General features: G+C 36.9%; 2 protein-coding genes across 4 annotated transcripts; both read right to left on the bottom strand.

Annotated features, from left to right (window-relative positions):
- Window positions 1–29272: 29272 nt before the first annotated feature.
- On the bottom strand, window positions 29273–77150 carry SCFD1 (sec1 family domain containing 1). Its single transcript, XM_063398856.1, has 25 exons — window positions 77074–77150; window positions 73680–73750; window positions 72888–72976; window positions 71823–71913; window positions 70945–71067; window positions 69761–69848; window positions 66032–66121; window positions 64808–64863; window positions 63747–63832; window positions 61925–62024; window positions 58692–58831; window positions 57355–57445; window positions 56929–57002; window positions 56299–56380; window positions 49360–49456; window positions 45970–46040; window positions 45018–45097; window positions 44417–44479; window positions 43302–43377; window positions 41219–41272; window positions 36850–36902; window positions 34424–34457; window positions 33097–33162; window positions 30391–30459; window positions 29273–29491 (listed from the first exon to the last, which is right to left on the bottom strand). Exons 1-25 carry the CDS (start codon window positions 77102–77104, stop codon window positions 29468–29470), a joined length of 1899 nt encoding a protein of 632 aa, XP_063254926.1. The 5' UTR covers window positions 77105–77150; the 3' UTR covers window positions 29273–29467.
- A 518-nt stretch (window positions 77151–77668) lies between these two features.
- Window positions 77669–99871, bottom strand: G2E3 (G2/M-phase specific E3 ubiquitin protein ligase). Of its 3 annotated transcripts, none has more exons than XM_063398853.1 (17): window positions 99780–99871; window positions 98880–98967; window positions 97023–97078; window positions 95413–95510; window positions 93404–93505; window positions 91740–91864; window positions 90519–90684; window positions 89749–89855; window positions 88584–88700; window positions 87648–87772; window positions 87418–87550; window positions 86632–86760; window positions 85218–85522; window positions 84552–84733; window positions 84217–84389; window positions 82294–82493; window positions 77669–81733 (listed from the first exon to the last, which is right to left on the bottom strand). In XM_063398853.1, exons 3-17 carry the CDS (start codon window positions 97057–97059, stop codon window positions 81480–81482), a joined length of 2253 nt encoding a protein of 750 aa, XP_063254923.1. In that variant the 5' UTR covers window positions 97060–97078; window positions 98880–98967; window positions 99780–99871; the 3' UTR covers window positions 77669–81479. The 3 variants fall into 3 exon arrangements, with proteins under 3 accessions (XP_063254923.1, XP_063254924.1, XP_063254925.1); XM_063398854.1 differs by lacking the exon at window positions 99780–99871 and adding an exon at window positions 99204–99322; XM_063398855.1 differs by lacking the exon at window positions 98880–98967 and having other exon boundaries at window positions 99780–99845.
- Window positions 99872–143105: the final 43234 nt, after the last annotated feature.

The following is a 143105-nucleotide window of genomic DNA, read 5'->3' as shown; positions in this document are numbered from 1 at the left end:
TCTTTTTCCCCCCTTCAGTAGTTATTTGAATATATTATCTTAAAATGGGAATTATTTAGCAGAACACTAATTTACCTCTAACTCCAAGTTTTGTACTGCTAGAAACACACCTTTTTCAGTAACTTCATCCAAGGTACAGGAAGAGTGGGCAAGTTACAGAACTGAAACTGCTTGCATTTTTCTTTCTCTGAAGGCAATGGCAAATGTCAACCTTTTTTCTTCCTGCAAAAGTAAAGAGCTGTGGAGAGTTAGTGGCATCAGAGAATGGTGGCTAAGGATGCCTGGGTTTGTCTGGTGGCTGGTTTTGTGTAAGGGTGAAGGGGTTCTTGGTAAGTCTTGAATTAGGCAAAAAGAAGCCTTCCCCCTGTGCATTTCCTTTGCAACAAAAGTGATGGTTTAAAACTAGAATTATTCTGAAACCCATCCTTAGGCGGGTTCATCACTCATCTCTGCTTGGGCATATAACTGGAGGGCAGCCATGGATAAGAGAAAAAATGCCAGCTACACAGGATGTGCAGAGTGAGGGTTTCCCTGAAGGGCAGTGGTCTGGATGGCTGAGTATCAGAGCCACAGACTGACTCTGGGGGTGAAATACCCTTGGTGGTGAAACCCTGCCTTCCAGAGGATTGCCTGATACTAGGGGTAGATGGTTTTAAGGTCCTCTAAGGATGTACTGAAGGCTTTTTCTCTTTTAAGCTCCATGAGCATGTGTATTTGGCCTTTTGTGAGGCTGCTCTTTGAGCCATTTCAGTGTATGCACTGGTATGGGAAGAGACAAGCACAGTTCCTTTTGAAAGAATGCAAGTTTGAGAGGAGAAAGCAAACAGTAAATTGACCTTTAGCCCTGCCAGTTCCAGTCAATTCAGAGAGATGGTATATTGTACAAAGAGTATTCAGCACAGTGTTGGAATGAATAACTAATTTCTATAAAACTTCTTCAAGGGAATGGTAGTTCTGAGATACTAGAGATTTCTGGATAAATTCCTTTAGGTTTTAATGATTTTTGTTTCTGTCTTTTAACATTGTATTCTGTCTTGTTAAATGGGTCTTAAAAACCTATTCAGATCATGAAATCAAAGAGAGGAAATATTTTTCCCTCCAAAACAGCAGTGATTAAAAGATAGCAAAAAACAATGCTTCTTTTATTTTAAAAAGTCATGCTGAATGATGAATACAGATTTTCACTTTGGTGCACAACTTTTTTTTCACCCTGTCAGCTATTGCCAGTTTGAAAGAGATATAAAATAATTTGAAATAAAGAAGCAGTACAGAAATGAATGGCCACTCCTTTTCTTCCCATGGAGAGAATTTTTTAGAAATAGGTGTTGCTGTAACCTGTTGAAATAGAAATTCAAGACTCTGATTTACATATAGCTAGGGTAGTTTTGTAGTACCGGGGTCTCTCTGAGCCCCTAAGTTCAGAAGTGCTTGAAAAAATATTACCAGTAGCATGGGTTATGGTAGAATTTTTGGAACTGTTTAGGATGACAATGTTTACTTTGATGTCTCTGAGACTCACACTCTGTAAGGGATTTAAAGGCCATAAACTCGTACGCTTTGTTCTCAGATTTTTGTTTTAATTCCTTCTGGTTTTACTGATATTTATTTCCTTTCTTTTGACACTGCTGTCTGTATTGGCTCTTAAAATCTTACTCAGATCATGATATCAAAAGAGAGGAAGTGTGTTCTTATATCGTCCAGCTTGGCAGGAGGATTGGGTAATTCTGAAAATGAGAGTGTGGCAAAGGATTCCAAGTTCCTAATTTGTTACCTCAAGCATCATCACTATTCATTAGCTCCAAACTGCACATTTATTTGTATATAGCATGACTTATGCTACTGTGATGTAAGTACTTTCTTTTTGTAGTAATAACTTTGACACAATTTGATTATTGTTAGAAGATAAAAGAATAGATTTTAAAATTTATATCTGAACCAAAAAATGAAAGTATTTTATTTTGATTTGATCACAAACTAATTATTGGTGTTTCATTTTACCATTACCATTTAGGGTTTCAATTAAAAATAATGGAATTTTGATTGAAAATGTGAACAATTTTATTTTCAGGGCATTGAAAACCCCCTGCTTTTCTGAAATGAAACATCTAATTTTCATATTATTAGAATATTCTAATATTACTTTTAGTTAAAGATAAAACTATCAGATGTTTTTTACCAGATTTAGTCTTACTTTCTAGAATATCTGTCTGCAGTTCTGCTTTCTGAATAATTAAGTATTCATAAAAATATAGTTCTTCAGGGTTTTTTTTCAGTTTTGTTCATTTGCTTTGTGTGTGAAACAAGTACTGTAAGAAATACTTACATATCAAATATTACCTCACCTGATAATTAATGATCAGTACAAATAGGTGAATCCATAGTTAACCCCTGTGGGACTGAAGTGTCCACAAAGCCAAGTACTTTTTGGTATTTTCTTGCCAGCAGCAGATGTGACAGTCTCACTTTTTTTTTCCCCATGGGTATGTCTCTCCAAGATATCTGTTTTTACTAGCAGCATTTGATCTCTCTCTAATGAGGTGACCACATTACAGCTTTGTCAAATTCCTTCCCAAGAACGGTACTTTGTGTTCAGATTTTTTGTTTATGTCACACAGTGTCACAAAAAGGGCTGCTGCAACCCTCAGAAGTTGATTTACTGCAAGTACTCCTTGCTGAGAAAGATTGTTTTTATTTTTTGGTAGTATACATATTTTTAACTTTTACAGGGAAAAATTAAACTCTCATTTTTTTTGTTTGCTTATACTGGAGCCATTTAATTAACATTAATTGGTTACATTAAAATTAAGAATGTTTTCCACGAAACTATGCTAAAGGAATGCTTAAATACACTTTCTAAATGTTTCTGATCCACAAACGAACAATTTCTAAAAAGAACACTAGTAGGAGGTCCATTCTTCAGTTTTATAAACATTTCTGTGCCTCACTAAGGCCCACAAGACCTGGGATAAGGCCAATGTAGACCAAATACAAGTTGGCTGATACATGTGCAGGACTTAAGGCCAATATAAATGCATCTATGAAATGTGTGTGTATGAAAAATCTGGGGAAAACAGTTTGAAGAAGACCACCAACAAATAGATCACACATGAACATTCCTTTCATGTGCCTGAAAGACAATCATTACAAATATATTTGGACAGTTTTATTTGTATATTGTAACTTACCATAGGGTGGGAGAGAAAAGGGTGTTTTACAACTATGTCCAATACAAGAGATGTAAAAAGCAACCTATTACGCCAAGTTGTAGAGGAACATATTATTTTTTTTAAAGTAGTTTTTGTAAGTGAAGCAGTTGATAGAATGGAAGAAATGAATGTGTAAATGTATGATGTTCCTTTGTAATATGTGTCTGAAGAAATGTTTAATCATTTAGCAAACACTACACAGAAATGCTAAACTGAACTGATAAAAGATGTGCAAGTTACCACTGCAAATGCTGTACTTCATCAGAAGATTTAAAAAATTCATTAGGTGCTTGAAAGATAATCCAAATATAAGAAAAAACCAATTCCATGTGCTAGGTGAAAGTGTGGTTGGTAAAAGACCCAGGGGCTGCAACCCATAGCTGTGTTCAGGAGTCATTCTGAAATCTGTGACAGTGAGCACTGTTCTGCCTTAGCCAGGGTTGCAGATTTGCATTGTTTATTAGGATTAATTCTGTACTCTAACTTTCAAAGGGAAATGTCACCCTAATGCCAGCATTTATCAGTATCCAGCAAAATGTAGAGACAATGAACCCTTGCTCTTTCAAAATCAAACACTCCATGGAGCACTTCTTTCCCCAGAAAGGGATTTGAACTCATTGTCACATCTGGCATATGCAAAGCCACATCTAACTGTTTTGAGTTTTTTCTTTGCTTCCAGGAGAAAAAGATCAAATGCAAAAAAACCCCAAACAAACCACCTCACTTCATAACCCAAGCTACAAAAAATATATTGTGCTGCAGCTCTCCCTCCCTTCCTGAGTTCCTCATTCTGTCCTTTGTTTTTGGAGCTAATGCTTTCTTTTAATTGTGAACAATTATTAGATTCACGTTTTATGCATTTTTATATTGGAAATCTATTAATTTATTTGAAAATCTCTACAAGTTTAATGACATTTAGGTTTTTAATTTTGTCCTATCTCCACAACTGATAGGAAGTAAAGCACAGATTTGTTTTTGGGCTGTGTGTAAAACAGAGTTCCATGTATCAGCTCTGATAAAAGTTATGGAAAAGGCTGTTAAATGTGTGAGATGATTTTGCACCGAAAGTTGACATCAGGGTGGTGGTGTAGCAGCAGCCAGGTGAGAGTTTTCACATGTAGGGTTAGACTGGATGTCAGTGGGCAGAGGAGCAGTCAGAGATGAATCTACAGGAGTTACACAGTAACAGAGGACTGGAGGAAATAGTCTGTACATGTCAGTGTGTATAGATATATTGGCTCTTTTTGGGCATGTTTAAAAAAACTGGTATTTATACTTGTATAAATATATGTATCTACATATCATATATACATTTATTTATGAAGCATGGTAACTGGAAGGGTAAATATGATGGGTTAGCAGAAGGCTGTAGCATGTTGAGGATAACAGAGAAAATAGCATGCAGTAAATGTTAGCACTGAAAATTTTAAGGGCAAATTCACAAGTATGAGCATTGTAAATGAGTTGTATTGCTACAATCTTCTACTGGAACAGCAGCTGGTTGCAGAAGTGATTTTTTTATATCTGATAATGCTGTGGCAACAAGATGTCAGCTGGAGTTCAGAAAAAGAAGCAACAAACTCTTGAAAATGAGGGTCAGACCAAGTGAGAAAAGCCCAGAAAAAGGAAGAGGCAGGGAATGACATGTTGAAAAAGATGACAGGTGGGATACAGAATGAGAGAAAAGACAGGAAAAAGAAATCTGACTGGATAGCTCTATTTCTTGTTCTATTTCCCTGCTTACCACTTGAAGCACTGATTTTATTGTACTCTTCTCAAGTGCTTCAAGGCTTTTGTCCATCCAGGAGTTACAAGAAGAAGTAGGCAGATATGGTGAATATTTATTGAGTTAACTGGAGTACAGTATTGATAACAAAGCAGAAGCCTTTTAGCTACATGGTGAAGAAACAGTATTGAGTAAAACCCCAAATCCCCTTTGGCTGCAATATCAATCCCAGATCAGTCTCAGAGTTGTGAAAGTATCAAAAATAATGTAAAATTAAAGACCAAAATAGCTAATATTTATGTCCTGTTTAGGTACAGAAGCACCAGTTGAATCAACTGAAAAACAGTTTGTTTATGCAGCCAGTCCTTCAAATAGGCGCCTAAGAGCCAAATGACCATTAAAGAACACATGGAAGTGCTGAAAGGAAAGACAGTCCAGGCAGTGGGTTTTTCCTTTGCTGCTGTTTTCTGAGCTGGGAAATGCTCTACTTACTAAAAAAATTCCTTCTAGCAACTAGTTTCCAAAAACCTGGGGAAGAGGGTTGCTACTGAGAACGAAGGGTAGGACTCATCAAGCAACAAATAAAGGAGAGAGAATTCCTTAGAAAAGATTTCTCTTCCTCCTTCTAGTGTTCATTCAGTGTTTAAAAGTAATGTAAGAACATGAACACCTTCTTGGTCTCTGTGGACAGGAAAGCACTGACAAGTCTCCAGCACAGCTCTACTCTCATTTTTTTGGAGCAGTGCCCCTCTTCATTCCTGATTGAAAATGTCACATTTCTATCAGTGTGCACAGCTTTTTACTTTTATCAGAAAGGTACTGCTATTTCCTCTCTGTGACACCACCATTAGAAAAGTGGTCTAGAAGGTGCCATGTCACTACCACTGGAATTAAGTCCTGCTGTGAATCACGGCCATCCAGTTTGTTAGCAGAGATTTCTCTTGTGAATGTCTCTGACATCTCAGGACTCAGATTTGATAGAGTGCCTTAAAGGAGGCAATTAATTACACTGAGAGGATAAAAAAAGTGAGGAAATGGTTATTTCATACTGTAAGACATCTCTGTGTGTATATTTAGCCATGGGCACAGAAAAAGAAAGGAAAAATATTTTGATGATTTTTAAGCATTTTGGAAAGTCATTTTTCTCTCATGCCTATGACAGAAAGACCAGTATTTTTCCTGCTCTGTGTATTGTACATGCAATTGCTAACCCTGGATGCAGTTTCACCATTCCCCACCTTCAGGTGGAAATCCAGATTAAAAGGTCCTGTCTATCCTCCACCCCCAGCCATGCTCCCAGCGGCTCCTCATCCTGCCCTTCTACAACCACCCACGTGCACAACGCCTTTGTTGCCACCCTGATAAAATCTGAAGGGATGCAGGTCAAAAATAGCTCTTCTGAAGGGTTATTTTCAGCAATCCTGTGCTCCTGCGAGCCGCAGTTGTGGCAGAGCTGCAGAGGGGAAGCTGCTGCGGAAGAGCGGGACCACGCAGGCGGAGGTGGGAAGGAGAAGCAGATGCCAACCTCCTGTGCAGGATGAGCCCTGCTGCCATTAACGCCTTTGGAGCTCTGGGTGTGATCCTGCTCCTGCTGAAAACAACAGGGTTAACCGGGGGCATGAAGGAGGGGGTCTTCTCATCTAAACTCCCTAGAGCTGCAAAGGTTTTTAGTGGCTTTTTCTCTCTGAGAATCCTTTACTGTATTAATAGTTCTACAGCTAGTAAATTAATAGTTACTAACAGTTCTACAACTATCTTACATGAACCATTCCTTTCTGTGTTTGTGTATTGGATTATTTGTGTCAATTGCATATCTGCATGTAAAATTAGCAATCCACAGTCAAAAATTAGCAACCGAGTCTTCCAATACCAATATTTAATATTCCATAAACCAACGCATATTTCACTTCTGATTTGGATACATATCTAAAAGATACGTGGTTAAAATTTGGTAGATTGTTTTGAATGTCTCAAAGATATTTGAAACAGCTGAATGGGTTTTCTATGTCAACAATTTTTTTCTGTTTCTGAAGCATAAAATTGACTAGATAAAAAAAATTTATAAAATGACTTTTTAAAATAGTTTTTGATATACAATTTTTAATATTCAAATTTTAACAACAGATCTTTTGGGCATATCCACTTGGTCACTTATTAAATTAACTGGACCTGGTTTATTCTCTTAAAGTTTTTTCTCGTAAACTGTTGCTCATGGCTTGCATGTGTTGCTGAAGTGCCACAGGACAGTTTATTTTTATAATATTAAATTTGGGAATATTTATAAATAGCCCACTTGGCTGGGAATAGGAGGCTTGTGAAGATGTGCAAGAACAAGAAACGTGAATTCACCCAGTTTGAGTGGGTCCTTAGTGAGCAATGCCTGCTCTCCAACCTGACCAGCAGGGCACACTTAGGAGCTGCTGCACAAATCAAAGTATTCCAGCCCAAAGGAAAAACAGCAGAGGAGGATACACTTCATTTCACTACTAGCAGTAAAAAAATATGTAGTCTTTTAATTCTTCCCTTCTCAATTATTTAGAATCAGAATTAGTTATTAAGATAAAATTACTGCTTGAATTAATCTTGTTATAAATGAAGAACTGCCATAATTTCTAAGTCTTCCCAGTCCCATAGTCTTGTGGTTACAAGGTCTTGTGGTTACAAGAAAGGTTACACTTTCTCATCTGAACCTCAACTTTATTAATTCATGAGGTTCAATTAATAAAACTCTTCTAAATAATTTGGGTATCATCAAACCCCTTCCTCTACCCTCTGCCCTTTATCTGCTGTGGTGGAGACTGGTTGTTCACATGCACATCCAGAACTTATGATCCATATTTTCCTGTTTCACAATTTTTGCACAGCAGCCTCTTCTCCATGGAAAGACAAATTCCCTTGAATCCCTATCTTGGCATCAGGCTGATCATGTCTGCTCTTTCAGATCTGCAACAGCTGTATCCTGATGATATGTATAGAGCAGTCAGAAACTGAGCCTGGGGATTAAAAACAGAGGGTCTTGTGCTTAATGGGTGTCAGCCTACACAGGGATGAGTTTCCAGCCCTCTGACCACCTGTCCCTCCCACCAAGTGCATGGGAGTTAACAAACTTCATGGGATTTGGCCCAGGCATGAGAAGAGCAATTTGTAAAATGAGTGGTCAGATGTGAATTCCCCATGCACACAGAGACTGCTCTGTAAAGCCTTTTGGGTGTAGAGAAGTTGAGATGCTGATAGAGAACTGATCCTTATGCTTCAAAACTGACTGGGTATTGGTCTCGGTATTAAAATAATTTCTATGGTGCTTCCCTTGCACTTCAGCAATATTTAATGAGAAAATTAAAAATTAAAGCTATACTAATGGCAAATTCGAACAAAAAATTGCTGATAAATTTTTAAAGTTGTAGTTGATGTGCTTCTTAAACTAGAAAAATAATTATGGACATTCCTGTGAAAATGGGGTTCATTTTGCTGTTTTCTCATTGTTGGTTAGATACATTATTTGTCATTACAAGGATAGATACAGCTTCAGCAGTGAGACAGCTTGCTACTTGTCTTAGTGAAGATGTTACTTCATGGAGGGAGCAGAGGTACAGGAAGCTGCATTTCCATAGACTTTTAAGTATATATTAATAGAAGGATTGAATGTTTTTTAAGGGTGGATAGCTGGCCAATAGAGGAAAGCTAAGTGTCTTAAAAGTACTGTTGAAATAAGAGATCTGTGATGTTGCCCTCTTAATGAGGCCATTACAGTGCCAGTAATCCCTGCAAATATAATCTGTTGACAGACACTCACAAAAATGAACAGAAAGAAGCCAATAATCACTTACAAAATACTGCTTTAAAACCACATTTCTAACGTTGATTTGTTCATCCAAAACAGCAGAAGATGCTAAGCCTATCTGAGATTTTTTCTGATACTGAGAATTACTTGGAAGGAACCTTAACTTTTCAAACTAAGACAGCTTCACCAATGGAATGCCAGCAGTTGGGAATGTTGAGTTCTGAGAATTTCCTGCAGTGGTAGGAGATGATACTGAATATAAGTTTAAAATACATTGGGGTTTTTATAAAAAAATATGCTCCTGATGTCTGAGAGCATCTCACGGAAGGGCTGCAGTAAAATAGATGTGGTTCAACAGAGTTTTGGACTTTCTGTTCACATAAGGCAAACTGACTTTAATGCAGCACAGCAATATATTCACATCATGAATAATTATACTCCAAATTTTAATGTTACATTTCACTTTCCTTTGCTGAAACCTGTGGCCCATCTTTGTTAGTTGCGGATGCCTCTCTTGCTCCAGTTTCCTGCCTGGAAAGTGGTGACTAAGTGTAAAAATAGATGACTATAAGGGTATCTAGATGCTTGTAGCCAAATTCAAGCTACCCACTACTTGCAAGCTGACTTGCAGTCCGTAGCAAGCCAGCTGGATCAATAAGCAGTGAAAATCCCTCAGGGGCAAAGGAAGAAGGGGAACAGAATGGGTCTAGTTCAAACTGCACAGTGTACACACACATGGCTGTGTTCCTGTCCACAGAGACAATCTGAACAACTATGTGAACATAGGTCATTAAAAATATGGATATAGCCTATATACCTAGAAACCTAATTCAAACCATACAGAGACTTGAAACTTTAGAGAAAGAAGTTCAGTTTTCTCAACTTATATGAAGGTTTTCATCCTCTGTTTCCAAAAGTAAAATCCAATTACATTTCTCTTCTTAGTCTTCTTAAATAGAGACAGATTTATATGCAAATATCCTCTTGTACTAATCCTAACTGGAGCCTCATGTCTGCCAAACTGCCAGAATTTTGTCCAACAGTTACAAGTCCTGGCAGAAAAGACATATGTACACACATATACATATAGGTTTACAGAACATTCTGCCATCATGTTACTCTGTGGCCTCGAAAAAGTACTCAGAAGTTCATGAAATTTTACTAAGAAAGTCTTGATTTATAATGTAGACAGATTATACCACAGAAATTAGAACTCTTTCACAAAATTTTGGGGCATGATAGGTCAACAGTTTACTTCGCATGCATTCGTGAGAGGCATGAAGTAAGAGATGAAACAATTCATTTGCAAGAATACAGAAAATTGCTAGTTTCTGTGGGATTTATGATCCTTAGGACGAACTAGGATTTCTGAGAGGGCCAGATGGAGCTGGGGTCTGGATGGGCAGCATAGATCCTCATCAGCACTGCAGAAGCCTCCACTCTTGTTGGCCTTGATCTCTTGCAAAGCTTGCATTGGTTCTCTCTGCTGAACCACTCAGTCTGCGCTGAGGAGATCAAGGCTTCAGTAGTTTTGGGAAAAAGTCAGCTACTACCTCCCTAAACTCCATTTTCTCACATCTAAAATAGGGATAATAAGTCTTTGTTTGGTGAGGTTGGTAAGACAGCAGTACATGTACATGTTGCTGCTGTTATTATTTGTGAGTTTGGGACCAGCGTGATGGGAGTATTTAGCAAGACTTACAAACCAGGCAAAACCTCAAATCTTCAAACATTCACTTTTCCTCAGATAACAGGCATTTTTTTCTATTGTCTACTAAACTCCAGACATAATTGCAGGTCATAGTAAGTCTGGGTATGAGAAAAACCAGAAAGTCTATATGGACCTTTATGTTACATTTAGATCTTCTGATGAAAACACCATAGAAATGTAAAATGTTAGTGTGGCAGCATAAGAATATAACATTATGATTAGGAATATATGACACTTATTTTCAAAATCCATTAAAAAATTGGCATGCAGAGCTATGGCACCGCTGCCTTTTTGAGTACTAGCAGAAATACTTCATACTTTGTGTGGGGAGAAAGGGCTGCATTGGTACTGTAGAGGTACCAAATCCCTGCAGGTTTGATCTCTGCTGTGTTCTCTCTGTGTCACTGGCAAATTGTGAGGGTGTGCACTATCCCATCACACGTTCTGCTTTCCTGCAGAAGGAATCAGAAGCACATCAGCCTAGAGGAAAATTCTCCCTAAGTACTACCTCTGGATTGTCAGTGGAGCAGGGTGTGCAAACGCACTTGCCCTAATGCTGGGCTGTGCCCCCTGCCCCCCGGACAAAAAGTGCCCTAAGGCACAGCTGCTGGAGCCTGCAGATCCACCAGCACAAGCTGCATCGTGGTGATGACCTGATGTCCTGGGCTGATGTTGTATCCCCCCTCACCTCTCTGCTTCCACGGAGCTTGAAAGTTCCCTTTCTCCTTTCCTCAGTGCAAGCACACCAGCGTGCAGCCGCAGGCTGCTCCTCGCCCAGCGGCCGCAGGGCAGTGGGCTGCAGGGTGCAGGGTTTCAGGGCTCACAGCTCCTTCAGGCTGACATAAACAAAGCAATTTACCCCAGCTGAGGAGCCCATTTGTCTGCTAGTTTGTTCCATAACCCCTTCTGTAGTTTGGCTAATTAGTTACTTTTTCTTTTCAGATGAGTGAAAATCTCTGGGCTTAAACTAAAGCTTTGTGTCTCAAATCACTTATTTTTTTCCAATAAATCTCTGTTGAAACAATAGCTGTATTTAAGGACATTCTGAAGATTTGCATATAAATACCCACAGCAAGTAGATGTCTGTTTTACTTGTTTTGTATCATATTGCACTACATCTGTTGACATTTAGTCATTCCAAATACACTTTTTTATGCAAGCAGAAGATGTAAAACATGTAGTCAAGTAAGAGAACATGTTGTATTTCAGTGAAACGCTATACCTAGAATAAATAAATGTAAGTGATACTTGAGGTTTGTTTTTTTCCCTGTTGGGCCACAGAATGAAAAGCTGTAGTATTTCTTCATGCCATTTCTATTTTAATTACGTAACATTCCTAGGGACACGGGCAGCTAATTTTGGTAGATATTGTAGAAAAAAAACTATTATTTTTTCTTTACTTTTCTTTTTTTTTTTAAATAGTGGTTTTTCAGTATTCATAAGCTTGGGCAAAAACAAATATTACAACTTGGAAAACTGATATTCATGACTGACAGAACCACTTATCTGAGTGTTCAGGCCCTCTGGTACTTAAAAATTTCCATAGTTCATCTGGTTCATTCAAAAGGCTTCAGTCCACAGAAGTCAGAAATCATATGCTTAGAGAAAACACAGTAAAGCATTTTAGAAAAAGGGTTGAGAAGAAGTAATGTGGCAAGATAATAAGGAGGACTGGAAGAAAAGAGTAGTGGGAAATTGTGAGATCAAAGCTTAACTTTGTTTTAGTCACTTGTTTTGCTGGTTTCAGTTAGCAAATTGCTAGTGTAGCTTCCTGGGAAATACTCTCTTATATAAGGCATTGTTTCTAGTGACAATTTAGCATGTCAGCTAAATAGCAGCTGGAATTATTGACTGCAGTCTTCTATGTGAGGAAAACATCTGGGCTGTGATACCTGGGAAGACAGGAATAAATAAATAACACTGGAGATATGGGTGCTTGTAAATAAGGAGAGAATGCAACTGGGCTTTTTTTTTTTTTTTTTTTTTTTTTTTAGACAAGTTTGGGAAGGATCCGAGAAACATTTTGGACCGTTTTGAAGATTAAAGGATTAAAAGAATTTTATTAGAACTGTACTAGTTTTGGAACATTTACTTAGTGCATAATCTTCAACTATTTTTTATTATGTTTCTCAGGCTGGTAAAGTAGATGAAAAATTTCACCAGCACATTTACAAGTGTGAAAGAAGTGCTAGTGAAGAATAACAAGTAGTGAATGTGTCGGGTGGGCTGTCTTTAAATTAGCTACAGACAGGAGTGAGTGTTGGTAAAGGGAATTTACTGTAGAGGCCTTTTCTGTGTGGCAAAGGTGCGCCAACATGAATAAACTAAAATGACCCATCAATGCTGTATGTCCTAGTGTGAGAACACTTCCATTGCTCTTCAGATCCTTGCAAAAGCCTTGCATGAAAACCACATTCCTGACTTCTCAGGGTGACTGCTCCACTAACTGTAGTGCACCTCAGGTGATCTCTGCCTGCACGAGAGCTCTGCTGGGAGCTGGGCAGGAATTGGCAGAGATGGCACAGCAGAGTTTGCTTGGATGGATTGGAGATGAGGAGGAGAGGGAGAGGCACACAGGAGTCAGTCTTTACTGAGTAGAAAGATGACATCTGCATCACAAATACACAATCCATCTGTGATAAATCAGCTTTACCTCTGACCTACCAGAGCCTTTTCAACTAGTGTCACCCTCACCAGATTTCACGGTGTCAGCCAAAATACTATTGAGCCACAGTCTTCCAAAGAGCTTCCTATTTGAAAGTGATTATATTGAAATAAAAACAAAAATGTTACAAAGACCATATTTTATCAGGTTTCATTGTTTGTGCAAGTCAATCAAAGGCATGTTTGAGTTTTCATGAGATTAGTCTGAAATATACTATGGTATTGTTAGATATACGTTGCATTTTACTGCAATTAAATCCTTCATCAAATTATTTACATAATGTATTTAATAGAGTTAGTTGTTCTCTTTGGGTAAGAAAGATAAGGATGTAATATCAATCTAAGACCAGTGGGACTGAGGGAGAGAAAAAATTAAAATTACAGTTTTCAGAGTTCCAAGGGCTAAACTCAAGCCAAAATCCTTTCTGATCTTCAGCTCTGAGATTTTTTTTCTGGCGGGGTCTCCAGAGTACTCTGTCACCAGGTCTACTCTAGTTACTGTAGAGGTAGCCCTGAAGTCTGTTGGGTTTGGGTAAGTGCTCTGAAGAATGTGCCAGTTTTTGAGGAAAGTGATCTGGATTAGGTTGTACCATTCTTGGAAAGCCTTTCAGTGCTGATGGAAATGCTCCACGGTGTGCAAGCGGTCCCACAGCTCCTTATTTTAGCAACAAAGCCTTGTTTGACATTGCCTTTCCTGCCTCTTTTGTGCCTGTGACCACAGCAGTGAGGCAGAAGGGCCCAAGACTCAGTTTTCCAGACACTCCTTTGTGTTTGCTGCATTCTGATATTGTTGCAGCTGGTTGCTACGGCGTGAACCACGTCCCTCAGAGCTGCTGACACCCCAGAGAGCAAAGGGCTCCAAGTGATGGATGGTCTGGAGTGCAGGATCATCGGTCTCTCCTTAACCCCAGACACTGAATGCAGATTCTCTTGTTCTGCATAAATCAGCTCAGCTCTGCCTTTCTTTCCAGCAAGACTGATTTGCAGGGTCTAAGTCCTTGTTGCCATCAGCCATCTTCAGAGTGGCTGTCAGCTGTAGAAGAGAAATCAATGTAGAATGTAGCAAAGGACAAATCCCTTGCAGTGCCTTGATGTGCCTGTGACCAATGGTTTTGGTATTAAAACCATAAGAAATATGATAAGAGAAGAAAGTAAGATAAGAAAAGCTGCAAACTTGAAGAAAAAAGACAGCCCTTTGCAGGGTGTGTTGAGTAACATCAAAAAGAGGGTTTATCTGGAGACTGAAGTAGCGTGGAAATACTGGATTTTCCTGTCATTAATGTCTATACATACCAGTATTACCCCCCTGACAGCACTGGAAGATTTGTCATGTAAATCCCCTTTTCTTTTGGTATCTTCTCCAGTATGTGTATCAGCTTCATAACTAGCTCATAAAAGAAATTTAGGATCATCAAAAACAATAAATTTGAGTAAATAAAGGGGTTTTAAAAAAATATTCTGGCTTTAATATCTTTCACAATATCAAGTAGCTTTACCAACAGTGCCTGCAATGTTCACTGTGAGCGTTATTAAAAATTCACTGTCACTGTCATGCTAACTAAGCCTCAACAGAAAACTGAGCATTTTTAGGATACTGTTGGGATGAAAGTGTTAAAATAACTAGAGGAGGGAGTAGTTTCTCTCAAAGTGACCTTGAAGCTGGGAATGCTAAAAATGTCATTGTGGGGAAACTCTATTTCTTATGGGTAGTGTTGCTCATCCTCTGGCTGTTTGGAGAAGTAGAACTCCTGGGGAGAGATAACACACTCTCAGAGAGGCTGGAGGACAAACTGAGCCCAAGGAGCCGGGGTCTCTGCAGCCTGGCTTTGTTAGGGAGGTAATGAAACAAATCTCCTCATTTCATTTCACCTGTGGTGAAAGGGTTGCTCTTGCTTACTGGTATGTGTCGATTCACACAGATGTGGGTAAGTCCAAATTCATGAGCAGCCAGAAAAAAATGAACATTTTAAAACCATCATCTTTCAGGAAAATTTTAGCCCTCCATCCTTATTTCACTGAGCTGTTAATTTATTTGATTTCTGTCTTATTTCTCAGTGACTGGTTTTATTTTTAATTACATTGATCCAAGATTATTATTATTAGATTATTAATAATAATTAAGAATAATTTTCAAGCAAATTTGGAAGAATACGTCTCACCTGACAGTCTCAATAATAACTGATCCTCCAGCAAACACTGAGCAAGATTCCTTCCTTTACTGTGATAAATACTACTTGGTATTTTCAAATGAAATTTAGGAATGCTACCTGGTTTGCACAACATCTAGTAACTGGGTTTTTTTCTCCCGACTCAGTCCCCAAAAAACTTTTGCTTTATTTTAAGCATGATTTAAATTTAACATCTCTTTTTTAGGTGTTATGAAGAGGATTTTTCTGGATGCCCATTAGTTAAATAATTCATTTTTTTCTTTAGTGCCCAGATCATTTTTCTCCGTATGAATTTCTTCTCAGATTTGTTCTGCCCGCCTTTTACCTTTCCTTATTTGTCACCTCTGTGATTATTTGTTCTGTACTTTGAGCTTAATCTTCTTTGCCATGGGGTAGAGGTGGGGTGGGGGGGGGGGCGCAAAAAAATTCAGATGCCAAAGGCCTCTGGCATAGACCAATTTCTTCCCCTGAAACTTAAGGTCCTTCCATCTCTCCCCTTTTACCAGCCTGCATTTTCTGTAAACTCAAGGTCTTGGCTAATTAGAGGGAGACTACCTGATTCTTTTAATTCTACTTGGTTACCTGCTGAGAAATTATTCTTATTTTGTCTCTCCTGTGGTTTGGGGTAGTAGGTATGGAAAATTTCTGTGGATAGTGTTTTATTCTTATAAATAATTTTTCTTTGGTTTTTATTCCACATTCACTTTTCAGGGACTGACTTTGCTTCCATGTTTAAAAATATCTTTTCATTTGTCAAATTCGCTGACTTCACTGTTACAAAAATAATTAATCTGGTACATCTGTAAACTTTCAATAAGGGTCATTTTATTTTACGAATACTGAGATAAATTAGAAAAGGCATTTGGAAAATTTTCCTACTTCAGAAAAATAAGATGAACTCACTGCTTGAACACTTTCTGTTTTGGCTTACTGTATCTCCGAAATAGCTCACTATAGGACTTCCAGATGAGTACATTGGCCTAATCTGTTAGCTTTGGCAGCTGTTAGTAGTGTTGAGGAGACTCTCTTTTCACTGATAGTGATTAAGCAGTTGTGGTTAAAATGACTTTGTTGATAGAACAGTTTCCACATGCAAGCTCTGAAAGGCTCGTGAACAAAGCCATGGTACTACAGTAATCGGACTCTCCGTTCTGTGGCACTATTTAGAAATTCTGGAAATTCTGTAGAAATGTCAAATAATTTGTTTCCATGTGTTGTTTTTGACTAATTATTTTTGGTCTACACTGTGAACCTTTATCTTCTGATTTAGAATTTGTGAATATTATCCTAACTTTAAATTAAGGTCAGGATTGCTTGAGGGTCAGGAAGAAACAAAACAGTTTTTATGACTAGAATTTTACCTTCTTATATTTAAGGATTTAAAGTGTAACTTCAAAGTGAATAATTTGTTCGTTTCAATATTTACGTGGTTTTGGGAAGGAAAAAAATTCCAAGTGTTCCCTCGGCCTTTCCTTCTTCGTGGCCTCATTATGTTACTGATTTTCAGGCTTCAGAAATTAAAAAACCCCTTACCCTCCTGGCATGTAACCCTCTTCAAACACACTTAAGAATCTCCAACCGTTTGTACTTTAACTGAAAATTTAATTGAAGGAGATTAGGATGGTGTGGCATGGACTAGTCTCCTTGCCTGACAGTAGGTGGGTATCTCTATGGATGGCTGTGCAACGAAGAGGGGCAGAAAAATGTATCCTTACCCTTGCTTGCCCGAGAAAGGTGTTCAAAGGCTGAGGATGTATTTTAACATTGCCATATCTGATAGTTCTTATTTCATGTGATTGAAATAAGAAAATAGTAGAGATCTAAATAAAAATAAATATTCCCTCACAAGGATGCTGATATATTTTTATTATTCTAGTGAATGCCAAGTGGCATTCATTGTCACAAGTGAGTGAGAAAGAAAATAGGTGAAAAATGTCTGGTGAGTGAGCAGAGAAAAGAGAACTTTACCGGTAGAGTCATTTGTCTGGAGAAAATCAGCAACTCAACAATGAGTGATACCATTGGCATTAACAGGGAAATAATTTTGGTACTTAGGACATGGGCCTGCTGCAGTGAGTCCAGAGGGCCACAGGATGATAAAAGGGAGGGAGCACCTCTCCAGTAAGGAAATGCTAAAGGGTTGGGGCTGTTCAGCCTCAGAGGAGGCCTTGGGGTGACCTAATTACAGCCTTCCAGTACCTGAATTCTGGAGAAGGAGTTTTTACAAGAGAAGGTAGTGACAGGAGACAGGATAAGGACAAACCGAAAGAGAGGAGGCTTAGATTAGATGTTTAGAAAAAGTGCTTCAATATGAGGGTGGTGAGACACCAGAGAAGCTGTGAATGTCCCATTCCTGGAAGTACTCAAGGTTCTGAGAAATCTGGCCTGGTGAAAGATGTTCCTGTCCATGGCAGGGGGCTTGGAACTAGATAACTTTTAAGCTCCCCTCCAGTCAAAAACATTCTGTGATTTCGTTTCCTAGAAGCAACATAATGAGAGCTGAAATTATAAAAGTCACACTTAGGTTTAGTAAGCATATACAATTTACACTTTCAAGGAAATAAAGACACTGAAAATTTCCTTGCATTTAAATTGCATATTTTTTCTGACTGTTATGGTTGTGAGCAATACCTAAGTGACCCATTGGTAGAGGCAGCATCCTTTTAAATTTTGGGTTTGTTTCCCATAGCTGCCAATGCATTTGATTTTTTAGAAGACTCATATTATTTCTCTTCTTTTATTCAATTGTGAGGAAGTTACAGAGGTGATTGGGATATTGTAGTGTTTGTCTCCCACTACCTTGTCTCATGGGCAGAGATTTTTGTTGTGCTGCCCTCAGTGTTTGCAAATGCATAGCTGTGAACTTGCAGTTGGTGTTGTAGTTCTCCTTGGGAAAAATGACTTTTATGCAGGTATATTACAAGTTTTCAAGAAGGACTTCAGTTTGACTGTAGTTTGACTGCTACCATTGAACTTGTGATTAAAAAAAAATCAAGCAAGCTAGGACACAGCTTTCCTTTCTGCAAAATGTCAATGAGATCAAATTTTCAGAGTAGTCATAATGACAAGAGTTTTTGGCTACGGATATAGAATCACTAAGGCTGGAAAAGACCTCTAAGATCATTGAGTATGTCTTATGAAATACAGGTAGCTTGGATTAATTTGTTGCCACCAGTCAGCAGTGGATGTGAACCTGAATTAGAACAAAGTTCTGGGCTGCAGAAATATTTTATCTCTGAAACTGCTGGTACTGACCTGGCTGGAGGTGCTGGACTGGATGGATGCCTGATCTCTAAAATATGGCTGTTGCTGTTGCCTGTGGTTTTCTGATTTTTGAAAAATCTCATTTTATATAAAGATTGTGCATGTTTTAGTAAAATCAAAGTAATTTGCAAATGCCTCTCAACTCACAAGCCTTTAGAATATGTACGTGGGGACAACAAACACAAACCTGCAACAGACTTGGTGAAAACAGTTTTAAGTGCCCTCTGTTATTACTAAGCATTTAAGGTTGTTAAAATTTTCTTAGTGAACTCTTTGCATAGATACCAACAGTTGGTAGTGGTGGTGTCTGTAATTTCTTTGTTGTTGATGGAAATAATTAAGCTGACCATCAAAGGTTTAATAGGTGCAATATTTAAGCATTTGTGTAGTTTCCAGCTGACTTAGTGGCAGAATATGGTGGCTGTGTGTGTGTCAGTTTGTTGCAGTGCACACTGGTGCTCACCAGAGAGGCTGCTGGAAGTGGAGCCTCCTCAGGAGCATGAACACTGCATGGGCACATGAAGCTGAAAATGTCCTGTTTGTGTCAGGACTGCTTCACCCCTCAGACAGGAACTATAGAAAACTGTCTTTCTTCTGTGACTTTCATTGTCGTTGCAGTTTCTGGGATTTTAAATAGATCTAGCTCAGAAGATTTTTCTCAAATGTTTTCACTTCTTACTAGAAACATGATGCATTCAAAAGCTCACGGCATTAACTCAGGGCTTTGGATAGACTGAGTGTCTTCAGAGGTAGCTCTACAGCTCCTGCATAGGTGTCTTTTCATAAGGGCACTGCTTGAACATTAAACAGTTTTGTGTGTTTGACCTCGAAAACAAAGTGCTCTTTTCCAAGAGGTTGCTGTAGACAGAAGTAGTAATGTATTTGAATATTTTACTGCTGCTGGAGACAGATTTGGAGTTATGTTATTTTAATGTTTTTCTATAAAAGCATTGATGATGGAACAGCATTAAGACAAGGTTTTTCAGGAAAGGAATTTTCAGGCAGTGATGGGCAAGAACAACTCTGAAAATAGTTCAATCATATTGATGTGAAAGTTGCCAGTCAATAACAGAGGCTTTTCAGCAATACATTTATGGTGGGCTCTGAGGAGTGCCATAAATAAAGTGCTTTGCTGCCCACAAAGCTACAGAAGGTCTTGGTAGGACTTGGACACGGACAGTCTGAGCACTGTGCAGGTACCTGCAGATCAGCCCTGCAACCACTCCCAGGCCTCTGTCATGTAGGAAGAACTAATGAGATGGGGGAATTTCTCAAATTTCTTTCTACTTAAATAACAGTTCATTTATTCAAACTTCTGAAAGGTAACTTCATGCTGAGTGACCTTATTTAATTTTTTTCATTGTGAATAGTGCCATTTCTTCAGTGAAGGCCTGTTTCAAAATGAGAGCTGTTTAAAGGTCAAACATAGTTTATAGCATCGTTATTCACTTCATGTGCTCGTTCTTTGGGAAGTGCATTCAGACACCTGATTGTTGCAAAAATATTTTTGCAAGGCAAAAGCTCTTTTTCTATGTGCTAGAAGAGTTAGTTTTGAATTCAAGTAAAATATGCTATTTTACTAAGGCTTCAGATTGATGTGTTAAAAAACAGAACAAGATTAATGTTTTTTGTGCATAGAAATATCTGAGTTGATAAAGCCCATTTTCCTTTTGGAGATACCCTTCTTGGCCTCCTGACCCTGTTACTCAAAGAAAAGTCTTTAGCTACACATGGCTTACTAGCTTAAGTACACTTTCAAAATGGTAACTTAAGAGCCCTGTACAGCCAAAATAGCTCTGTTCCGGAACGACTCACAGCATGGTCTTTAAAACAGAACACCCAGCCTCTAAACTGTTCTGTGTCACCTCAAAACATCTGCTGGAAAACAAGGCTATAATAGATACATTGTTCTCAGATCCTTTTTTCTTTTTTTTTGTTAAGTTCTATTAAGTAGCCAGTATTTCATTTCAGTAAAATAGGGCCCTTTTCTCTTGAAGTAGGAAAAACTTTCCTTGTACAAGGGTAATTCTGTATGCGTGCGTGCCAGTTCTTTCTTTTACGTCTTTTCTTTTAGAGTTTCCAGTTAAGAGCTATTCTAACTCAAATAGTGGCTGTTTACTCCTCTTGGATGTTTCTTTCCTACCGTGCATACAGCTCTCTCCATTGTTCCTGTTCCCCTGTTGTCCCAATGCTGCTGCCTCACTGCCTAAAAGGGGCAGTGTTCACATGGGGGCTGTGGTGCACTTTCCCTTTGCTCTTTGCACCATCACACGAGATGTCTGCTGCTCCCTGGGTTCTGTTCTGCATTCACAGCTCTCAAAATAACATGCATTTTTCCTACAAACATAACCTCTTTGTGGTCCATGGGACAACACTGTCCTATGGAGACACGTCCAGATCAATTGGGTGTTTACACTACAGCACTGGCTTCCATCCATGATTCCCCTTCCCTCTTTCCTCAAAGGTAGAGTGTGAAACGAGATGAAGTACTCTTAATCTACAAGGAAGATTTGCAGTTGCTTTTAGGTCTACAGGTCTAGAAATTAGAAGGTAAAAATAGAAACTATAGGTAGCTTTGGGATTCAGAGAGCTCATAACCTGAGAAGACCCCTCGAGGGTAGTCAGCCGAGAAGGGATCTCCTGAGGCCTTTCTTTTTGTTCATCCTTTGATCAAAAGTGCTTGCCTCTGAAATGGCAAAGTTTAAAGACTGTCCACAAACGCATCTGCTATGAGCCAGCCCCTGAGAAGTGACTGTATCTGCAGGCAAACTGGAAACAACATTTCCGATGCCAGATGAACTTTCAGACAGTTACATTTTGATCGCAGTGGGGAAAGGAAAAAGGAACACTGAGTTATGAAAAACACTCTTATTAAAATAATAATAAGAAAGTCTATTTCAAGTTAATTGCATTCCATTTAAATGATAGCCCAAAAGACCGACTTACCAGTCAGGTTTAAAGTAAATAGCAAGCAAAATAACTTGATGTAATTTGATGACTAATAATTCATTTTAATTCACATCATCATGTCAATTCTTCCTGTTTCAAAACATTTGACTACAGACTTCTGTAGAATTTAGATGTGAGGATCTTTCAAATATGTAATGAAATAAAAACACTTCATAAGGAAGGCAACACATTAATCTAATTATAAGTGTGATATGAAAAATGTTAAGATTCTTAAAACCATGTTTTGTATTAATAACAAAATGTGTGTGTGGAAATATATATTGCAGGTCTACCATTGTAGTATATAAAGTACTGATGTTTCTTATGAGTCTTGATGACTTTGAGGATGAACAAAAGAACACACGAAACAGCATAAGATGCTGCAGTTAAATATTCCTTGCCTGTTGGTCTTTCATTATTTTACGAGAACTTGATCCTCACAGAGTTGTGTATCCTTGTAGGAGAACCAGTCTCTTCAAATGATGTGTGAAGCAGATTGTGTGCACTGCAAGGCAGTCCACTGGCATAAACTAATGCTTTTGTGTGCTTTCTTTCAAAATAGCTGTAGTGGTATTTGTACCAAAGATTAGTTCATATCCAACTTTTGTCTGATATATGGATGTGACTGAGATTTTGTTTCCTTTTCAATCTGGGCTTTCCAATAAAACAACTGTAGGATCAACCTAGTGTTTTCATCTCCACCTTTATTTTGTATACCCACAAAGTTTTACAGGGTGGAACTGGAGCTGTGGCACCAAACAATGAGCAAGATTTCAGAGGCACCTATAGTCACTTGAACTGCATTTTCTTTGTGCTTATAGCTTGACAACAAATACTCTTTGTATAGGTGGCATTTGTCTTTTCCTGCTATTTGGCACTGTGCCTAAATACGTGAGTTTATTCACTAGTTCCTCGGTAACTGATTCTTCTAGTGAAGAATGCCAGTGTGGACCCAGCCTCATACCTGGCTCAGCAGGGTATCATTTTAGATGCTGGAGTTTCCCTCCTGGCTCTATTTGGTGACTGATGTTTGCTCTTCCCCTGGCCCTCCTCCTGTGAAGGAGGGGAAGGCAGAGAGGTCTCTATCCTGGGATCCCCCTAGGATGGAGCTCACTGTTATTTCCTGGTCCCCTACTCATGGCTGTTGTGGGAAGGGCATGTTTTGTGTCTCTGTAGGTTTGCTGGCTGGTAGGATTACTTTGTCTCCTTTACTTTCATTTCAGAGGAGAATCTCTCCCTTGGGCTTATGCTGGAGTCATTTATGATACCTCTTCCTTCCCACACTGCTGCCTGTGTGATCTCTACACCTTGATGCCTTGGGAATGGCTTCGTTCTCCATTTCCCTTCTATAAAACAGGCTGAAACAGATTCAGTTACCAATCCTTATCACACTGGACAATGAAAATTGCCTTTCAGTGAATACACTTAAAGGTTCCTTAGATTTTCTATTGTCATTGTAGAAAAAGTAAATATATATATATGAACAGCTTTGAAATGGGGTATATTAACTAAATTATAGAGACATTTGTCCTTAATATCTTCCTGTGAAAATTTTCAAAGAATGCAGTCCAGATCTCATCCTTCCAGTAGCCAGAGTTGCACTTATTTTCTTAGCACTGTTTTTGTTCCAAAATGTGTGTTTATTAGAAATAGGTAACAGAAAGCAAGGTCATGTTGTGCCAAAGGATTCTTCTAAATGTGATGTGTTTTTGCTTCAGGAACTTTAGCTGTACAAATATTTCTGTGGGTTTGGGAAGGAACTATTTGTTTCCTCTGAGGTATCACTACAAGTATTTTGGGGCTAAATCCTTGTCTCTGCTGGGACACTGGAGCCTGGCTGGGATACAGGTGAGCTTGGCACTCAAAGCCCAGATCCTGAGCAGATGGAGACTGCACACAGGGAGGCCAGGCCAGGAGAATAGCAAAACAAATTACTAATGACACTTAAAGGAGGAAAAGCAATTTGGAAAACATCACTGTTTGATTTGCTGTTCATGATTTTACTCTACAATTACAAAACATCAGATTTCATGAAGTTTTTTGACTGACTGACTAAGCAGGATCCTAACCTACAGTATAGGGACTGTTCTTTTGATCACTGATATTGCAGTGAATTGAGAGGGAGAGATAAGAAAAAGACAGCAAATGAATTCTAACTGATAAGTGAGAGGTATTATCATTAGAAAACCTCTTAAACAGGCTCTGCAGAAGAATGACCTCTTTTATGTTCACCTGTTTTCACACTGGGCCTTGAGCAGGCCCAGATTCAGTTTTTCTGGTTAGGAGACAGTGTGGCACCATTCTCCTCCCTGAGAGCCCTGGGCTGGTAACAACAGTGCTGTTCCTGGTCCTGTGCAAGGCAGGATGCCTTCCCTAGGGAGATGTGTAATCTGCAGGAACATCAGAAAGCTGGTGATACAGTCAGTGAAGACTTGTACAATTTCCCTTTAAGAATTTCAGAACAGTCCCACAGCATAACGTGAGGGGTTTTCCTCCCCATTCTCCTTCAAACTATCACTTATCTCTCAAAATAAAGGTGATTTCCAGCCTGACAGGGGTATGAAACCCTCAGGAGGTACATTTATAGTTACCTTCCCTATGTTGTAGTGTTTATCTTCACACTGCTTGCTTTCAAAGAGCTCATCAAAGCATGATTACAGTGAGGGAAGGCTGGCCAGCCAAAGCTTTTCTCTCTGGGAAGACAAGAAATATCCTCAGCATTGCAGCTGGACAGACCATGACATTTAGGAGTAGGTATCTTTCCTTGTGAGTTACCATTCAAACTATATATGAATGGGGCCCATGGGCAATTAGCTATCTATGGGAATGGAGTCCTGTTCCAATTCAAGGGCGAATTTACATCCCAGCTCAGGAGTTTAGCTGTCAACAATCCCAGGAAAATGAAGCAAAAGACATGCTCTGAAGATGACTGGAACATACTGGTAAGTGAATCTAAAAAATAAATTGCACCAGCTGTGTTTCACTTCCTCAACACACAAAAAAGAGGGTTTATTTAAGTGCTAGAAAAACTGGCAATAAAATTAGCTTTGCTATTACACAAGCTCTACATGAAAAAAGTGTGCTGCCTGTGAAGCATTTTGTGTCATAATCCATCATCTCTCCCTCATTTTTTTCAGTTTTGTGACCTGATCTGAGAGTCTTTGTTATGGACACAGAGAACACGCTGCATAAAAGAATGAACAAACCAAGCAGGAATACACTGATCCCAAGGGATTTGTAGATGGAAGAAGATGTTGACCTTATTCAAGCTCTTTCATATGATGCATATTGTGGTATGGAAAAAGTGTACAGACATAGATATTTGCACTTGAAACAGATAAAATATATATGTGTTGATTTATGGTTTTAAAAGTCTTTTGAGAACATATATCAGATTGAATGTAAATAAGCATTTCAGAACACAGTTCCCACTGTCATTTGGCAACCTATATAAGGTGCTGTAATTATTCCCCTGGTTTAAAGAAGCAGGAAAAACCCAGGAAGCTTTGCCATTGTAGCTGAATGTACAAATGGTCCTAGGTAATTTCTGGGAGTAAATTAAACAGCTCAATTAAGTTTAACACACAAAAAATTATTTGACCCGTGCTGTGTAATTTTACTTTCCAAAATGAAATAGGAACAATCCTATTATTTGCTAAAACTGTATCTTCGGTATGATTTCAATGCCTTTGAAAGTCTATATGTATAGAAAAGACAAAAAATTATTTGAGGAAGGAGAAAAAGGTGAGAGAATGGTTTTAGCTGTAGAAAACACTATGGAGAACTGTATTCCTATCAGAAATTACTGAAAAAATCCACATCAATTATTGTTAAGGAAAGCTACATACCCCTTCTGGAACTTAATTTTCATCTATTAATTTTCATCCATTGATTTTCATGCTACATGCATAATACAAGTAAGAATTCAGAGCAGTAAATGAGTTAGTTATATTACCTGTCTATGCTGAGGTGCTCAAATCAATTTTCTGTAAAAGCAGTATGCCTTTGATCTACCCCTTTTGTATTGCCAGAAATAGGAATGCACACATAAGAAGGGGAGACTGAAACAGGACCTGGAATGGATATTCTGAGGCTTTTGGGCAAATGAGTCTGGTTTCACAGGATAAAGATCACTCCTCCATTACCAAATCAAGCAAGTCAACTTATGCAATTATGAGATGGAGTTGGAATAATATAACATTTTAGGAACATGAAATTTACTCCTGCTTGGTTTACATAAGGGGAAATACACAAGAAGATAAAGGGAAAGATACAAAGTTTATAATTAGAATTTAAAATCCCAGTGGTAATTAAACTACCTAATGGTTTATAACAGAAGAAAAAAGATGCATTGGTGGATTCAATATGCAGGTTTTTATATGCTGTTGAAGGATGGTATGTGTTGCAGTGACATGGTGACCATATTAAAGAGCAGACTATATCTGAATGTTGCTGAAAACAACCGCAACTGCTGCACAGAATAGGGTTACTAAGCCACTTCCAGTTAAAACAGAAGTGGGTCAATTAATCTACTGATTCACAGTAAGAAATATTAACATCTTCTCTGATCTCTGGAGCTACACAGAATTCACTGTGGCTAACTGTTCTGTACCACCAGAACACTGGCCAGGCTTGGCTTGCTCTGAGCCAGAGCCATCTGTCAGCAACGAGTCACAGCTAATGAATGATCCAAAGAAAGAGAGGGAGTGGCTGTCTCCACTGTCAGTAAATAAGGGATATGATGTTGTTCCAGCCCAACACCTTATATTTCAGATCTCAAGAATGCAGTTGTGGTAGTTTTGAAGTTCCCATGTACCCACTTATAAACCTTCTACCTCCTAAACCTCACAGGGTTGCTCTAGCCAACACACTGAATGAACCATTAAGCAATTCCATTTTGGAGCATATCATTAAAGTGGAAAGAGAACTGCTGCCCATTGCCCAGCTCTAGTCCTGGGGCCGTGCACGCACAGCTGTGTTGGCTCTGTGACTGACAGCAGGGTTCCTGTTCTCTGTAGAACCTATGGATTTTGGGCAAAACCTGCTATTTTGCATTCCATTCAGATTGATGTGAACACTATCAATCAATAGCAAAATTTACTTCTAGCCTAAGAAAGATTGCTATCTGATTTGCATCAGGAAGCCTCATACAAACAAGGCCATTTAAATGAAGTGCTGGTCTCCAGAAGCCTCTTTCCTTTATTCTGATTGTTTTTTTATTGTTACTTTTTTAGAGTGTCTAATTCTGAAAACACAGATTTTTTGCTAAATTCACCATTAAGTCATAAAATATCCAGCTAAATATTCTAAAACTTTCAAATTAAAACAGGAAAGCAAGCAAAGGGCTATAATTTCAAAATGTGCATGTATTCTGAAGTTTGTGCAACTGTTTATAAGATTTGTCCATATTTCCTGAAAGACTGTCAATTTTCCACATCTGAAGACACAGACTGCTAATTTGCTGATTTTCTTCCTGAGAACAGGGACAGCACTCGACACTCATCACTGTGCTGTCTTTACTTACCTAAATGGGAAGGTGGATACCAACGAGGAATTGCCTTGTCCTGAGATGTGGAAGCTGGAGCTGCTGTGCCAGAAGCTGGCACTGCCATTGATGCTGTCTCACCAGCTGCTCCTGTCAGAGCTTTATCAACAGAGAACCGGCTAAGAAAGTTCCAAACTTCACTGGTCCTCCATGCAGCCACCTAAAATATTTATCAGCAACATGAATGCTGAGATTTTACTTAAAAGATTCACTGAGCCAGGCATAACCTCTCCTTTAAGCACAGGCCTTTGAGGGACCTTCGAGGATATGAAGGACACCGTGACACCTATAAACTGAAGAAGCTTACCAAAGAGAGAGCTTATTTTTAACACTGTCTGCCTCTAGATTAACTAGAGACTTCTTGTACAACCTCCCACATTCCTAAATCCAGAGGTACTAGGGGAAAAGGGCCATGTAACACAAACCTGCATGCCCTAATTCAGGTCATGTTAGCAAGGAAGAAGCACGAGGTATGCACACTCTTACAGAGACAGACCAGTACATGCATAGCTTAAAGGTAATGGAGAGCTTCAGGACTACTATTACAACTAAACCTGAAAACTATTTTGGAGAAGAAGAATGTTTGAAATACAAAAATTGTATTTATTAATAGCTTTTAAAACCCAAAGCCCAAACTGATCAGTGCCTGCTCACAGAGCAGACCTGAGGATCCAGTTATAAAGTTGGGCACAAAATAAACCTGTCTCCATAGCTACTGTAAAGACTGAAAACAGAGTTTTGAATGCAACCACCAAAATAAATTCTTCTATCTTTACACAGTTTACTGCAACAGCACATTCTGTAAGCTGGGATTTAGGAGTGCTTCTCGTTCAAGTGTTGTCCAAGATCTGGACAACAACCAAGCAGCAGATTTTTCATAAGCTGGTTGTCAGCCACAAGGTTAAAACTCTTTGCACAGGAAGCACAGTTGAGGAGGGATTATTTCAAACACCTGAAACAAACTCCCACAAGAAGCAATAAACACTTCAAATGTAATTTTCTTTTCCTGACACACTTGGCCTTGTTTTTGCTAACAAATATAGCATACATATATGTATATATATATATATATATGGAATTAGAACAACCAACTGCATTTGACAGTGAGTCCTTGCTTATTGAAATCTGGGACAGTGCTCACATGCAACAACTACAATGAACAACATAGTAAATATATTTATTGACTTGGCAAAATTAGAAATTTATAGCAGTATTGTGGAGTAAATTACAACATGTAGGTAATTAAATAACATTATTACTTTTTGATAACATGGTCTGGATTACACAGATTATTCTTGTGATACTTTTAAGGAACAGATCAACTGCATTTCTTGTACAGATGTTCTGAAAAACAATGTAGTTGGGGAAGGGCATTGTGTTTAGTGCAAAACTAACATTCAACATTGAAAAACTGCAAAAAGCACTCCTGAAAGATTTACAGTGTCACTAATTCTCACAGTTTGCTAATAAACCCACGAGAAATGTTTTCACTGTTTGAGTGTGTTAGGCCTTGTTTTGAAGTCATATTATTGCTTCACCAGTAGCTATTTCCAGAGAAGAGGTTTCTAAAGGCAGAGACCTCCATCTATAAAAAAGAAATTATGTTCTCTGAGTTCCTGTATGCATTCTCCAGAATTATCATTATTGGATTCTTTAAACTACTAAACTGTCTCTACCTAAAGGAATTGTTAAAAACTGTATTTTAAATATGTGCTTATACAAGTTAAGAGTTTTGTTTTGTGAGTATGACTTGGGTTCTTCCCAAACATAACAGTCCAAGCAGTTACAATAAAAAGTGCAGATGAAAGTTATTGAAGGTTTCAGTTTTACAGTTTGAAACACTGTGTTGGCAAGCAATTTTCTCCTAACCTTAAGAGAAAAGCTAAATTACTGTACCAGAAACTTGTACTGAGGGTATCTTCCAGTACATCTTTTGACCATAATGCAAAGACTGCACAAATCAAATGACTTTGGTACAATAAAAGGGTAAGAAGTAGAAGTAGTTCTGTTACACTAAGGCTCTTTGTCTGGTCCTGAAAGGCAGTTCTGCTCTTTTGAATTTTGTTAAATAAAGATATTCTGGCTTTCAAGAAGAACATAACTCCTAAAGAGAGACTTGACCTTTTCTTACAGCTATTTGCCCTGCTTACCATATCAGAAAGTGACATACAAGAACTTGAATGCCGTACTTTTCAGCCAGTTCTCTCATATACCACAGCTAATAATGCAATTAAAATGCAATAACAATGAAACTGACCTCCACCAAAAACACAGCAGGTTTTATTTCTGAAACGCTCATATACACCATATTAATTAAAGATTCTTTTAAAAAGTTATCATAATGAAATGGGTTTGAGTTTTAATATAATGACAAAATTAAAGATATGAAGATATCTGAATTTTATAACAATTCTCTGTTGTCACGTTTCCATCCAGGTAAGGGTGCTTCAGTCTTATTTCTGGCCAAGTTGGGACAGCTAAACATGAAGAGAAAAAAGTCAGTAGATTGCTAATCTTATTCTTTCAGTCAAACTAATATCCAGTTCATACAGCAAATATTTCTGTCTAATATGCTTTGTTTGACTCTGAGAACCAAATGTCTTCTGGTGATAGAATATTTAATGCATAACCTTAGAGGAGAAGATCTGAGCTTCAGATTTTCAGACTTGAATGTATCTCATGAAGTAAAGGCACAGTGTGCACAGTCAAGACAAAAAAAACGTTAATTAAACTGAATGAGGAGTTAAAAGCTAGCAAGTACCATTTGTTTCCTTGAAGTGCAACAAGAATTAATTTAGTTCTTTAAAATATAGTTTTGAATAACAACTTACTCTCATCTTAGTAGGGCACAAAACCATGGGTGGTGACAGCTACTGTTTGTATTGCAATGAGGCATAGAGAAGTAATGAGGTATTTAAGAGCACTAAAATATAGAGTTTAGTATAGGTATGGACATCAAGCTTCCACTAAGCCAGTACTTTTATATCTGTGTATCTATAGATATTTAGAAACCAGGGGTTTAAACATCTTGTAACTTGAAAAAGTTGCAAGAAAATGCTGGAAAGAGATGCTGTTTGTGAAAGTTCCAAGAACTGACTCATTTTTTTTCAGCAGAATTAATGTAAACACAATTATTATGAACTTGTTTACCTGCATTGCCTGTGTGAACTCACACTGGTAACAAGCCTTCAACAACTAATTAAAAATAATTACTTCAAAACCCCACTTCAAGCAAATAAAAATAGGTAACATGCATTAATCTTTCACAGATTAATTTGAGTTTTTTAGGTAAAAATCCATGGAGACACAGAGTTATATAAATCAGCTTACAGCTAAAGAAGTAATAAATATTATAGACGTTATGAAAGTTATCTACCTGTTTTATAAACTGTGTAGCATTAAAAAGTTCACTGCAGCCATACAGGACATGTTTGCCTTGTTTACCCTAAAAAAGAAAAGTCCACAGGAAATCATTTGTTTAACAGAGTAGTAGAAGATTAACAAGCAGTACTTTTTAAAGCATCTACAAAGGGAAATTAAAGGATACACTAAATTCCTTTGCACACAACAGTGTGCTAGCCTCCTCTTGTAGGCTCCCTATGGCTTGCAATTTTGATGACACATTTTCAGCATATTGAACTGAACTTGGACAATACATTTATTTTAAGGCACAATCTACCTTAATAACAGTGTAAATATTTGCTTTTTGACATTGTGAGATAGTCCATTCTAGCACAGAACTACAAATAATTAGGTTTGAAGGCTTCTCTTAATTCTTCTACAAAAAAACCCCAAAATGTCAAAGCTGAATGAACATTGCTTCCTGTTTTAGAAAGTTTTAAAATACTTTCTCTGTGCTTTCAGAAGCAAATTGGCAAAACGGATAGTGCTTAGAAAAATAAAACTGTGAATAAAATCTCTGTGGTATCTACTTGCAAGAACAGAGCTGTTGATTTTTCTCTTTTTTATTTTGGAGGAAGACTGATTGAATTTGAGAATAATTAATAAGTTACATCTGTGGAAACAATAGATGCTGGAAGTCTACCACATGGAAAAGCAAATTTTGTTGGATAAGACTCTAAGTGCCACCTGGGAGAGGCACACAGGTCCAGGTGGTGGGAGGGAGAACAAAGGTTTTCGTTAACCCTCCTTGTTTTTTCAAGAGCAAAGGGCTAAGAGGAATAAAGTTGAGGGAGTCTTCCCCTTTGGGAGGTCATCTCCCACTGGTCAAGTGCACAGTCTGAGTGGAGAAACATACAGCACCCTTCAGCTGTGACAACTGTGATGAAAAACCTCTGTTCACAGGTTCCAGAAGAAGAAAGAGTGTGTTCAACTTCTGAGTCTCCATAAGATCTAACATTACTATTTCCATAGTTTTCAGTTCCTTCTCTTTTACGAATGACCTCCTGTTTGCCCTCTTATTCCTCTGAAACTTCAGCTTCCTGCCACTTTGTATGAAGTGCTGAGTGTTTAACTTGTCATCACACAAGTGCCCTGGATATACACATACACAGCAAACCTCAACTCTGTCAGCATGCAGCTACAATCAGGGAAGTGAACTGACCTCTAGGGAATTCAGAGAGATTTTTTAGTAAGAAGTAACAAATACTCATCCTCTTGGGCATCTTTTGGATTGGGGTACAGCAGCTAAAGTGGCTTTGGGCAGACTATGGAGCAAGCTAAATGTTTGACAACACACTCTTGCCACAGGCAGATGCCTCACTGAATGAGTTATTGAGGACAGTGACGAGTGCTGAGCCAAGTCTAAATGATTTCTTTAATTTACATTCCTCTTCCTATCCTTTCCTCTGTCTAGACCAGCTCTGTTCCAAAGTGGCTGCTGTTAGAGGAGAAACTCGGCACACATGTTCTGACTTTGCATTCTTCAAAATTACCTGGACATAAAACTCTCATGTGCTTTGTAGAATAACTGTTTTTCAACAACTAATGCTCCAGATTTTTTATTTTGTGTGCAAATCCTCAATCCAGTCTACCAGAGGACAGGACAACTGTACCATGAACAAGGTTAAGTTCAGGAAGAAAGAATGGTGTGCTGCTGCTGTTAAATAATTGATTATCTTCTTCAGAATTTTTCTCAGGTTACTTTGGCTTTTTTTAAAATTCCTTCAAAGTGTTCGAATACCACTCCTGCCTCGCAAGAACTGTAATGATTTAGTTATTTTTCTGCATCCACTGATTTTTGGTATACATGTGTTCTGCTAGTCCGGCCAGCTGGAACCAGAGAAATGAAATCTGCTACACCAGCATTACATAGTTGGTTACATATTTTCTTACTTGTGCATATGATACGTTGTATGACTTCTACACAGAATTAAATTATGCAGTTTAACAAAAATAAGCTTCTATTAACTCAGTAGTGAAAACTTCTAACTGTAAGTTATAAGATAAATAAGTAATAAATAATTAAGTAATAATTATGTACGTAATAAATGCTTAGATATTGGCGCCAATCTTAAGATTTGCTTTAACAGATAGCGTAGTATTTGCATTATGTTGGTTTCTGAAACAACTTTATGCTTAAGTAAGATTGTCATGCAATAAAATACTATAATCTGCAGGTCTGAGTTTGAACTGACTCCATATTGCGAAGTTGCAATAATAGAAAAAAGCACTGGGGTATTTCTTTTGCAAGATTCACGAAAACTAGAGAATTCTGAGCAGTTCCTTACTTTCATGGTTATGATATGCTACAGCTGCTTTATTTTAACACCAGCACTTGAAAACCACCAGCAGGACTCCAAAACAGGTTAATGCAGTTTGCTACAACTGCTGACAGTTGGTGTGTATGAACACAAAATAAAAGAGAATGTAGTTTATTTACTCAACTCCAAAGGGCAACATGAGCAAAATACCAGAAACAGAAAGTCTTTGTTGGTCTGAATTAGTAATCCACAATTTCTACTGATTTCTTACATTCCTTTTTTCCCAGACTCTCTATAGAATAAGGATGTTAGGGCTAATTTCATCGACTTTGTCTTCTAAATCTTAATATTACAGAAAACATGCTCTATCTGGTTTCTATCAGTAAGTTAAGGATTACAAGTGAGAGAAGTACACATACCTTTACATAGTCAATAAGATTTTGATATTCAATATAGTTGCCTCCTCCAACAACAAACACTATGGCCTAAAAGGCAACAGACATGTTATTAGAGTATGCATTCAAGTTCTTAAAATTTCAGTAGTGATACACCAGATAATTAAACCTACAGCAAAAATCATCACAATCACACTGCAGTCTTAAAAGAACTGGATACAGAATCACTGCTTCCTATCTGAAAGAAGATATTTGAAGTTTTGGTAGGATGCAGAACAGCAAGGTGAGAGCTTTTAACATGTCACTCTCTTCTATTAAGACATACTTGATACATATACAGTTTCAACATGCTCCTTTATTTGTCCAGAGATGTCTCTGGTGACCAGAGGAAGAGTTCAAATATCTCCATGGATGTTTAAGAATTCATTTGGACCATAAATAAAATATTTTTATCATAAAGAAATACACTTTTTCACAATTTTTTCCCTTCCCGCCTGCTACTAGTAATAATTTTTAATATTACAGGTGAAGGCCATCAGTATTTTCTGGGCTGTGTTTAAAAGAGAACAATTCGTGACTAGGAAAAGGAGAACTAACAGTTGTATTATTGTTGTGAACATTCATTAACCAAAATTGTTTGACCATACTATATGAAATTCATATAGACTTTATATTACTACTGACATTTTTGGTATGGCCATCTGTAGCCATATATGTATCTAGGATACCACGTGGTACTTCTTGTGCTCCTGAGGATAATTAGGAACATGAGAGAATTGCATGAGAAGTCTGAAACATTTGTATATTGCCAAGGCAAATACTTTGCTTATGAAACTTGGTAGTAAGACCAGATAAGAGGTTTTCTATTTGTAAGTATTTACATAGAAAAATACTGAAAGTTACAGGCATTTGTATGGATGATAACATTCATTATTTTACTTTTTTTCCTTTAACCACAAAGACTCCTTAATATACTCATTTACATGAATGCTGTTGTTTAAGGTTGGACAAAGGATTAAATCTAGAGAGCATTCTGAAAATCTGGTCTAAAAACTGGGGGTTTAAATTGCTCACACAATTATGATATTAGCAAATTCCTGTAATTACCTTCAGGAAAATTTTCTACATTTTTTTTTTCTCCAATATTAGTTAATACCTACATAGTCCTTTGAAGATGAAAAGCCTCAGAATAACAGCTAATTATAATTAATACTAGATATAATCAGTCTAAGTGCTTTTTTGCAAATAAGACCTCTCATTGTCTTAATCATGATCATCAAAAATGACTGTACTTCAGGATTTATTTATTTTTAACACATGAACATTGAAAAATAATTTCTACGTGACTTACCTCCTGGAATGGATTTTTATTTCTTGGAACTGAGCTATAAAAAATACAACACGAATTTCATTACATATTAATAGAAATACCCAAAATAAGCATCATGTACCCATTGTATTTATGGAGTACTATATAATATTAGACAAAAATACAAAACAGAACAATAACTGCCTTTCCATTTGTTTTGGAAAATCATTCCTTCTATACAGGACTGAGTACATGAGTAAATAGGAATTTTACTTCATCATTTCTAATGTTGCTGTTTGAATAATAAGCTTTATGACAACAAATCTTCCATCGTTTAAAAGCTCTAAATACAGTGCTGTTACCTAGGAGCAAATACAATGAATAAAAAATGCCATCAACATTAGAACAATTCATGACACTTAGAAATCCTGCCTCCTGCAATCTTAGCTAGCTAAGCCAGTCAGTTTGCAGTGCCTGCATACACACTTACTGATGCTTCCAAATCTCGAAAAGTACGAGGCAGCAGGTATGTAGGATTAGAATGATTAAGGGAGGAAGAGGGAAATTACAAATTTGGGTGGTACAGACTCTTTTTTTAATACACGGGCAGGTAGCAGGCAGAGGGGGAGAAATCTTTTCCTGCATCACCTTGCACCTTCAGGGGAAGGGGAAAGTGAAGAAAAAGCTGTGAAGGGTCACTCTGCTCTCCTGCCCTTTGCTCACAAACCACCACTGCCCTCCTGCTCTGCACTGGCCTGCAGCCCCAGGCAGCCAAATACATCTTGTGCTCTAACATAGCTTAAAAACACTGCATTTCCCCCTTCAAATTACCTTTTCCCCTATTTCAAGAGGTTTTTCTGAGTGACCAAGAACAACTGACTCAACAGATTCCAGTGTATCTGAAGAACAGGTTTTAAAATGGAATAGCTGTCTCTAATGTGCTTTGTCTGTCAAGAACACTACAGCCTTCCTGTAAGTGGAACTGTAATCCAAATTCTCTCATCTTTTGAGTATGAAACAAGCAATGCAGTCATTACTCTATTTAAAACACGGTAAGTAGAAATGCCAGTATTTCTTAAAATGGGAGTAGATTAGAAAAGAAAGTCAGTCACTTTTTAATTAAATCCATTAATTATACTATTTTATAATACTATTTTGTCAAGACAACTAAGTACTGTTTTTACTGTCCACAAAAATATTTGAAGAGAGAATTAGACAAACCACAGTTTTGCTATTGTGATTTAAGGGATATAACTTGAGTTTACATACAAATCCCAAACATGAAATTAAAAGCTATTCCCTAAGATGACTATTATAGCTACACAGAATGCCGTATTTATGAACTGCTGTAAATTAATAATTCTACAATGTTTAAAGAAATGTAAGAACTATATAGAATGGGCAAAAAACTGAGAAAATCCTTCAGCTTGAGTAAAATAAATCTTTGCACTTTTGCACAAAATCCACCAAAAATGCTATAAAAGCGTAACAAACCAGTAACAGTTGAAATCAAAATGAAACACAAAATACTACTACTTTTCCTCTTTTGACAATTTCAAAATTTGCTTATCTTTGAAATTATATAATCTGTTATACTTTTCAACAAAACATACATATCATCTGAAATTTACGTCCTCTTACTTTTCATGTTTCAAGAACAAAGTAGAGACAGAATTTTCATGCAAATAACTAAAACCAAGCCTGGATCTACTTTATCCACACTGATCCTGTAATAAAAGGGTGCAGCCAAATGAGATGATTGTTTTCCCACAGATTTGATGACAGTTATTTTTAGAAGGAATATCAAAATAAAGTATCTACTCTGTTGCTAGGATATTAGATTAGGTGAGACTATCAGACTATTATTAGTTAAAGCTACAAAGCAAAAATAAAGACTTATAAACTTTTGATGTAATTCCTCTTCCTCTCTTTTACTGGCAAAATAAACTATATCCAAGCCTCCCTTCACATGCACATGAAGTTAAAATGTGCACCTACCTAAACAAAAGTGATTACAGGCAAATTTTAATCATTTTTTCCAAACTTATTAACAAATTATTAAAGAAGGGTTGTATTCAAATCAAAATTGTAACTGCTTAAAAAGTGACAAAGAAATTTTGGTGCACTATCCAATGACTATTTATCTTAACAGTAAAAACTCATAAAGTTTCTAAGAAACCAAGTAGTACAACTGTGAAGAACTCATAACATTTATTATTGCTAAATACTAATGCACATTCCTGTGACTAAACTAATGTACATATTATCACTTACTATTTCAGATTTTTTTAGCAGTGTTATAAAAATTTATCTGATTGATCCAAGTTGCCATTTGTGAATTCCTTCAAGACCAATTGTCTTGACGTAGAATTAATGATTAAAATAATTACTTGGAGTCAGCAAGTAAAATAAAACAGATTCCTTAAGTTAGTCTTTTCATGGAGTAAAAGGAAGGAAGCAAAACTCACCTGTCACTGCCTCGTAGCATCTTGGGGTCAAAATACCGGTAGTCATCTGTCTCCTATTAAAAAGTATGTTTTTATCTCAAAAGATTGGAATTTTGGCTAATGAATTTTTCCTTGTATATATTATATTAAACATTGTTCAAACCAGTATCATTTCCCATCACATCATTCAACACTAATTGTGGTGTCCACTAGCATTTAAAAAGTTTGTGTATAACTGAACCAGTACAGAATAAACAACAGTGAGAAGCTATGAAGGGTGCTGTTGAGCTTTTTATTTCTGGTTCACCTAAAACTGATTATCACATACTTTCCAAAAAATACACTGGTGCATAGTAAAACCCAACAGGAAGACAGTAGGCAGAAAGAAAAATTGTTACCAGTTTTAGAGGAAAACTCATAAAACTTTCCAGGTTACGGAGATCTGTGATTGATTTAACAGTCTAAAACAAAACACTTCTGGTGGCAGTGAGTGCTAAGGACAAGATAGATCAAAATCTGCTACTGTTATGTAACTTATCCTTCTCATTTCATGATTTATGACTACTATTAAACCAAAATTAAGCTCTTGAAGAAGAAATGAGTTCCACAAAAATTTCAAAAGTTTGACTGTCTAAACTACAGAAAAAAATTTCTTCACACAGAAGACTGAGGCACTTCCAATATTTTTACTGGCATCAAGCAGGATTTTTGCCAATTATTATGGATGAAAAACAAAACTTCTTAGTAACTCCTTCTGACAACTTCTTGGCTTTCTCCTATTGCTACACTACATTTTCATCCTGGTACTCTGAAGTTTAGTTTGTCGATAAACTGCATGCAGAACTGCAGTTGATTTTATCTGCGTGCTTACATACAAAGACCTCTGAATTCTGATGATTCTGTAAAGCAGAAATAATACTTCTTGAATAGTAGACAAATTATCTGAGGAATTCACTACAGCTCACACAGCATAACTACCTCTAATATTAGAAAGTATTTAATATTGCGGTGGTTACACACACAGAATAAATCTATTTGATATTACAAACTTTTATATAATTACATAAAATAACTCTCTTATCCTGCAGTTTGGCTTTTAAAAAGAAAATAATTTAGATCCAATTTCCCACTGAATCTCTGTAAAATGCTTTTATATGCTCCACTGGGAATTTCAACTATGGGAGTCTGTCAGCATTCATGATTTTGCAGCTTCATACCTAAAGGTGGTATAGTGACTCTAGGGTAATGAGAGAGCTGGGAATGGACAGATATTGGTAGGCTAAAACTGAGAGGTATTTGAGAAAGCTTTACCTGGGATAAAGAGATACACTTTCTCTGCTTATTAGAGTGATTATAGATTAATGACAGAAATAAAATCAGAGTTAATAAACCTATTACAAACATTTAGTCCTGACTGTATTACTGCTGTGTTTTTTGACTGTGGGCTTGTACATAGAAAGTGGTAAAGCAATAGAAATGTGACAGCCTGGGGATTTTCTATCGTTGCTGTTTAAACACACTATTCCTGCTGAAATCAGTGCTGAGGGTGCAGGGAAAAGAAACTTAGGAGATTTTATTTTCTTTAATGTTACGAGGACATAACCCCTTTAAGAAATAGCAAGTCTGCTAATAAATCAACTGCATAGTGATTTTCTGAATTTGTGACTTCCCTAAGCAATTCCAGAAGAAAATAAACACTTCTGAATGTATAAACTTAGTCTTCAGTATTTCAAATTAAAATGGAAAAAGAGCCATGGAAATGTCACTGACTTTCACTCTGTATTTGTTTTTCTGCAGAATCTAACAGGACTAATTTGGATGATGGTCAATTTCATAGCTATGGATTAAAATGTTTGAATACTTGACAATTAGGGGTTTTTTTTCTTTAGTTTATGCAGATTTAAGGTTTTAATCAATCTCTATTTAATGACACCAAAACAAAGCAACTACGTTTTGGTTTTATGAACAGAATATTCCTTTATTAATATATAACCTTAAAAGCATTTTCCTAAAATTGTGCTTTTAACAATAAATATTATTATTTAAAATACCCACAAGTAACTGCTTACTTTTAAGGTCATCAGGGAATGTTTCTGAATATATTTTTCAAGACAAGGTGTAACTATAGTTAAAGAATCTAGCAAAATTCAAAAAGTTACAAGATAATATTATGGCCCATAAGATTTGTTCTAGCTGTTCCTGCTTCTGAAAAACTTGGAAATCATGGGTGGCATGGGTGAAGACTTATTTGTCCTTGTCAGGGAAACAAAAGAAACGGCAGAGATAAGCAACACACAAAGCGATTTACAGACAACCCCACAGAGTTTTGCACCAGGTATCATTCTAAACAGATTTAAGATTTCAACGAACAATAATATATGTGAATGTTTGTGGTACAAGTTGTATGTACATTTCATGTATTTCCTTTATTGTTGCAGTTAATATCTAGAAAATAAATTATTTAAATTCATTGTAATAATAGTTTGACTTCTCAATAATCTGCTCTAATTTTGCATTACATCTTTGTATGTACATTTCATACACTGATCAATTAACTGTGGTTAATACGATTTCTTGAATCATAAAGGAGACTTTTTTCTGTCTTATAAAAAAAAAATCTTGAACTTTTTTTCCTCTCCCTTTGTGCTTTGCCTGCAGTAGTTTTCTATTCTGGGGAACAGAAAAGAACCCCACACATCAGAAGATGAACAGAAGCCACAATGGGGTATTTCCATGCATTGACCTTTCCCAGATACAATTTCACTTCTGTTGATAGGACAGCAAGCCTAAACACATTCCACAGTGACTCTCTGGCTTGCTTCCTTTAGCTGAAACTTACTCCCAAACTTGCTGTCAGTTTTCCTGCAGCTTGGGAGAATCAGTCTTAAGGGCCTGCCTGGTCTCCTGTGACTTGCAAAGCGGGACTCCCTGTTTGTGAGCGTCAGTCTCTGCCACGGCAGTGGAACAGGAAGCTGCTGACTGACAGACTGGCCCAGTCGCTGCTTTTTACAGTGAGAAAATCAATGTTTTCTCCAAATTATCAAAGTGCTGGTACCTGTTTTCTACTAAGTAAAATGTGAAAAAATCAAGACAGAAAAAAATCTCATATGACTTGTAAACTTTTCTAAATCAACTCCTAAATTTGTAGCCTGAGGAAGCCAATGCTTATTTTTTTAAAAATTGTTTAATTTTTCTCGTAAGTTATCTTCTCGTAAGTAACTTCTCGTAAGTTATCCATAGTTTTAATTTCAACTTTCTATGCTAAGTGTTCTGGGTGACCTCTGCTGGTTGACTAAATAAAGTTAGCCCTGTACATCTTTTCCAAGTCTTTCAAACAGGAACAATCCACAAACACTGGAAACGGTGTCAATTCCTTTGTTTGTTAAGAGAAAGCAAATTATCTGCTAAGGATCATGAAATATATCATCTATGAAGGACATAGATTATTTAAGAAAATAAAGGATTACTTGCATGTTGATAATTTTCATATTTTACCATTATTTTTCTCTCTGTACATACAGTTAGTACATGAAGGTGAAAGTGGACTAAGAAGAATGTTTTAAAACTACTAACCAGTGTGACATATTAAAACTGTATCTCTCTAATGGCATTAAAATAGGAAGACTGATAGGATATGGCAAACATATTAAAGCTTTCTAAAGACTTGTAAGAAGTGCTTTTTCAGGACAAGTATGTGCACAAGTTGGTGGGATAAAAGGAAGAAAATCCATGGCAAGAAGAGTGACTTCATGCATAAAAAATCTGAGCATGCATAAACAGCCTACTTTGAGTTGTAAGTTCTAGCAAATGCCCTGAGTGTGTAGCTAACACATAAGCATTTCAAAAATTTTCAAAGAAACAAGGCAAGAAAATTAATTTTCTGACAAAAACCACCTCTGCTTGCAAACAGAATGACCGAATCAGTAGTAAAATATCTTGCTCTACATAGCAAAGTTTAAAGATGAGGGAAATGTAATTTTCCCTAATACAGCTCTCTGTAAATATTTCACTTCTGAAATTGTGCTCTTAAAAAAAACAAACCAAAAAAACCAAAAATCCCAGTTTAATGCAAAAAAAAATTCAGTCCACAGCTTAATGCAGAAATTCAGGAGCAATAGAAGCTTAGTACAGCAGAAGTGTAATAGATGTTCAGAATAGGAAGAAACAAAAAAATATTAGTTCCAATGAGACACAATAAATTGTCATTGTTTAGACTATTTTAATGAAAGAGGTCTTCTTAAATAGTTATTAAAATGGTGCTGTTCTTGAAACACAGCATGATTGGATTCAACTGCACTCCCATGAAAAAAATAGCCATAGCATATTACAGATCACAGCCTCAAGATTTCATTTGCTGCACCTCTCTCCATGTGAAGGCAATTGTACTCACAGGGTTTGACTTCATCTCCATAAGGTTGTCCAAAATACGTGTGACTGGCAGATTCTGGAAAACATAATGTGAAATTGATGGAATGCTGAAAAGCTTACTAAGACCTATTCACAGGCACATTACCTATGGAAGAGCTTACAGAAAATTTAAAAGACTATTTTAAACATTTTTCCTCTTACGCTTTGTAAAGGTTAAGCTTAATTTATTCTCACCGAAATTACTTTTCTGTAAAAAAAACAAGGGGATAGGGGATAAAGATAAGACAAAAAGTGCAAAAAACGTGTGAAGATAAGAATAGAGTTGTATTTAGGTATTAACAACATATGCAGACGTGATCAAATACGAATTCTTATTAAAAAATACATTGCAGTTAAGGAAAGAATTTTAAAGCTGATGCTGATAATTGAGTGTGTGATTCTAAAAAAGCCTAATGTTGTCAAAGAAATGGGTATAAAAAGCAATCCTGGCAACAAATGTTTGGATGACCTGCAAACGAACAAACTGAGGTGAAATTTAAGATTACTGTTCCTTATTTAACATGGGAAATCTCAGCTGGGACAAAAGATCTGGATATTAAAGAGTTAAAGTACTTCAGTTATAATAAACTGAGGGTGAATTTACACAGCAACAGGATTGGAAACAAGTCTTGTTGACAGAATTTATCCAAAGAGGACATTCCAAAGGTGATCTACATATTACACTGAAAAACCGATGTGAATCCCTGAACTACTGAAGGAAAAATAAAAAGTTAGCTTTAACAGAAATACCACACACCTACATTAGGCTTACAAGTATGAAGAAGAAAAGCTTGTCACCTGGCTACCCTAAAATACCTAAGAAGAAATTAAAAGCCAGAAAAGGCATACCCTGAAAGCATTGGCAAATTGGTTTTTTGGTTACTCAGAACACAAAACAATGCAAGCCATTTTGTACAGAATATATTAACTCTTTAAAGCCACATATCTAAAGAAATGACAAAATGTTTAATACAAGAAGAGGAAGAAGTTTCCTGGAGAATAGAATTATTTTTCATTATTACAAGTAACAGTTTATCTGAGGAGTTCTTTATAAAATATAACACACAGGCAAGCTGCATATTTAAAATTTCCTCAGTCATGTATCATTATATACCACTGAATTGTAACTCTGCAATGCAGCTTATTATTCTAGTCATAGTGAAATTCCTGCAGAAATAACTTCATTAACTACCCTACAAAACTGAGAGCCCAATTTTAAATTTTTATGTGATAGCTGATACCTTCCATGTATAAATTATGTGTGTAACAGGCCGAATAAACAAACAGCAGCAATGGTAAGATTAAGTAGGTCAAAAAGATAAACCATTTCATTTTATTTAGTTCTGATACGTTGTACTCCTAATTTAAATTCTGACTCTTCACCTAAATTATAATATGATGACTGATTTTTTTTTCAGAAATCTTGATGTGAAAATACTACAGAATTAAGATTTTACACTGTCAATAAATATTTATTTATTGCCATCTGATGAAAGTACATATTGGAAAATAATGTATCTTCTATAGAGAAGCAGGTTTCTGGGAACCACAGTTCAACATTCCAGCTACAAGTTTATACAATCAGGTTTTTTTTGTTGTTGTTGTTTGTTTTCTTTGGAGGGGTGTACATTTACATGCAAGTTATGCCCAGAAATATTTTATAAAGTTAAGTGAATATTTGAAGGTGGTCATGTCATTATAAACATATTTGTATTTTCATGCACATTACAAGATTATGGTTGCTGTATATGATATTTATGTGGGAAAACAAGAAATGTTTTAATTTTAAGTAAACAGAACTAACACTTCCAGCCTTTTAATCCATAGATGTTCTTTTTATACTGCTGAAATCAGTCTTAATTGCTACAAAGAGGTCTTCAAAGAAAATGTGAATTATTCATTATTTATCTGATATCTGGAAGTGATACAAAGTGATGCATCTATCCATAAGCAGAGATTTATGTTTACTGTACAATGAATTTTATTAATATGACAAAGGTACTGAAATTTGTTTTTCCAGATGTTCACAATACTCATTAGACATTTTAATTGTTTTTTGAACTTACTTGTTGCTTCAGTACCAAGTTCTTCACTCCTTCCATTACGAACTGCGATCCTGTATTCATAACACGTGAAAACAGACTGAAAAAACAAAATAAAGATGATGTGTAAGATATTTTTGTTTTTAATTTGTATTCTTAAGCTTTATACTGACACCCAATTTCCAGTAAAATCAATAGGACCTAAATACCATGTAATTCAGTTTGTCAAAAATATATTCTTCATATCATATGGCACACAAATGTATGGGAATATACTTGTAATCTAACAGATAGATCCTCACCTATCATTGGGAGTCTTGGATTCTAGTCTTTAATCCACTGAACAGTTTATTTTACAACTTCAGGAATGTAAGGATTTGAGTGCTCCTTTCACGTGGGTATCCTAATCACCAGGGTTAACAGAGATGCTGAGTGTCTCCAACAAACCAAAGAGCAATTTTTCCAAGTGAAACAGCACCGGAATTCTCTCTACCCATACCGTGCCACTGATTCCCTGTGACAGTGACAGGGCATTCCTGAAAGTTAAGTTGGTAATAAGAACTGAAATCCTCTGAAGAATGGAAAGACCCAAGTCCCATATGTTGTATGGGATATATGGAACCTTAGCATATTAACCTTAGTAATTTTCTTCTTGTGTCTTGAAATAAATAACTACACCTTTCAACAAGCAGACAGACATCCAGTCCAGGACATTCCAATGAAACAGCAGTGTGTTCTTGCACCCCTGACAGTCTCCAAACCCAGAAGAGAAATGATTTTCAATATACAGGGCTGATTTTAACTTCTGACATTGACTACATAAGGCTGAAAGTCATGGCTGTCATAGATCCAGCTCCTAGTGCTGAATTCTTCTCCTGTGAGAGTGCATTTAACGCGCAGGTGCAAAGAGCACTGTATTAAGATTGTGAATTTAGTCACAGAGCCTTTTATTTGCCTCTCTGTGTGTACTACACACTGCTAGAGGGGAGATGAGTGCTTGTAATGGTCTGTAACTTAAATGTTTTACAAATAGGGAGATGTTTTGTTCTGAGCCCTGTATAACACTAATCACAGTTTCAGCACTACTAAAATAAGATAAAAGAACCCAAAGGCTTACAAAAAATTAATCAAAAGCATACCCCAAAGGTTTAGGCGTAGTGTTTCCATAGCTGGTCGGAGCTGAAGCCATCTTAGTGAAAGCCCTGTGAAAGCAGAGATAGAAATAGAATATTTATCTCAGGAACATCTTCTGTATAATGTTCTACTCTAGTCATCTGAAAGTGAAAAACTTCTGCATTTTGACTTCTTTCAGGAAGTAACTATTTATTATATGCATTCCTCTTGCCTACAAATACAATAGGGATTAGATTTTATAGTTAAAGATTTCATTCAGATACCATGTAAAAACTACATTAACTGATATGCAACATGACACCTTGGTATGAACTAATAAAACTTTGGAGTCTGAACTAGCACAACTTTTCATTTAATTTAGTAAGTAGTTTCTGTCCCGGATCATTAAGGGCACTACTACATGTAACGTTCTATAGTTAGTTCTGGAGCTTCGTTTTAAAATAAGATTTGCATGTATTACCCCAACAATGACTGTAAAAAGTTATACCAAATGAATGTTTAAGGATAATTTACAATTTAAGAGAAGTAACACATGATTCCTGAATACAATGCTGGGTTCTGTATTACCCAGTTAGCCTCATATACACAAAAAAAGAAATTACTTACTTCCATTGCTTTATGTAGCTCAAAGGGGCGAGATTACAACCTGCATCCATCAATGCTTTTTTATACTGCTCCAAATCAGTCTGAAATCATAAAGAGAATTATAAAAGATTGAAGCTACTCTTAATTCCATGTACAAAGACAAGATATCCTTATCTAAATATTAAACAAGCAGTGCAAAGTTATAGCATTGACCCAAGTTAAAAAGTAATTATGAGTCTTAATCCCATTTCCTACCAAGTACAGAAATGCAACTTGAAATAAAATTTGCCATGAGCAGATCCCATTAAACTGAACAGTGTTTGTGAAATTAAATCCTGTGCCCTTTCAGATATGGTACAGTCAACAGAATGCTGGTTTCTGTAGAATGTCAAAACAGTAAATAATAAAAAAAAAAGAGGAGCTAATATACATTTATACAAATACTTTCTATTTTACCTAACCACACATTTTTTCCATCAGATAATGTTTCTACAGTGTAAGAACTTTCCTTTAATCATTTTAAGTTCAAAAGAAATATGAAGAAATTTTTTCCTGAATTATTCAGATATTGGCAGATGCATTTCTCCTTTATTCACCTGCTAGTCAACTGATTCAATCATTCTTGAATAGATGAAGATGGAGTGAAACAAGGCATGTTTTCATTTTGCTCTATTTACTTCTTTGAGCAGTGGAGTAGAATAATAGAAAGTATGCTAAGATGTGTCTTGCAGTAACTCTGATCTAAATATGTCACAATATAATATTCCTTCTTGCTAATCATTCATATCCTTTGAAATGGTTTGTGAGCAGATTTCCTAGCAATAAGACAAAATGTATATAAAGTTTTAGAATTTCCTGGGCATTTCATACTTCCCTTTGCAAAGAAACAGAAATATCTACTTAGTACTGAAATGACACAGAGAAATCCTTTGTGGTAGAATGTGGTGTTGGAAGCTGTAAAGAACATAGGTACCTCTGAAGGTGCCTGAGCTGAGCTTATGTAATAGATGAGAAATAATCGCATTTTGTCTTCAGGAGTTCCCGCTGCAGTAAGAAAAAAAAAAAAGAATTAAAAACTACAATTGTAACTATGCTGCTACATTAACTGCTCTTCAGCAGCCATACATATGTACGGGCAGATATTTAGTTATGACAATTATTGATAACCATGGCCTTCTTCAATGTGTAAAATGGTAGAAAGACATACAGCAATTTTATTGAGAGTTGGGTTAGATGTGTTAATTCTTTCTGAAAGTTTTACACTTTCCCCCTTTGTTTGTAGTAAATATTATTCTTCATATAAAATACTAAATAAATTATGTAGAGAAATTATGACTTATTTCATGTGTGCGCGAATATTATCTGGAAGTAGGTCCATGGAAAAGCAGACTAAAGAAAAATCATAGCAGTAAAAGCCACACCATATTAATTTTTAGCTCTACAACTTGCTTACACAGCTCTATGGGGTTCATTGTACTAAAATACTTGAGGACTGCAAAAGCACTTATATGAAACTCTGGTCAGGAAAAAGTCCCTGAACTTCCAGCTTGCCTTCAAAAAGGATTTCACCTCCTAAATCCTCTTTTGTTGGAGAAAAACACTTCCCATTCTTGGGAAGCATTATTTATACGCAATCAATTCATCTCTCTAGATCAAAAGGTTGATGTAGTCACTACTTAGACTATAAACTACTACATCAGATTTTGAACACCATCTTTTTTGTTTTTCTAGAAGAGAATCACTGTTAGTAAAGACAAGAGTTTCAAATGAAGTCTTCAGAAGAACAACTTCTCAAAACAAACATTTCAAATTAAAATTCAGTATAAAAGCCTGGTACTTTTAGTACACTATTTTGTAAGACTGCACTTTTTTGTACTTGCGGGTAAGAAAATGACTCTTTTTTTTTCCTGTTTTTCTGTTTTGTTTGTTTTGGGTTGTTTTCCTGTGCTATGGAATGTGGATCATGTCAGCAGGAGACCATCTGATCTAATCTGCAACTTTTATTTATAAGTGAGCATATATTTTGTCTGGCAGAAGTTAAGAGTAAGCGCTGTCATAATGAGCATTTATGACTTGGTATAATCTTCTCTGCAAAGCAGGTTTTGCTAACCTTTACCAAATATCAGTAAGTCACAAGATCAAGAACTGAAGAAACTTTGTATTATTTAAACCAAAAGCCACCTTTTAGGGTAGAGATCCCCTGGAATTCACTTGGGCAAAAAAAGCTGTGCTAAACTACTGTAAGACTCAGGTCAATTGCCTGTCAAATATTCACTACTTTTTTCTATCATCTCTGACAGCACAGAGAAGCAAATTGCTAAATATTCTGAAGAAAATGTAACTTGGCAAACCTAGAACAGACCAATTTTAAATTCAATTGAAAAACCAGCAGGCAGCCCTTAGCTCCCATTTTATCACTGCTCCAGGATACAGTAATACCCACTAAACTGAAAGGCAGCTAACAGTCCTGAGTGGTGGATTAGAACAACACAGTAACAAATGGGAGGCTGGAGCCTGAAGATGTTAAGTGGTCACATGTAAGTGCTTTCATGAAGAGCTCTGCAGATCCCATTGTCCATAAGACAAATATCCCCACACATAATGGCAATAAGTAGTTCACCAGTGGAGGCACAGGAAGACTTGATGTATTAGTCCTTAAAAATGTTTTCTGCTGGTATTTCTCAGTGAATCACACGATATGAGGCTGGACAGTTTTACAAGACAGCATGCCTGGAAATAATCACTGTGATTTAACTTGAAATCTTTTCTTACATAAACTCAAGCCTAGGCAATGCATACAAAATGCTAACATAATACTGTGAAAACCTGAATACTTAGCTTATGAAGAAAAACACTAGCTTGTAAATCTAATCTTTCTCTTGTGTACAACCCAGGAACCCTGCTAATAGGAATGCTGGTATGATACATCAGGCTTGGAAAACAATTTGCTTTACACTGCAGTCTACAAAGACATAGAAAATGTGGATTCAGGTAAAAAGTAATTGATCCAGTAGGACATACAAGCAAGCATGAAAAGTTGTTTTTGTATTTAAGTTTATGCAAATGTAAAAGCTGAAACCAAAACAGTACATGAAATATTAATTCTGAACATGGCAAAGGACTAGTTTGTATTGATGTTTAATAAAAGTACAGATTATACATATTCTTATTAGCTTTATATAAAAAATGATGTATGTACTGAATTACAGATTGATGCCTGACATTAGATTTTCTGAAAGTTTATTAGTTTCTAGACTTGATCCATTATGAGATCTTTAAAATTTTAGCTCAGATTTCTACCAGCTGTGCACTGGTTCTCCTACTGCCTTTTGATTATATAGCATGGACACTATTAAAAGATTTTTGTAAAATGTCAGCAGGATGCACATATACTCCTCCTATAAATATGAATTATTAAACAAACTCCAAGCAGGCATTAAGCCCAGTATGTAGTTGTAAGACTACACACATAATCATGCAGTAACGAAACATTTTCTTAAAGAGCACTGGAAAAAGAACAGGAACCCTGGGCCTCTAAATGCTTGAGGTTTGACAACATAATTGCCAGTACACGGACAAGTCACAGATCGCAATTGAAGTTTTACAATTTTGCTCTGCACATTATTTTTTTCCAGCCACTGGTATCAGATCATACTGGAATCTGTCAGAGGGTTACGACACACATCAGGCTGTGACAGATTGAAAGAATTGATGCTGGAATAGTACAAAAAGCTGAGAAGTCATTTGGGTCTCAGCCTTTCTGAGAAAGACCCCAGTGACTGCTGCTAACAGAGAACCTGAGCACCCCTGGCGTGCAGTGCTCTGATATGGATGACCCAAATCTGACAGAGAAGCTGGGATGCATTGCTCATGCTCTCACACAATGAAAACAGACATGCCACAGCTGAATCAACACATGCAAAGCTTCAAGTGAGTCCCAGCGAACTGGCCAATTTATACCCTGTGTCCCTTCTCTGCACTTGTCCCAGTCATCTCTTTCCTCAGCCAAGCAGGAGCTACCTTACATTACATTCCCCTGAGCTAATCAAATTCTGTGAAGTTTTCATTGTGTTCATGAGGTATGTATATGTACTAATAAATACTGGAAAAGCACACAAGAAAAACTAACCTTCAAAAATAAGGGGCTAGGAAAGGATTTTAATGGAGCTGCAGAAGTTACTAGTATTTTTGATATTACTCAACTAAATATTAAACTCTCTAGACTGCTACTGACGATCAATCAAAAGCTGTTCTTTACCAATCTTGCACAGGTTGCTCTTTGCCAACCCTGAAATCCAAGCAGGTATAGGTTTACTGTGTAGCTTAACAAATTTTATACCAAGTTCAGATTTAAAGTACTCACCATCTGGGTCAGAAATCATGTCCAGAAGAGATTTATCCAGAGTGGATTTGCTCATTATTTTTTCCTCATATTCAAAATACACATCCAGCTTTCGACTCTGTTTAGGAGTAAGTGCTAGGGTTAACATCTTAGAACTGTGAGAGAATATTTATTTCCCCTTTTAAAGGGGATGTAGTTTTAGTCATAAAGATGGTTTAAAAAAATTATTTTAAAATAAATTATCAGTAAAAGTAACTAATGCTTGCATTATAATATGATTTTATTAACTCTTAGAAAGTCAATGTGTATTTAATTATCATACTAAAAGTGAAAAAGCAAGTTAAGCAAGGGGTGTCTGACGTGAATACTGAACTGGAAGAGAAGCTTTATTTTCAACTATGGCTTTGCCACAGCTGAAAACTACATGCCATCATACACACTGCTATGTTGTAAAAGGAAAAAATAATGGTCAAGTGAATATTATGTCCAATTTTTTCGGAACCTGTAGGCTGTTAGACCACAAAAAAATATTCAATGCAGATAAGTTGGGAAATTCCTTTATACATTAAGGCGTCATTCTAAAGTAATGTTGGCAACTGTGAACTTGGGTTGGTACTGAAATACTACCTCAGCTCAAAGGCTTGCAACAATTCACTCACACCAAAGATGGAGAAGTTTATCATTAGATTATCTTGTTAACACTGGAAAAGAAGTCTCTCATTATACAATGACACGTCTAGATGTTGTGAAAATCCTTTTCAGGGAGAATGGCACCAGGACTATACAAAATTATTGAGGCAAAAGCTTTATGGAAGACATCACATAGCCATGCAAGTTACGACTGCACTGCAGCACATCTGCACAAACAGACAAGCTTTGCATTGATCATGATCTTCCAACCTAAAAATAGAAAAATGCAGTTCAGAAGTTACTTTAAAATGTTCCATTACAATGGAGATCATTATGTGTGTTTGAACATTAAAAAGGATCATCACAACAAACTTCACAGCTACTCAGCTTACAAAACCTTAGGATCTGGTAACTAACTAAATCCTGACATTTGAACACATTCAGCTATGCATTGGCTCAAACAGAGACTGGCAGAGTGGGCTCCATCTCGCTGCTTTGGATGTGTCAGCTCCACATCATCCCCACTGTGAGACTGAAATGACATTGCCAGAGTGAGCAAGAGTCACCTTGCTTTTCTTGGGTTAAATGAGCTGGGAAATTTTGCCTGATAATGCCAAAGCATTTAAAACTGCTGTGGCACTTTTTATCCAGTGCAGTAGCTGTTGTAATGACAGCACATAAAAACTTCAGAAGTCTCGTTTCCACATATTTTTGAATTCCACTAAAATGATTCCTGAGATCACAAATAAAAAAAATTAATTTAAAGAAGTTATTTTACCACCCCTGTCTCAAAAAAAGGGTATTTCTCAAGCATAAGGCTATCAGGATATTTCACATTCTGAAAACTGTAAGTTCCTCAAAAAAAGAGCTAGAGAGGAGAAAAAGTAAAAAAAGACATGCATTACAAGAATATTTTAATATTGAAAGCATATGGTGATCAGCTTATAATGCAGGTAGCTATACAATGCTTCCATTTCCCAGTCACCACTTACTGAACTTCTTGAGAAGAGCAGTTACTTGCAAAGCAACAACTTAATTTAAAGCTTTTGTGGATGCTTGCAATTACAGCTTATAAAGTAAATTACCACGAAGAGCACTCAGAAATGACCCCCTGCTACTTATAGGGGCAGAAGAATGTCTTCTGTTGATTGTTAAAATGACTATGACTACACAGAAAGTACATGAAATGAGGGGGAAAAAAATAGAACTAGAGCTTCTTTCAAGCTATATTTACCTTGAGCTTATGTTAAAAGAGTAGTATAAAGTCTGAATATAACTGAACTACCAGCCTTTTTCCAAGACCTTACATATGATGCAGTCTGGTATCTGGTAAACCATGTGAGACCTCAGTTCTACAGCATCTTGGGGATTTTCTGTGTTATAGTTTCCTTAAATCTCTCTAGACACACAAAGCAATTGCAAAGAAACTAGTACAGTTTTTTAAGCCTTTCCATCACATTCACTTGCTTTTTATATTTTATCTACATTTGCATCTTGTTATGTGAGGCTAAATTCAATGTTTTTAAGTTTAAAATACTTTTCCCAGACAAAAGGCATGCAATAAAAAAGGGATTGTCTTGAAATGTGGAAACTCAATCTTATAAAGTTAAATATATTACTGTTGAATTTGGCAAAACCCGTATTATCTTAGCTGGTGATCTGTTTAGGAGAAATTCATTCAGATGGCATGTAAAAATGTACAACATAAAAAGATTCACTGATTCTCTGTATTTGTTTACAGATCAACTTCTAAATAAAATTTTGTAATTCAAACATCAATTACTTTCAATTTTGAGAACAGATTGACAATTGTTAACTTACTTGGAGCATGGGCTAGGTAAAATTCTTCTCAGCCACATGCAACTTTATGACTGTTTGACTATGGCTGCCTAACAAAACAGATTACCAGCAGCAAAGAAAATTCACTGGTTGCAGAGATGTGCTATAATTGGAGCCTAACCTGAAACATTAATGATACATATACACTCATTCTCTTCAAAAGTTTTGCACAATTACTTTTGAAGTGTGAACTCGGCACTCTTTGGGTAAAAAAATCCCAAAGTAAGAATCCCAAAACTTCAGGTCCACATTTTTTTCTATCCACATTAGGGACGTCAGAGGTAAGCAGCAATGTAAAAGTTTTGAGACTCTTTCTGATGTGACAAACTAGAGACAGATCAATGTGGTAAGTCTATTCAGCTGCTTCTTCACTAGATAACTAACAAAAGTTACTAGCAAAGATGCTAATCATGGCAATATTTTTCTTATACTGGTTTGCTAGGAATTAGGTGGACGCCTAATCAAATTCATATGGGTTACTGAATAGCCTTAAACACTACTAGTTACCTTTTGACAGATATCCCAGATATGCCACATCAATGAGACAGTTACTTCTTGAAGAGCCAACTTGTCTAAGAGGTGCTGATAAGAAGCAGATGTCCCATTTAATTTAAATAAGTGCAATTTTGCTCACTCAATGGCAAACTCACAGACATGCCAAGAGGAAAAGCTGGGAAATAGGAGCTAAACAATCCTGTAGATTCAATAAAAAACAGCAAAGAATATGTTCTTATGGATGCCAAACTGGCAAGTAATGTGAAGAAAATAAATAATAATATAAAAAATAATAAAATAAAGATGCATTTACATTTACAGTTATTCCTTTCTCCTGCCTGCTCTTGACTTTCTATGTCATTTTGTTCCACACCAATCTCATTCAAGAGACCTTTCTGGCTGCCCTTCCAGGAACAAGAGTCTATATTGCAGTTAAAGTGTCATACTTCAGCTGGTTTTTTTAGAAAAAATGTATTTGTGAATGCTTTCCACTTATCATCTTTAGAAATCGCCTGTTCATAAGCCAAAACTTATTTTAGGGAAAATTACTGAAGTGCATGGGAAAGTCTACTTGAGCACTGTACTCCAAAATGAACACAAAATTCCTTCTTTTTAAAGCAAGTAAGTGGAAGCAGGATCCATTAAAATGTCTTAGAGAGTCATTTTTGTAAAGACTTGCTGGAAGCTCTTCTATCCTCTTTACACTACAGAAGTTCTTAATTTTAGGGAGAGAGAATATGCAGAAGAGAGAAGACATTTTCTAAGAAACTATCTAAGGTCTTTTTCAAAGATGCTGACAGAAAACAACCACAAATAACCGCCTCCAGAATGAGGGAGGCTGGTCAGGTAATTATAGTGTGCTGCTATCCAGAGGAAGAGAAACTCTGGAAGAAGGGTGGAAGTGGCAGTCACAGTCAATTCCTTTTCACTAAACTGCACAGAATAATGATAGGAAGGTCACTATAACCAAACTCAGAAAAAGCTATTTTTTACCAAAAGTTACTGAATGATCAGTTCTGAACTACAGAAAAACAGCATGGCCCACTGTGACATACATATTTCACAAACACATACCATTTCCCATGGCCTAAGACAAAAATATAACCTTATTTAAAACAGAGTACTTAAAATAGTGGAATTCCTTCAAAGATATGGATTTGAACATTTGAAAGGCTATTGTCAATCGCAATTAAAGGGAGCCCAATTAAGAGATCGTTCAAAGTATCAGACCTTGAGATCAAGCAAAAGTAGAGATACATAATAAAATCATATAGGAATTTAAAAAAAACACCTAAATCAAACAAATACAGGTAATTTAAGACAGACAACAATTCATATAAAAATGTGCCACTGGAATTCACATCTGTAGAACTGTAGCAAGAGTTTATCTAATCTACCCCTGCAACCATCATTTTAGAAAAGTATATGTGTGCATATTTCTGTATTCATGATTTAACATACATCAGTAATTCTATTCGTATTAGGATGATATGCAAAGATAAGCATTACTCAAAACTTTAAAGCAGCTATATAGGCAACTCGAGCTCTAAATCTGTAATCTGTTGGGTCCAGATCTTCAGTCCCCAGCTTAAGCAGAGGAAAAGCTAATAAATGCAAAACAAGGATGCATTTGTTCTAAGCACTGACAATAAATACTTGATGGCTCGCTTCACGAAAAAGTGATGCATACTTTCCATTATTTCACTAAAAATTTAAGCCAAAAAACTGCCAGGACCCATAAGTATGTGATTAATTTCTGGTTTCCTCTTACTGTGTCTTAGAAAATGATCCAAGAGAATGTGGAAAGCAGCTGTAAACTGAACATTAAAATACAGCCACAAGAAAAATTAAATTCACTTAGCATATCTAAAGCAGTGCATTCTTTGCACAGATCCTCATATATGTAATGAAGAACAATGTTCAAATAACTAATATAGTAAAATGCCATCATGGATAATGCAAATAATCTATTTTAAAATACGAATGCACTTCCTGATTATTTTAGAAAACATAGTAACCTGAAGAACAGCACGGTGCCTCACTAGCTCCTCATGACCTCAGCACTTACTTACAAAACGAATTTTGTCTTATCCTAATTGATTTCATTATTTAACTATATATAAAACCTACTAACCACAGAGTCACGGTCTCATCAGAATTTCTTTTAAAAGTACTGGATGAGACACTGCTCATTTTGAGAGTATTTTTAAGGAATCCATTAGCTAGCATAATGTCCTGCATACTAAAATTTCACAGCTCAAGATTGAAAGATACTTTTTCTAACATTGAAGGATGAAAAGAGAGGAGAAAATGGTCAGGAGAAAGCAGTTGGAATAAACTTTACATTGATTCAGTTAAAAGGCTTTACCATAAGCAAATTTCAGTAAAAAAACCACGTCCATCTGCATTGGTTTAAGACAGTTTCCTAAATATCTGGAGATGAACTGATGCTTTCTAAATCAAAAGATGACAGAGATGTACATATCAATATATTGAAGAAACTGCATGGCCATTTGTCTCACAATTTTCTTTGACATTTATACAATAAGAAGGTAAAGAGCCTGAGCACTTGGCAGTATCAGAATTAAGAACCATGGAGGAATGGACCATCCCTCCTAGGGCACTCGCTAACAGCAGGCTCCCTATCAGAGCAGCAAGCCAAGGGCTGGTTGAGTGCCCAGATAAGGCAATTCCTTCCACCTCTAGGTAATCAAGTGTGTTGGTATCATCTAATGCAGCTGAGTCCAGCTCATTGTCAATAGGATACTGGAAAGCCAAACTGATGTTATTGCCATTCTACATTTTGCTCTGAAACTTGTTTTCCAACTAAATCATCTACAGAACAGTACTGGTCTAGGCCTGCAATTATCATGTCAGTATCTTTCTTAGAAAAGTGAATTTACAGACAAGGCATCAAAATGTCAATAGTGTTGACTTCAATTTTTTTCAGTGGTATTAAAGTACTGCTTTTAAATTGTCAGACATGAAAACTGACATATCCAATAGTGCAAAAGCCCATATACTAGCCCCACAGTAATGAGCTAAGCCCAGAGACTTATTACCTCTTCTCCAGATTTATAAATATGTAAAATTAGTTTATTCATTTAATTGCAGAATTCATCCTTTGTTCATATTGGGTACTTCAAAAAGATTCACTGGCAATAATAACTGAGGACAGATCTGACATTCTTTACAAATCTTAAAGCTACCTTCAAAACACATGGCCTTCCATGAATTTTATGTAGCTTTGGGTAAAACTCTAATTATTGATTTTCAGTGAGATTGGTGCTTGAAGCCCTTTCTAAAACTAAAAAGAATTTCAGTAGTTTTGAAAGCCTCATCTACAATTTCTGTTTTCATACTGTGAAAACAAATCCATTTTCCAAGTTATCCTAGCAGTAACGAGGGCCTTCACTAGACACCAATGCCTCTGCAAGGTCTCTGACAAAAGCAGCAGACTTAAAACAGAAAAGACAAACCCCCTTGTGAAGTTCTTAAACTATGCATAAGACATCTAACACAGATCCTGCTGGAAAGATCATTTCAATAACTTGCATCATCTCTGGGTATGAGTTTTGTTGGTGAGCAGTCGACACCAGCAGTTGTCCTTTTGACAAACACATACAGAACAGAAGATTGCATAGACTGAAGTCATGAATTGCCATGACATATCTCTAAAATAAACAAAACACTTCCATCACAAACTTATTTTTTGAAAGACTTCAACCCACTGTGACAGTTGTGGTCACTATTAAAAAAAAAAAGAGAAAATACTAGTAAATTCTTATAAGAAAAAAATGGTGTTCTTTGCTTTCCATGCAGTGTCATTCAAAAGTCATTCTCTCTCACCCTTCAACACTCAGTAATGCTACACAGTGAATTCTGAAAAAGTAGCACCACTGAGAAGGCTCACTTTCTTATTTTCACTGCCTCAAATATATTCCTTCTATTAAAGAGTACTACTGACAGAAACCTCAAGTTAGAGAGCAACTGTACCTTTATGTGCTCCAAAACGGCTGTTGCAACATTTGTATGAAGATCAATGAGCCTCTTCTTTTCCAGAAGTTCTGGAAGAGAGCTGAAGAGATTAAATACAAACTAACCTGCTGATTTGCACTGTTAGTTGAATTGTGTACTGTACACAGTAACTACTAAAACATTTATAGAATTCTGGAACAGTCTGGGTTGGAAAGGACTTTTAAAGGCTATTAAAATCTAAAATTGCAGAATAGGGTTGGAACTAAAAAATTATAACATATAGATGCAATGATTCTCATAACCATACCTGAACAAGGGGATTTCACTACTTTTTTTTTTAATGAAAGAACACAGAGGTTGGGGATTTTGGTGGAACAGTGCAAGCAAATCTATGATGCACTTAGATTTCTTGTCTTTGCTGAGGAAACACTCCAAAGTCAAACACATTGTGGAAGTTACATATGCAAGCACTGCTTTAGTACACTGCATTTAACTTTATCAGAATTACAAAGCATTTAAACTACATTATAGAGCTGAACAGCCTATATTTACAGATATTGATTTCAAAGAATACTGGAAGTACAGTAACAGAAAAAATTAGAAATGGTTCACAGATAATTAAACAATAATGCATTATTGACTACTTACCTGACAGCTGAAGTGAGCTTAGCTGTATTATCTGAAAGCATACTTATTGCTCCTTCATCCTCCCCTTCAATGCCCTGGGTTTTGAGGAATGGTTTGAAAAGAGGAATAAAAATAGCCATAATAAATACAAGTATCACATGCAGATAAAGTCAGTACATTTAGAACCTATATTCTCATAATGGTAATAATGTCTGGATTGTGTTTTTCATTTAGTATGGAAGTTATATAATTGCAACACCAATGAACAAGGAATTGAAACTTCTCATGAAATACTTCTAGTACTTCTAGTCCTACTTTTAAAATCCTATCATGCCTACAATTCAGCATACACTGAAAATTTTTGTCTGTGGGATGACAGGGTGGGCTAGGCATCCCTGCAAGCCCTATTACACTTTACATAAAACACATAAAAGTGATAAAACTTACCATGATACTTTTAAGTCTTTTGACTTCATCTTCTTGGGCTCTGTAAGATTCCAGTTCTTGCTGAACAGACTCGGCCACCTCTGGAAAAGGACTAATGCAATAGTCTGCATTAAGCTCAGTTAAATCAACTAACTGAAATACCAGAATCAGACAATAAAAACCTTTTTGGAAATAACAATACACAAATCATACAGCAGAATCAAATTACTGAAAGTAATGACATCTACTATAGGTTTAAACTTTCTAACATGTATTCATTGCTTTCAATAATTTTATGTAATTTTGGTAAGAACAATTTTGAGCTCTGTAACAAAGAGCTAACAGACAAATATCATGGACAATGAATACTGGCAATGATCATTCCTTATGGTGGGTTGACCCTGGCTGGGTGGCAGGTGCTCACCAAGTGACTTTAGGATGGGATGGGATGGGATGGGATGGGATGGGATGGGATGGGATGGGATGGGATGGGAAGGGAAGGGAAGGGAAGGGAAGGGAAGGGAAGGGAAGGGAAGGGAAGGGAAGGGAAGGGAAGGGAAGGGAAGGGAAGGGAAGGGAAGGGAAGGGAAGGGAAGGGAAGGGAAGGGAAGGGAAGGGAAGGGAAGGGAAGGGAAGGGAAGGGAAGGGAAGGGAAGGGAAGGGAAGGGAAGGGAAGGGAAGGGAAGGGAAGGGAAGGGAAGGGAAGGGAAGGGAAGGGAAGGGAAGGGAAGGGAAGGGAAGGGAAGGGAAGGGAAGGGAAGGGAAGGGAAGGGAAGGGAAGGGAAGGGAAGGGAAGGGAAGGGAAGGGAAGGGAAGGGAAGGGAAGGGAAGGGAAGGGAAGGGAAGGGAAGGGAAGGGAAGGGAAGGGAAGGGAAGGGAAGGGAAGGGAAGGGAAGGGAAGGGAAGGGAAGGGAAGGGAAGGGAAGGGAAGGGAAGGGAAGGGAAGGGAAGGGAAGGGAAGGGAAGGGAAGGGAAGGGAAGGGAAGGGAAGGATCTCTTTGGTCAGTTTGGGTGAGCTGTCCTGGATATGTCCCCTCCCAAATCTTGCCCACCCTCAGCCTGCTGGTCAGGGGAATGTTGGGGAGACAGTGCTGATGCTGTGGGAGCACTGCTCAGCAGTAGCCAAAACACTGGTGTGTTACCCACACCTTTCTAGCTACTGATGCAAAGCACAGCACTGTGAGGGGCTGCAGTGGGGAAACGAAATTCATCTCAGCCAGACCCAATACACCTTAAAAAAAAGCTCTCAAGTTAGAAAATATTTTCAAATAAGCTTAAAACCAGAACTACCATATATTAAGAATACTTATAATTTATATTGACTAAATTAAAATAAACTGTATACCTTTACAGCTTACCTGCCCTTATGCTTTTGCCAGAATTTATCAGACGTAGTTAAATCATAGGACTTCTTATTTTTTTTCTTAGGTCTAGCACCTGCTGGAGTACTTTCTGTTCCTGCTGACTCTTCCAAGTTAACTCTATTCAAATGGAAATCCTAAAATAAAGAGGAATCTTACATAAATATTTGATAGTTTAATTGTTTATTCAGTTTTTATACTCAAAAATATATCTTCTAAAAAATATTAACACAGCTATTTATTAGAACTTCTTAAGGAGGCAGAAACAGTTTACTATTTAACTAGATAATAATAACAGCAATATAAGGACTCCAAAATTACTCACACTTACTGAACTGTGATCAGTTCAATACTAAACAATCCAGCAAATGTTAAGCAAATACATTTGATTATCTCGTATGCAAGCACTCTTCTGACACTGAACTTGGAACACTGTTTTCTGCATAGAAAATAAGTAACTTAGCAAAGACTGTGCTCTAACAACTCTCCAAAACTTTGAAGTAGAAAAGTTTCTATGTTGCAGACAAGTGTTTCTAAGTCTGTTCATTTACATAACTACAACATATGTATCAAAGCTGCCAAGAAGCTGATGACATCACAACAGGATATTCACTGTGAGGACTATTTAGCCACACTGTCCCAGCTCTTTCCCTAATTTTTTGAGCACTAGTAAAATAGCGAATGTATGATAAAGAAAAACTTTGCAACAAAACTGCTATTTTTTCATATACTTCTTCTTCTTCCACAGATGCATGAACATAGAAACTACATTGCTTTGCTACAGGACACAATTATGTTCACTGCTCCCTGTGGGCCTTCTAGGTCTTTCCCCCACTGCCAAAGACTGCCCTATATTTTCTGCAGCTTATATGTTCTCTCTGGTTTTCAACAAAGAGTATTAACAGGTATTTCACTTGCTGACTTTGTCCTAGCTCTTTTCAAGAACATTTAAAACTTCAGTGGTGCTCTTTGCTTGACAAATAATGATAGTGAAATCTTCAACGACACAGAAACTGTTATGAATGTTTTAGAATAGATATTTTTTCCAGAAATAAAACATCACTTTATACAGAAATGGATCACTGTGAGTGTAACTGTCAAATACAGTTTTAAAAAGTTTCTAGTTATCCCTTGGCAAGGACTTAAAATACTACAAATGATCCATGCCAGAACAGAAACATAACCAAGTAGTTACTCAAAGGAAACATATGCATTCAATGAGCTCAAACCTCGTATTACAAGAGGTGTTTAATGTTTCAGCCAAAAAATTGTATTTTTCAAGTACACATATTTGATAAAAACTTGAAGAGGAAATAATCAATTTGATTACAAAATTAGCTGTAATTTTTAATTGAGATCTATGTTTTGGATCATTTTAACTCACCGGTGACCTGCGTTTTCAAGTTAGTTTTGGCATTTACAAGTTTTCCTAAAATAACTCTTATTGATTAGTGTTCTTCCCTTCAACTCCCATTTTGTCCTTATAAGGCCTTCTAACCATGCCTCCCATTTTTCTGTATCCACTGATGTAAGGTTATTTATTCAGAAATAGGAATCTCTTCATGTAAACATGTTTATGTGCAGAAACAGCAAGGTTATAATCTCAGCAGATGCAGTGCTCAACTTTGTGCCTGGGTAGTTCAACACTTCACAGCATTCCTGGACTACTGTAACTGAGACCTTAAACAAAACCTAATTTGTTTGAAAGTACTGTTTACATAATCAACATTTTGGTAACACATTCATGGTTACAATTTATGGCCTCTTGAAAGATTACTGCAGTTATTGCATGAAATATTATGCTCAGTATGTGAGGAGTTTGGCAGGCTTGCCTTTAAGGTGAAAAGCTTGACTAGTTTTGAAATTAAACCTCTGCCCTTGTCATGGAACCACAGACCACTTGGTTACAATTTCACTAAAGCATTCCTAATCCTGTGCATTTTTAAGATGCAACATTTAACGAGTTGGTCCAGAGAAACTAGAGAAGCCTGATGCACTAGAGATCCAATGATCTTTGTGTAAGTCTTCCAGTGTTATTCCAGTATCCCACCATATTTGTAGCACTAGTTGTCCTCAGCTTCTAGTACATCTTTGATCACTCTGCATCTTGATGAACTGAAGTCCTATCCCAACTCATGCCTGAGGCCACTCAACACTACTTTGAAAAGAAATCTGTAGAAGTTCACTACTTTTAGCTACAGGTCTCTAGCCAGTTCAACACTTACTGGAGAAAACTCGGTGCAAACTCTTTTTTTCAGATATGCCTTTCCTAAAGAAACTATGCCAAAAATTGTTATTTGCAGAAAGCACTCTTAAGTTTAAGAAGAAAGGACTTGTTAAAATGAATTAATTACATAAAATTTACAAGTGCCCTAAAACATTCTATTAGTGCTGAAATATTTTCATTGTAGCAAGTTTCTGGACAATGCAAATATGACTATACAGTTCACCATCAACTTTGTATATCAACACATATGTGCAGGTGCATGTTTCATATATGCCTCTAACAGTTTCAATAATAAATTCAAAATAATTCTCAAAGTTAGATATTGAAATGATTTTCACAAGTAAGTCTCAGCACATAAAAAGCTTCCAGATACTAATTACTCTCAGGTTTTTTTTCTTTATTATTTACTCCACATCTATACACAAAATGCACAAATCTGAGGTAAACAGAATGAGTTATCATTCAAGTACATTTCTACTACTGGTTTTATAAAAAATTTGAGGAAATAAAGGCAGCTTAAGGCTATCTAAATTTCCAAAAAAAATTTTTAAAAATCTGGTTTAGATCCCTTACAGTAGGATCGTATACCACTCTGCACTGAACACCTACACCACCTTGTGGAGAAAAACAGGAAAAAATGTTTTTAGAAGTTCAAACTAAAAACTGGCTTAAAAACACATTAAAAGCATTTCTTTCTTAAAATTGAATTGCACTTAATGGAGTTGGGATATTACATAACATAGAGATAATGAGCTATTAAAGAAAAGACCAGGATTGCTGAATTAGTGATCTTTTGATGATCCAAATATTTGAACTTTTTAACTATTTTAGAAATTATTGCTAAATAAACCTAGAGAAAATCTTCCATGTTGTTCTTTACTAAAACAACTTCCAAATAAAACAGACAAAACAGATTTTAGATTAAGAGAGAATCTGGTAATAAGTTTAACAGCAAACTGAGGGAAAAAATAAGTTTCAGTAACAAAATCAGATTTATCCTTACCAGAACATCATGCACTAAAGCTTGGTATGTCCAAGTATGATGTAGAGGAGTTGCTAAATCTATGTTTCTGTCAACAAGGACTAATAAGGGCCTTTGGAAGCTGAAAAGATGATACTGTGTTAGTACTTCTTTACACATGGTTAAAGCACCCCAGTAACATCCTGAGTGATAGTAGCCACTGTCTATATCATATTTCAAGAGAAAAGCAAAACTGCCTACTGCTGAGCTCCTCCAGCCTTCCCCAAAGTAACTGGGGCTGATTACTATGATAAATTCCTTTAATCAAATCTTAGTAATGATATAAATATCATTTTGTTTTGTACTAAGTGAAATTACCAATATATAAATATTGAGCAGAAGTCGAAACACTGAACATCAGAAACGAACTTTTTAGATATTAACTAATACATCTTTGAGTGGATACACATTCGAGTTCCAAAAAACTGTTTCAGTGGGTAATATTTGACCTTAATCTCCATTACGATCCTCAAATATATAATCTCACCTCCAAGGGTTTCTAATTTCATTTTTCTCTTTGCTTTTATATAAAGTCCATACAAAAATAAATTATGAACTTCTGAGACGCACTGTGGTAATTTCATCAATACCAAATTTTGTGGTAAAAATTGCATTCATGCCTAAAGGTCTTGGGCTATGGCTACATGAAAAATTTACAGTGAAGATAGGAAGACTGTGAGCTGACAGAACATTACAACACCACTTTCTCTTCAGCACACTATACCAACGAACGTGCAGTTAAAGTGCATTTCAACAGAGTAAAAGCATTCAAATTCCATGCTCTGGAGTTCCTTGCAGTAAGTACATTCACTTAAATATGTAATCTCAAGAGCCTTAGTCACCTGATTCTGAAAAACCGAGCTAAAGATCTGAAGCCGCTCAACTGGTAGCTTCCTGTTTCCTTTACCTTGCATTTACATTTCGAGGGCAATGCTGCTACACTATCAGGAAAACAAGCCACGCCTCTGAACGAAAAGCAGTGGTTATAATTCAGTTCCCATGAAAATGAAGAAAATGGTATTTCACAACTATTCTCTCTCCTTTCAATCTCATTCCTTTGGCAAACATCAATGTGTTTATGCCTTTTATCTAAGCTCTGATTTTAATTTGAGATACAAGTATGATGACTGTTTTATACCCAGTTAGCAGATTATAAGTTTCCCTCAGCTACAGTCTTGCCAATACATCTCCTCCTTTTCATGTACAGCACAAACTCTCATAACACACCTTCCAAAGGCAGCCTGTGGAGTATTCAGTGTACAGGGATGCTACTGAGAATGCATTATCAGATGCTCATGAGCATCCACAAAGGATTCAAATGGTCATGACTTAACAGACCTTAATTATCCAGGTGGTAGTCCTCAAGAAATCCTCCTCTGGTCAAGGTAGGGATCAGCTGCGAAACACTTGCTTTTAATAGAACTAAACTGGCAAAAGTACTCACAAGCAAGAAAATGGGTCTTTCTTTCTTTTAAAGGACTAAGAGTTCAGAACTATGTTCAGACATTCAACTGCATTTCATCGCCCTGTAAACAGAGTGTATTCGCAGACATTCGGCTCTTGCTGTGTTTAGAGGCTGAACAAAATTAACTGGTTCATAATTTCTGACTTACTGTCCTAGGACCATGCACTTAATAGTTGTAAGTTTTTAAATGGGTTTTGCTGTGGAATTGGAAAACTCCCTTGACAGTATGTAAATCCTTTTAATATAGAATTTGAACCAAATTCTTGTAAACAGTTTTCACTACAGTGGTGACTTACTCAGGCAACTGTAACATGAAAAATAAAATTACTAACACAATACCTGAACTGGCCAGCTCCAAGTGTGTCACCTGTAAAAAGACTGTTTCTGGCATCTCTTAGATTCTCTCTGAGCTTCTTATCCAATTTCTGAGGAGGGGAAAAACAAAACCACTTTTAATAAACCAATGGTTTCCTTACTTGTTTATATAATCAACATTAAAAGATTTATTGTGCTATTTTTGTAGTTTATAAATGTCTTAAATGCAGGAAGACTCGGTCCAGTGCACAGGGGGAAGAAAGAAATCTTACATCTCTTTTGTCCCTCCAGCATTTATATCTATGTCCAGGACTACACTGAAGATGTTTCCTTTATGCCTGCGAATCTCCCAGACAATCAGCACCCTTTCCCTGAACGTGCAAGTAGAAAATACCAGTAGGAAGCATCAAGGGGGAACCACAGCAGAAGCAGCAAACTGAGCTGTCAGACACTGCCACACAATTGTTTCATAAAAAGTGAGATTATTCTCAATATGAGTGCATGCACACTACGTGCTTAGTTTTAATCATTGTTATCATTTCACTGACAAAGATGATCCCAAGAAGATGGAAGAAATGAACCACAGTGTCCTAATGAAGCCAGTTCTATGGAGACTGTTAATTGTGATTTAGTTCAGTCATTTCATCCCTATTTGATGATCAAGTTCAATGTCAGTTTAATTTGCTATACTTAAAAGATCTTGTAATTACAGGGTTTCCCAGTAAGAAAGATAAAAATTTCTTACTGATACACACAGAGGAACACAGGCCTGAAAGCCACTCTTTAGACTGTGTAGATACAGCTTAACTACAATGCCTATTAGAAAATCTTGATAAACTCTAGATTAAGAATATTTATTTATGTTCAAGTTTCTCATTATTTGATTCCCCAACATTACAGTTTCTACAGAAGTTCTGTCAAACTCAAATCAGAAAGGAAAATGGATGTATCTCTTTTCCAGTTTTATTTCCTTCATAAGGAAAAGGATACAATGACACTAGACCTCTGCCTAGTACTGAGAAAAGTGAAAGTGATGTTTGGAAAGTTGTAAAGCATTGATAGGTGTTTAGAAAAGGAGTTCTTACCACTGCCACCATTTCAGCTGCAGTTCCTCTTGAGCATCTGATTATAGGTATAGCGCCTAATAAAAGATACATTGATATCTACATGCATTGTAATTTTCAGATTCTATATTACATTACTTCTCATAAACAACTTTTACTAACATTCTGAGATTAAATACAAACTTAAATTAAACTTTTCTCTTGCAGTCTTTATCTATGAAACAAAAAATACTATATAGAAATATTAAATAAAGTTTTACAGAAGTAAGTGAATACCCCATACAACAGTTTATGAGAAACAGAGTGTATACTAGAAAGAAAGCTAATGTACTGTTGGAGGGGACAAACTACCTTGTACTAGATGCATTAGAAGTCATTTTCAAAAGTCAGAAGTCCCTTATACACAGTAATAAAGTATTACACCACCACAATATATCTGTTACAACTCACTGCTATGTCCAGGACTATGTATCTATGGTAATGTTGTTTTCAAAAGCACATTTTCCACTGGCTTTCAGGTTTCAAAATATTTAGCTAATGTTTCTCACTTATCTATACAAATACGAAAATTCCAAACCCACAGATTTTAAGTGACTGAGGAAAAGACATTAATTTGTATCACACTAACTTATTTGAAATAACTGAATAGGTCCAAGGGAATCTCTCTTGAACAGAGTGCCCCATAGCAATCCCCAGCTCCCCTTGTAGGAAAGCTATCCCAGATGGACCAATTTCAGTTACATGTTAAATGTCATGGTTATGAAAAATGTATCAGCTAAACACCAAGGAAACTCAGAATAAAATAAGTAAACTTAATATATCTTCCTATTCCTTAAGGAAGTTATTCAAGTTAAATCTTTGCAGGGTTTGTGTGAGGAGGTTTTTTCTTCTAATTCTGTGGTGTTTAGGGAGTTGAGTTTTTTTTTGAGACAAATTCAAACTCAAAGCACTATTATCTTAATTTCAAGCTAGGATTTTGATAAAACAGTGAATCCAAAGCTTTGCATTTCAGTATTCTTCTCCCAATGATACTGAAGGCTAAGACTGACCTCTCATGAAGGACAGCCTTTATTGTACTTTGCAGTGATATAAAGCAATAACTTGAACAAGATCATTATCCTACTCTGTGAATTCTTGAGATTTTGGTCACAAACCTAATTCTACTTTTAACTTTCTATATTGAAATCACTAGACTTCTAGTTATCTCACTGAATATAGAAAATATGCTAGAATTTGGAAACTTACCAAGTGTAACAAAAAAACAGAAGAGACTATCAACAATAGTGTCCATTATAGTTTCCATTTCTGTGTCTGTTATATCTGGTCGGTTAATGGCTAAAAGTGTGGAAAAAAGAATAAGGTTAAGTAAGTTTATGCCACTTTAATAGTGCGAGAGCAATCCTTATCTGATGGCTGTTAGTAGTCAACAGCTTTTGTTGCAGAAGAGATTACATCCTGAAATGGCCCTCCTAGCACATCCATTAGTTTCCACCCCCTTTGTCTTCTGAGAAAAAAATTGGCCAAACTTAATTATTGCTTACTGTATAAGGTCAATCACTACACAATCATTTCCAAATCTCTCACTGCGTATGTATCTTTTGGAGTATGTTACTATTGCATTAACAAAAACCTACTAAGACACATGTTATACAAGAGAAATGGCTATCCACTTGGCAAACAATTTTCAGGAAGAAAATCCTCAAAAATACCTAATTTAAATAATTAATTGTAGTATGCAGTTATCTATATTTAAAATTTATGAATCCCATCTCTTGTATGGAGATTCCATTTTTTTTGCATACATTTACCCTCAGTCTCTAAATTAGGCATATTTTCCAAGTTATAAAACATTTTACTTGACAGAAAAGAGAGATTTCCCTCCCACATTTAGGTCAGAAGACATGCAGCAACATTTCTCTTAAGTAACTAACCCTGATAAGAATATATTAGCCAACAGGAAATATCAAACCAAATCTTATCAGAGTTCAAGTCAAGCAGTATCTCAGGATTCATGGCATAAATCCTATCCTTGTTTTTTTTTACTTTACCTTTAAAAATTTCTCACATAATTACCTGTCTTACCCACTTTCTTCAAAAATAAATTTCAAAGCTCTAAACATTATTAAGCCTTCCATCCTAAATTTATGCATGGACAACCATAACCATTCTCTAACTTTAGAGGTGCTTTTTCCCCCAGCTTTTCTCCTGTAACAACTTTAGAGACATGGATTATATTTCAGCAACTATACTTAGTAAGCTGAAGTTTTGACTAGGCTGATGGCTTCAATAGAAGTTTCAAGTTTCTGAAATATCAGCACCAAGAAAGGCAGATCATTCCCAATATCTGGTTTTTTTTCTGTAATTACAAAGCTTTAAAATTCACTGGGGCTACCACTCTGCAGTTATCTCTAACTAATGGTCTCCCAGTTTACAGGGGGAAAGACCCCTTATTTTTACTCTCTTGTCTTTTCCAATTCTAAAATTTATTTCCCATCCTGTTGTTATGTTTAAAGTACTCATTTCTGATGTTCCAACGATCTGCATACTGTCAGTGCCTTCTAATTTTGTCTACTATGCATATTTTATGAGCACATTCCTTTTCTTGTACCATAGCAAACAACACAGATATTACTGGTCCTTAGATCAACCTTTGAGAAACTTCATTAAGAATATTTTGGTGAAATGTTCTACCGTGTTTTCTATAAGTTTCTCTCTCTCCATCCTAACAGGCTTATGGGGGATACACCTATTACAGAAAAGTAAGCATAGGCCGCCTACATATTCCTGCTGTACTACAAAATTGAACCAGATTGTACAGAAGGGTAAAGAAGCACTTGAATAGCATGAAACAGGATGTCTCAAATATCAACTTTATGCCAATATTACTCATTTACTCTTCTTTCTACACAATCTTAGAATCAGAGGGAGCCTGAGGAATTAACTAGTTTGTCCTCCTTTCCGAAGATGAGTTAAGCCCATGTAATTTCTGTATCTAAACCAATTCAAAGAGCTTCCCAGTCACAAAAATACCTTAACGTTTACAGGTAATCTAATATTTCACTATTCTTAAAGTTAGAAAGTGCTCCTAATATCTGATCAGAAACCTTGTTGTTGCGTTTAAACTCATCACTTCTTGTTCATTACTAAACAGAGAGAATGTATTGTATCCTTTCTGTCTAGGAAAGTCTTTCACATAATTGAAGGATTTGATATTGCTTATTTGGCCTGACATTACCTCTCTGTAAAAGCAGTCATACAGCCAAGGAATCAGGGAACTGAAAATTAACCTGTTTTGTTGTATTTGTTCTTAGTTCACCCATTCAGATACATCTGTGGTCACACACAGCAGTGCTGCTGCAAGAATAGCAGCCATGTAAGTACCCTCAGATTTACACTGACTTTCGTAGATTATGAAACTGGCAGTGTCCTGCTAGGGTTACTGTCCACAGGCAAAAGAGCCCACTTCTTCCTCACCTCTGCATTTCTGCTGCCTGTCTGTGTCAGATCTAGAATTCACACACTGAGACAGATCAGCTACTGAGCTCTAATGGAAAACTCATCACTCTGTTTGAGATTGGATTTCTGTTCAATGAGCTTTTGGAAAAAGCCCACTTCTAGATTGGTTTAAACATGCTGGCAAATTTCAGTGGCCCAAGACAGGAAAACAAGCCAGATAGAAACTGAATGGTACAAAACATTTTCAGTCATTTTAATCCAAATTCCTTGTTAGCATAAGGAATCTTATGACAGTCAATTAAGTGTCTTCATATACACAGGAACACATCACAAGAAAATTATTATTATGACTCTTCAACATCAGGTTTTAGTGAAAAAAATATAATCTGCTTTTCAAACAAAAATGCACTTCATTCTGCCAATGGTATCAATCCCCAGTGTGAGACACAACTCAGTTATTATGGATCCAGTTTTAAAGAAAGGTACTGACTTCAAATACTGGGCAAGAGAGGAGAAAAATCTCACAGCTAAATATTAGACATACAGAGACTTCTCACCTCTATCTGGTCACTAGGCAGTATTCTATGCACCAGGAATCAGCTGTGTGACATTGTAACTTCACTAAAATAATGAGGAGCTGGTGCAAAAATAGGACTTGACTTTTCTTGACTTCTGCTTCTTCCCTTGCACTGCATTTGTACATCACACAAATGAGTTGGTATTTTCTAAGGAATGAGTCAATTAAACACACCCTGCAGCTCTGAAATTACTGGTTCTGATGTAAAAGGAAAGGAAGAGTAAAAATACAGCAGAAGTAGCCAGACAACATACCCTGTAAAAGCCAGAGTAAGGGGCAGGAGTGGTGGAGTTCTCTGTACATTTAGCACATTGAATGGGTCAGAGGCGTACAGAAAATCAGCACAATGGAGGAAGGAAAATCGTGTGGACAATTATGACTAGTATGTACATTGACTTGAGCTGCCATAGCACCTAAGGCAGCCACTTGCTGCTCCTGCTAGGTTCCAAACCAAGTTGGACAGAAGTCTCAAGAAAAAAAACCAAAAGAGCTCCAGGAGGCTGAATTCACTTGTAACTCCACAACTTTATGAAGAAGCTGACATGCTTGGCTCACATACTTGCAGAAGCAATCAGTAGTGCTTATTGTCTAGAATGCCCTTTCTCACTCACAGTGACTATCTACATGTGAAAACAATATGTAATTTTTTCCAATATTATTCCTTGTATAAAAAGCGTTATTATCCATGAATGTCTATATCACAGTTTTGCTTTATTTAAAAATACATATTTATTTTTCAGTACCACAATCACCATGTAATAAAAGATGCTGAAATGAATATCTAAGAACTGCTTCTTTCATGGTTTTACATATCTAACAGATTATCCTGAATTCTGAGCAGATCAAAGCAAAATGAAGTAATTGCTGGTTTTAGCTACAACTTCAAAAGTAAATTTCAACTTCAGATATTCTGGTATAATTTTTATATAAATTCTACTTACCACGATATGAAACAAGTTCTTTGTTTTGGTTACACAATACAAACATATCATCTTCTAAAGTAATAAAATTAAGATATTGATCAAACACCTAGAAAGCAAGGAATAATGGTCAGAATAGTCCAGAATGAAGCACAAAAAAACCTCTGTGTGATTTACTGCTACATTTTACACAAGTACCTATTTAAAAAAATGCAAAATATAATTTATAAGAACAAAATGTAATTTATAAGAATTATAAGGATTGAGTGATTAACACAAAATATTAGAACACTGGCAAATGCCAGAACTGTCCAACTTCAACTGTTTCTGAGGCCAGTTTTAGCAGCCAAGTGTCACTGAAAAAACTGAAATATAGCAGACATTTCAATATTATAGGTTCATTTTTTATGAATATGAAGGACTACAACATAATCAGCACTGAGCTCTCAGACAGGAGAGAGGAAAAAGGGCAATATTTGAATAATAAGACATTACAGCTCATGAATTTTAACTTTTCTGTAACACACCTGTACATTCAGGAAAAAACCTAAACTTCTCTATAGCATACTATATATGTATATATACTATATATAGCAAACTATTAATGAGACACCACAACTGAAAAACAAGATTTAAGAAAGTTAGTTTACAGTGCTATACCAGTTTCCTGCTGCTGAGGACCTAAGGCTTGAACAATACTAGTAGTGTTCATTTTATTTCACAACAGGTTCTTTCTCTCATACCAGTAGTACTAACTGAAGAGAGAAAAAGTGAATGTCTTTAAGTATATTACTTAATAATTTGCAGGTTTTGTTACAGTCATTCAACAAAAACAGAAGTAAATCCCTAACACATGTTTTTAAATCACAAAAGTATAGGAGAGTACTGAGTAAAAGTGTGTACATATGCAATATTATTTCAAATGAGACTTGCACTCATACTGCTCTTTTTGTGTATTTTGGGGATAATACTGAAATACATATGCACTGAAAGCACTCATTCAGCTGATGAAACCACTGCATTTCCTCTCTTATCATTTAGCCCAAACGTCTTGCAGCACCTGGACTTTTGACAGCTGAAGTATGGTACTAAGCTGCATTACTGGGATGACTGTAGGTTCTGTTTTTTTCCCCAGTATGCCTGAAAGTAAGAATACAGTGACACCTTTAATGGTGCTAACATCAGGGACTGGGGGATTTTCTTACCTTAGCCACTTGAGTTACTGCATTAGCACCTATAGCAGCATTTGCAATATCTTCCAGTTTACTTCTTGAAATGGCAGAAATAAAGTTTAAATAATAAGACTCATAAAGCTGGTTTCGAAGATCCTAAAAGAAAGGAAAATTTTCCTGAATAAGTACTAATACATTCCTGACTAATTAAAAGAAGAAATCACACTTTTACCGTATGAGGTTGCAGTTATCCACAGTAAAACTAAAGCTTCAGAAGTGTTTAGCTGTCTGTTCACACAGCTCTGCACACGGTGTTTTGATTACATATCTGGATATAAAAAACCTAACACATAACTGCAAAAAACCAGGAAATGACATTTAAGCTAAAAGGGCAATTACTATTCCACACCTCACTGCTGAGTGAAAATACCCTTTGCTCTTCTCCTCACTTTGGCAAAGATGTCAACCTTCCATCCATCTCCTTCCCAGGAATGTGAAAAACTGAGTTTAGCCTAATCCAGTCTTTCCACTCAAAGCTGTATCAAATGGTGCAGGTGGCTCAGGATTGTGTCCAGCCAGGTTTTGAACCTCTCCAAGGATGGAGACTCCAAAAACTCTCCAGACAATCTGTTCCAGTGTTCAGCCACCCCCATTAAAACGGTTTTTCCTAATGTTAAATGGAACATTTGTACCCACTGCTTCTTGTCTGTTCACTCCCCAAACTCTCTCTGAAACACACAAGACACGTTTACCCTTCTACCTGCTGGGAAGTTGAAGTTTTGCATAACAATATTGTGGGTGATACTTTCCTAACAAATACGTGCTAGTTACAGTCACATTCTGGTGAGTGCAGGATTACTTCTCACACCTTGTTGTGTGTGCTCTTTTGAAACATTACACATGCAAGTTACCTGGCACATTCTGTCAATATTTTCTTCTGTTGGCATCACAAAGTAAACAGCTGGAACATCTGGAATAGCATCGCGATCTGAATGCAAAAGCCTGACAGGAAGAAAAAAGTCATCTCTAGTGAGTTTTATCTCTGATATGTATAAAACTGTAAAAGTTAAAGAAATTATTTATTTGTACAGACAAATGTAATTTCCTAAAATTTCCTTCTATATTTAGCTAGAGTTTTAGCAAGAAAAGCAATCACATTTGTGTATTTTTGGCTGCATATATTAATAGATGTGTTCAAAGTTTATTCAAAGCTTCAGAAAAGGCTTTACAAATGTTCAAAAACAGATCATCCGTTCAGAGGAAGCTAAAATACTGCATCCATGAAGTTCATATGTGAACTGTTGACATGGTAAAAAACCACTATATTTTATTCTATTAAACTTGCCTTTCCTGCTAGAAGACAAGGTGCTTATATGTTTTTCTCACATTTCTGCTGATGTGTCAGCAGATTAAACTGTGTTTCCATTTCTAGCCTTCACTCAGCAAAAGTTAATAAACTTGTAAAAAAATAATCATATGTTCAAAGTTCCTTCATGACTATTACCACAGCTAAGGAATGACAATGGACTAGATCAATGTAATCTGCAGAAAAAGAAATGAGTAATCTCTTAATGCCTAAAAATTTAATATGTTTGACAGAAGACAAGTAAAATCTACATGTAAAAAGAGAAGCAAAGAACATACACAGTCCCATGAAACAGTCTGTGCCAATGTAATTTTAACATATCTGATTGCAAAAGGATTTGTAGAGACAAAAATAATACCTCCTGGATAATTTTTATTTTTGAACAAGGGCTTCCTGTTTTGAGCAAGAAATCCTACTGAATAGCATTTGGAGCTATGTCTACAATCCCTGATTCTGCATAATTCCATCTGATTTAGGAACAAGTCAGTGTATAATCTTTATTTTAGCAGTTATTTATTCAGTGTTTTTTTAGATTTGTTCATTATTTTGGGGAGTATTAAATAATGTTCTTTTGAGAGAAGTATTCCCAATTTTTTTTAGAAGTACTTACAGATGCAAAGTGATCCCCATATCTCTCAGCTCTTTCACTGACAGCAAAGGCGAGATGATATCTTGGCCAAATCTGTCATAAATGAGAACCTGAAACAGATACACATCATCTTAGGAAGTGCTGTAAAAAGTGGATACTGTAGAATACAGTGGATACAGGAATTCAGGTTTAGGGAACTATTACCATAACTTCAAAAGTGCTTCTAAAACATCTAAACATCTACCAATTTATAATAAATCATTAATTTGTCATGGACTTCCATCTGTGCTTACAAATAAAATATAAAAGAAAAACCAGAGAAACTCAATGAGAAAGGGGGAAAAAGAATCATCACTTCCATCTCCTGAAAAGTGTCTTATCAAGCAAAAGTTTGCTGTTAGAAATTTGTTAATCTATGTACAGAGTTTTCCTGACTGCATTTGGGAGAAAACAACAGGAAAATCAGAAGAGAAAATAGGAATTCATGAAAAAAGATAACAGATGAAGAGACAGAATATATGCTTTGTAGTAGCAAAAACTCCTCATGACCTACAAGTTACACTTTAAAGGTCATAAAGCCAGCCTGAGCTCCGCTTCTTCAAGCTATCAATAGTTCTTCCATTTGTATGGGCTTCTTTCTGACTCCAGTATTTTTTCAGCAGTTCTGATACTCAATTCTGTGTATTTATAATACAGGAAAACATTTTGTACGAGTTAATAAAATAAAGAAGATGAACTTCATTTAGTTAAAATCTAAATTTAAATCTAAAAAACATTAAAAAATTCCTCTGCTCCAGTTCCAAAAGTTCTTACCTTCCATACTGGTTCTCCTGTGCTGTTTTTAACAGGAGGAACATTGAAGTTCAGCATACGTTTCAAAGCCACTGGAAAATAAAGCCAGAGAATGCTTTACCCTCTTTACACTTCAACAACGACTAAAGACTTTAGAGAGATTTTATTATACATTTCATTTGTAAGGAAAACCATCACAAAATAGAAAAGCAACAAGTCATATTTTCATTATGTTTATGCAGCTCTGACTAACAAGTAGTTCATATCTGCTTGCATTTATGGGCTCCAGAAGATACAGCAAAAGGTAGAGAATCTCCTTAGCTATACAGGCTATATTCTAACATGGTTTGCCTTAAAAATAATTCCAGTATCTTCTTGAAGATGCATTCTGTCCAGTGGGAACTAGTTTGCTTTATCCCCTGATCTGCTTTTCCTACCCCACAGGATCACTGTACACACCAAACAAAAAATACCTTTATGGCTGACTAAAATCAATACACAGTTCAAAAGATTTTGAGAACTCCTATGAAGAAATTGCCGGTTTAAGGGGTAAAAAAATACCTTAGCTTGCAACAAGAAAACTCTTTGAAAGAGGAATGAACTTTAATTTAACTTTCCGTACCACATACAAACCAAAGCAGATTGCTTCACCTACCTCTAATTTATAAATCTACTATGTAATGAATCCTTCCTCATTTATCTGATTAAACAACACAGTATGTGCTGCTCTTCCATCTTTGACTAGGAACGATTTGTGCTATAGTGCCTACTCTCTTGTTACTAGTAACAGAATCATCACAGAGTTTTGCAAAGAGGAAAAATCTGCAGAAATTAGTGATGGATACACTCACGCAGTATTCTAGTTGTTACCAGCCTCTAGGTAATTATGTCTGATTAATTACAAACCCTCTGAGCCTCACCATACTGCCATTTCATTTACATTAATGCTGAATGTTCTCTAGAGCAAGGATCAGGTTTTTACTGTGCTTGCACAATGATATGATTTTGTAATGAAACCAATCCTGGTTATGAACTAGGATAAAGGTCACAACAGATGGTGCACGTACATGGTAATACCATAATTAAATTATAAGAAACCTTTTTCTGAGTATATTTTAGTTTTTGAATCTAGCTCCTTGGAAAAGATCATCTTAACAGAAGACAACATGGGTTCAGTTCCACAGGCTGACTGAAATAATCAAGTACCAGTTGTTGGTGACATGGACAGTGGGACTGAGTGCACCTGCAGCAAGTTTGCCAATGACATCAAGCTGTGTATGTCACAAAATCACAGAATCATTTAGGTTGGAAAAGACCTCCAGGAGTCCAACCTCTGACTGATCACCACCTTGTCAACCAGACCATAGCACCAAGTGCCATGTCCAGCTGAACACCTCCAGGGATGGTGACTACCACCTCCATGGGCAGTTCATTGCAATATTTAACCCCTTCCATGAAGAAATTCTTCCTCCCTAAGCTGGAGAGAAGGGAAGCCATCTAGAGCCACCTTGACAGGTTTGAGAGTTGGGCCTGTGTAAACCTCAGGAAGTTCAGCATGGCCAGGTGCAAGTTCCTGCAGCTAGGTCAGGGCAATCCCAAGCACAAATACAGGCTGGGCAGAGAATGGATTTACAGCAACCTTGAGAAAGATTTGGAGGTGTTGGTGTATGAGAATCTTGACATGACCTGGCAGTGTGCACTTGTAGCCCAGAAAGCAAACTGAACTCTGGGCTGCACCCAAAGCAGCAGGGCCAGCAGGGTGAGGGAGAGGATTCTGCCCCTCTGTTTTCCTCTGGTGAGATCCTACCTGGGGTACTGTGACCACATCTGGGCCCAGCATAAGAAGAACTTGTTGGATTAAGTCCAGAGGAGAACCACCAAGATGATGAGAGGCCTGGAGTACCTCCCCTGTGAGGAAAGGCTGAGAGAGCTGGGTTTGTTCAGCCTGGAGAAGGCTCCAGAGAGACCTCATAGCACCTTCCAATACCCAAATGGAGTTACAAGAATCCTGGAGAGGGACTTTTCACAGGAGCATGTAGTGACAGAACAAGGGGAAATGGCCTTAAATGGAGAGAGTAGGTTTAGATTAGATATTAAGGTAGAAATTCTTCCCTATGAGGGTGGTGAGGTTCTGGAACTGGTTGTACAGAGAGGCTGTGGATATCCCATACCTGGAAGTGTTCGAGATCAGGCCAAATGGGATTTTAAGCAACCTGATCTAGTGAAAGGTGTTCCTGCCCACAGCAGGCAGGGAGTTAGAATGAGATGATCCTCAAGGTCCCCTTCAACCCAAACCACTCTACGAACACAGTCAAACAGAATAGAAAAGAATAAAGCTGTACAGGATATGAGCTCAAAGAAAACAGGTTTTATTAGAAAGATAACAAAAAGAAGATAAGCAAAGGACTTGAGAGGAACATCAAACAGCACTATCAATGGTAGATGGCAGAGGAATGAGATTACAAAAAAGTAGACTAGTACCAAAAAATGAAGCATAATAGTAAAATATTTAAGGTCCATAGAGACTGTGACTGAGATTTTTAGGCAGATGATTCAAAAATTTCATGCTAACTAAATGCATCCAGAATCCTCTATATCACCAAAGACACTGCCGGTGTCAAGGAGAAAGCGTCATGATTACATCTTAACTACTGACTACAACTTTGGCAAGCGAGGGAAGGAAGGGGCTACGGAGCTGACATTCCCTGTGCTTTAGGAGTATGTTCAAGGCTTTATGAAGCAGCATCAAGGCAGAGAAGAATCAATTAAGGACTCTCAGTAAGGTCTGAGAATGGACTGAATAACAAACCTTTTACTCACAAAAATCCTCACGCACAATTACTTTAGTTGTTATTATGGTATTCTCAATTTCTTTAGGGTCAGTACATGCTCGGATGTCCCTGTACTGTCTTAACACGAGCACGACAACACCAGCTTTATTTCTGCACCATTAAACGCTATTTCCCGCCGGTCCTTCCCACGGGCAGAAGGAAACCCAAACGGAGGGTGCGCTCCCCGCCGCGAGAGAAGGCACCGCTCACGGCCCGGGCCCGGCCAAGTCCCGCCCCGGGAGCGCCTTCCTCACCTCGGCGGCATCTACGGCCACGTCCCCGGCGCCCGGGGCCCAAGGGGGCCGGCTTTCCTCTGCGAGAACTGCGGCCCGAGGCCCCGGAGCCCCGCTCGGGCCCCGGGCCCGCCGTCGCAGAGGCGAGGAGGCGGCGGCAGAGGGGCCGCCACCCCGTTGCCGGGAGACCCAAGCCGGGTGAGAGGGCGCGAATCCCCGGCGGCGCCCGCAGCCCGCCCCGCGGGAACAGAGGCAGGCGCGGCGGCGGCAGCGTGCGGCCGGGCCCGCTCCCCCGCCCGAGCGCCGGGAGGGCCCGGTGCCGCCCCGGGACCGCGGGCGGCGGGCGCTCACCTGTCTGCTTCTCCCGGATCCCGGCCGCCATCTTCCCGCGCCGCCCCGCCCCGCCCCGCCTGCGCAGCCGCCGCGACACGTGGCGGGCCCCGGGCCGGGGGCGGGCCCGGCTCCGCGGCGGGGAGAGCAACGCCCGCCGGCCGCTGACAACACGGGCCTGCGCTGGGCCCCGGCTGCGAACGCTCCGCTCGGGAGGAGGCAGGTTACGCTCTCGGACTGACGTTTCAAGAAGAAATACCGGAAACAGCTTTGATACGACCACCTCACGACTAAATGAAAGGACTGATGTTTCGAAACCAGGGATCTAGCTACAAATAAGGTCACGTAGTTTTAGTGAGTTATCACAATGGACTATAGTTACAAGTTTGCTTTCTTTGCCTCAGGTGGCACCGCCCGCCGCCCTCGTGCCCTTACAGCAGTCCTAAAGGGGAATGAGCCCCCTGCCCCAGCCCAGCTTTGGATACACCGGTACCGCGATAAACCTGCCATATAAACCTTTATATAAACCTGTAGCTACACAAATGAAACTACAGAAAAGAGTGATAACACTTGTAGGGCTAAAATCCATAAATCAACAAAATAAAAACACAGAAGCTACATATTTAACCTTTTATTGCACTTTGGACATATATACACAGTATTCCCCACAATTACGGAGTATTTCAACAATGATGTTACACCTGGAACGCAAAACGTTGCTCGAAGATGCAACAGTTCAGGCACTGATCCTGCAGTTCAACGTTAGTTCAAAGTTAGAGCTAAAAATAATTACAAAATTACACTTTGTTGCATAACATTCAAAATATCACAACTTTAAAGAGAACATTGTTTATGTAATACAAAATGCAGAGGGTCACATTGTAGATTTTTACAAACATTAACATTTTCAAAATGACTTTTCAAAGTTTTTGCATTTGAATTTTTCTTTTGTCCAACAAGACATTTCTTTAGGTAAGAAACAGAAAAGTTTGAGCTTTTAACATATTTTACCATATAAAACCCATTCAAGATAAATTTGAAAAGCATATTTTGTAGGCTTCAAAGTTGCAATTCTTTATATTTAAAATCAGATTTTTGAAAATATTTTCAAAAAAGCATACGCAGAATGTGAGTGTGAATTATTGACCAATACTCTCAAAATCCTCATGTTTTCAAATTCTGGGACTTAATATCTTAGTGAAAATAATCAAAGCTGCAGCACACAATGGTTTAGACTTTTAGTATGAACAATTTTTTTCTCCTTTGGACTATATTTCATTCTTAAATCGGTTAAAAAAGCTAACAGCTTTTTCTGGTAAGCATCCTCTAAATGGGTAAAAAAACAAGTCACAAATTTCTTATTCCTTGGTTTTTCAAACATAGAGCTAAAATACCTGATGGTGCTTTTTTATTACATGTGCATTCTTAAGGAGACCATACTAAATCCACTAAGACTAATATATTACTGTTTAGTAGAAAATGATCACTCTAGAAAATAAATAGCTTATTTGATGTGCTAATTCCAGATGGAAACTAAGGGTTTGATGCAGAAACTGGGATGAAGTTCTTTGGTCAACCATAAAAAGGACCGCAATAGTTCTTTTGTAGCGCTGACAAATCTTATAAAAGATGCAGCTTCTATAAGAATGTATTTAATACACAACTGATGCATAAGTTATTCTCCCTGTGTTATTACAGAAATACTGAAAGTAAGCAGCCTCCTAATTTCCAGGTGTGCCTCAGGTTACGTTTATGTAAAATGAAAACTACCCCGTAATATTGCACTTCAGTGATCTGCTACAACAATCAAAAACCTGTGGTCCCTATCACTATATAAATTGCTCTTACAATTTCAAGACAAGGGAGGCCGTTCTGTTCTTGGAAGTTAGCTTATTCAATGGAATTCTAATGAACAGTTCAAATAGATTTATGACTGGTCTATATAAATAAATGCCAAAAATGAGGAAATTCCTTTCTATAGCAGTATTCAGGACTACAACTTGAATATATTAAGTATTATATTGGAGTGTCTAGATAGAGCTGATCAAACCAACAGAAAAGACGACTTGTCCTGAATGGGTACGGGTCAGTCTTAGAGAATGGGAACAAATTCTGTGCAAGAAAAACCCTTTCAAGCAATAATACATACTATGTGATTTTACAAATTCATTGTTTGGATATAGCACTGTATAGCAGATCGTTTTAAAGTTAACATTATTTACACCTGGCGTATAGATTACTTCTGACTTTATATAAAAGCCTTTCAACTGCTGAGTTCAAAAGTAATAAGCAATAAAAGGTGTGAACTCTATTTTTGTAATTTCAGGTATGTTTTGAAGCCTTACATGCACATTTATTTTACTATTTCTTTCTGCACTGCATATTTTAAAATGCAGTTTATTTAGTTCCAGGTTCTGAACAATTTCTCTTGCCACCGCAGGTATCAAAAGTTCTTGTCCTTTAAATTTACTCACCCTCTGCTTGCTACGTTTACAAAATCTGTACTTCTCATATGGAAGAAGAACATTACAGAACACATTTGTCTTTGACTAGGCAAGAAAAACAAATACTGCCCTCATTTTTAAAGTATAACATTATATCTACAGGAAACTCATTATATTTGAAAAATACAAACATACAATATGAATCCTTATTATGTCAACGAATTTGTGCCAACCCACTCTCCCTGTAATGGTGATAGACCATTGGGAAGGGTAAAAATACAAAGAATTTAATGGCAGAATGAGAGTCAAAAATTATGCAAAGATCAGAAACAGATTACTGGAGAAGACACTGAGAAAATGCTTAGTATATAAACAAGTCAAATTACATTCTTCAAGTAATCACATTTATTTTAAAGGAGACTTTGCTTTTGGCCAACAAGCAAAACCCACTGCTAATCATGTCATAATTTCTAATAATCTTAAATTTAAAAAGACAAGACTGATGAGATTAGATTGTTTTAGGCATTAGTAATGAGAAATGTCTGTTTTAAGACATGCAATGATTTTCTTAGACTTTTTATTATATTTTCAGAAGAACCTATCCATTTAGTTACTTTGAATGTACTTCCTTGCCAAGGAATTCAAATGTAAGCAATCCTGCTTATATTTTCAATTCAAACCAAGCTATATTAATAAAAAACTGTATAATTACTTTCCAGTACTTTGAAGAATGTGCATACATTTAGACACATACAGATACATATGCATCTATATTACATCTATAGCACAAATTATGTTCAGGACATATAGTACAGGTGGTCAGAACTAACAGAAGGAAGCGGTACCATTTCAAAACAGAGTAGCATACTTTTAAAAAGAATGTATTTAAATGTCCTTCTAATGTCATAGTTTTAGCATTAGTAACATTAAAGTGTTGCTGTATAGGAATTTCACTACTCACCTTTTACAGCTTATATATGGCCCAGCCATTTACACAAATTACTGCAGCACTAAAAAATATTTTATACAGTGTTCAGAATGCGCCTACAAGTGAAAACTGAACTGGAAGAGTCTAGAATAAAAGCTAGAAAAGTGTCAGGCCAAACAAGCTTGATGGTAGACGACTGTGTTTAGTTTAACGAAGAGCTTTAGTGCATAGCCGTATGAAAATACTTTAATGAAGTCAAGTTTACATGTTCTAATGAACAACAAACTTTTAGCCTTTCATACACAACAACATTAAGTCTAACTCATATTTCACTTTGAAAGATGAGTTATTGTTGCATATTCAAGATTTCCTTCTAGTTTTTACTATTGGGGCTCTATGAGTAATTAAGAAGTAATGCATGACAGTAGAATGCAGAAATGTGCAAATGTTAAAGACTTTGTTTAAAAACAGAGACGGGTTCAATTGGATTTTGTTCTTACACTGCATTATTGTATCTAGTTTTTCTCCAGACCTTGAATGCACTAGCCACAATGACCATAAAACTACAAGAATTTTAGCTTTCCTAGGTCTCCATGAACCATCAGAATTCAAATGAACCAATACAAAACAATTACTTAAAAAATATACATAGAACTGAAGAACTGCATCACAGTTTTACACAAGACAAATGCTCTACAGCAATTACCTTCAAAATGTACCTGATTTGTTTTTGATAAATAAGTTACCCAAGTATTTGATACAATTCACATACTTACCTGTCACAGACTGTGGTAACATTTCATACCTGTCGACAGCAAAAGCTGGCATTTAAACTAGTTTTGCAAGACATGGAGGACTCTTAAAGTCAACTTCAAAAGGAAAATTATTCAGGAGATAACTTTTTTTAAATTTGAAAATTATTTACCATCTCATAACATTACAACTTTTAGCATAATTTTTGGGGAATACTTGGAAAATACTAAAAGTATGTCATCCAAAAATACAGTAGTGAACTGAAAGCAGATGTTCCTGCAGAAAACTCAAGTTTCCAACATTCAGTTTAATAGCAAAAATACTTCCTCCTTTTCAGCTCTTAGTCTGCTTCTGATGGTGAGCTCCATTATATTTTTGAACTGCTGATACGTCTTTGTTATAGGAAGCTCTAAGCAATTAAGAAGTCTGTTTCCAATGGGATACCTTACATGCAAAAATTTAATAGTAGGTTCAGGATCAAAACCAACAGATGGTATATAACAGGAGCCTGTTGCGAAGAGCAGAATATCCTCCAATGTCACTACAGACTCACCACCTAAAAAAATAGAATTAAATTTTATCATTGATTGTCTATGACACATAAACCATTATCCTGCATGTTAAGTGCTAAGAGGGAAAAAACCCACATGAAATCAAGATGCTGAATAAATATGCAGTTATATGACTACCTAAGAAAAACTTTAGCAACAAAAATCCCCTTCAGTCAGTACTAAATATCTTAAGTGAATATAAAAATGTCTTCTGTAAGAAAAAGAGAGAAAACAGAAGTCTTTAGGACTTCAGACAATCAATCTAATACAGGGATTTTCTATCTCACTTAGGTTGTGTGTTGGATTTTTATTTTTCAATTCAGAGGAATCCTAGAGCCAATCTTTCAGATATTTACCCCTCTAAAATTCAGGGCAACAGTTTCAGAAATTCTAATTAGTAAGAAAGAAGGGGAAGAAAAAACAATTAGGAACTGATACTGACTACAAAACTATGATTAATTTACACCACAGAACTCTCAAAATCAAATTCTGTATGTATACCAGCAACTAAATAACCTGGATGGTGAAGGGGAGGATTTTTTAATAATAAAAAAAAATTACTTACTTTCCACATCTTGTAAATAGCCCATCCAAAAATCAGCACCGTCAACTTTATTTCCATCTGATGAGGCATGGATTGTAAAGAGATCACAAATAGTTTCTGCTGAAAGTCTTTCAGGTTTGTGGCACAATACGCTAGAGAACACATCTGGGTGCATTTGCATTTTCTCTAGAACACCAAGGGTTTTCAAACCCTGCCTAAAACTAGAACGAAGGAGGGGGGAAAAAAAGAGTGACCATGCATCAGAACTTTGCATTTTATCAAACTGCAAGATGGAATGTAATAAATTTTCCCCATCTCCAGTCTCTAATCTTGTCAAGAAGATTACATAGTACTCCAATTTTATCTTGGAAAATGTGTTTAACTCTCTTTTTAACAATCTAAATGTTTCTGTAGAGTTTTTTGGGGAGATGAAAGAAATACCAGTGATACACAGAAATTAACCTTATTTCCTTGTACGTGACTGTATGTACAAGGTATAGTTTAAACTTCAGTAGGAAAATAGAAATTCTATTTCTTACAAACAGCTCTTTGGAAAACAGCTTCAATTCCTTTTCCATGGACAAAATGAGTTGTCTTAAAAGACAGCCTTTGCTTGGCTTTTGCAAGTCTGTATGTGCTTACATGCTATTATTTCTGCCTGTGGCAAATGCAGACAGCAGCAGCCTGGGCTGCACTAGGAACTGTGTTGCCAGCAGCTCGAGGGAGGTGACTTTTTCCTCACTGTCCAGTGCCAGGCTCCCTGGTACAAGAGATATGGACACACTGGAGACAGCCTGGCAAAGGGTGACTAGGATTATTAAGAGCACAACCCTATGAGGAGAGGCTGAGAGCAGGGACTCTGTAGCCTAGAGAAGGTTTGGGTGGAATCTCAACATGTAGAAGTATCTGAAGGGAATGCGCAAGGAGGTCAGAGACAGGCTCTTTTCAGCAGTGCCAAACATTTAACAGCTAAAACAACCAACTCTCTGGTTACTCTCAGTCCTTTAGTGACAAGTAATCTCTGTTCTACTCACTTATGCCCATCTTAAGCCCACCTCCCAAAATGCACAAAACCCCACTATCTCAAACAAATGCACTATTATGTTGTATTTTTAACTCACTAATTTTAAAATATGATATAGATTGTTAAAACATGCCAGAGGGCCTTGACTGAAGGACTGATTCCTCTGACCTTTATTGAAAAAAATCCTCACATTAAGAATCAGTTTTCATAGCTGTTGGAGACTGAGTTGATCAAATTTGTCAAAGATAATGCTACATGTGAAGTTTGAATCAGGCTATGCTTGTTGGAAAAATTAGCCTCCAATAATTTTTTACTGAGCAGATGAAGAATGCGAATTGGAAGTCAGCCAGGGACCAATCAAAGAACAGTCAAGAGCTGCAACTTTTCCAGCTAATGAGGTTGTCACTACCTCACAGAAACATCAGTGCAATGCTTATGTTCTAAGCAGGCCAACTTACACTTGCTGACAGTACTGCACTCCTAATGGCACACACAAACTCCATAACCGTAACTCTAGAAATCTCATTTGATTTGTAAACATGTTAAACGTTTCTAAAATGTAAAGATTCTAAATTCGAGCAATTTTGAATTAGAATTGAACATAAACTAGAGAACTTTTATAGTGCAAAGGTCTTTGTGATGCTGTAGTTTAAAAACTGTCAATCTGCCTTCTTCATTAGGCTGAAAAAGGAACATCATCAAGGAGAAGTCAGAGCAGATATGTAGAGAAATAATTTCAGCCTTTTTTTTTTTACTACCTAGTTAACAGCTGCTACTTGATCAACTGAAAATTACAGTACACCTTAGTGGTTTAAATGGACAATAAGTAATAACACGTGAAAGTTAGTTTTAGCAACATATTATTTAGAGTTGCAGGGAGGAAGAGAACCAAGAAGTCTGAAAACTCAAGTAAAACAAACCTTTCTAAGGGTAAAGTAACTCTCTTGATTAAATGATAGATCAGTATGTCATTCACCAGCACGTTCTTATCACCCAAAGCTGTTACAGGTCTTAAACATCCAGCAGCAGCGAGGAATTCGCAGCAGTCCTGTAGTGTAGACTGTAGGCTGGACAGATCATTTGCATATTTGATCTGCATAAAAAGATAAGTTAGGCACTTGTTTACTACATGTTTGTATACATATATGTGAAAAATAAGCTTTTTAATTTCAACAAAATTTATATTAAGTAAGTCCTTCTTTATCTCCAAATATAGTCTTGAGCAAGAAATAAAAGGAAACTTATTGCATATTACCGTTTTTATTGTTTGTGCTACATCAACATCAGCAACATCTTCCAAAGCTGGCTTCACATTCTCTGGACCATAGACAAGGCAATTGAAGAGTGTTTTGGAAAAGAAACCAGGAGATGGACCACCATGAACCAGAGAAACTGCAATCATTCTACCAGCTTCAAAATAAAGATTTTCTTTTACAGCTGCAAATAGAAAAATGTTTATTTATATGCATAGAAATTGTTTCTGATACCCATTTCTTAATAGAAAATGTCATAGTGCTGTTTTTTTCTGATGACTTACTATCTTCTGATAGTTCAAACTGTAAGACCATATTTTTACTTAGGAGTACAACATTCTTTTACACCAACTCTTCAGCCACTGTCAAGGTTTGGGAGATGTCACTTCCTCTCTGACTTTACACCCAAAGCATATTTAATTCTGAAGCATAAAAGCTCAAAGAAGCTAACTTGAGGTCTTTGGGAAGAAGTTCCAACCAACCCAAATATTTTAAATTATAAATCCACATACCATACCCCTTTGGAATTGAAAAAATAAAAAAATCAACCCCAAATTTCTATCCTTCATATTTTATATTTGTGAACTGACACTCATACTGGCTGAAGCTTAAAAAATATTTTAAGCTATATGCTTCTCAATATGTTTTTGAACAAAGCAACTAATTACCTTGAAAATCAAGGGACAAGTTCTTTCCAGAAGAGCCCTCAAACAGTGATGAATTCTGAAGGTGAAGCATTAATAATTGGAAGAAATGGTGTTTTGATGCATCAGAAGTGTTTGATCTATTTTTGCAGTTGGAGAAATTTACTTCAATAGTGTTTGTAGGACTGAAGATGCGCTGTCTAAATCCTTTTAAAGCACTACTCCAAATATTTTCTGTATTGATGTTAAGTCTTGTTGTTTTTGTTTTAACTTGTGCCTTTAACTCCTTCAGTATATTACAAACTTCCCTTCTTTTCCGTCTTAAATGCCTACAAGAAAATTGCATGTATTTTCAGATGAAATCCATGAGTCATAATTAGCAGAAGTTACACAAAAATCACTTTAATAGTCTATTAAGAAGTACACTTCTTTAAACACTGAGGCACATTCAAATATTGCCAAATTATATCAGTAAAACATTTAGTATAGATTTAAAAAAATTTAACACTGTACTGGCAGGTTTAAAATACCTGAAGAATACTGAAGAATACTGAAGAAAGGAGGTAGAAAGAATTACCCTGGCATAAAATAAATGGTGACTTCCTTAATTCAGTGACTCCAACACAGTGCCAAACAAGTCTCACACAATGAGCTGACATTTAAACAACGTGAAACAACTGAGAAATTGAAGAGTTTATCATTTTACATTAAAGATGGTTTGCAACCAAATTAGAACAATCTTTATCAATATAATAACAAAATATATTTGAGTAGGAAGAAAGTTCTCATTTAAAAAAGCAAGATGTTTTGTTTTCTAGCTTCCAACTAAAACTATCTCAAATACCATATCTACTAGAAATAACTTATTCCCTCATCAAAATTTTTAGGACATCAGGTAGAATCCATGAATTAACTACTCACAAGAGAATAATGAATTTTATGTCCTTAAACTGAATAGTCTATATTAACATGTGTTGTTTCAGCACTGACTTTAGTACAATCATGAACTATTCATAGGGTACAAATACAAAACCAATAACAAATTAGGACCTGTCTAATTAGAAGAAAGCAATTACGATTCTTTTTACTCCCTATTTTCTAAAGAATATTTAGCTATTCATCAGTAAGGACAAATACGCATTTCTGGGTTTTGATCCCCTCACTACCTAACTTAAAATTTCTCACTAGATTTCATCTTTTTGTCCTCGCACTCCTTTAGCATTTAAAAATAGCAAAAGCTTTTCTCAAGCTAAGTCTTCAGGCTTTAAGTGGATGCTCATCTCATTTTTGCATTATACACTCACACAGACAAATATATATGGCTACTGTATATACACAAACACACACAGAGACACCCCCACCCCCATGTTCTGTAGGAAATAGGGTACAAAGCCATGTGCTAGATCACTCTTCAAAATAAGAAAAAGAGAAGAAATACTTGTGCCTCAGGGACAGGGACCAGTTCCGGTTTGACATCACTGGAGACAAGGACATTGTCACTCTGTTGGATGCTGGAAGTTCTAGGTGTGAGCAAGGTGACAAGTTCTGGCACATTAACTTTGGTGATCTATTAGTCAAAAAACAGTATTTTAAGGAGAGATACAACTGAGGAATGCATGTACACTTCCTATTTCAAGGTAGAAATATAGTTTCCCCATAAATCAGTACCGAATCTCAGTTGTATCCTCATTTCCATGAAGTCCACCACTGCCTGAACTACAATTTTAAAAATAACAATTCTGTATTTTATTACCTTGTGGTCTTGGGATATGTTTTTAGTTGCATCAGATGAAAAATTATTAAAAATACTAGTTCCTACAAACATGAAAAGTTTTTCTAACAGCAGAGGAAAACATTATTAAGAACATCCTTAAGTCAGACATCTAGAACACTATTAAAATGGAAAAAATACCAATAAGCAAACTTAGAGCTTTGCTGTTTGTATATTCTTAAGTTACCATTGAATTGTTAAAATTGCTTTTACAAGGATCTATCTTTACCAAACTAAAAAGTGGTTTTAGTTGCCACCAAATCCAAATAACTATAGCAAATTCCTAGAGTTCATGGCTTATTCAGACAACTCCAACCACTAAACTTTATTCCAATTTCATTTGATTTGCAATTTAATATAAGTTTCTCCTACAGAATAAGCCATCATTTCCTCATGTTTAAGTATTATTTTATTCAATAATCAGTTTCTGTGAGAAAATAGAAAATTACGCACTGGAGTAGAAAACTGTGTGGAGTTCCAGATGACTGCCGAGGGGACTTTGGAGGTGGCTCTTCCAGCAAGCAAGTTGTTCCATTTGTCTTTTCAGAGGCAGCCAAAGCACGCTGTTTCCGTTTGCTATACTTCCCTGTAGGATTACATTAATTTCAAGAATTTGCTAGGTGTAAAGTATGCTTACATAACTTACAGTTATCACTTAAGAAATCACTGCCACATAATTTTACCTGATTTTGCAAAGATACTTCTGCATTCCATGCACTCCCAGTTTTCCTCCCATGACTTCATAGACGAACAGGCCAAATGAGTGCCACGAGAACCACAGTACTGGCAACGCTTTATTTCCCACTTGCTAAAATGAAAAACTTAGGTATTTAGAAGCAGACAGAAGAATGAGGCTAGTTAAAACAAAAGACTGTTCAATTGTAAGCACAATCCAGACACTAAACCAACAAAGCATATTTTTATCAGTCTGGTAGAACTGATTCTAATCAAGGAGACTTTCTTCACACAAGACATACTCATTATCTGGCTGCAATAAGAAAAAAAAGCTACTTGTGTTCCAGTACCTTGCATTGAATGAAACTATTAGGACTCCTGTGCCCTAAAGTCAACAGACTGCAGGGCACTATTTTCTTCTCATCCTGCTAGTCAGCAAAATCCTCTGTGTTTTATGGGTATCCACCAGTCAGCTTTTCCAAACGGTAATTCTTCCAAAGGAAAGCTCTCAAGGGAAACATTCAAACTACTGACCTAATGCTACTACTGTAACAATAACTTCTTGTAAAGGTTGTAAGTATTTCAGCTTACTAAACTGCTGAATTAAACTCTGAATGATACACATTTAGACACATACTATGTTGATACACGAATTCTACTCCAGCCTATATAAAATGAGGACAAGGAAACTGATGATCCCTTAAATTGGGTTTTCATGGGTTTTATAACAAGATCAAGTTAGAGAAATTTAGTATTGAAATATTATTATATTGAGTAAAACAAACACACTATATGGACAGTGTGTTGGCTTGACATTAAAAACTATCCTGAAAAATAACAAAATATTTAAATAAATAAAAATAATATTAATAAATAACAACAAGGAAAACATGTCAAAAACCCTATTCCATCCTAAGTTATACTTTCCTGCTAAAATATCATACCTATCAGGTTCATTATAGTCTCTTCCTTTCTTGCAGAGACATCTTGTAACGTCACAGTGTTGGTAACAATGCAGTAAGTCTTGATATGCATTTTCTTCAAGTTCCCAAGACGCATCCCTGCAAACAAGGCAGAAGATTGGATACCAGAAATCTATTTCTGATTGTTTCAATGGGTTACTCTGTATTTCAGAAAAGATACATGCAATAAACACATGAATCCATTTCAATTGCGTCATGTTCTAAATAACAGACAAGGGGGTTCCTCTAGGTAACTGAGAGGAAGAGAAGTCTAGTAACTAAAATAATACTGTAAAATACACAGATGGATATTTTCTTGTGTAATGTTTCTTTGCTTTCAAGTATTTATTATCTTTCGCATGACCTCAGTGCACATTTGCTCTCTGTCCCTTTTTTTTCTCACAGAAAACAAAGATATTTGTTTAGGCAGCCTACTCAAGTTACCTCTGAAACTGGTTTAATGAATGTTGCCAGTATGGCAAAGTTCATCAATTATTTTGACTCTTCTTCCTCTCCAGAATCTTAAGCTTTTGTCTCAAGAGGGAATTAATGGTGCTCTCTGAAGAGTCAAATAGTTATTAAAGAGTAATACTCCAACAAGGACATCATTCTGATCTCTTTCTGTCATATTTTGAGCTGCATCAGGTGATAGAAACAGGAAAAACAGCTTGGAATTTTGGAAGCAGTGATTATACTAACATAACCTTTCCAATCCCTTGGCAGAAGATAGAAGCTGTATGGCTTCTTTTACAATTCAATTACAATTCTGTCTTGACAGAAATTCAGATAATTAAACTTGGGCACAGAGAACACACTTCTTAGCAATCTCTATGTTAAGGAAAAATGATTGTATTTAAGAAGTGTTTTATCTTCTAATTTGGTTTAGAGTTTAAGTTGAATCATGGCATTAAAAATGACTTTTCAGAACTTCCTGTTTCTTGTTTGAGATAACTAATTTCACCTTTGCCAATTTTTTTGCATATTTAAAAGGAAACAGGCTACTCCTTACCAAACTGAACAATTCTACAACTGAAGGTAGAATCAGCATTTCACATATTAAGAGTTGAAGTTCTGTAGAATAAAATGAGTGTATATAACAGCCTATCAAAGTTTTCATACCAGAGTAATCATTAACAAAACTACTTACCTTTCTGGAATGTGTATGCCCATTCTCAACATTTCTTCTTGAAATTTGTCCTTGTTATTACATACCGTGCACCTAAAGAAAAATATCCCAGCACTCAAAGCTTGATACTGTGCCAAGAAAAAAAAAACACAACAAAGAAACCAGACCAATTATTGAACCAACCTTAAGATGCCAATAAATTATGTCTTAATACTGAGATGCATTACACTCATGGATACTGTCTTGACATGGGTGTTAAAGCTGATATCAATCATGATGTGACTTGATATTAAACCAAATAGCAAGGATTTTCTCTTCCTTTAAAGAGAAGCGCTCATATGCTACAGGAAGGTTCATAAACAAAATCACCATCCTTTTCAGTCAACCTCTCCAAATCCAGCATAAGTTTACAAGAAGAATGTTGTAACTTTTTCTAGTCCTGGATTTAGCCAAAGAGAACTGATGATGATAAATCACATTTTTAGCACTCAAATTCTGCACACAATGACTTGCAGGAAAGCAATTACATAGGTTGAGCTTCAGTTCCTAAAAGTAGTAGAGGCATAAAATATATATCATATATGCAGAAACATGGAGGGGCCACGGGGGAGAAAAATTAATAGCACTAAAACCAAAATCCTTTTGTGTGCATAACACAATTTTAGCACTGGTCTTCAAACCTAGTATACTTCATACCTACTACCTACACTTAACAGTAAGCAATTGTTATTTTTAAACAGAAATGTGATCTCCGTGAATGCAAAATGAATGAAAGGGAGAACCTGTATTACCTGCAAGCACTCTCGATGAAACCAAGCATTTTTACAGCAAGGACTTTTCAATACAGTGTACACTGGAAGATGTTCAACCAAATCCAGGCATATTGTGCACTGTGAAGCTCCTCTAGATTCTTCATCTGTAAACTCTTGGACTGGTCTATGTTCCCAACAGTAAGATCTAAAAATGGTAATTTAAGGTTCCCTTAATAAAATAACATTTTAAGAACCCTCTGCATAAAACTTGAAGACAGTAAAATTAATTCATTAACCCATTTTTCATGAGTAAGTGCTATGCAACAAGATAAAAATGCAGACATACTGGCTTTGGTGAGACTAGAGTTAAATTTCTTAATAGTAATTTGTATGGTGATGTTTTGGATTTGTGAGGAAATCAGTGCTGATAACACAGTGATGTTTTAGCTGTTGCCAAGCAGATCTTGAACACAGTCCAGACCTTTTCTGTTTCTCACCCCTCCCCACCAGGGAGCAGACTAGGGATGCACAAGGAACTGGGGGTGAGACAGCTGGGATGGCCAACCCCAACTGACCTAAGGGATATTCCCTACCATGACATCCAAGAAATGCAGTTCTAAAAGAAACCTTTCTGAAAATACGTTATCTTTACACCCAGTTGAGGTAATGCAGGTTGTTTTTTATTAAGAGCCTGCCAGACTTCCATCCACTCTACAAACTCAGCTCACAGCAAGAAGGATAATTCACTCAAAAGTATTTTGACTACAGCCAAGATGCTAGACAGATGACAGTAAAAACATTTTTTAGACATTTGATATTAAGCCTATTTTCCCTGCAGTTCATCTCTAATAAACTTGGAAACACAACAAAATGGCAGACACTGTGTTTTGATTGCCGAGAGGTACAGGTAGCCAAAGCTCTGCCATTTCAACAAAGGCACAGGAGACAGGCAAACAAAAAACCTCAAATCGATCATTATGCAGTTTATTTCAGAGTTCAGAGTTTACTGATCAACTTAACTACTTATATAAGCATAAACTCATGTATTTAAAAGTGTTGAGAATTGAGTTTATAAATATTATATGCAATATAACTGTTTGACTTTCATGTTTTCCACAAATTGGGTATCTGTTTGCTAGATAATCTGATATCATTTGTAACTATCAGCCTATCCAATAACAAGTTATGAAAGAAACTCAAGTGACCTCCACCTTATATAATAAATCAAAAATGACAAGACAACAAAGCCCCAAAACTCACCTGAAGTCTTCCATAAACTGGAAAATGCATTCCCTCTGTAACCCACAAGGAAAATGGTAACTTCTTTTGCATTTAGGAGATACACATCCAATTGAAGCTCCCTTTTTCTTACAGATATTACATTTCTAGAAATAAATTGTTACAGAAACAGAATATTAACATTTTAAATACAAGTAAAATTACAGGAATTAAACCAATAGAAAAGTGACAAAAAGTGTAAGAAAGAATAGTAGCTAATAGATTAAAACTGTGACAAGACTAACATAGCTTAGGTCTGTTACAAAGAGTAAACATATGCAGTTATTTCACAGACTTTATATGTTGGTTTATATGCATATTGTCTTGAGACATGTAGAGAAAATACAAGTTATTTTACCAGTATCTCCAGTTTATATAGGTACAACAGGCATATACACATATATATATTTATATATAGGCATCTGTTAACTGTCAGCTTTGAGCTCAACACAGTATCACAAGGTATTATGAAAGTTTAATTCACTCTTATTTATCTGCAATTTACCCAACAAATAAAAATAGTTGCAAACTGTAGAGGCCCAGGGAAGCTGACTTCAGTTGTGGGACGGATTGTAAAGGAGCATCCAGGCCACACTGTGATCTCAGAAATGTTCACTACACTTCAGCCTGAATAAACTGCACTGGACTGAGCCTCTCATGAGGCTCATCAGAAACTAACAGGTATCAAATGAGCTCCTGTTTTATAACAGACAGCCTCAGAAACTTATTTTTCTTGCCTGAATAACAACCCAACCGGAATAGTATAATTGTTACTGAAACTTCAGAGAAAGTTACCAACTCAAATTTCAGTCAGGATGGAAAATTACTGTAACTAAAGCCCGCTCTCTTGTGACCCTATAACCAGAGGTCCAAAGGGAGACCCTTGGAGCTCTCAATTCCCAGAAGACAAGGGGCAAATGTTCATGTCTCAAACACTGATACCCACATGGCTCTGGAGCCAACCAGGGCCTGCTGGCAGTAACACCAGTAACTGCTGGTGATAACCAAGGGCTACTGGTATTCACACACCATGAGAAAGAAGATGATTTGACCGCAGCAGAGAGCCAAGATCACTTTGCTGTGAGAAAGAACCACAACACAGCACAGCGCAAGCACAGGAACACGTGGCAGGAAGTGGGCATGGACTGTAGGGCAGCATTTAGACCCTCCAAAGCCCTCCAATCCATTTCCAGAAAGGCCTGAAAGAACAGACTGCTCATGATAACTAATGCACGTACAAGGCAAGAAATCTACCTGTGAGGTGGAGAAACCTACCCCCAAAAGGTACCCCCTACAAAGCCCAGTTTCCATGCCAAGTGTTTAATTGACTAATAAAACTTTCTGATCTCTAGTGGACCCTCTGACCCCACTTTTGTCAGTGCTTTTTGCTTTTGCCAAATAAGCATTTATGAATCTTTGGTGCTTCCTTCCCTTTAAGGGTGTATCCTTACAATTTCTGCAGGGTCTTTTTTTTCCTTGTGCCTTCCACAAATCCAATATACTTGTTCTTTAAACATAAAATTCAGGTGCTTGAATGGGCTTAGCACATTGTCCATTTGAGGAAGAAAACAAACCCCATGGACAATACTAAGAGCACTTAAGAGTTACCTTTTTCCTCTTGTAAATACCAAAAACATCATTCTTACCAGTTTTGCAGCTCTGTTTACTTCTTTTTTAATATCTGTGATTAAAAATCCATCTACACCTTCATCTTCTTCACCTCTCTGCCAAATCCCACTTGACATCAACTACAAAAACAAATTAAGTACTGTAAAAGATTTAAAATTACATACACTGTGCTTGTCAAGTAAGAGAAAAGTTTAGTCTAAAACAGCTCATGTGGAAACAAACACATGATTAAAAACCTGATATAAAACCTTTTTGTCTGACATGACAATAACCAGTAAAATGAAGACAAATATTTCATACCATCAAAGTACTATATAATACTGTAGGGCCTGAGATAGTGTATTCTGGCTTCCTTTTTGAAGTATACAGACTATTCAGATAATTGTCAAACAATTACTTTCAGCATATGAATCTTCAGAGGAAGTAAAATTAAATTAGCTTAGTTAATATGAATGACAATTGTGCTGTGGAGATAATGAAGCACAGTAGGAAGTAACTGTACTGAAGTGACACCTAAGAGGAAAAGTAATTCGCTTTAGAGGGGATTTAAATAAACACAGAATCAAGTAACTAGGCAAATCAGAAGAGCCTGATGATAATTTAAAGTTAGGCAGCTACATTACAATCTTCAAATAACTGCAGAGTTTCACAACTTGATGCCATCTATATTCTTCACAATCTCATTTTGTAATTTCAACATAGTACCATTTAAACTACTTTTATCAATATTTTACTCAAATAAGTTTAAAATTATATACCCAAACCAATTAAATCTATTTTTCCAACTGTGAGACATTTGGCAAAGAATAATTAAACTGTCACTAAAGTGCCTCTTTGTAGAACTCTTTTCTTATAAAACATACATTATATTTAAGTAAAATCACAAGGCTTTGCTTATTTTTAAAAGAAGTAGAGACAAAAAAAAAAGTAAGATTCTGTGATGAGCTTCCTGTAGTTAAAACACCTTGTAAGTCCTAAGACTCAGTATTGCATGCATGCCTTTTCCAAGCTGTTCATCAGGGTGAGATTTTTTCTTATCATTTGTTATAGTCTTATATAGGAGACAAAATTGACACTAACATGGTATAATAGCTCCTATTTCCTTACAGCTGCTTAAATGTATTTAAAAACAAATATTTCTATCTTTATGTAAAGTCAGAAAGCCTTCACTTTCCTTAGTTTTTAAAGAATTCAGTAGCCAAACTATTAAACCATTAAAATCAACACTCCTTAAAGAACTTGTGGGAAAACATACCCCCTACACTACTTCTGATACTCAACTAATTTTAAAATTGGGGAAAACAATTCCAATTATATTTATCAACAAACGAAAGGTATTTTTTTGCAAGGTAGTAATATTATTCTAAAGACCTGCAAAAATTTAGAGTTTGAGAGACTTTAAGAATATGCATCTTGGAAAATGTCAAGGGTGATAACAAAAGCTGCAGGTTATATCCACAGCTTTGTTTAAATTATAAACTTTTACTAATTAGTGAAACTGTACTAATATGATCAACAGGGTACATATAACTTAACTGAAAATTAGGATTAAAGTGTTACAATGTTCTGTGTAATATCAGAGAATAGCTCACAGCCAGTAAGAACTATTGAGAAATGAGAAAAAAACCCTTTTCTGTACTTTTTCCACACCTGGTCGAATTTTCATATATCAAATTTTGAAACTACACTTTTCTTATGGGAGGGACTATGTAGGTGCAAACTGTTCCCTTTGTCTTAACGTGTACCTTCATTGGTATTTGATACGATGGGTTGGGAGAACTGATGAATTCCTTTAAACGGACCATGAACAGAATTCAGCTTTGAATTTAGCTTGTTGGGATTTACTTATTTCATCTCCTGTACCTGAAAAGTACAAGCCTTCAAGGCTATGAGTTAAAGCTCACATTGCAAGTTTCACAACAACAAAATTGTTACAACAATGGGACAGGTTATTAGTATTTAATACTTGCTGCACCTTTTTTTTCAGATAAATCAGAAAACTCCAAGATCAATACCATACACTTACCAAACAGTAATAATGAAAAGTGAGATTGTATTCCACATAGGTCCTTTTCTCTCCGTACTTTTTAGGGCAGTCATCTGTCCGTCCACAGAGCACACAGACTAAAATACAGAATCATGTTTATAACCACAGTGAGTGCACTGGAATTACTATGGATCAGCTACAGAGCAGTAGCTTTCATCTCTTTTAATCACATACATCTTCAAGTAGATTACTTATTACTAGATACTATATAATATTACTTATTACTTATTACTAGATAAAGGACAGTAGATATCCCTTTCCTTAATGTTGAGTTTTATAATAATATAGAAGAATGTACTCTTTGTTCCACCTCTAGTTACTAGAAAGAAAATACTTTACCAGCCTGTTGATTCAGGAGTGGTCTATCAGACAAGCTAAATTTACAAGCAGACTGTGCTCTCAATTGAAATATTCTTCCCCAAACACACAAAGAGAATCATCAAATGGCCGACAGTGTCCAGGTGCATATGAAATGTCATCTAGTTGTTTTTAGTACTATACATAAAGTCATCACTATATTAGAATTCAATCAACCATTTCTTTGTCTACCTATATGATAACCTTGGTGACAAGTATGTGAATGGGCCAAGCCATTTGCTACCACAGCTTTTAAAAACAGTTCAAGACAACACTGCATTCAACTCAAACCTTGAAGATTTCTCACTTAGTGAAGTTTCTAGCCTACTGTCATAGTTCCATGGACTTTTAACAGCTTCCCTTTAATTCCCAGTAGACATACAAAATATATGTATAATATTCTAAGATTAAGAAGAGTCATGGTAGTAACAAGAACAAGGCTACTGCTTCAGCCTAAGAAAGTCCTGAATGGTACATCTTAAACACAGCTCTGTGTGATTTGGCTGCTAAATTCACAAGGTTACTTTCTTAACATCTGCAGAAAATACTATTTTAAAATAGTCTAATTACAGTAAACAAACCCAAGAAAGTTTGTAAATTATTTATTTTTCATTTCCTCAGACAAGTGGTGGTACAAACATAATTTCACAGAATGGTTCGGGTTGGAAGTGACCTCTGGAGATCATCTGGTCCAGCCTCCTACAAGGCAGGGCCACCTAGAGCAGGTGACACAGGACCTTGTGCAGGTGGGTTCTGGATGTCTCCAGAGAGCATAAGTCCATTTCTCTGGGCAGCCTGTTTCAGTGCTCTGCCACCCTCAAAGTAAAGAGGGGTTGAGGGGGAAGCTATTGTGTAATAGTTCATGACCATTGCCCCTCACCCTGTCACTGGGCACCACTGAAGAGTCTGGCATCATCCTCTTGGCACCTGCCTCTGAGATATTTGTATGTGTTAATGAGATTCCCTCTCTCTTCTCCAGACTAACCAGGTCCAGCTCCCACAGTCTCTCCTCATGAGAGAGATGCTCTAGACCCCAAATCATCCCTATTGCCTCCACTGGACACTCTCCAGGAGCTCCTTGTCTTTCTTGTGCTGAAGAGCCTCAAGATGGACACAGTGATGTGATTACTGGAAACTCACCTGCTTTTTGAGCCCAAATAAAACAAGTTATAATCAGCATTATATATGCAGGATAATTATTTCCGAAATTATTTGATAAAAACTTTACTCACATGTGCTTTGAACATCAAAATTATTCATTTTACTCATCCTGAGTTCTTCTGGCTCTCTGTCATGCAAAAGAAACAAGGTATTAAATACCTCCAGTGCATTAATGAACATTATACACCTCTTTTACATTTTATTTAAAATTGCAAAAAAAGGTGCGCATAAACTCAATAAGTTAAAAGTGGGATTATGATAAAAGAATATAATAATTCAACTGTTATTGTGAGAGACAGGGGTTCAGAAAGCAGGATGCAATTGTCCAGAAAAAAATCGCTGACCAATCATAGATACAATAACTTTTACCTATTTCCTCAAACTAACAAGCCATATATTTTATTTTCAGAAGAGAAAATAAAGTCCAATGCAACAGCTAGTTATCTACAAACTTAATTGTGCAAAAGAGTTCTCACTTATTTTAAGCAACAGAAATAATAGTCCACAGATAACCTAGGAAACAGCTCTGACTTCTGCTCAAATAAAGACTGTACTAATACAAAGAACTCGGAAACAAGAAATAACTGTGTAGTGATGTGACTAGGAATAGTTTCCACTGTTTGGAAAAAATGCAGGATTATGGCCTAAACAGAGAAATCCCGATCCACAAAAAAGCCAAAGAAACAAAACCAATCCAAACCCTAAATAGGCGAGGAATCCAAAACTGGGACATGCATAGAAGGGAATTTACACCATGTAGGACAATGTATTTTACATTCTGAAGAGGAAAGTAATTTATTTAGAAACACTGATCTGACTTGCATTTCTTTCAAACATCAGGTGAGCTGCTCTTTACTGTGTGCCACACCATCCTATCCTAGCCCACCTTGGAAAAAAAACCCAAACAAAACCAAACCAAATAATTCCTACTTTCTTCACTACGGCACCAAGATGATGATTATTCTTTCTCAGAACCCTTCCAGGAACACATGTGTACATCTCTGATTTGCCTTCCCTTAGGAAGCTGAAGAAAGCATTACCCAGTTCTGCAAGCCAAGAATCACGAGTGACTGCTCGCATGTCCAGGCTAGATCTCAGGGAGGCAGACAAACTCCCTCTCGCACGCTGAAGCGAACAGGGCAGCAGCCGGTAACAAATCCCAGGTTCAAACCAGCAGCCTGGCAGACCGAGCTATCTGGGGTCTATTTACAGTTTTGATGACTACCAGACATCAGCTTCAGGAACAAACTTTAGGCTAATTCAAACTATTGCATATAAAGCACTCTAGCATTTTACTAGAGGTTTAGGGAAGGAGGCACATTGAGAAAGAAAAAGAAAGGGAGAGAGAAGTCTCAGTCACAGGGCAATTGCCCTACGCCACTGAGACCCGGAGTAGTTGCACAAAGGAACTTAGCCAGAAGATGGTCTAAAAGGAAAACAAACCAAAACCCACCAAGACTGAATTAGATGAAAAGGTTTCTAAAGACTCACGACGCCGACAATATCAGATTAAGATTAAATAAGTGACTACTGTTTTCCCAGAAACACACTTCCCTTTTTCTAAAATAAAAAAGAATAACTATACTTAATCAGGTAACCGGGGAGCAAAAGACAAGCACAGAGCTCACACACATTCTCTTTCTTCAGGATTTCCCCAGGATGGTCACTGTCAGTTTCACCGTTCTCAAGCTTCTGCGGTAATACAACAAAGAAACTACCTACACACGCTACACAACCCGAGATTTTTTTTTGTAAAAAGCCCTACAGGTGGACAAAGCTCATACGTGGCTGGAAACAAGAAAGACACCGTCCCACCTTTCCTTGGCTCCAGCTAAGTAGAAAAAAGAAATCGCTACACCACCCCCACCCCAATTCCCTCTCCTTTTCTCAAATTCTTTCAGGTAAGTGAACCCAAAGTTCGAACTTACAAGTTAAAAGATAAGCGGATCAACCACTGAGGCCCCCTGCATACATCCTCTAGGGCTTTTCACAGGAACAAAGCAATTCCGCATCAGTCTGTTTGCAAGACAAGAATGACCACATTATCACCCAGTGTCTAGAAAACCGGTGTTAATAAAATGTATCTACTCTGCCTAATGAGGCTTGAAAAGTTCTCAGAGTGGGTGTTTAGATTTTGCTGAATCCCGTAATTTTTTACTGCTCTATAACGTAAGGCGTTTCAAGAGTCTTTTAACTAGAGACTGAAAAAGAAAAACCAAAGCTAGCCCCAAGAAGCAAGGTATGAGGCTCACGTTTTCCCCGGCACAGGAACAAAGGGACTCTCCCGAAGCCATCCGTGCACCCTGTGTCCTGAATTCCCACGCGGTGAGACCCGCAGGTCACCCCGCGGCGCCGTGCCCCGAGCAAGGCGCGTCCCCCGGCATGCAGGCGCGGGCGGCGCGGCAGCGCTGCCGCCACGTCCCGACGAGCCGGGGATGCGGCTTCAGCGGCCGCGCTCCCCCCGCGCCGCGCAGGGCTCGGCCGCCGCCCCCGCCCGGCACACGGGCACGGCACCTCCTGAGTGCGACCCCCGCCCGCTCCCCTCCCGTGCCACGCTCCGCGTCCCCCCCGGGGCGCCGCCCGTCTCCCGCCAGCGTAGAGGCAGAAGCGGGCACGTTTGGTTAGTTACTCCCGGAGCTCCTGCCGCTCCGAGCGGCGGGAGCCAAGCAGCGGCGGCTCCCCAACGCACGGGCTGGGAGGCTGCCGCACGTCGCAGGAAGGGCTCCCGCCGCCGTGTCCGGCAGCTCACACAGCCCCGAAGCGCCCCGCCCGGCCCGTGCCGGGCAGTGCTCGCTGCCCCGCCGCGGAGCCCCGAGGGCGGCACTCACCGCTCGCACCGAGCCGGGCCGGGCCGGGCCGCGCCAACCGACGGCCGATTCAAACACCAACATCCGCCCCCCGCCGGAAGCGCGGCCCGCCCCGCGGCCCCGCGGCCCCGCGGGCAGCCGCCCCACAAGCCTCTCTGGGAGGATTTACCTGCGGAAACGAAAAGTTGCGGGTTTTGTCAGAAATCTAGGTTTTGGAAGGGTTTTAAAATTATATTTATTTTTTTTTATTTCTGCAGCTTGTTCTCAAGGGACTTAAGCTGCCACAGTGTAAGGCCGTGCTGACCCTTTCTCCCACATGGCTGCAATGAAATGGAGTTTCTCAATGAATCTCTGTATTTGATGTTTGTGCAGATGTTTTTCCATTGGAATGCCACTGGTGGTGCACTGTGTCACAGAGGCGCTCATTGCAGCGGCTTTGGGATTTGGCGAGTGCTCCTCCCCTGTGCAGCAGTGTCGGAGTCCAGGACATCCCTCTGGCCGCCCTGGAGGGTTTGGAGACCGGACAGGGGGGCCTGGGATCTGTCCAAGGGGGTCAGCCAGCCTCACACAGAGCCCAGGAGGACACTGCCTCTGATCCTGGCCATGGGAGTGAATGCCCGCATTGTATGAAGAATCACAAGCTGAGAGAATTCAAAATAAGTAGTAGTTAGTTTATCACAGAGTGTGAATGTAGAATCTAGGATTTTTAGTATATGGGTTTGAAGAGGCAAGATGGAGGAATTGGGGAGTGGTCCTGTCCTCCTTGCTCTTGTTCTCATCTCCCATTTTCTGCTGAGTTGTATCACAAGAGTTGGTTTAAAGTAGAAATGACATGTTAACATAGGTAGTAAGTATTGGTAAGATTTTGTAAATAAAAAGTACGTTGTGGATGGTGGTTGGACCAGGGAAATGCTACATAAGGTCCGGGACCCTCTGAGCCGGGCAGTCTGCCGAGTGTCCTGCTCTGCTGGGGACGCCTTGCAGAGCTGAGAAAGAACTGAGAGATAATGAAAGAATAAACAACCTTGGAAACACGGACTGGCAGACTCAGTTTGTCTTCTCTGGCTTTGGCACAGGACCTTTCGGGCAAGAAAAGCTCGAAAGCACTATATACCTCAGGGAACAGCAACCCTGAGACAGCAGAGCTGAACGCAGCAGGGCCAAGGTCCATGCAGCAGGAATGCTGAGCGGGCGTCAGCTCAACACGCACTGCGCGCTGTCGAGGGCGGCTCTCTCCACTCATACCCGTCCCAGCCACGCTGGTCTCTGCAATACCTGCTCCAGACATTTATTCCCCTGGTAACTTGGCTGTTGAGCCGGAGTCTGGGCAGATCTCCAAGCTAGAACCCAGATCACTTGCCCTGGCTGGAAGTTCTCTAGCGGCACACAGAAATGAATTAGAGAGTTTATGTGGAAACTGGAGTTGGTTAGGCAGGTTTGGTGACCTGCAGCTTGTTTTCACACAACTGGCCCCATTGTCCCACTGCCTCTCTATTTCCTTATGCTTGTTCATCTGTAATGTACCTTCATCACACCAGTTCCCCTAAATATCCCGTAACACATTTTGTGCAATCATATAAATACCCTGAAATACCCCCTAATGACTTTGCTCTTTCCTGACAAATGTGTGATCATCTTTCCCCCTCATCGGTTACAAAGTTCCAGTTTCACGTCCATGGGACGAATGTTTCCTTCAATGGCCTGTCAGAGTCCTGGTCTTTGTCACAGTCTCTGTTACCTCCTGGGTTTGTGTATTCAGGGCTTACCTCCTGTGTGTCACCCAAGTCTTGCATGTTAAACAGCTCTTAATCCTTCCAGTCTGTAATTCTGAAAAGAAAAGAAGGATGTCTATGGATATGAAACAGGGTGAAAGGTAGAGAAAGACAATTCTAGGTAATTATTTTCTTCCAATTAAAAAAAAAAAAAATTGCAACAAATTATGTTGATTTTCCTAGGTGTACCTCAGTATGGTGGGTGTCCCATTTTATCCAAAAACTGATGATCTATCTGCTGTCCAGAACAGCTTCCATTCTCCTACATGGATTCAAATGCACATTTTCGAAAGTGTAGAGTATCATTCTTGTCCATACTCTGTCTGGCTTGCTGGCTACTCTAATATATAAAAGGAATTGTCACACTGCCAATGGAAATGATAAGCCTTAATGTGGTCTTTTGAGAGTCTGATCCCAGTCTGCCACATTCTGGATCTATCTGTCTCAAGTCTACCAAATAATGGATGTTATTATTATACTACCTCCATCTTTTGTAATATATAGCACTATTTCTGGTATATATTACAGAATATATTTGCTGTATACAGTTGTGTATGCTGTATGATTCCAAATACAGAATATTTCATTTTGGTTCAGCTGTTAGTTCTGCTAGAGTTATGAAAATTATTATAGTTATTATAATTATTATAGTTATTATAATTATTGTTGTTGTTATTGTCTTTTTTTTTGTCAGAAAAGAAAACCTGAACATTTTTTGTTTTCATTCAGTCTTTATCAGTTATTCAGGTAGTCTTATCCATAAGAGAGAAAGAGCTCGAAAGGAAAAAGTAACATTTGAATGTATCTGTGTGTTCTCCAGGGTTTTATGAACTTTTTGGTTGTTTTTATTTAATTTAATGAGGCAGCCTCAGACACTTTTCTATATTTATGTAAAACTCTGACAAGCAGTGCATCCTTTAAATATCTGAAGTATGTCTAAAACTCCAAACCGCGTCTGGAGATGCTTAATAGTTATGTCATAACTTATGAAGTTTTTAGGATATAACCATGATGGCAGCATGTTATACTCAATTTACATGGTTATATAATAATAAAATTAACATAATAACTAATAAAGTCCTTATTCTTTAACTGTTTCTAAAAGAAAGATGTCCAGTTACTTTAAAATTTATATATATATTTTTAAATCATGGACTGTCTTATTCTTTTGTTCTCACATAACCCTTTAAAAAGCACCAGCTTACTATTTACCACAAAACACAAGTGGTTTTTTTTCCTAGGTTTCCCCTGTTATATTTTCTGTTTCTTGTTTGAATGTTTGATCTGAAATCACTTCTGGCTGTTCTTGGTGTCTTAAACTCAAACATACAACCTCTTGGCAGCAGGAATTTCCTCCCAGAGCAGCGGTGTCAGGTCTCCTGGTCCTGGCTTGCTCTGATACAGGCAGGTGTGTGAACATCAGTGCTTGGGGTGATGTTTCTCCTGCTGCGAGACAGTGGGGCTTCCCCCTGCGGAGATCGTCTGCTGCCTGCATTGCTGTGCTCATGCCAGCTCAGGAGCTTGATGGGCCTGTATAAATGCAACAATTGTTCCACTGCTCAGCTTTTCAGATAGAACACAGGCAAAATTGCTTACAGTTTTTCCTCCCCAAGTTGAAAGTATAAATAGATCTCTTTAGTGTATCTGGACACTTGTGAGAACCGGGATGGGGGGAAACAACTGCATTTATTGAGTGAAATGATTGCACATATCATATCAGTTACCCTTCCTAAAGCTGTCAAAGCACTTCAAAATTATCTTTCTACATGTGATGACCAGTTTATATAGTTTATATAACTATAGTTTATATATCTTGTTTTTTACTTGATAGTGTGTTGAGATTTTTAGGTTAGGTAAAAAAAAACTGTGAAAAGTTTTTCCTTTTTCATCCTGTGTCTGAAGAACTTCCATTTCTCCCAATCCAGATGATCAAACTCTAGACTGTAGATGTGAATGTGCTGTTTTACTTCAATTGTTCATGATGTGTTTTATGCTGGAAAGCTATATTTAAATATCAGCTAATACTTGCCTTGCAGAAAGCATTTTGTAGAGTAGATTATGGGTGATGCTGATGAAATACTTTTGATTCAGAGACTTATAAAATATTCCTAAAGAAAATTGTATCTGTTTTTGCACAGTAAGTGGCTTTAGGGAAAACAGTTAGTTGGGAAAATGTTTTGAAATTTCTACTGCCACTTAGTTCTCTGAATGTTAATACCTTCCAGTATTTCTTAAACCTTTAAAACAGGTTAATGTTTCTTGAGATTTTTGTTTGAGCATACAAATATTTAACAGAATTTGTGAGATAAGTAGCCTTGCTTATGAAATTCCTAATCCACCTTAGGCAAGAATCTTACTTATAAAGGTAAAGTAGAATATAAAGCATTTTCTTTGAGCAATTAAAAATATTTATTTTAAAGGGCTTTAAGGGCTGGTATTTTCTGGTTAATTTACTGTGGAACCCTTGTAAGTTTTATAAATAAACAGAAGTGAGCAAACTTTGCTGAAACATGCTGAACCAAAGTTTTGGTTTGATAGACTGTAGCCAGCTTATTCCTCCAGTAATAACTAAACAAGAGCAGAGTGAAACAGTTTACCTTAAACAATCCAAGAAGACTCTGATGAGGGAGTGATTGGTGGACACAGAAATCAGACAAAATTCAAACCTTGAAATCAATCAGAAGTACATGTTAGAGGACTGTTCTCCCCTTAGCATGTTACTTCTGCCAGAACCTTATGGGCAGCCTTAGTGAAGAGGTGGTTAGTACTAGCTTTTCTTTCTTTACAGTCTAGGGCTTATGCTGCTCTTCAATGAAAATGTCAGAAAGAGACTCAGATTTTGGAAAGCATGGAAGCATTTGGAAACATACCCCTGAGTTGTCATTGAGGACTCACCATCATAAAGAGTTGACTCTAAATTCCTTTCACCGATTGATTTTCCAGTCAAACATATTTTCTTTTCCTTTCATACTGATGCCCTGAATATAATTTACAAATTTTTACAGATACAAGGACAAATCTGAAAAGGAATCTGCCCTTACAAAAATGAGTTGTTGGATTTTTAAAAATATATCTCTTTAAAAAAGACCTTTGTGTTTTACTGTGACAATCAAGATGTTAATTTTGCCTTCTCAGACAATAGTGATTCATCCTTCAGTGCACCCTGCAAACATTTTGTTTTCCTCAGACCCAGACAAGACAGAAATGCAAGTCTACTCCCACATGAAACCACTGGTGTACCCTGAGGTTGTAGTTGTCCTGTGCAACACAAAGACCTTTGAATTACATATGAATGAAGATCCCAGCTCCAGGATGCAGAGTGTCTGGCTGCAACTTTGTTGATTTGTAACAATTATTCTCTTTTAAAAGGATTTTTATGCTAATATAGGAATTTCACCACAAAAGCTTAGTACTGGAGTGTGACAAAAGCAGAAGAAAAATCACTGATGGCTTCAGTGATGGCTCTGCTGATGTGTTTTACTTAAGTATATATGGAGTTTACTTAAGTATATATGGAATTCGCACAGCCAGGTTTTGGGGGGCTGGGGGTGGCTACAGCATTGGCCTCTGTGAGAAGCTGCCAGAAATTTCCCCATGTCAGGCAGATTCAATGCCACTAGGCTCTAGGATGGCCACAGCTGACTCCATCAGCAATGGCAGTAATCCCTCTGTAATAACATATTTAAGAAGAAAAAAAGTTATCGTGCAGATGTAACATACCTCTGATCCAGAGAAGAGCAGAGAAAATGAGAAAATGTGAGAGGAATGACTCTGCAGACACTGAGGTCAGTGGAGAAAGTGGGACAGGAGGTGCTCCAGCTGCCAGAGCTGATTCCCCTGTAGCCCATGGTGAAGGCTGTGGTGAGTCAGGCCCATGAGGGCCACAGGAATGCAGAGATCCTTCTGCAGCCATGGAGGAGACTCACACTGGAGAAGGTGGATGCCCAGGAGAAGACTGTGAATCCTTCAGAAGCCCTCCCTTCAGCAGGCTGGCAGGGACCTGCAGACCTGTGGAAGAAGTGTTGACAATTTTAGGAGCTCTCCAAACACAGACACAGAGTCTGGTTTAGAAAGGAGACATTGTTTATTCTGTGCAGGGTGCAAGGTGGAGATTTCCACAAATCAAGCACACCAACTATCAAAACTTTTTACTATTTATATATTTTACCAAACAAAGGCATTGATGTTTATTAGCTATAAATTACATAGTTCTCTTATTAATTAATATTCTATCATCTATTGGTTAATGATTCTCTTGTCTCTCATGCTAATTAGTCCGCACACTCAGTCTTTCTCTTGAGTCAGTGGGTTTCCTGGGTTGGTGGTCTGTGAATCAGTGGCTCCAGATTTCCCCCTGCCGGAATTACCTTTTACTCAGTTGGAGCTGATTCAGCACAGTTGCTGAGTTGCTTTTATTAGTTTCTTCCTTATCTTGAGCCAAATGTCCTTGTGGCCCATAACTTATGAATTCTTTGTGGTTTACCCTTTTCCCCAAGTTTTGCTTAACCTCCCTTTAAGTCTGAGATCATTAGAGCATGTCAAACCCTAAACCTTAACAAAAAAATTGGCTAGATAAAAGATTAAAAATAGCAGGTGATTATGTAATTCCTGGAATACATTATTTTATTGAATGACTACCAAGGGAAAACAGCCTTTATTCTTTTTAAAAGTACAAAGTTACAAATAAAGAATTTTATTATGAGATGGATTAATAAAATGTAATTAATAACATGTAGTTTAAAAACTACAGGCATGGGAAATGATTCCTATTAAAAAGGAAGTTCAGATTTTTTTTCTCTAAGGTATGAGTGTAATAGGAGAAGAAGGTTCTAATATGCAGCTATAAGACCACAGTATTAGAACTGTGCACTGGGGATCTTCTCTATGGTATAATTTAAAAGGGAAATAGCAAAGTGCCAGTACCTGTGACTGGTATTTTAATACATTAATGATGCTACTTACAGCTGTTTGCTGCATCACTTACAATGAAAAATACAGTTACTGTATTTGTTTCAAGTACTGGATTTATTTTGTTGATCTACATCTTATGTATGAATACCAAAATATTAATCAGATGCTGTAGATGATGTAGTATATCCTAACTGTCAGATCTCTTACTAGGCTGCAATTAGCTCTTATTAAGATCTGAAGTCACCCTGTATCTAAACTACTTGAAAATTTAAAAAGAAGAACTTTTCATCTATTTTTTTTTATTTTGGTAATCAAGCTGAGAGATAACTATTCTGTGAAATGCTAGCATTTTAAAACTGAATAGCTATGGAGTCACTCTCAATTGTCTAGGGAATTATTTAAAGATCCTCTGCTCATTCATGGGTGTTGATAAGGACAGCATGTAGAATAATTCTACTTTGTCCTGGGAGTAGTGTACTGAACACTGAATATAATGGCTTGGGATAAAAAGTGTTTGTAGCTAAGAATTTCTTCAATCTAGTGATTTTTCATAGGTCTGAGTGGTACGGGGTTTAGCTGTAGAAATTCTGTGAATCAACTGCAGTTGACTAAAACCAGAAAGAAGGGAAGTAAGCTTCTTTATTGACATGTAACGTTTATACTGCTTTTAGAAGAGCACTGTGTTTGCCAGGTTTACTTCCTCAGAATAATCTTTGTATACTTTCACCAGTGAGTGCTTTCAACATGCAAATTTTAGTTCTCAAAGCCAATTTCACTACAGCGTTAATCCATCGCTCAGCGTCATAGCTCTTTTGGTTGTGCTGACTGTGACTGACAAGGTACTGTTAATCAGCTCGAGCTAGAGTTGAACTCCAATCATCCTGCTTGTGGAATGATGTTTATTCCTCTCAGTAGTTGATATTTTCCTCATAGCTGTGGACCAGTTCAAAATTTATTGATAGCTCTCCAAATTATTAATTGGGAAGAATATTATGTATTTGACTTTACATAGAATAGAAGAGCAACATTTTTGTTGCCCTGTCATGGAAACTCTGGAGATGAATACTGTGTCTACTTTCTCAGTTCCACTATATTCCTTGAATTTACAAGCATTGTTGTAAAAACTTAAGGAATAAAAATTAATGTTTTTGATGTCCACATTCCCCCAAATCCCCAAAACTTCACAATGTTAAATCACTTTTCTATAGTGCTTTAGATTCTGATCACTATGGGCTTAATTTTTCTTTCAATGACCCTGAATAAACATGTGGCTTTCCACATCTCAGAATTCTCTAGCTGACTTACATTTTAGTAGTTACGTAAACAAGATTAACCAAAATCACTTCATCTGGGTTAAATGCTTTTGAAAAATCTTTGAAAAATTAGTTTGAAAAATGTTTTTGAAAAATTGCAGTTATTGCCTTGGAGATTTGACTTGTGTGGTTTTGTTTGTTTTTATTTGCGTGTGTGTGTATGGGTTTTGTTTTTTTTTTATTTTATGGAATAAGGTAGATCATCAGTGAGTTGCAGTGTAAATTTTTTCATGTCATGCTGCCACCTTGATTAAATTGTGGGGATTGAGTAAGCAGAGCATGTTCTGAGGTCTGATTCTTTATATAGTCTCAGCAGCCTGCAAACATGGTTACTTGTAATGGCTAAGGTGGTGGCTGCAGTGATATGCCTCCCTCCTCTAAGTTATGAAAAGGAAAAATACCATTTCATTTCATTTCATTTCATTTCATTTCATTCAGAGTACCAGCCACCAGTAGTCTACTGGTAATCTGAGACAAAGATATCCAAGGAGAAAAATTGCCTCCATCATCCTGGTTCTCTGAGGGACAAGCTTGTGACTGGGGAAGCTGAAGCTCTCATCCATATTCTGTCACTGGCCAAAATTGTGTCATTTCCCTCCATCTCAGGTTCCTAAACTACAGTGTATGAAAAATGATGTGACTTTCTTTGCAGAATATTTTGAGTACTGTTCTGGCAAGAGATGTGGGCTGATTTTCTTGATTGTTTTTTTCTGTTGTTGTTTCTTGACTTGTAACAAATTAAAATGAAAATTTGGAATTGATTTCTCTACTGAAGCAGTTACAAGTGAAAAATTACAGAAAATTACCACTAGATGGAGTCAATGATTTTCTAAATTATCCTTCATAGCTCAGTATAATAGAGTTGCAAAATTATTATGATCACTGAGTTAAGTGGAATATGATAATTTAAGTAGCTCACCTGTATCCTGTTATAATTGCATTATCTGTTTGAACTTTACCATTCTATGATTTTTCACTTCATGTAAAAAGATTTTTTACAATTTGATGCTGAATAACAATATCTTAATAGAATTCTTTGTCAGACTTATAACATCCTGTGTCAATGCTCACTTCCTCTATTCATGTCTCTAAATTGTTCTTATGATTCTCCTCAATCCCGTCATTTCACAGAGCAGGTTCCATTCTAGTGGTTTCATCCTTTTTATTAATTAGAAATTTATAAGTAGGGTGAATTGCCAGGCATCATTTTTAGTTCACGTTTAACTAAAAAGACTGTTATGCATTGTTCTGGAAAGCAGCTTGGATGTCATCAACAATTGTGAAATGCCAGTTGTTAAGAGTAAGCTGTGCTAAATTTACAAGCACAAAGATTATTCTGTTCAGACCTGCAAACTTCACCTTGGACCAGGATTATTGCAATATTTTTTTCATGTTGCATTACTTAGTACAGTCTAGCTTCCTTATCTGAAGATAGCTAGCTAGTCAATAGTGTCACTCACTTTTATTCTGTAAAATAAAGGTTGTTTTCACTAAAGAGTTGTCCTGATGTTCCAGCTTTCTTCCAATGGGACATTACTAGTGTGTTATCTATGAAATTGTGCAGGATACACAACTATTCTCAAGTCATCTTCTGATGATTTTGTCCTGCAGTCAGACTCATTGTGGTTGTCTTTTGTACAAAATCAAAAAAGGATGTAAGATTTCCCTTCAATATTGGACTACTAGTAACAGATTTTTAGTAATTTGTTGAAGAAACAACTTAATTTCTTGCAAAACAAATATATGACAGTACTTAATAGGAAGTCTTTCACCTCTCAGTGAACACGGTCCCTAGTTCAGAACTCTTTTACCAGCACTGACTCTTATCTTATACAGCTCTTATCTTATTTTGTTTCTTCTGATTATAGCAAGGAAAAAAGTAATAAGAATAAAAATTTCACATTACAATTAACGTTTCTGCTACTAGGGAAATTACTTAATGCCTTCAGTATATTCCTTTTACGCAGCTTCCAAGAATATTAATTTTTACTAATAAAGAAAAAATTAATGATACTGAAAATAGAAGATAAAAATTTTGGATATCTATAATATATAGCGAAAGCCACACACAAACAGAAAGGTATGTGTTACCCAAATATTATAGGAAAAACAATGTGAAAAGTATTATTTTAAAATCTATTCCTGGCTGTAAAAAAAAATCAAAAATGTAAGAATTTAAAGAAAGCAGATAGTTCACATATTTTTTTAAATTATCCTCATCAAAAAGTGATACAGAAAAGAAATGAAGAGATTTATCTGAATCCCTTACTTGCTTGCTTTTCAGCATCTTGGGTTTAGTGAAAAACATAGAACTGATGAGGAAGAAAAGAAAAACAGACTTTTTGATTCTAAACCTGTGCTTTATTGTATTTCTAAAACCTGACATGAATAGTCATATTCATACCTATCTATAGGTAGCTTTTTGTATTCATGTTGCTGAAAGCAGGACTGAGAATTTATTTTAATTCTGCTAATTATTTTTCATAGAATCATAGACTATCCTGAGTGGAAATGGACCTACAGGATCATCATGTCCAGCTCCTGGCCCTGCACGGGACAGCCCCAAGACCACATTCCTGAGAGCATTTTTCAAACTCTACTTGAACCCTGTCAGGCTGATGCTGTGACCACTGCCCTGGGGAGCCTCTTCCAATACCCAGCCCCCTTCTGGGTGAAGAATCTTTTTGTAATATCCAGCCTAAACCTCTTCTGACTCAGCTTCAGGCCATTCCCTCAGGTCCTGTCACTGATCTCCACAGAGGAGCGATCAGTGCCTGTCCCTCCTCTTCTCTTAGAGGAAGCTGTAACTGCACTGAGCTCTCCCCTCAGTCCCCTCCGGGCTGAACAGATCAAGTGACCTCAGCTGCTCCTCCTGTCTTCCCCTCCTTCACCAACTCTGTGCCCTCCTTCGGACACTTTCTAACAGCTTTGCATCCTTCTTATTTTGCAGGACTCCAAACTGCCCCCAGCACTGGAGGTGAGGCCACCCCAGTGCAGAGCAGAGCAGGACAATCCCTCCCTTGCCTGGCTGTGATGCTGTGCCTGATGCACCCCAGGACAGGCTTATCCTTCCTGGCTGCCAGGGCACTGCTGGCTTAGATTCATTTTTGGTTAAATATTGTCAGAACCACAATTGTTTTGCAGATTAAATTAATGTTCTTTTAATCAATTACTGCTGCAGGGCTATAGGCTTAAAAATTCAAAGTACAATTTCTTTGATACAATGTAGCAAAGAGTTTATTAGTTTGTGGTACCTTTTCACATCTAAACAAGTAAATAGGTTTATAAAGCTGTTGAATAAAGGTCACACACTAACAAATTAAATAGAGCACACCTTATCAGCTTAATTTTGTAAAGTTTACAAAGATTATTTTTGAACCATATGTAGGCTTAGAGTCAGCTATATTGTGCATCTGATGATATAGTCATCTCTTGGAAAAATCATTATCCAATCAATTACAGAATTATATTGTATGGATTTGACGTGTTTGTTTTACGCATTCATAGCTGTTATCCAGAACTTTAATGGCTTATGAACCCCCACTTGTGAATAAAGCTTTTTCTTTTGTAAAGCTGGAAGGATGTGGTAGAATAGAAGCAATAAGAATTTTTACACCTCCTCTTGTCAGTCTGAATGATTCACTAGTCATGGTAGGCTCTATGCTCTGTATCAATACAATTAAATAATCAGTACCTGTAACTTAAATCACTTCTCACACCCACCCATATAAAAATATGACAATAAAACTATTCCCACTGTATTTTTTTCTCTTTTCATTGAAAGTACTTGCATATAGTTTAGAGACTAGCGCTAAAAGACATAAAAGGATACCTAAAACTTTATCTCTGTAGCTAATAAACTAAACAGAAGAAAAGATACATTTCTTTAGAAGTGCAGTATGTAATTTTTACAGGGAAATGACACTGAGAGATGGTAAAGTATCTTTTGTTTATTTAATAGTAGGCCCTGTAAATGTCATTAGGATTCTAGACAAGTGGTATTTTGGACTTGAGAATCAACTGTGTGATGCAGTAGTTATAAAATGAACAGATAAAACATTTTTTTAAAAAGTGAAGTATTGGTTTAAAACTTAAACTCATTCAGTAGGAAGAAGGTGCTTATTTTTCTAGGAGTTGCCTGGCTAAATCTTCTAACAGCCTGGACTGAGTCTTGACAGCTCAAAAGCTCTGCTGAATCCATATAAAACCTGTAGTCCCTACATTAGATTTCCTTTAGAAATGCAGGGAGCAGTGAGGTTTTTATCTAAAATGAAGTTGTTGCCAATGTGGTTATTTTAAAGTAAAAAATAACTATGATTAGTAAGAGTTAGTGTCTCTGAACTTGTGACTTTCTCAGTCTACTCTCAGCTATATTCAGGTGCCATGAGGAGTCCAGTTCACTGTCCTTTTAATTTTAACAGTGCCTTAAATAAATAGTGAGAAAATAATAAGGTTAATCTCTATGGGTTTATGTTCTAATAAGATTCATGCTCTAGCTCGCCAACCTTGGGCTGTCTACAGGTAAAAGATGACTCTCACCTTTTGTTGTGTTTGCATAATGAGTACCTAAATAATGTAGTTGAGCCCTTCTGGCACCATCAGCACTGATTTATGAAATAAAGCATTTCAGGCAAATTCTTAAGTATGAAATGTAGGTGTTCAATCAGGACAGTACAACTCTGCATTAGTATTTTGACACTGCATGTGGCATTCAACATACACAAAAGGTGATTATATGTATTATACATTGCCTTTTGGTAAGTTATATTGTTATTTTAATGGAAGAAGGATAGTGAAAACCTCGAAGGAATGCAGTTGGCCATAAGTAAGCAAAGGCTAGAAGAGGAACAATAGAGTCAAGATACCTTTTTACAGTAACGTTTCATTTTGTCTTGTAAACTCTTATATATAGCCCTGTTACCCTGGAACTTTTTTGGTATGAAAAAATATTGAAAGTCTTTATGAAAAATATTAAATTTTGGCTTTTCAGATATTCTTTCCCTTTGCCAGGTTTAGACTGAGCATAAATTGAATAGTTTGGACTGGCTAATTAAAAGGCAGATGAGTTTCTGTCTCATTTTATAGTTTCTCAAGCAGGGAAAGTATTATATGAAGAAGTTACAGAGCAGAGCAATGAATTTTAAGGAATATATCTTGACAGACTCATTTTGTTGGCTTGCAGTGAAATGGACTGCAGACTTCATGTACTGAAATCTGAAAATAAACATAATATGGTATTTATCCATGAAACTTAAGAAAGTTACTTTTATTTTATTGTATAATGCAATGCTGTCTTAGAATGCACAATATGTCTTCACTATGATAGAGTCATAGGAAGAGGGATGGAAAAACTGGAGGTTTTTGGTCAGACAGCATTGTTAGTATTGATACATTATAGGATGTACTTTGTTGCAGGAAGCTTTTATTTTTGGATGGACATGTACAACAAAAGGAGAATTTTGTCCTGACTTTAAAACTAGCACTTTTATTACAGAGTTCACAGCTAATCTTAAGTGAATAGGGTGGAGTTAACATATCTGATAGATTACTGCTGGAGGATGTCTGCAGAGTGGCCAGATAGTGCAGCAGGGGTTACGCCAAGACTGCAAAGAGCCCCCACTGCCCTGCTCCCTCACATTTTCTGAAGCACGGTTCTGTTACGTGTCTTTTAGTGAAATATAGGAATCAACCAATCAACCCATGATGCTTTCTGACATTCTTTTAGGGTCCAAGCCATTCACATGTATGCTGTAGGTCTTCAACACACCCTGAGTCCATCCTAAGCCCTTCAGGTCCTGTGAAATACCATGCAAATGCAAGTATGGTGAAGTGGCCTTTGTTCCTCTATAAATGGATGTATGGTATTGTTCTGTGGTGGAGTTCAGAGCAGGGACGGTAAAAAGGATCAGAGAAGAGGAGAATGCTAAGAATTCTTGTTCATGTCTATCCCAAAAAATACGAGGTGGTATATTAGAGATGTCTCAGCTGAGACATCTCCATGCTTCCAGACTGGCATGGAGATTCACTGATGCTTCCTGTCATCTGCTGTTACCGGCCATACAAATTGGGATAAAAGGTCTTGTGGTAAGCAGACTCATGCCAAAGTGAGGGATGGCTTGGGGTACCACAGAGAAGACTCATGTCTGACTTTTTTCATTGGTTCTTTTTTTTTTTGTGTGTGTGTAGAAAAGTGCTTTTCCCAAATTTGATACTGATAGCAGGCTACCCTTTGACACCCACTTTGAGGAAAAAAGAATCTGCCCAGTTCGTCAGTTATTACCTTGCAAAATGGCTGAAGAGATACAAATCGTACTTGAAATACGTTCAATTAACCATGACTAATAAAGTCTGTGTGGTTGGGTCAGCTATAGGCATGAGAGATTGTTAAAACAGGTTATGTGGAAATGCTGGTAAAATGTGCTGGAGCGGAGGTTCCAGAGGGCTGGGGCAGGGGGCAGAGGCTGTGGGAGGTATGGTGGCAGCTATATGGTGAGGCATTCAGGCCATGCATAGACAAGTGTGGCAGGCCTGCCTGCAGGCCTGAGTGTACATTATTCTTCGGGTTGTGACAATACTGAGTTCCCCCAACAGGTATGTTACAGCTGTGGCGGCATAGCTGGTCCGGAGCACCAGTCCTAAAAACATGAAAGATAATGGACTCTTAATTGATGAATTTTCTGAGTGCTCGGTAAATGGCAGCGAGTATCTTTTTTCCTTACGTAGGTAGACGTTTGTAATGTCCCATCTCCCACAGTGGCTTCAATTGAATTTTGGTCTTGGGACAGTTTTTCTGAACATTTGTCGTGATTTTTCCAGCATTAGCATAAGCAGCATTTACATCAGAATGTGACTCATATCAGTAATTAGATCCTTACTCACACAGCGTAGTGAATGCTCAGCTTATAATATTTAAGTCACTTATTTCCTTTCTGAGACAGAAAGAGTACTTTGAAGAGTTCTTCTGTGTGCATTCTGATTCTGTTTTGTAGATATTTGAGGTAATTCCTCAATTTTATTTATTATTAGGTATTTTTCCCAATGATTGTCAAACTCGATGAATGTCCTTATATGTTTGAGACATATTTTGTATGTATCTCTTTGTCTTTTTATTTAACTGAACTGTTTACTCAACACTTAATATAAATAGAAGGATACAAATGAAGTTTTAGCTGGAGTGCTGATTGATGAGTTTTCCAAGAGAAAGACATCAATGGCATTATATGTTTTTAAGATGCACAACACTGGTAATATTTATGAACACATGGTAGGTGTGCGTGTCAGTCAGTATGTTTGTGGCATTTTATTGAAGAATCTGAGGTGGGTTGTCATGGTGATTAAAAGCTTCAAAATTCTATTTATTGGTATTAGTTTGCTGGGCATAACGGCTTATTCATTCTGCTGCTCTGAAACTTTCATTGTGGAAAGAGCTACATTTCTACCTGTATTGCAAGGGCTATTCTAGGAGGATAAGTAAATAGAGAGCCAATGAACACATTAGATTTAAAGAAAATATACTGTTCTCTATTTTTGAACAACATAACAGTTTTTGTTTTGAAGCCATTAAGAAAGTTGTCTTTTAACTGTTTAGTGTTTCAGGCTATTTATAAGGCAGGAGAAAATTGTCAATTTCTCCAAACCTCTCTACCTCCCATCAAGAAAAAAAAAGAGTTCTGGTAACTGGTAAATGAAAGTATTTTCTTCAGATGGAAATGTTATAGAAATTAAAAGCATCAAATATGTTTTGCTGGTATTTGCCTTTACAATAGTATATACTCTATATTAAAAGCTAGAAAATTTCTGGTACTTTTTCCTTAAGTAATTAGAAAAAAACACTTATAGACCAGTTAACCTTGTTAAAAGCAATGTTGTTTTCTACATCAGGTCACTGATGTTCTGCCGTTAGTATGTCTGGGTTTTTAACAATTAAATCAATGAAAATGCTGCAACAAATGCTGCATAATACACAACATCACACGCACTCCGAATGAGTAATACAGTTTTCATAACAGACTTGAAGTGATGATTATTAACTAGAATTATATATATTTATATTTAAACTGACACTACAGAATTCTTTTGAGTCTTGACAGATCTGTGGAATATTTAAATGGAGTAATTGTAGTTACCAGACCTCCTGGGATTAACCTACTGGAAAGAAAGTGACATTTTGCAGAGAGAAAAATGAATTTATAATGTGGAAAAAAAGCTAAAAATGAGGTTATGGTGTGCCTGTTTATAACCGTTCAGGAGGAAAATATGTTTATGTGGAGTCACTAATACACTGTAGTGATATACTTCACTTACACTTAATTACAGAGGGGCTTTGCATATATCTTATTGGGTTCTATGTTTCCTGAAATAGAATAAACCACTCTGAAAGGAAACTGATCAGATATTTTATTTTTGGTGCATTTGTTTTTAGGGGTTGATTCTCTGCTATTTGTGTTTTCACTGTGAATAACTTTACTAAATTCAACATACTTTATGGTAATAAAGAAAAAAGCCATCCAAAAGTGAAAAATACCAACCTCTCCCTCTGTGGCACAAACTACTTTGGATAAATCACACACTTTCACTTGTAACTGTCAGGCATACTCAGATTTTCAATTAGAGTGTTTTTTTCAGTGGTAAACACTGCCTGCTGAGCTTTCCTGAACTGAATAGAATCACAGAATCACCACATAATTTAGGTTGGAAGAGAATTCTTGAGGTCATTTGGCTCCACTCAAAGCAGGATCAACTTAACTACATTACTCAGTACCTCGCCTGATTGAGTTTTGAGTGGTGGCCATGCCACAGCTTCTCTGGGAAACCCGTCCCACTGTTTGACTATGATGAAAGAATTTTTCCTATGATCTAGCTGAAATTTCCCATGTTGCAATTGATGCTACCCACGCTGCAATTGTGCCTCATAGGAGGAGTCTGGCTCTGTTCTTCCAGACCCTCCTAGTAAGCAGTCAAAGACAGCAGGAAGGTCATTAAGATCTCCCCTTTGCTTACTCTTCACAGGACTGGATGAACCCACCTCTTTCAGCCCCTTCTTGTGCACTGTGTGTCCTGGTGGCTGGCTGGTACACAGCACCAGTGCCCGTGGAGATGGCTGGTTGCTAAGAGCAGAACTAGAAAAATTCAGGATTAAGTAGAAGGAAGTGGTTTCGGAAGAAGGAAGTAAAAAAGTATGAGATATTAACTGTTCCCTAGGAACTTGTGGAGACCTTAATATCAAGGGTATGTCCAATGCAATAAATAATGCCATGCATGAGCTGGCAAGGAAAAGTAAGCCATAAGAACCTGTGAAACTGAAATTCAAGAGAAACACGGCATTCATGGGTATTGAAGTGACTTTAACTGTATTCTACTTAGGTACTCTGATATTGCCTACAGCACAAATAAACGTGGGGCATGGTGGGTGACAACTATGTCTTCCTACATTATAGAATTTTCATTTAATAATGTTTTTTACATTATATATAATAAAAACAATATTTAAAACTTTAATTAAACATATTTATGATATTTTCTCACCACCTTTCTATCAGTCAGGAAACCAGGAGTAATTTTCTTCTCCTGAATGTCCCAGACTAATAAACTTATAATGCATGACAAAGATGAGGTGAAACACACATGACCTTCCTTCTCTGTTACATGCCATTTAGCAGCTAAAACCCGAAGTTCCTACCATTGCTTTTCCTGTAACTATGGTTATTAGTTAATTTCAACTGCTATTACTAGGAAAAAAAAATGTTGCCACTAGTCTCAGTAGCAAAAATGTCTTCTTTTTTTTTCCACAGTAGAATCATCCAGTATTTGCTGAAATTCAGCTACACTGGAAGCTAATGTTCAGAAATAGTCCCTGCTGCTATGCTCTTTAGTCTCTTTCTCCTCTTGACCAGGCAGCAAAAGAGGATTTAAGAAATACATCTGCACTAATAATTGCTGTAATGAACCATGCAACTTGTGAAATAAATACAAGTATTTCTTCGCAAGATGTTTGACCAAGTATTTCTTGAAGGTAGTGACATGCGGTTTTAATAACTGAATGACTACCCCTTCCTTGAGAAGTAACCATGGTTAAAGAAGAGTAAATAAAGGGAAAGAAAACTCCACAAGCATGCAAAGTTCTCTTTAAAATATTTCACTCTGTTCTTACACTATCTTGTGTCTTCATCAGAGTTCTGTCACCATCTTGTAGTTGTGCATTAAGCTAAGTGTATAATGAATAGTTCATTCCCTTTCTTAGCTACTCCTCAGGGGGAGAATTAAATGTGCACTCTAACATCCTGTTTTGGTGCGGTTTTATTTTTTAATTTTTTAGAAGATTTTTGCAGAAGGTGCCTGAATTGCAGAAAGTTGTCAGAATGAAGGACTCGGGGGACACAAAATTATAGAGCAGAACATTATTATGTATCCTAGTAACTATTCTTTTAATCCTGTCTCAGCCTATACAACCACAGAGGTGCAGAAGGAGGAATAAAGGCCTATTACCCTTATTTCTCAAATCTGCATGTCATTCTGCAAAGCAAGGCATTGAAAGCATTGAAAGGCTGAACTTCTGAAAGTGAGCTCTGCTGGACAGAGGCATCTTCTCGGTGTGTGGCGGAAGGTAGGTAGCGTCATTTCACCCACAAGCTCTTCTAGTGGTTTTTCTGTTTAGGAGCTACACACAGCAGGGAAAAACCATTTTGGAAAGGGGTCTGGACGTAAGTCTTTGCTGTACAAGGGATATGTGCCACCTACCAAACAAGAGGTGAGAGGTGTGCTTCTGAGTTCCTCTTGTTTGAGGCCACTTTGCACAGATATTTATTTTTCATTTGAGATGAGAAGCTCGACAGGTATGGGAGTCAAAGGGTTGAAGGCTGGCTGTATAGAGTTCTGCAAAATGTCTGCATGCCTAACACCTATATAGTAGAAGATTTAAAAAAAGATTTCCGTCTTTTTCTGTATTTTTTCTTTTGGATTGTCACTGTAAGGAAAGGGAACACTGTAGCAAAACTAAGTAGAACCTTTAAATAAAACTTTAAAAATGTCTCCTATTTCCCACCTTATTATTTCTTGTTTTGCTGAATACTGGGTGACTAAAAATACAAGTGAGAGGGAAATATTTCCCTAATATGAAAGAGAGAATTACAAAATGAGCATTCAACTTGAAGAGAATGTCAGGGAACAACAGTACCTTATACTGCACTCTGAAAAATTGTAAAAAGTACAAAGGTTCATAACATATTGTAAAGAAAATTCTTTAGAACTTGCTCTGTTATCTTGGAGGTAACAGACACACCATATGCTGTGTCTGGCAGTTGCTATGGTAACTACTTTTAAAATTTAAGCATGGGGAAGCTATTGCCTAAAATCTCCATAACTTGGGGCCAAATCTTGCTTGATGCTGAACACCACGGGAAAGTAAAAAAGATAAAAAGGAAATACTAAAATATCTTTCTTGTTGGCTACTGAAATTTTATCTTGAAATCAATACTAAAGGAGATTTCAAATCATGAGCACATTGAAAAAGAGAAGAATGAGATGATTGAAATATCTTAAATTTAATACCATGCCAACTGTTTGCAATTAAAATTAGGAAAAACCTATTTTTTCATTGAGGCATTTACATAAAAATTATGATTTTTGTATTAAAGTAATCTGTCACGTTTATGTATTTGATAATTCTTGCTTAGAACACAAAGATTAGTAAATCTTTGGAAGAAATAGATAGAAAGGTAGTAGATCTTCATAAAATGTTAGTGTTTATTAAAACTTAGCAAATGCAGATTTATTTCCTTGGAAAAATAGTTTTAAACTTTGAATAATGCTTGGACTATCACACCAGCAGCCTGCATAATGCACTTCTAATGCAAAAGAGGCTTAAAATATTGAATAAGGATGCTTCTAAGGAAAAAGCAGTACAAATACAATTAAGAAAATACTGTTGTTCTTTACCTAAAAATGTCTGTTAGACCATGGTAGAATGAATGCTATTATAAGCAAGATCAGCACTTCCGTAACTGGATTTTTGTGATTAAAGTGCATCACAAATTTTATCTTGCATTCTAGAAGGTCTTCTTGATTGTTTGCAAAGGTGGGACATAATTCAACCAGAAAATCATACTCATGTACTGTAGCACTTCACAAAACTATCCACTAAAATTGAACTTATGGCTTGGAGTCATTCAGTGATGGTCTGGCCCAATGTCTCTGAAATTGGTGTTCTCTCTATAGATGTCCCCACACTGTGTTTGAAGCACTGCTCATTCTGCTTACCTTATATTAATACTTATCAGATTAATCATTATTAAGAATATCTGATGTTTTCAGCACACATCAGTGTAACACCAGCTTTCTAAAAGTAATTTTTAAAAAATTGTATTAAAAATTCTTAGATTGTATGAGATCACAGAATCACAGAATATACTGAGTTGGAAGGGTCCCACAAGGATCATCAAAAATCCAACTCTTATCCCTGCACAGGACAGCCCCAAGAGTCACACCCTGTGCCTGAGAGCATTGTTCAAACACTTCATGAGCTCTGCCAGGCTGGTGCTGTGACCACTTCCCTGGGGAGTCTCTTCCAACCACCCTCTGGGCGAAGAACTTTTTCTAATATCCAACCTAAGCCTCCTCTGATAGAGCTTCAGGCCATTCCCTCAGGTCCCTCGGGTCCGGCCACTGGTCACCAGACAGAAGAGATCAGTGCCTGCCACTCCTCTTCCCCTCATGAGGAAGTTGTAACTGCACTGAGGTGTCCTGTCAGTCTCCTCCAGGCTGAACAGACCAAGTAACTTCAGCTGCTCCTCCTAAGGCTTCCCCTCCAGGCCCTTCACCATCTTCACTGCCCTCCTTTTGACACTGTCTAACCTTTTAATATGCCTTTTTAATATTATGGCACCCCAAACACCCAGCACTCAAGTTGAGGCTGCCCCAGTGCAGAGCAGAGCAGGACAATCCCCTCCCTTGCCTGGCTGTGATGCTGTGCCTGATGCACCCCAGGACAGGGTTGACCTTTCTGGCTGCCAGGGCACTGCTGGCTCATAATGAACTGGCCACTGCCCAGAACTCCCAGGTCCCTTTCCATGGCACTGCTCTCCAGCATCTCATTCCCCATTCTGTTTGTATATCCAGGATTACCCTGTCCCAGATGTAGAATCCAGCACTTTCCCTTTTTGAACTTCATGTGGTTGGTGATTGCCAAGCCCTGTCCTTTGTCAAGGTCTCTGCAGGGCCTCCCTGCCTTCAAGGGAGTCCACAGCTCCTCTCAGTTTTGTATTAGTGTCAAACTTGACTAGTATCCCTTCCAGTCCTGCATCCAAGTCACTTCTGAAGATATTGAAGAGCACAGGGCTGAGGATGGAGCCCTATGGAACCCCACTAGTGACAGGTCCCCAGCCTGATGTCATCCCCTTCACTATAACCCTTTGTGCCTGACCCGTGAGCCAGTTGCTCACCCATCCCATGATGTGTTTATCCCGCTGTAGGCTGGACATTTTGTCCAGAAGGGTCCTGTGAGGTGTAGCGGTGTGTGACTCTCTCCAGTCCCAGGGCACACAGCGGCCAGGGGTGCAACACCTTCCCCCTGGGGAATCCGATGTTCTCGGCAGTGTCTATTTCGGAAGCAGAGATGGAGTGGAGGCGAGACGGGTCTTGGGGTGAACTGAAGAGGTTTATTAAGGAGATGAGCAACTAAAAGACAACACCCCAAGAAGCCCCGAGCAGGGCTCGGGCAGTGGGTTTTATACAACAAGCTTAGGGGAGGGGTAAAGGGAGTGGTAAATTTAAAGCAACCAATTAGGGTCTGTATCTAGGGTGTTGCATCCGCAGGTAAAACTAACAGAAACCAATCCAGGATGTGTGGGATGGGTTTACACAAGGCGGGAAAGATAATAGACAGATAACTGAAAGTCACATAACATAACAGGTGCACGCATAACTTAAAGCGACTGAAGGAGACAAAGGAATACTAATGAGGGGGATAGGGGTACATAGAACTAAATTAAGGGCACATAAAGAAGGAAAATGGGGTATGCAAAACTGAGTTATTACAACAAATATGAAATCATAATAAACTAAAAATAATGCACCGCCACAGTGAGGGACAGAATCAAAAGCTTTACTGAAATCCAAAAGGATTACTTCAACTGGCTTCCCCTGATCAACTGGGTGGGTTACCTTGTCATAAAAGGAAATCAGGTTTGATGAACAGGACCCTCTTCTTATGAAGCTGTACTGGCTGTGACCAGTGACTGTTTTGTCTTTCAGGCGTTTTTCAATGGCTGCAGAATAATTTTTCCATAACTTTACCGGACACTGAAGTGAGACTGACAGGCTTGTAGTTTCTGGGCTCCTCCTTCTTGCCCTTCTTGAAAATTGGGGTAACATTTGCCAGCTTCCAGTCTGCTGGGACCTCTCCAAGACCACTCAAAAATCATTGTGAGAGGTTAACTTTTTCAAGATCCAACATCTTGCAGTATTGCAGGATCCTTGCAAGAAAGTGTTATTCATCTCGAGTGTCCTTCTCTCATGCTGTTATTTCACATTGGGTTGACTCTCTAAGTTCTCCCTCCAAAAAATGAGTTCTGTGAGCTGTGGCTCTCATAAGCTGCTGTGAAATCATCAGTGCTATTATTGACAAGAGCTGAAACTTAAATACTGGTTTAGGCACTAGTTTACTCAGAGCTCTTAATTATTTACGTTGTAAAGAAAGTGATGTGTTTTAAATGCACTCTGTTCAGCTACAAGGAATATTATTCTATCTTCCTTGCTTTGTCTGCTGCTCGTTAATCAATGCCCCTTAATTTAACTTCTTGAAACATTTTTTGATGGACAGCAGCAGTGGAAAAGGTGAGCAGTTCCTTCTCCTCTGTTCTCTGTCCACTCACATTTGGGCCTGAAAGTCATTGCCATGTCTGTGAGAAAGACAGGTCTTGCTAACTGGCTGTTCCAGTTCCTGGCCTCTGGCTCTATCCCATGGACGTGTCTGTCCTTCTAGAAATGTCTAATATTTGATTGGCAGACCATTTCTGAAGGGGATGTGCATAATTTAGCCAGAGATTTGACAAAATTCTTCATGTCATGTTAAGATATTTGTTTGCAAAAACGGACTTGTTGCTGAATAGGCACTAAGGCACTGATGTTCACAGTATAGCTGATAGCTGGTGGAAATGAAATAATCTGTATTGACACATTTGGAAGTTTCACATCTTTTTCCACTTAACATGTTAACGTGATAATTGCTAGACTGATGATTTTTCCAGTGACACGTCTCCTTTTGTCAATATTTAGACCTGTGTATAGAAAACTTATCTATCACACCTGGCTAATTTTCACTTAATTTAAAAATAAATGAAACATATTTAGTTTGCAGGGTTAGCAGAACAAAATGAGGTTTTATAAACATTTTTCTTGAAACATTATTTGAAGGATAGGAAAAGACAATGGCAAATGTGTATAAAATCTGGCTCAAATGAAAGTATATTCCAGGAAATTCTTTTAATGCTTAAATAAAACTAATTGAACATTTATGTTGAGGCTTCATTCTGCTTGACATTTACTGCATGTAAAACGTAAACATAATGCCAAATAAAAATAACAACAAATACCCAATAAAATCACTTCGATATCTATTCAGAAGACAGGCGAATTTGTAGTCAAAGTGATTCTATGTGCCATTGTATCTTTGTTCATAGGGCTTAAATATTGAATCCAAACAATTAATTCATCTGGGCTTCTATCATAGCATATCTTTGCTGTGTGTGCCATGACTTCTGCTATTAGTGATTAGGTAACAATTTGTCAGTGAAGGAATATAGGCTGTAGTATTTTGACTATGCTGACATAACTGTAAATATTATTAGCTTTAGTTTTCTTTATCTTTGGTGCTTTTTGCTGGAGAGATCCTCAGAAATGAGTGTGACCATACAGTTCTGCAAGAATGGCTATCATGCCCATGGAATGAATCACTTTACCATTACTCTCAAAGGTTAAAGTCACCCCTTTTCTTCTACATGTAATTATCATTCTTGCTGTAGTTCTATCACCCAGGCCTGGTAACTGTGTTCTACCTGTTGGGGTAGAAAGGTTATTCCCTTATCTTTGGCTGCAGCTATTCTGTACAAAGATATGTGCTCACTTACTGGGAGCTCTTACTCCATAACTCTTCTTGAACAGTTTACTTTACTGTGCTAAACACTGATATTCCAGTCACATAACTGAGAATTCAGTCACAGTCAGCTTTTACTTAGTCTGAATGGCTATGAAATCTTACATGTAATACAGATGTTTCACAAGGTTTTCAGTATTACAGATATTTCATATATCCTAATTTTGCATGTCATTAAGCTAGTTAAGGAATTTTTCTTTCACACCTTTTTCTTCAGATAATGAGAACCCACTTTGCGTTTTGCATTCAGAGACTTTTGTCTCACAATCGGAAGGATGGACAGTATGGATGGACAGAAAAGTGCCACTGTGAATTTGCAACATGCACTGACATATAAAAGAGGTGCAATTCATACCTTTTTCCTCTACATCATCATATTTCCTGAGCTGTCTTTGATACTAATTTGCTTACAATATCACAAATGTGTGATCTGAAAATAACTTTTGTACATTTGTATGAAATCCAGTAAAGTTCTTTTTCTTCACAAACTGCAGTCATCACAAGAGATTTGTCTTGTAGTTACATGCATATTAACACATTCCTGCTGTTCCTTGCATTCTGTGGTGCAACTTGTGCTGAAACGTGGAAGCTGACTGCTTTTATTGTGTGTCACTCAGCGCTTCTTTGCTGAAGATCTCTGGAATAGTTTCCCTGTGTCTTAGAAACAAATCTGATATTTGCCATTTAAATATATTCATATTCTGCTTTAATGCCCATTTAGTATTTTTTAGTTAAAAGACATTATTTCACGTGTTATCTCTCAATAGATGGTTTTAGTTTATTTTTCAAATAGTCGTGGTTGCTCATGAAATTTCTCAAATAGCTTGCCTTTGATCAGACATCAGGGATTCCTTATGCAGCTTTTACTGGGTTTTAAGCTTCATGCACTTCACCATTATTGTGTAGGCCTTTAAAATCAGAAACGTGGGTAAGAGGAAAGAAAATGTGCTTTTGCAATCAATACTCTTGTTAGAAATATTCTGTATTATTCTGTCTTGCCAGCCTTGCAAAGGACCCTCATTCTGTACAAAGATTATATCGTAGTTTTCCATAACCTGCAGACACAGCTGAGTATCTGATTTCCTGAGTGATAGTGCTTTTTTTCCCCTGCAAAAATCTGGAAACATTGCCTTCATTTCTTTTACTTCTTCAGTTCCTATCCAGACTAAGAGATTTAGAGAACTGATTTTTTTTCCAGAATGAAAAGTATAATTTCCCCAGTCCCAGGTAAGTGTTCAGAACTCCTTCAGAATGCCAGTAACTTGAAAGTCAGTATTATATTAGGTTTGTACCCTTTCATGTGACAGTATCCATAAATTTCTGGAACAATATAATTGAAGTGCAGCCAATGGATTCAATATTGTGATCTTCCACCTTTTTTCACGGTCTTGTGATACATGGTGCATTTCTGTATATTTCAGCTGCTAAAATTATTTGGATAGAGAAGGAATCTGAGGATTTTTTAAAATAAAAAGACATATTAATAGACTTCATCTTTCTAAAAAAATTTAATGTATTATATAGATCTTCACAAGGTTTTCAAAATGAAAAATAAATAAAATTCTAAAATGTGATATTAAGTGCATAATTTTAAGTATTTTAAATTTTGATCCCAAAGCAAAGGAGAGGAGGTGTTTTATAATACTTGAATACTTCTGTCTGATAATGTTGTGAACCAAGGCACAGTTTTGCCAAATCCATGCCATTTTTGGAACTAACAATTTTCTGCATAAGTTTGTTCTTTTGTCAATATATTTGTACAGAAGAGGAACATTAGGACTCTGGTAGGGAAATACAGAGAAACAAACCAAGATACAGAGAGACTAATTTTGCCTTAAGACTAGACAATGTTTTAATCACCCTCCACAGCTTTGGGAAACAGGAGTCTTGGTTTTGCATTTAAATCTGTTTGGCAGTATGCACTATGTCTCCCAGCCACTTGGTTATTTGTAGAATTTTCTGTATTCAGGGGGTTTGAAATACTTTAAAACAAATTGAGCTGAATGGGCACCTTAAACCATTTCCTGATTGGTGTGTCTTCTAGCCCCTAATGTGCCTTTCTAGGTCTTAGTTATTTCCTTTTCATAAAAAAATAATTGCTCTTAAAAATGTCTGCTTGGATTTCTTTTGTAAAGAGAGCCAAACTGAGGAGCTCTAGGCAGATTAACTGGACTGCTTCGTTTAGTAGGCTCTCTGAGCTTTGAAGAATGCTTCAGAAGTATGGAATAAAGCTCTTTTTCTTCCTATTTTTGCATGGGCTAACAACTTCCCAGTCTTTTAATTTGCTGTCCTGTTGCATTAGAGTTCATTATCTTTGTGTTTCAGTTTAGTAATTCTGTCTGAGTTCCTATCCTTTCTCTCTTCTGAGTCCCTGCTGAAAATGGCAATACAAGTAACACAGCAGAAGCTTGTATACGGACAGAAGATATAATGAGAATAACACTTCTCGTGGGAATTAAATGCTGCATCACAGGGTTTCATTTGTAAATATGTGCAATGAAAAAGTATGTTTAAAAGTGCATTCAGATGCACTGTTTGGAGTCTCTTCTCTTTTGTACTATGCCTGCACTGTTCATAGTACAAAACAAGGGATGCAGTTCAGGCTAGATTGAGGGTTAGATATGTAAATTTGGAGAAAACAAGGCCAAAAAAAGCTTTTAAGGCATAGTAAGGAGAAAAATTACTTAAAATGTACAACAGAAGAGCAAAACATTTTTGCAAATATTGGCTGATAATAGCTTCCTAAATAAGAAGTTCAAAGAACAAAGACTGCAAGTGACTTATTCAGTGTTGTTTGGCCAGATGGTGGCAAAATGCAGGTCTTCAAATGACAGTTTCCATGTGCTGACTTCTTGAGGACATCATCACACAGGCTGTGAACACACAGATTGTTTTCTGAGTGGAAAAATTGACCTGTCTTGTACCAGTCCAGAAGTCTTTTACAACGTAATACACAGTGGGGAGAATGGATATGGATAGTTCACACATGGAACTACTACTCAGGCTAGCTGTTTTCATAACTGAGAGAAAAAGAAACAAGGATTGTGTGGAAAAAAATTAGACTGGCTCTTGTATGAGATTAATTCCCTTTGGCCTAGAAAAGATCTTCCATCAACTCCTTTGCTTTTTTTTAAGAGGAAAATTGGGAAAAGCTTAAAATGTCAATGTAGGTATTTTTTCTTTTAATAAGAAAGAATGCTCAGAAAGGTAATCTTGATGTTCAAAGAGATCTTGTCAGTTCTGTTGATGTCAGTATCAAAAGAAGTTGATAATTATCTGAAGAAAACACATTTCTCTTAGTTACTTTCTTTTTCATGAAAATTTATCAGGTTAATCACAGCAGCAGATCTGCAAGGGTATGTACTGTGCACCTTCACTTCTGCAGCACATTGTCTACCAAGATTCATACAGGCAATTATAGCATTATACCTTCTCTGGCATGACTAAACTTATGTTGGATAGACTGCAAAGCGAAAAACCTAGCAGTTATCTTAAACCTGTATTTCTTGTACAGTATAATTATACCAAAGGCATGGGTTATGGTTTTTGCTATCCATAGGTCACATTTGGCTAGGTTGTGTTTCATTTAAGGGGGACTATTGCAGGTGCTGAAGGTGAACACGTAGCTCATGGAGAATTGTGAGTGCTTTTCTCTTCTGCATGATTAGTATTTATTTAAGACAAACAAGCCTCTGCATTATTATTAAATGAATTTTTCAGCCAGAATGGGCTCTATTCCGTGGAACATTTGTCCTGGTTTAATCTGTACACCACTTCTCCAAGAGTGTTAACCTGTGAAGCCACTGGAGGACTTCTCGATGACAGTTTAATTTCTAACTGAATTGCCATCAAGATCAGTTCTGAAAATCATCACAGTGATAAAAGAAATCAAAAGGCCTTACTGCAAATGAAGCAGAGATAATTTTTTCTTTTTTTATAAGGAACAAAAGAAGTTCTAATACACTATTGCTTTTTGGATTCTCTTTAAAATTTTCTTCAGAATGCAGTAGCATAACCCTGTCTATGATTTCCTTTGGTTGGGATCATACAGTGTGATTTAGACAATGACATCTTCAATTCTGCTCTACAGGATTTATCTGCAGAATAGTGCGCAGCAACATTTATTCATTTATTATGTTTCATTTCACAGACTTTTTTAAGGTCTTACAGCTTAAAAAGTCATGTGTTTTGCCCATTATGTTTCTTTCAAAGCTGCATCCAGTAAAAGAAAAAGGAGCTTAGAAATGCTAGAAATTCAAAATTTCTCACATACTAATTTGCTCTCCTTTGGATTTTTCATAAGGACAAATCAGGCAGAACATTTCTGTGCCTTAGTTTCCTCAGCTGGAGAAGGAGGGGGAGAAAAAGAAGCTGTAATAACTCCCACATATGTTGGGAGGATACACTCATTTGATAGGCTTGAATGGAAAGCTTTACATGACAATATTTGCAGTAACCAATGCTTTTATTTTGTCTGGCCTCTCATGAAAGGAAACACAGGGTTAATTCTGGAAGCTAATTCTTGTAGATATGCTGCTTCACGAACCTAACCTTGGTATTATTCAGTGCTATATTCTAAAATCACAATATATTTTTTTTCTTTCTTTCCTCTCCACCCCCCAACAGTACTGCACCATAATTACGATTGCCATAGAGGCAGGAGCAGAGGAATTAAATTCCCCATAGGTGTCGCATGTAATTGTTCCTAGAGAATCAGAAGATTAAACATGGCAACAATGCACAGCAGAAGATAGCCTAAACCTAGTTTTCCTGCAGAACTGCAAATAGTAGCAAATCAAAAGACTGTTCTCCTCAATTACCACTGTATGAGGCATCAAGCTAAAAGCAGGCTCACTCTGTAATGTTTGCTATAGAATTACAGTATGTACATACAATGCAAGCCCTTATGCACCACCTAATAGACAATATTATACACACAATTATTTCTAACTTCCATTTTACAGGGAGAAATCACTGGTGAGTCTAGGACATTGGCCTCTCAGCTTCCCCAGCAAGCAATATGTTGACTAAACTAAGGGAACAGTTTTACTTCCTGAAGCCAGCAGAGACTATTTATACTTAAACACATTTCTTCACAACTTACAGCCTGTTGTATTAGGTGAGAGCTTGTGAGCTGGATGGGCTGCAATCTCTGTGAGGTTTGCAAGCTGGAGCTTGTGGAGTACTTCACAAAGTTTACACATTTTCTCTCTTTCTCTCTATTCTGAAATCAGCTACCCTGCTGATCAGAAGTCCATTTGGGATTCGAACTAAAGTCAGCAAGAGTCAAAGAGCTGAAACAATAAAAACAGTGTGGGGTTTTGAGGAAGGAATTGTCATTCTTGTACACTGATCTAACATGTAGCAGTCTGATCAATATTTTCTGTTGTTGTTCTGAGCCAAAAGAAGTATTGGTACAAGCTGAAATATGTGTCATTGTCCTCGCTGCCACTCTCCCCAGGATTTTATATAGTTTCATGTCGTTGCTTCTTTAATCAGATTTCAGCTGCTGTAAGGCAGCAAGGTATTCCAGTAATGAATTTCTTCCTATTGTAGTTTAACTGCTCATTGAAATTTCCATTCAGCTGGAGAAACCATTTTGCTCTCTGACATGTTTTTACTGATTATCAGGGTTACTGGATACACTGTGCACTGAATTTTAATTGGCACCAAGCTATATATTTTTAGTGAGAAAAATGGGAAGCACTTTTCATTAAATTCTTGGGATTCAAGTGCTGTCTTTGAGGACAAAATGATTCATAAGATTTACTGATTTACACATCAGAAGCAAATTATAAATCCACCTTCACCTGTGGCATAAACAAAAGAAACAAAATTGTCATAGTCCTTATTTAAACAATAACTGTTTTTTGCAATTATTCATGTTGTAACAGCAGGTATTATTTTACTTACTGTACAAGGTCACCAGCTGACAAGTGGATTTTAACTTTCAGCATTTTCACCTACTTTTATCTAGGAACTGAAATACCTCAATAGTACTAAATACTATCTGGAAACAGTTGCATTTTAAAGGGGTTTCTTCTAGAAATATTAGTATATCAAATGCAAATCATCTTTTTTTATAATAATAAAATGAACTGTTGGAGATACAAAATATCAATACTTTGACCAAAAGATGGCAAATGAACAAAGCCCAGGTAAGCAGATTTGCACTGTTTTTAATATGAATAACCAGAGATGTACAGTTTTGCCCTAACAGGTGAATCACAAAGAAATACACTTTGGGAAAGCATCAAACAATTGTTAATTATGGCATAGTGGACAATTTCATCCACCTAGGAAGCCCAAGTGCTGTCTTTCCAGCTCCTAGTTCTGAAATTCATTACTTATTCTTCGAGAGAGAAAACATTATGTATTTTCTCAAATCATCTCAGTCCAGCCAGCTGGGGGGCAAAAAATGAACTTTCTAAAGTAGCTTGTAATTCTACATATTTGCCATCAGGTAATTAAGAGTTAATGTCTGTAATCCATACTTGCGTTTTAAAGGCAATAAAAGGATAAAGAGAATCATTAAAGAAAAGAGAATCATTAAGGAATTCTGTAGCTGAGGTAACATCACGTTTTTGTGTAAATTAGATAGATACCTTTGAGACCATTTTATTACATAAAATAAAAATTTTATGGAAAGATGTTTCTTCTGTTTTATTTGTATAGAAATGCTTCAAACATTGCAGACCGAAGCATCCTAAAGATGAAATGTAGATTGTTTTCTGATTTGGAGGAGATGATAAGCCACTGTTAAGCTACGAATAATGGAAAGAGAGGAAATGAAAAATATACTAATGAAGATGTTGCAAAGAAACTCTCAATGACTCTCTCAGTGCCTGAGTCTATTTTCCTTCAAACATGGCCTGATTTGTCATTGTTTGTACAGTTATTAATAGTTTAATTTTATTAGTTCACTGCAGAAAAACCTGATTTACATCTTGTGCAATTAAATGATGAGTCAGCCTCAATCACATACTAATCTTGATTTCTTGAATGCAGCATTGAAGGTGACCTCAATATGATTTTGACATTGAACTTACAAAAAGCGTTCTGGCAAACAAAATTTTGTATTGCATCTAGAGAAAAGTACATCCCAAAAGATGCCGCATTTTTCAAAATTGATGGTGGCGGCTGAATTCTGATTCCATTCAGGCCGCAGTTAATGAACTTTGGGTTTTACACTGTTCTAAATTTTAGAAATGTAGCTGGTAGCCATCTGGTGAAAAAGGTAATCTTGCACATACAGAAAGAATATTTTAGGATGGGGAATAGTCTAACTTGTGTGCTGAATAGCTATGTGGGAATTTGCTGCAGTAATTACCCTCCTATCATTAGTGACAAGTAATTGCTATAGCAACCCTGCTGCCACCTGTCTCACACACTCTCTTTCAAACACACACACACACTCTCTCTCTCTCTCACACACTCTCTCACTACATATTCATAGTTTTGAAACAAAAGCAGAAAAGCCAGTAGCTTAATGTCATTTATTGAATCACTGTTTTTTCTAATCATCAAAATATAACCTCTTTCTCCCCTGCCAACTCCTCATAAATATTTATTAAAAATAAAACGTTTGTGTTGTAGAAAATAGTGCTGTTCAACCAAAGTATCTGTATTCAACACTAATTCTCTGAGGAGAGAAAAGAGAATTCTCACAGCTTGATTCCTTTTTTATTTTATTTCATACATTGGGCCTGAGACTGAATTTGTAGATATGGATGTGAATTCCAACAAATGCAGCCATGTAATATATGTAACAAGTTTGGTATTCACAACTAGAGCAGCTGAAATTTGTTTTTTTTGATTTAGACACATCCCAAAGCACCATGAGACTCTGTCAGAGCCAGATATTTCTTTATTGCAGGCAAACACTTCCAATTTGCACACAATATTTTTAACTTGTTGGCAGTGGGTGGGGGCTGAAGAACAGGCTGGCTATCAAGGTTTCATTATGGCATCATCTAACCCCCGTTCTAGTTTTCTATTTTCCTACTGCTTTTGACAATATTAGTGGAACCTGACTTTAAAATTCTAGAGTAATCTACAAGACTACCAGTTCCTTTGTGTTTGAAAGTACCAGAAGTTCACAATTCCCTATGATTAGGCAATGAAAGAAGAGAATGGTTGCTGAGCATTTTATTTTTCAGCTTGTGAAACGCCAGCTTTAAACCCATAGTTACAAGCATTCTTCAGAAAGCGATGATCCTGCTACATCAGCACAGGACAGAAAGCTGGCTAACAGGTTTGTCACCACTAGATGTCAGCAAAATACCAATAAACGGGGCTTAGACGTGCAAATTTAAAACCACTGGGTCTCTCTAACCCTATCACTCAGTATGTTCTAATGTGAAGATGAAATAAAACAGTGTTTGCTATATGAAAGAACAGTGAGGAAATTCGGGAACAGCATGCCTCGACACCCAAAATTTGTACCCCACACGCTTATTCCAATTCTTTTGATCAAAAGAGACCATTCCCATTTAATTGTTAATAGACGTATTTTTTCCAAAATAAGACAGATTTTCTCATGCTGCTCACTCCGTCTAAAAATAATTCTGTGCCACAGCTTTTCATGTTGCTGAGGAAGAGAAGAGAGATATGTAATGAAGTGCAGAGGTATTCAAGTTTTTCAGATAAGCAAATTGTATGGACGAAATATATTTCAGATAAAAGCTTGCATACAAAAAGCAAATCTTGTAATATTTTTATAGAATTGAAACCTATCCTTTTCATTGTTTTTTTGAATTAAAAAAACCCACCTCTTAAAATGTTTTCAAATCAGCTGGGTAATAGTTTTAATTTTAAAATCATCTTACAGACTTTTATTAAGGGTGTTAAAAGCTGTGTGCCTGCCTAACATCTCCCTGCAACTGCCAGCAATCTGAATGTTTTATTTATTTGGTTTAAAAACTAGAAGAAAGAAACCTGCTTCTGATCAGCTCACTGTTTAGTGTGGAATGGTTGTCCAGTCATGTGAAGCATGGGTAGACTTCAGCTTTCAAGAAGGAAATCCATGTACTGTCCTTTATACAATTTGTCTCATTTATTTCTGATTAAATTATTCATTCTTTTTCTGACGTTCTATCTCAAGACAATATGGCCTGTCAAAATACAGGGTTTGCAAGCAGAAAGTAGTGCTCATTTCCCAGACATATGTAGTCCTTCTGTGCTAAATCTTTAAGCAGTATACATTAATCTGAGGGATTTGTTGGTAAATTGTCCTGTATTTTGTCACCTGTTTGACTTGAATTGTTCCACATATTTGAAGATTAAAGAACCATCTATTTTGTTAATGGGAATTTTCTGCCTCACAACTGGGAATAATTAAAAGACAAACAATAACAAAACCCAAAACTCTGCAAACATATAAAACATGAAATGCTGTCTCAAAAACGTTATAGAAAGAGCTATCTAGTAGTTTATGATGAGGAAGAAACAGGGGGTTTTTTATTTCCTCCAGAAATAAATCACTGCTATAAATGACTTGCAGGAGTTGCGGTGCTTTCTTCAAAAGCGCCAGGGGTGCATTCAGCCAGGGCCCAATACCATGATGTAATTCTGCTCCACTGTACATGGAGACTGTTTCATGTTGTACAGAAAATACTGGTCTTATGGATTCAGGTACCGATTTTGAGTACTTTAGAAAAAAAGAATTCCAGAGATTTCCCTGAAGCTTACTCTTAGAAATGAACAATCCACTCCATTACATCTGTGTTCAGTTCAGCAAACAAATAAATAAACTTTGCTTTCAGCAATGAAGAGGCATTAGTACAATTTACCTTCTGAACATCAGAACACTACTAAAGACAAAAACCTGTGATGGTGAATATCAAAATTCAGGAACTACTTAACTCCAATTTAATAGCACCTGAGCCTCTTATTTAATCTCTTCCTACCAATCTAGCAACTCTTACCAGAGGAGGAGGCAGAGCTTCCTGGGGGAAATTCTAGGGGATTATAGATTGGTTGATGCTTGCAAGAAAACCCACAACAATGCATTCATATTTGCTGATGGAAATAGTAGGGACAGGTCTTGAGTCCATGGGCAGCAAGACTGGTTATTTCTGTAATGTAAGGGAAATAACAGAAGAAAATATCCAGTTCACACCTGACTGTGGGTTCTGCAGACCTAAGGATCATTCTAATAAAGTCAAAGCCCATTAGCAGTGTGTAAACAACATCTTAGACACTGACTGTTCATGTTGAATATATTTTTACATGTTTTCAGTTCTCATTCAAGGCAGAAATGTCAACACTTTTGCCAGACAGTAAAGGGCAGACATTAAAGGGTGCTACAATCTTGAGGCTGCCATCTGTTATTCTTGAGTGCCAGTCCTGATGGAAAGGAGAGGTGATACTTAAGAAGGATGACAACGGAGAAGCAGTGGGAGGGATTCAAGGGGAGGAGGCTTTGTCAGGAATTTCTGTTGCTCTTTCATATTGACTTTTCACTAAAATCTTGCATATACATGATTTTTTTATTCTTGTTTGTTTGTTTGTTGGTTTTATTTTTTTTGTTCTGAAGATGAAAACTGCTGTCCTCTCAAAATCTGCTTGGTATCTTATGAAATCTCAGTGTCTTATGCATGTGATTCAAATACAAATAAAGGTTTGATGGCATTTATAACATCTTCTACAGAAGGCATATTGATGGGGATACATGAGTCACAAACAAATTGCACATATGAAAGCAAACTGTATTGGAACACATTGCACTTCCATCCAGAGGCTGTTTGAGGAAGCTAAATACTATGGCTTACTTATTATGGAGGAAAACTGTATTTCAAATGGTAGTGGAATATATTGTCTGACAAACAGATAAACTTCTTTTCCTATTCCTCTGCTGCCTAAATAGTGAGAAACATCATCGTCTTGGTAAGATGGCAAAGGTTTGAGGATCAAAGAGGATGTAGATTGTGTTTTTTCCTTCCCACTAGAATTATGCTCAAAAGGAATTTCCAAGCCATTCCTAGGCAATTAGGGATGAGGAAGTCAGAATCTATTTTATATTTTCTGTCAAAGATCAATGGTTTTCTTTCCCTTTCTGACCATCTGCTTCTATCCTTAAAACATCAAATCTACATTTACATCCAGAGACTTTTGGTGAGATTCTAGATTTCTAGCTGTGATGACAGATATTTGGAATAATTTTGCTGAAAGTCAGTAATCTGTCAGATAGATATAATAAGTATTCATTCAGCTAATGAAAGTCGATGATTACCAAAAGACTAACTACATTCTAGAAACTTGGTGTGTACTTTGAACCTCTATTGTCCTTCTTGATACAGTATTCAGAATAAATTGTGCGTCAATAGGCTAAGACACAGCAATACAAGTGTACTTACACTGGTGTAGCTGGAAGCAAAGATAGCAAATACGAAAAGCAGCAGACCAAGATGTTACTCAGATCAAAATGATGAGACTGTCTGGTGCTGCAAAATCAACCATTAAACATTGAGGTTTCCATTCGGAAGCATCACTCAGAATATGAGTTAAAATATCTCCCAAGATAGGTCATGTGGAAAATGATGCCAAACTAACTGGTAAGTCAGTAGCAATCTGCAGATTCTTTCTATCTTCTTGCAGACTGATCGTATTTTTGAAGTGAAAAACTGGGGTGTTGTGTTCAGGGGTTCTCAGGGAAACATTCTGGCACAGGGAAAAGGGAAGTTGGCCAGGAATTCAAGAATAAAAAAAAAGAAAAAAAAAAGAAAAAAAAAAAAGGGGGCACTCTTCATCTTACTTTCAGTGCTAGAACAGAAAACTGGGACACCTTGTAGTAAGGACAGGTTGGATGTGTCACCTCTTCCCTGTCTTCACTCTCAAATTCATTCATTCACATCTAGCTCAAGCCTTGTCTTCTTATGTCAACATGCACACCATCAATTTTGTATGTGATTTATTTTACTTTTTTTAATACTCTGAGTTTTGACAACATAATTGAACCATTTTTGCTCATGATTAAGGTCTCCAAGAGAAATTAAGCTCTGTGTTCAGATGTGTTATCCCATTTCATGTTATGATTTCCTTTCCTCCTGTTTGATCATTTTACACTCAGGACAAGCACTTTGACACTGAAACTTCCATCTGACACTTTGCAGCTTAGTGTATTACTTTTTCACTTTCCTTTTCTATATTCTCTTTCAAGACCAAAGATTCTCGTTTGCTTGAAAACTCACTTTCCTTTATAATAAAGCCCAAGCTTCATCATAGCCCCAAACTTCACGTATGCATACCCCATTTTGCACTACCACTGACTGACTAAAGAGTCTGAGCATATAGTTGGAAAGGCAATGATGAATTTTGCATGCAGGAAGATTGCCTGTGTTAGCTACAAAGAGACTTTTCTACCTCTTCCTTCTCCCCAAGAAAACAGTCTGCTGAGTGACTACAATATCTTTCACAATACTTAATTGGCACCAATAATTATCAAATTTATAAGAAGAAGAACATACACTTTATTACCATATTTCAATATGTTGTTAGCAAAAGATAGTAAGTGGTCACAAAACAATTTAGAAAACCTACTTAGAGCAGTGATGGTAGAGAAATGCCTAACAGTTATCCAGCAATAACTTGGAAAATATGTTAGATTTTAATTTGAAAATTAAATTAGAACAGATGTTAGCTGACAAAACTCCTCAAAACGTTTCTCAGACCACAAACACCAGCTCTTCTACTATGGCAGAACAATCACATGAAAAACATGGAAACTTTGCAACATGCAAAAATTTAATGCTTTGAGATTCAACGGAGATAAAATCCATTAAATTCAAGCATGCATTACACCTTTACAGCCCTGGCACCTGAGTAGAAAATCTTGTGGAATATGGAATATGGAATTAAATTCAGCCAAAATCATGATGTCTTTAATTCTATAAGGTTTTAATCTGCTCCTGGTTATCAGACTTAGAAGGTACTGTGTTCAATTTGCATTTGTTTTAATAAAGTAGTTGTCCTAGAAGTAGGTTAGAGGTTGATGAAAACTGATGAGTATTCATCCCCACTATGTTTAAATGGTATAACCATTTAGTAGGGAGGACTTTAAACAATTTAAGATTGGGGAAAAAAAAGTAAGTTAGCTTACATTTGGGAGCAAATATAAGATAACTTGAATACAAATGGGTTAGTATGGTGAGGTTCTGGATTCTTCATCTGTGGAGATAATCTTAACACCTGGCTGGACATGGTCCTAAGCAACCTCCTTTAGTTCACCTTGCCTGAGTAAGGCATGGGGGTAACGACCTGTCAGCCTCTACCATTCTATGATTCTGTGGTCCTCTCAGGCTTATTTCTTTCATTATCTAGAAACAGCCAAATCTTTCTACTAAAACTCTGTTGCTGCAAAGTAGGATATACAGAATATATCCTGTTTATAAATATGATCTTGTTACCACCAGGAAATAAACTGTCAGTTAATTTAATTAATTAAAAAAATAAAAACACATCTCAGATGAAAGCTAGCTTGGAAGTAGCCCAGAGGTCAGAAACTGAAATCTTTGATGTATGCTTGATTATCTCAGTCTTCAACATATGTCCTTGCATGATGCTGTCTGTAAGTTTCTGAAAATGGTGAAGACACTCCACATTTCCAGTGGGTGTAGGAACAGTGAAAACAAGCAAGAAAGTGAACTTCCTGGATAATGCAATAGAAATAGCATCTCTATACTCATCTGAAACTTCATTTAACCAGCTAAGGTTTACAGTCAGTCTAACATTACAGTGCTAAATTCATTCAGAGGCTCAACTGACTTACTGCAAGTGAAAACAGTATTGCAAACATTGATGTAGTTTCTGAATCTGACACTAAGCACAGATATTTTGGTGGGTTATAGGTCATTAGAGTCTGAATAATCAAGTTTGCCTATATAAGTTACATCAAAACAACAATGAATTTTTTTTTAAAAAATCATGAGATTTAAAAAAAAATTATTAAAATAATTCTGCCAGTATTGAGGAATCTCTGCAAGAAATTAAAGGGTTTAAAGAGGTTAAAATGATCAAGTTTTCATTAATATTTTGCAAATTGAATGCATTTGGACCTGAATTTTCAGAGCATTTTAAAAAACAAGCATAGATCCAATTCATTTCAATCACAGCTGCGATCACTTGGCACTTGCATGGATCTGCCAAGGATGACTCAAATAGGTACCTAGAAATGTGGCCATTTTTAGCAGCCATTAGCAGCCATATGAAAATTTTAATTTAAGTGTCACAATTACCATCACATTAGAACTTTGTGGTAGATTCAGTTCTCACTGTCACAATTCAAATCCATTATCTTTCACCTGCCGTTTCCAAACACACTCTGGTCCTATGGACTTTCCCAGTTACATGATGGATGAATCAGTTTTCTTTAGATCTTTATTCTCCATTGCACTTTATCCTTGATATGTTTCCAGAACAGATTGTTGTCTATTTGATTAGGCAAAATGTGAAAATCTTCTTCCAAGAACAAATAAATAAGGATCTACCACCTGAAACATACCTATAAGGCCTGAATTAACATTGCCAAATCAATTTTAATTCTTGGGCTTACTAAATTTTGAACATAGAAAATCAATATTCTTGCACTGCAATATATATAATTTCTGAGATTTTTTCCCCTAGAAAATACATAGCAAAAATTAGATGCAAAGAAACCAGGTTGCATCTTGCATGTAACCAACAGCACAGAACTTTAGTAGCCTATCTGGAAAAAAGCTGGTAAATAATAGGCTATTGGTTTTAAGCTGATGTGACAGACACATTCCCAGCATGCTTCACAGGTATTTTTCTCACAACAGAAAAGTTCTGGAATAATTAAGGTGGAAATAGTATAGTTATGTTGGCAGATTGAAGCCCTGGAGCTAATGAGCCTGTGGTCTTAGTACAGGCTAAGTGTTTTAGAATTTGTGTGTTACAATGGATGTAGTTTGGAGCTGACATGCCTAAACCATTTCTGGACTATTTAAATTGGAATACAGTGGACTATATGGGCACATTGGCTGCTGGGTAGAGGTGAAGCATGTCTAGTGCACAGTGTCATGCACTACTGAGTTAAGCATGCTCATTGTTCAGGAAATTATGTTGCTCAATTCTAAAAGCTTCTCACCAAGATCTAGTATGATTCCTTATTACAAGATGAACTGTAGTATCTAAAATTTCAAAACTTGGCTGTATCTGGCTGGACAAAACCAAGGTTTTGCTTCAAAGCAGACATAGGCTGACAACTCCTTATGAAAGGTTTTTATAGTATGAGGAAATATTTGAAAAATATTCAGCAGCCAACATTCAGTCCAGTGCTTGAAATTTTAGGAAACTTAAATGCAAGTCAAATTTGAATACTAAAATAGTAAAATGCTAGACAACCGTAAGTCTAGATATTATCTAAAATTAGTGTCTCTTATGTGTAGGAGCATGTGTAAAATTGATAACATGAAACTGTTAGATTACAGCTTATCTGCTTTCAAATAAACTAAAAAGCATATTATGGCTTCTATGAGCCTATATTCTTTTCTCCCCCATACCTTGAATCATGTATAATTCAGGTTTTACAAGGCCTCTTCAGAATGGAAATGGATGTTTGCTTCCCTTTCCTGTGGTGGCAAGTATATTACTAAATATCGTCAAGGATGTATAAACTTGTGTAAGTAATTTCAATGAGGAATTAATAGGAAAAAACCACAGATAAATCTCAATGTTTCAGATAGAACAGATACACATTCTCCATCAGAAAAAGACAATCTTCCACATTACAAACTCCATTATTGTGACTTTCTCAAATGATGAGTAAACCAGAGACTGGGAGGAAGTTTGATATGGTTGTCTTTCATGATATTACTAACATTTTATAATGTATGGCAGTGATGCATAACCTTTCATGTATATTTACAAAGTAATGGCATAATTGTTCATGCTTGCATGATAATTATCTGTGTTGATGTTTACAATTAGATGTAATAACATAAAGATGGTCTGAACATTTGCCAATATATCTTCTATCTGGATCTTTAAAAAATAATATACAGTAGCAACTAATTAGGTGACTAATTTTTATGACAATTTATGAATGGTCTGCATGATACACACACAAGCAGACACACATACACACATTCACATTCTTATCTACCTTCACAGAATGAGGTGGATAAAGTCAGTACAATGCCTTACCTGTGTCTAAGGCACATTATCCTTACAGAACACTTGACTGAGTTTGAATTGGAATAAAATGTATGTAATAGTGAAGTATTTTGTAATAAAGTTTACACTATCTGATATAAAAAAACCCCTTAGTGCTCTGATTTGTATGTATATTTTAAACTAGTAGCATGAATCAATCAGCTCCTGTAGAGGAATGACAAAAGGAGTCTTTTAGATGTCTGACATGAATTTGCGTAAGAATAGATGGTTTTTGTATTTTGATAAAGGTGTTTCTTGTTCACTAAAATAGAAAACTTTGAATGAATTTTTTATCTTGCATTGGTATTACAAAGGAAAAAAAGCTATAAGTATTAACACTTCAGAAACATGCACGATACAATCTTTAACCATTGTAATTAATCACAATTTCCTTATAGAAAACTCAGGAATCATGGGCTAATAAAATGACTCTAAATAAATACTAATATATTTTTATTTTCAAATGTTCTTTGGGAAACTTTGGCTTATCTTTTAAGTTTTCAAGGACTGGGGATTAATGTGGTCCCATTTTTGAAGAAACAAACATTTTATTAAAACTAACCTGTAGGAAACTTAAACACAGCAGGAGCTTAATAACCTCTGTCCATTGCAGCTTTACACAACCCAAAAAAGGGGACAGTGCAAAAGTTCTGCTTAACACATCTGATATGTTACAGTTGCAAAACTGTAACCATGAGCAGCTAATCTAATTTAAAAAATAATCAGAATTGATTATTAAGCTTCAAGGGAGCTGTGAACAAGGGTTAGTGATTGAAAAATATAGGGACTTCCATTCAAACAGTCAAATTAAGTGTTCAGCCCCTATTTAGGAGCCTTTGCAATATATTTTATACCCTGGGGAACCTAGATCCAACCAAGAGCCATGGCCTGTGGTTGTTCTGCCTACATTTGCAACAGCTTGAGGTATGCCATCTCACATGGTTTAGGGAAATTGCTGCCAGCATAAGACAAATAATTCCCTCCCTCTGGTCCTCAAGAATAGCTGCTGGAAAGTGTAATCTCTCATTATCAAACCTTCTGCTTTATTCTGTCCTGCTGTAGCTCTGTGTCATTGGCCTTGTTCACAGTCATCTCATCTTTGTCATAGATACATTTTTTTTAATGTGACAGAACTGAATTTAGTAATCATGAGCTTGACAGAAATGTATTTGTAAAACAAAAAAATACAGAGGATAAATTTGAAAGTTTCCATCAGTTTAATGCAAAAATATGTACATTTTTGCCCATGTAGGTTCACACATTTCAGTTGAACACGTAAAGCCTCGATTATGATGTAATCCTATATGTTCTTCATTTAAATAATAAAGATGTCATCCTATGTGAAGATTCCTTGCATTCAGTGTTTATTCTCTCCATTCCAATAATTCCTTCCAATAATTTATAGATATCAATAACTTCAGATTTAAACTGTAAAATAAAACCTTGAGTTTTAGATTTGTCAGAACCATTACTTTATTGCTTCCTTATATGTAGGTAAATCTACTCAGTTTAAACAGATTTCACTAAGGATAAAATAATGCTTGTTTGCCGCTGTCAGAAACTAGCCCAAATCCTAGCATTCATACATTTGATCTTGATTTTTACAGCCAAGAAATTTCAGATATAATTACTCTGAGTTATTCAAATTATTTCACCTGACTCTAATCAGCAACAGGGGTGCCCTATCTCATAACATCTGAGCAATCTGGAAATAGTCTTTATGACTCTCTGTACTGAATGAGAATATTGCCATTGCTCAAATTGGCAAGTCAAACTAAAAGCAACTGAAAGCCTCATGGTCTTTTGGTGACTGCAAAAGCTCTCAAGCAGATCTCACCCCCTTCTGGTCCGTGGGAATATATTATATGAGCGTAATCAGTAGAAACAGGATCTTGATTTCTGAGTAGTAGGGAAAATGGTAGAGGACATGCTCCAACATCTTAAAAGAGCCTTGTTAGAAAGGACAGAAACTGTTACTGGAAAACCTGGGAAGAACACTGAGTTTGATATTTTATAGCAAATCAGAGGCAGAATCAAGACTGGTGTAAACATTTTTGAAGAGTAGTTCTATATCTAAGCCCTGAAAATTCTACATAAGACGATTACACATTTTTTTTCCTAGCAACTTTTGTCTATAGAGAGGTTATTGGATATTAGAGTGTATTGTAGTATAATGCATAATGATACAGAAAAATAGGAGAAAAAAATTATGCCTCAATTTATATACCCAAAATATACACTGAGAGTTGCCCCAAAGAGCCACTACAGGAAATCGTCTCACTTATACAAACTCAGTGCTCTTCCCTTTGAAGTGTGATACAAAATCTTTCTTTTTGAAAAAGATACTGTATCGAGAAGAAACAGCAAAGGCTTTACTAAAAAAGTGTATCACATCCCTGGAACACAGAGCTGGTTCCCAACCACATTGTGGAACCTGATTTTACTTATCTCAACACAGCTAACTTCCAACTAATTCCTCTCAACAAGTGCCTTTAATACTAATTGGCGAAAAGCTTTCCTCTTCCATGACTGTTTTCCAAAATAACACAGGTTACTCTGCTCAAAAGAAGAAAAAGCACCAGTGCAGCTAGAAACAGTTTAAGGTGATTAGGGAGAATAGAATGGCTGGACAAGATTGTCTCTCACAGTCCAATCACTGCACATTAACTCCCTTATACTATGTAAATCTGTTGTCTCTACAGGTTGATGGCCACCTAGCCTTACACGTTTTAGTATTTGGAATAAAATTCAATTTAGTGGATGATGGTTTTATGTCCTCCAAGTTAATTTCTTGGATTTATTCCACTCTTCACTCATTTTACTGCAAGAAGAGATTAAAGCATGGGAATGTTTATATGATTGTCATGTTTATGTTGGTAATTCTTGAGAATATCACCTATACGCTTTCCTGGGGAGTTCAGTGAACCATCACTATCAAAATTCCACGCTCACATTTATTCTTTTCTTAAATTGCACACATATATACAAATGTCATAAAAGCCTGCCACCTATACAGGCAACATAATTAGCA

The sequence above is a fragment of the Prinia subflava genome, chromosome 5 (assembly GCF_021018805.1).
Source record: "Prinia subflava isolate CZ2003 ecotype Zambia chromosome 5, Cam_Psub_1.2, whole genome shotgun sequence".
NCBI lineage: Eukaryota > Metazoa > Chordata > Aves > Passeriformes > Cisticolidae > Prinia > Prinia subflava.
This window is presented reverse-complemented; position numbering and strand designations above follow the sequence as displayed.

Coding starts and splice junctions, on each gene's coding strand:
- SCFD1 (XM_063398856.1), bottom strand. CDS start 77,104: ATGGCGGCCGGGATCCGGGAGAAGCAGACAG. Junction 63,833..64,807: donor CAGCTGAAATGGTGGCAGTG/GTAAGAACTCCT, acceptor TCCCCTCCTCAG/AAATTGGATAAGAAGCTCAG. Junction 33,163..34,423: donor ATAAAAATCCATTCCAGGAG/GTAAGTCACGTA, acceptor GTTGCCTTTTAG/GCCATAGTGTTTGTTGTTGG.
- G2E3 (XM_063398853.1), bottom strand. CDS start 97,059: ATGAGTAAAATGAATAATTTTGATGTTCAAAGCACAT. Junction 95,511..97,022: donor TTTTGATGTTCAAAGCACAT/GTGAGTAAAGTT, acceptor TCTGTATTTTAG/TCTGTGTGCTCTGTGGACGG. Junction 88,701..89,748: donor GGCATACACATTCCAGAAAG/GTAAGTAGTTTT, acceptor CCTTGTTTGCAG/GGATGCGTCTTGGGAACTTG.